This window comes from Numida meleagris, chromosome 10, assembly GCF_002078875.1.
Source record: "Numida meleagris isolate 19003 breed g44 Domestic line chromosome 10, NumMel1.0, whole genome shotgun sequence".
Taxonomy (NCBI): Eukaryota; Metazoa; Chordata; class Aves; order Galliformes; family Numididae; genus Numida; species Numida meleagris.
The window spans coordinates 7,287,258-7,431,436 of record NC_034418.1 but is presented as its reverse complement, the minus strand read 5'-3'; the positions used below and the strand labels follow the sequence as shown (position 1 = coordinate 7,431,436).

Genomic DNA, 144,179 nt, shown 5'->3' with positions numbered 1-144,179 from the left:
AGGGGGTGGAGCAGGCAAGGAGGGTTTTTGTTTGCAGCTTCAGGTACAGACTTGCCTCCATCTGCTCTTTTCCTTTGTGTTCTTGCCTCCAGCCTTGCAATTTTTTCCTCAACCCAATGTGATACAGGCTGCCTTAGGTTTGTGCTTTTTTTCTTTGAAATAACCTGTCTGTGCATAGATGAACTGTAGCCTCTCTTCTCCTTTTCGTCCCCCACGACGCTTTTTAATCTATATTTCATCCTTTTGCCTGGCTACAAGGCCGAGCAGATCGCCTCCCCGCTCACACCTCACACCGCTGTTCGGCTGCAGCCCCGCGAAGGCAGCGAGGCTCGAGCACTGCGCGCGAGCCGCCCGCGCACAGCCGCGCCGCGCCTTCCCGCCCTGCCCCTAGCGGCAGCTTTTGCACACGCAGAGGGCTCCGCCTCCACCGCGTCAGCGTTACCGCACCTCAGGGGCTGCTCCCGCGGTGTTTGCCGCGGGTTTACCTTCCCTCAAGGATCCCTCGGTGCGAAGTTCTGCAGTGCCGCTGATCCGCACGAAGCCTTTGCAAAAATGGCCGGAGCGGCGCTTTTGGCGGGCTTTCCTAGGCCTAAGAGCAACCAACCCATCCAGTGCTGAACGGCACAGCAGCGCCCGGCGCCGTGCAGGAGCCAGCCTTCATCGCCTGCAACACGATTAAAGCCTGCAAGGAGCTTTTCATCACCGTGATTCGCCAAGGTGGCACAGATTTGATTGGGTTTATGGTCAGATGCTCTATTTTGTTCCTTGGGTTTTACGTGTTTTGAAAAAAACATTTCCTGGGAGATCTCAGTTTTAAATATCAGCACATTCTACAGTCCTGCACTCCCACAACACCACTGCTTTCAGCTTCATCCCACCTCAGTAAGCACTTCCTAGGAATTAAATGGAGGCAATAGCAGCAGAATTGCTTGTAAATATAAATGGAGCTAAATTACAAAAACTTATGTATAATCAGTAGGGATCTAAGATTCTAGAGGGATCTGCCATACAAAATTCAGTTACAGAAAGAACTCTATGGTATATCTTTGCAAATTTGTTTTCTTATATTTGGGGGGGAACTGTTTAATAATAACATAGTATCATAATTCTTCAAAGCAGAGAGATTGACTTTCTCTGAAACTGGAGTGTACTCAGTGGAACAAACACTTGAAGGACTTGTAAAAGGCAAAACAGTTCTGCTGAAGCTGACAACGGTTAGGTGTGTCTCTTGACGCAGTCATGATGCAGAACGTCAGAAGGAATGAGGTTCCAGCCCCAACAACTCACCAGGGTGCAGCTGCTACTACAAGTACGAGGATCCGCTCCCACTATGGAGAAGTGTGTCCAGAAGGTGCTTGAGCAGGCTTACTTGTAAGACACTCAGTAAACTAGAAACATAAATACTGAAGAAAAGAAAAACCTAACACTTGACATTTCAGACGTTGACATTCAACATTTAGCTGTGCTAATTATCAGGTTTCACACTGCCGTATACTGAATTTCAGTAGATGATTTCTCCCACTACTATTGCCTTTTCTGATCACCTGCATATCTTTTCATTAAATATTGGCAAGTACCAAATGCAGTGTAAATCATTTCATAGAAAACCTTTAAAAAATGTTGGGACTCTGTGATCCAATATCAAATTCCAGGGGTCTGTTTTTTATTTTAAAAAAAACACAATTTATAATAATGTACTGTATATAAACAAAAATTTAGTCAACCATATATGAAAAGAAAAAAGAGCATGTTTTTATATAACAATACATGTGTATCAGTTGTCTTCATTGGTGTTTTGAAAGTTTTCTAAAATACTCACTAAACTGGAAATGCCTCCTAGCATCACAAAACAGAAACAATGTCCAAGCGCAACTATATGAAAGTCAAAACAATTTAGTGTTACTGTAGCAACACTTTTACATTTCTAGACTTGGACGTTAATTTTAACTGTGAATCTTAACACTACATGAGTGTACCTTCACACAAATAGACAGAAGCCAAGAGAGCAATTTGGAACTGAAAGCAGAGCTTAATCCGTGCAAAATCCTGTGTGCTAGTAGTACACATCAGCAACGTATTTAGCATGTGTGTACAGAACATGAGATGATGCAAACTCTTCCTGGTTTTTAAGTGCTACTTAATGAAACTGCAATAATAATCAGCATACTGATTTACTGATTATCAGAGGGAATGGCCTCAAGTTGTGCCAGAGAAGGTTCAGTTTGGATATTAGGAGCAATTTCTTCTCTGAAAGAGCAGTCAGGCACTGGAATGGGCTGCCCAGGGGGGTGGTGGAGTCACCATCCCTGGAGGCATCCAAGAAACATTTAGGTGTTGTACTAATGGACATGGCTTAGCAGGAAATACTGGTGGCAGGTGGATGGCTGGACTGGATGATCTTGGAGGTCTTTTCCAACCTTGGTGATTCTGATTCTATTATGCACACATACGCATGCAGCATGTGTGCATTTCAGTGTAAGCTCTAGTGCAGCTGGACAAACAACAGTTTGAAGGTTATCATCTCACATAAAAGTGAAGAGAGCTATCTTTAGAAGGAAATTGCTTAAAGCCAGTCATGTTTGTTTATTTATGTTTTGTCCCTAAATGCAGGTTTTGTAAGCTTTCAGAAAGAAAGCTTTATACCAGAGTGCCTTCTAGTGGCTACGGAGCTACAAATCTCAGCTTGAAACAGAAATCATAGCATTTAGCTGATAATTATTCAGTAAATGAATCCACACAAAATATATGTTTATAGATACACTGGAAATATTTGATGTGTGTCAGTACAACAGTTTTCCATGGTAATGCTGTTTTATAAATAGAAGCATAATTTAGGGATTGAAAGAGGATACTTACCACATGAATAAGCAAGAAAGTAATAGATAAATACACAGTTCAGCTTTGGGAACATACTGTGTCTGGATTGCAAGTTTATGTCAGACGTTATGAATTAGCAATGTCACAATTTCATTGAATAATTCTATTAGCAGTACTTATCAGAATGACTTTTAACCATAGCAGCCACTTATCAAAAGTTTATGCAATACTGAGCCATTAAAAATGACACAAGTTTATACCTGATTCTGCTTAACAGCTTTCAGACACCTACCCCACAGCAGCTCAAGGACACTGTCTACTTTGAAGAGACTGCAGAACCAGACCCGGCATCAGACTGGTACTGAAACGAGGCACATCAAGTACTTTCAAACAACTTCCTCAGGCATGTCAAGCACTACACCCAATAATCAGCCTTGAGGCTACAAAAGTATTACAAGCAGACCTTCTGTCTTACAAAGTTGCAGGAAGAAAAGGAAGCTACTGGTGAGGGTAGGGCAGATACGTGCTGCTTGCCCTAACCTCCAGCTTAGCTCACGAGCACTGCATTGCATTGAAGTCACTTCATCAGATGCCTTTTTCTCCTCTGAAAGCATATCAGAACAGAGAGCAGGAGGTATTGGGAAACTGTGTCCTACTCAAGGAAAAACAAAAGAGGTGATGCACTGAAAAGAAGCTGAACTCACTTAAAGGTTTTGTACACATTTTGGAAGAGAAAAGTAATGGTTACAGAAGACCCAGGGAGACGGCTTCAGTGCTTAGTTAGGAGCGATTCAAAGCCAACAGTAAATTAACAGAAGTTACAGAAGATAAGCAAGCTGTGCCTTCCAAAAATCACTTCTGTGACTGGCACCCAATAATCACACAGATCACTGCTAATTACCTACATTCCAGAAGTAAACACTGCCAGTAACATATCTCCCAAAGGAGACTTCTCAGGACAGTTTTACACCACAGAATTTGTTTCTCTCACATAATCCTGCAATTAACTTATTTACATTTGCTGAAACACATGATGAAAAGCTCTAGTAATTTATGGAATTATGCATGTAGATAAAACCTGAGAATTACAAGCACCAGCCAAAGCATTAACCCTGTTAGAGGGCCCTCAGGCAACCTCTGAGCAAAGCACCCAGCAGATTGAAAACCCTTTTCCCTTTTTCCTCAGGTGCTCCCCTCAGGAGGCTCATGCCAGCATCGTGGGCACGCGGCTGCTCCCGCACCCTGGTGCTGCCACACCTGCAGGCTGGGCCCCCAGCAGCTCTGCTGTTGTGATACAGACTGCTCAAGTCTACTGTCAAGACAAATCCATACCCAAGGAAGCAGACACCAAGGGTTTCTGTGGGATTTACCTCCAGTTCCCACGTGTGCCCAAAGCTACAGTTGAAGCCTGGCAGTGGAGAGGCCATCACCTGATCCATAAGACTGTCACAAAACAGCATGCTGTGTTGCACATGTGTACAAAGCCTTGGGAAATATCTAATACGTAGCCACACCTGCAATTCCTTTCTCTCTATTCCACGCTGCTCATCAGGAGGATTACCATTTAACTTCCCCACATTAACATGCGTACTGGTGTTTCCAGATCCCTCCTAGGTAGAGGAATAATCCCAAAATGAGTTTTCCATACTAGGTAAACACTTTACTAAAAGGAGAGTAATCAATCCTCTCAGTTTCTCCTCTTTCTCTCCATTTCTTTGTAAGCTCTCTCTTTCCCCTTTTCTGTTCCGCCAAAACATTATCCCCCAAAACAGATCTCAAACACTCTACCTAAACCAAAAGAAAAAGCCTTCAACAAGGTTCTCCTTAGGTGAATAACATACAAATGAGGGTAGATCCAAACTGAATTTCCATTTAGTTCAGCTAATGAACAGGAAAAAGGTTGATATTGTTCACATTTTTGAAAATTATAGAACAAGTCAGACCAAGGAAATAGCTGCACTGGACCTCAGGACCTCTAAAACTCTTTCCTGGGAATTATGAACTCAATGTAGGCCAAGCATGTTTTTTTTTTTTTTCCTCCATCTTTTCACTGTAAAGTAGCAAGAGTGAATTGGAACTTTACACACTTATTAACCTTTCAAAAATAATTTCTAGAATGAATGGCCCTTATCTCAAACAACAGTAGACCATATTAGTCACAGATGGAAAGGGAGTTATTTATCAGTGAGCTTTACAGTCATGTAGTACACAGCTTCTAAGACAGATTTCTTAAAGCTTTCTAGAAAAAGAGGGAAGGGCAGGAGGTACTGCCCTTCTAAAATTGGCAATGTACTCCTACCTTCCCTTCTTTTTGCTGGTGCAATATAGTTCAGCACAACACATGAGCTGTTTGTGCCAAGTTCCCATTTGTAAGACAAGAGAACATCATTTACCATATTTAGTGGATTTGTGAGAACAGATAATGAATGTCTTCAAAAACCTTTAAGATCAAGCATGAAGATTGTTTTTTTTCTCCTTCCCTTGCCTTCAGCTTTACTGGAACTTCCTCCTGCTGTGTTGGTTACCACCAGTAACTTTCCCAGGAGGCTTTCTGCTCAGAAGCTTTTCTACCATACCCTTCCTGATTATCTTGCAAGCTTGTGCTTCTTAAGCTAGAAATAATTGTGGTGGATCCATTCCACCCTACAAAGTGCATGTTAACCAGCTGTTTTGTAGAGATGCTAATTCCTTAGTACTTTATGCAGTATGTGAACCAGATATTTCTGCATAGAGATTTGGTCTTTTTCATTGTTGAAAAATACCATGTCAATAAAGACATTCTTTAACAGATATCAAGTCTTGAGGATGGGGATTTTTAATTTTATATCTACAAATTTATATCTAAGCTTCATTTCTGCTTGACACCTTGCTTTTATATTTCATACTTGCAGCACATCATTGCAGCGGTAAAATGCTTAAGAACAAGGCAGCACTGTGACAGATTGTGCTCTGGTAGCAATGAGAGAGCTTAAGAGTGTACTGGTGTTTTGTGATCATTTCATTTCAAATTCAAATGCCTCCTAAAGACTGTTTTCTCATTTGCTTCAACACATACAAATTGTAGCAAAGTTCTTCATGTACCTGCGCGTATGCCGTGTTTAGTTGCATGTCATGATTAACTTGGAAGCTACCATAAAAGACAACCTAGAAGTAACAGTTTGTTTCTATTAGAGAAAGCAATTACATTGAAAGAAATAAAACTGTACATAAAACTAAGAGTCATAATTATAGATAATTCTGCATTTTTATGAAAGTAGAAATAGTATTTAACCAGGTAAAAAGTTTCAGCTAGCCAGCACATGGATTTGCAACATGATAACACAAATAAAATCTGTCCTTCCATAGCTTCATTGAGGAAGAACAACACTTCTACAGCAGGAATTCCCCAAAGATTCTGGATTGGGTGGCGTATTTCCCATATCAAACATAATGAAATGTTTCAGGTCATTTAAAATGGAAATAACAGCACTGGCTTTCTTTACTAAAGTAACTGATGAAATCTCAGCTTTATGATTTTGCTCTTTATCAACATATTTTATTAAACTGCTTCATAAGTAGTCTTCCTCGCCTCTGAAACGAGCAAAATCTCATTTTACTGCAAGTAGTGAATCAATGGAATCAATATCCACTTCTGATTGCTATCAGGTAGACAGCAGTTTAGCAGAACACTTGAGCGTTAAAGAGTAAGCCTAAATCTCACTGGAGACAATTATGTCCTCGCTAAATTTAAACTGGAGAAAATGGCTGTAGTACTTCCATAAGGCTCATAGTAAGATTAATAGTATAAGATAATAATAGAGTAGCTTGGACACAAAAACACGTAAGACAAATATAAAGTACTACTGAATAGGAGTGTGTAATATAAGAAAAACATCATTAGTTCAATCTCAAACTTGAACACACGGGTTTGCTTGTATGTTTCTGGAAGGGGTAACATGTTTTAAAACTACTCTTTGCTACATAACAGCCATAGTACTACCTTGATCTCTACATTCCCACCTCAATTTTCATAGTGCCTTTTTTCCTAACTGCAACTTGTTTGCTAAAACAAAAGAATAAATATTTCTGTATGTTATTTCCTCAAATACCTATTCTATTCTCTTTGAAAAAAATAGTAGACTTGAAAGGGAGATGTAAAGGCAATGGAGTTTTATGTAGTGTTATCAGATAACCTTCAGGATTCTCCTATTCCTATAAAATTCTGCTATTTGTGGTGAAATCTGAAAGCAACCAGCTACAAGACAGCCTCATTTTACCTGAGAAGACAAACACAGTTGGAAAGAAAAACAAAATCCCAAATATTTCCCTCCTGCAGAATTTTTGCTAATGTGTTCACACAGGCTTTCAGCTACAGTAAAATATTTACAGAGTAACGTAGTCAACATTCAGCATTGCATGAACTTCTATGAGATATTATCTTTCCTTCAGATATAAAAATATAAATTTAAGCAAGTCAATAATCTGTAATTTACTGCTCTCCTAAGAAATAAGTTTCTTAGGTACACACTCACAGTCTTGCTTCAGTAGGGTCTTCGTATATGTAAGACTAGAACATGGCCTAAGGGAAAGCTAGTTTGTAACACAGAAGTAGCGACACATGACAGCAGATGCAATATGTACAAAAAGCTCTCTCTTATGAATATTCAGGCTTTTGTAGGCTTCTAATTTCAAGTCATAATATATATTATCATACTCAAAAAAAAATTCAACATATCAGGATGAGAAACTTGGGATTTTAGGCAGGGCAGGAGTAAATTCCACTTAGAAAGATGAAGATGTTAATCTTCAGCTTAGCAACACATTACGTAATAGTTTTATAGTTCTGCCTATATATTTGAGTCCTAAATGTTTAGAACCGCATCCAGAGGAGGTGTTGGGCAGGAACTGCAAAACTGAATCCCACTTCCAAGAATGTCAGTCCTGTACTGTACAAAGTGAGAAAGAAATAGCTTTACACATAAGTGGCCATGTACCGTAAGTACTATAACACAGATGGCTTTAGAGTGCCTCTGTGTTGTGCAAGCAGAGGCTCAAAGCTACACTCCCCAAACACACTGCATATTCTGAGACAAACTCAGGGGCATGGCAGGACAAAGTCCCTTGCAACCCCTTTCAGCAACATGAATAAGCCTGGGAAAGCCCCAGACAAGTACAAATTCTTATAGCCTGTAACTCCTTGTCAAGACCTCACACAATTAAAACACAGATGGCTTCTGAGTATTATTTAGATGGAGGGCACAGACAAAGGAGTATGTTGTGCTTGAGCCTATTACTTGGCTCATCCTCTTATGATCAGTCTATAGTTGATACAGGCCCAGAGAACGTACCAACACTCAACACCACCTTGGAAACACTGTTACTCTGCACAACTTAGCATATGCCCATTTTCCATGTCTGAGTGGCACAAAAGGTCTTTCCCACAACAGACTCTGCCTAAAGCATTTATCTATAGAGGCTACTGTCATCCTAGCTCTATTTTGCATACTGCTGTTCTACGATATGGTTTCTCTCCCATAGCAAACATAGCTCAAAGTTTCCTCATTCAAGGCTGAGTAGAATGTTTCCCCAGAGAATTCCAGACACTTTGTGGCAGATTTGCACAGAAGCAACAAGAATAATCAGCTGATGTACACTGTATTTTACTACAAACTGCTGATTGCAGTTTATCACCACTGACCCTCATGTCGGAGCTGACCAGAGCTCTAGCTGTGGGAAAGTTCTTTAGTGAGAAGAAACAAACGCAGTTAGATACAGCCAGCTGTTCGTGTCTTTCGAAATGAGAAAGTGAATGTTACAAACAGCCTGTGTAGAATTCCACATTATCAGGCAGTCCTGCAGCCACAGCATTTCAGGAAAGACTCTCTGAATTGTATCACTGCAGCTATTTATCAGTCATAACAGGAGTGAAAAACAAGACAAAAACTCCAGAACAAACAACCAGCACAGAAAGATTTTGTTAATTCCTTCAAGTTTTCAGTTATTGCTGCTTTCAGAAAGAACACAGAATTCCTAAGGACACAAGGGCTTGGCACATTTTGTGTAAAGCAAAAAACAATTGCCCTTCAAATAGGTTTCCAGGTTATAAGAGCTCTATCCTTAAGGTTTCTCTGTTTTTCTCTGAGGAAAGAGAACATTAATTTTATTTCAGTCTAAGATTTCACTAAACTTACCTTTCAGCAGCCCCTAAAATTAATAAAGTGTTCAGCTTTCAGAGCCCAGGAATGAAAAGACATTGTCAGAATCTCTTCACTCTTTATTCTTTGCTTGAGGGAAGCAGGAAGACATCTCTGGATAAGAAAACACTGTAAGACACTTTTGACCATTTTACTGCCAAAATGATCACGACTGGCAGAAAATACGTCTGTTCAGGGCAGTACCAATGCATTTTCCATTCTTCCAGTTGATCACTAGATGTGTTATTTATTAATGTTTTCACAGAACTCTGCGCATACAAGATATTCATGTGTCTTGTGCAATTAACGTCACATTACCTAAGAAGAAAAAGTTTCTCAGTAGAGTGCAACTCCCACCTCACATATCACACATTATTCTATACAAGCCTACTCATGTAACAAAGACCTAGTTGTGATGACAATGCACAAGAACAGTGAGCCCTCCCACACAAGATGCTTAGCTACCTTGTCTACTTGGCACCCTAGCCCCTGCAACCAAAGCCAGCAAGAGCAATTTCTCAGTAAAATCAGTTTCTGCTGAAAAACAAGTAACATTAACATCAGGTGAGTTTCAAATACAGAAGCTACCCAGTGTTTCTTTAACATAGACCCAAACCCAGCTTTAAATACATATGTACACTGAAGTATTTCATGGTAACTTACACCCTAAGTTGCTACACTTCTAAGCCGGGTAGCTTAGAACTAGCCAGTTTAAGATCAGTATCAGATGTTCTACCCCTTCGTTATTTTGACACCTGCAAAACACCGTCTCAACAAATTACACCATCTTCCAATCCATGTAGATCTTCAGCAAACTATTAACACACCTATTTGATTTCCCAGATTCTTTCCACACCCAAACAATTGTATGATGCAATTACACCCTACTTTGTCATGATCTGGGTCTAGATCTGGATCTAACGGAACAACTAGAATTTAACAGATTGCATTAATTAAAACAGATTAATCTGTGCAGTTCACCAAGACTCATGGTTTCACAAAAAACAGAAAATAACATGCCTGCAGAATCATATCACTCTGGAAGTTCTCATTCCTAGTTTGCTGTTAGCCAGCATTCTTACAGCTCTCAACTAGAAGTAGCAGCTTCCAAAATATTTGCAACTCTGTTAGAGCTAGGATAGGAGAGAGGAACTCATCTTTTCCTTTCTTTCACACACACCACAGACTGTGGAAGCACAGAAAATCCACTTCTTGGCATAAATCAGGATGCTAATGATGCCTGTGCCTTTATCACAAAAAAGGGAAAGGTGTTCGAAGAGTCCAAAGCAGCAGGAAGCTGAGAAGGAATTTGTATTGTCATCTTTGGCACGTTATAGTGCCAACACTGAAAGGTGTGCAAGAAGCCTCAGTGATCACAACAAAACTATAAGAGCTCCAGGGAAAGAGGTGAGAATGTTTGCCACTGGCACTGCACCACATGACCAAAATAATCCAAGAACACTGGACAGTGTTAGTCCTCCAGCAAACTCATCTGTCATGTGCTAATCCTGTCTGGATATCAGGGCTTTCACCCAAGGTTGTTCTTTTTTAAATAGTATTTACATTATATTCTTCCACCAAAAAAAAACCAAAAACCACATTTATCTCTGATTTTCTGGCATTGACTTGTCTTTGCTTTGTATGTCTGTAGCTCAGAGTATGGTGGAGTCCTGTCCCATACGGTGCTCTAAGCTTTACTAAATTGATTACAATTGAAAGAGATAGTTGTTTGACTAATCCTTTTTTTAAGCAGAGCTAATGCAGATAAACTGTCCACAGAAAGTGGTTTTAAGTATCCAGTGCAAGAAAAACCTTGTAATAAAAATTAGCAGTGGCATCACTACATATCATCATCATCATCTAATGTGTTGTGTTTTTTGAAAACAGAATGAAAATTTGCAACTAAAAATATGCTGTTCTACAAAAAGACCTCTATGGGGCTTAACATCCTCACGTATAATAATATAAGGGAATGTGAAGGAAAACAAGGGAGTATAAGAATTTAGGAGTATTTTTCTTACTGATGCTTTATGTCATCTTGGTGATATCTCATAGTGCGAGTTCTGTGGCCCTTGGCACTGCCTGGGTATTTAAATACATCTGGCAACACATCACACAAATTCACATCAATTTTAACTGCTTATGGTATGGTCCTTGTAGCTTTCATCTGAAAGGTTCTTGCACCCTGAAGCCCTGTAATTTTTTTTTGCCTTTTGTCCAAGTGAGATTTGGAAAGGCAGTATTTCCATACTAAACGCTGCAAGTATAGGGCAACAGGTTCCTTCTGGAGTTTTAAAAGCAGAAGATGGGCACAATAAAAAGTAAATGAAGTTTCATCCCTTTAATATCCCATGAGAACAATACCTTTTTCCCCCTTTTCTTCTTTTGCCATAGAAGTCACTCCTACATTTGGACTTCCTCACAGCAAAGCCTTTTCAAGAGAATGAAGGACGCTCAAATAAGATACTTCCATGGTACTATTATGCTTTAAAAATTAATTTGAAACATACACACATTTGACATACGTTCATTCTAAAGCAATATTGAAACAATTAAAGATTTCACTGAAAACAGAATCATTTTGATAACATGAAGATTAACTAAAATTCTTAATTGAATTTCAGGCCACGAATGTATTCTAATTGAATCACCTTAAAAGGTGCTAAAGGCTAATGCAGTTTCTGTATTAAGAAAAATGAGATTAGGTTATTAAGAGAGAAAACAGTAGCAGGAAGGCTTTTGATTTTTCGCTACACATGATACTCCAGTTTCTGGCCTGCTAGTCAGATTTGGCAGGTAAAATAACTGCACCCAGCTCACCTGGCAGAGATTGGAATAATTGATACAGCAGCACATGAAGCACAGCTGTCAGGCAACCCTTTTTGCATTCCAACAGAGACAGGTGCTTAATGCTGTAAGCAAATGCCTCAGCCACACCGGCTGAGCATAAATCTTAAGTATGAAGACACTGGCTGTGCAAAACCCCATACTGAACCACAACTGAAATGAGGATAAATGAAAATAAAGTAAAAAAATATAAACTAACAAAACCTGCCCTCAACTCTGCTCACTGTATGAATATAGAGGTTAAGTATAGACCAAGCTCAGCTTCTGTTTACAAAGGACTTATTTCACATTAATACCAGGTAGCATTTCTATTTTTAGAAGAAACACTTTGTGCAAATACAGTTCAGGTTCTGGACTGCACACACGCATTTTGCTGTAAGCTGCATTACCTCTTTGAACTCAAGTAGCCCATATGGAAAGGTTCTTTCAATTAGGAAGGAAGCACAATAGTGAAAGCATAAATTCTCTTCATCTTTAGTCATAGAGTGTACATCAAATCTTTTTTCTAAATTAGGAAGAAATCAAACAGTAAGGTGCAGCTCACCTTCCCAGCCAAAGCTCCATTTAAAGTTATTTTCAGTTTTGTCTCTAGGCTACAAGACAAACGTTTTTGCGAATGGGTCACTGCCTGATTTCTAGCTTCTTCTGAATGTTAATCTTACAGGTACACAAATACACATTCACAGAAAACTAAAACACTTCTAAATCCAAACATTCTCTGTGTTTGCTTGATAATAAAAATGTTATGTTATGACTACCTACCTTTAAGTATTTGCTACACATGGAATATTAGACCAAGGTGCAATGCTCTGAACATCCTGAACGCAATTGTTAAGAGCTCACAAGCAAATGTTGTAAAATGTTACACTTGCAACAAGGGGTTACTGTAACACAAGGGAAAGCCAGCAATGACAGCAGAATAATGAAGTCCCAAGCTACAGCAAGTGACGACTTGTTCAAATGCAACAGCCATGAGCACAGAAATAAAGGAAAGAAGCTGCTTACCTTCAGAAGGCCTCAGGTACACAGGAACCTCCAGAGAGATGCCCTCACCTCCACTGCCACCCCTTAAATGAGGTCTGGGAAGGGGTGGATCCTGGCTCCAGCCCTTCCAATCACTCAGGTTCATTGCATGCACCTGAGCTCCCCTGGGTTGGCCCTGCCTTCCTACCAGGTGCTCCATTACATTCAAGGCATGACTTAGCCATTCTGCTACATCCACTAAGTCCAGTTGGCACAAAGCTCATAAATTAGCACTATCTGGTATCATTCAGAACCAGACTTAGGCAATTTTACTCCTGAAGTCTCCCAGACTGAGGTTTCTGGCACCTCTCTGCCTGTGCCTCATCTCCTTTCTATGAGAAAGCCTCTGCTTTTCAAGTTCCTAAGTGCACAAAAGAAACCTGTCCCTTCGGTCCCAGTTACACAGCTGCAGCTGCTAGAGTGAAACAGATAAAGCACCAACATCCAGCAGAGGCACCTCAGAACCGGGTTACAAATTTCCTTTGGGTTCATGCTCTGCTAGGGGCAGAAAGGTTTGCTAGCATGTAGAGCAAAGTCACAACAATGATTTAAATTGGAGCTGAAAGATACCTCTTCGTTACCTGCCCTGCTAACTGAAACTCATCTTCTACCTTTGGTGTACATGCTTTATGAAAGTCTCCAAAACAATGTTTACGTCCCTCCTCTATAGGCCTCTGGGCCCAGTTTGATGCACATTACTGAGATATTTATATATATATCAAAAAGAAAAAAATTTGGACTGTCCACAAAGACATACACTTGAAATTTCCTAATTCCTTTTCAATTCTAATTTTGTTTTCTAAACATAGCCAAATGCATAAAATGAAAGAGATGTGGAACACTGGAATGGCTATTGAGTCATTACAAACTCTCAAGGCAGAACACGATATTTTTCACAACTACATTCCAATATATTTAAAAAAAGACCATGCAATGGATTAATTATTAAACCACAAATCTTTTAAAAATACTTCCTTGTTTTGTTTTAAACATGGCCTTCATTCTGCTTTCCAGGAAAATTCATGGTCAAAGAAATTATTTTCAGCATAGGTGAGCAAATGAACAGAAATTGAGTAGCTTACTATAACAAAAACACCAAGGTTTTGTATTACATGAACAGTTTACCTTAGCAGATGGATGCAAAGGACTAATTAATAGGATACATTAAAAATAAACAGAAGCCTTGTTATACTGATTAGTTCTTGCTAAATAGATTGTTACATATTGATGAGTATCTCACTAGCTGGTTGAAGGCACAACAGCGAACACCTGCAAAATTCTTTCCACACTGCTACAAGTCTACAAGTTCATTAAATATTCATTTCCTTGCCTTCTTTCTCCTCCAGCAGCTCACAGTCTTCAGACTGCATCTATTTCAAACCCTCCAAAGATATTCCTGGATACAGGCATGAAAGGCATGAATTGAAGCCAACACTGCAACATTAATCAGTACGTTTGTCAACACCTCTTGTTTAACTAATTTCTATATGAAGACTTTAGTCCAGCTTTGAGAAAGATTCTCACTCCCAACTCATTTCATTTTTCATGTACTTTAGAACACAAAGAAATCTATCAGCTTTTAAATCTACACGTCTTACATAAATGTTTAGCAACTACTACTTTTTTCAGAAAGAATTTTTAAGGAATTGAAAGCTAAGTCAGCAGACACATAGGCATCTAATTTGACTGAAACATACTTGACAGTCCACTGCTTTTTGGAGACACTGTGATGTTTATTTCAGAATGCACTGAAATAAACATTATGCCTGAACTTAGCTGGACTGGTATCAGTAAGAGAGAGCATCCATGACAGCCATCACTTCAGTAATGCACCATGTGTTTGCACCAAACTGAAAGACAGTTCAAACTGGTTGTGCAGGGAAGATTTAGGTCCCATGACATTTCATTTCATCTGGAATTTGGACAGGAATATTAGTTTAACTGTCCTATGCCAGTAGAAATTACATTACACCAGTGTAAAGATTTTGGGTGAAGACTGAAACATCTTCCTAAGTTATTTGTCAAAGCATTTTGACAACTGCCTACCACCTGCAAGAACGCGCTGTTGCACACTGAAATGCAGCTGCAGTATCTAGTTACTTGAAGGGGTGACAGTCTTTTTAGCAGTCACCAGACCCTAACATCTACTACTATGCTGCACACATGGCACACACTGTACAATTGGCATTGTAATTTAACTCCCATGCACTGAATGAATATCATTTTCAAACAGTATCTGCATATGGCAAGAGCTCTGAGAAGCAAGAACACACAAGCCAGCAAATGTTCCTCAGAACACACAAATTTTACTGTGGTGAACAACAGCAGTTCAGAAACCAAGAATACATCAAAGATTATTACACTATCTGGTATTTTTAGAAAGATTCTTATTCATATTTAAAACCAACACCCCCCCCAAAATCTTACATAACATTCCTTTTCCCTTAGCATAGCCTGCTGGCCTAGCAGCAAAATGCCAACCATAATACTCTTCCATGCTAACGGTTTAGACTTTATAACTGGAAAAGCATCCCTGCTGAGAGAAGGGAATGTGACAGATGGGATGAGATATTGCAGTAACCTTACTGACAAAGCACTAGGCATGTGAAGGAAGTTCAAAATCTATTTGCATTTCCCAGTTGAAACCTGGAAGCTTGATCGTAAAGTTATTCAGAAAGAAGTTGTCTACAGCTTTGAAAATGTAGGTGTGACTTTTTTTGCTCCTGTTTCCTAATGAAGATTTACAACTTCCACTTGGAAAATAAACGAAGTTTATAAATTATATTCATACACTAGGATAAGATTAAGAGGCCTGCAGCCAAGCTTTGGAGCATTGTAAGAGCAGGCTATTTAAGGTATTGAAATTGGCAGCCTTTTGGGATTTAATACAGGCAAATGCTTCAAATAGCTTGTTCATTTAAACTAGTACTAAGAAATCCATAGGCTTCTGCTGACAAATTTGTATTCAGTTTAAAGAGACAAGTAAATGGCTCACTACATTTATTGCATATTTTATTAAGACACTAATTGGTTTTGGTTGATCAAATGTTCACAGATGACTCACTAGTGTCATGTATTGACACCAAATGCTCCTATCCAGAAAATGGGGACTGATTAAAGGATGACTTCATCTGATCCCAATTCTTCTACAATCCTTTCATATGACCTTGGGAAAGCCACTGTACCTCTCTGTTCATGATTTGCTGTTTACTTCTTCTACTCCACTTCGTCAGTCTCGTCTATTTCAAATATAGAAGCTACAGATCAAACTGTAACACAAACAATAAAAGCCTTGAAAGAAAGATATATAAATTACTGTGGAAAGACAAAATAAAACAGCAAATGACTGGCATGCTAACAACTGCATTCAGTGGTACCCTATACACCCAGGTGAAGTAATGGTCATTGTTCCTCCATACACTGGAAGAAAATTCTAATCTCCTCCCAGATGGCCTTCCTGAGGGGAATGGACCAAAACTTACATCTGCTCTGCACTACAGGCTTTCTGACAGTGTGGATTATCTGAGTATATGCTTTTAAGAAAATACTTTTTAAGGACACAAGTCTCTGGAGATGCAGATCACATACATGAGAATTACATATTATTGCAATTCACGGAAAAAGAGAAAAAAAATGCAATAGTTATAATCAAAGAAAAATCTTGTCGTAGTTACAACAGTATGGTTGATTGCTTGATTCCAGAAACCTGAATTTTTAAGAAAGATTTAAAAGATAGGACTGATAATACTCATCAAAATGCAGATACAGAGGGTATTTTTCAAAATGAATAATGGTAAACATGAAAAAAAGCAACCAGCCAGAAAAAAAATTCGAGAGGGTCATTAAAGAACATGAATGCACTAATAGTGACAGATGAGGCTGGTATTGCTGAAGGCCTGAATAAGTTGTTTGCCTTAATGTTCATGAAAGAATTTGGAGCACATCCTTGAGACTAAAATACATATTCACTGGGGAAAGTGACGCAGTGAGGCAGATGTTTACTATTCCAGAGCTCAAAGAATAGTCCAGTAATTAAGGCAACAGAATGCAAAAGAAATTAAATAACTTGAAAAAGTAAAAGATCTTCACCTTGATTTCCAAGAGCTTACTGATAACAGGAACAGGGAGAACAAGAAATTTCCAGTGTCTGTTTCTCAGTTTCTGTGAAGACCTGGCCAGGTGAGATGTGCTTAAATTACTGTGAAAGGTTTAGCCTATTTTTTTTTTTTTAATACCTCCAAATGGTAGTGGAAAAATATTCCGTCCCCTGATGAGCAAGAAGAAGATGACAGTATATTCTCTTTAGTCTTCTATGTAGCTATTATATCCAGCAACATAGCAATGATAGACAATAAGCCCACCTAAATTGATCAAGTAGCATATATTAAAATGTCTTTCAAGTTAATCTCTAACATACACATTAAAGAGTCTAATATTAATGGATGCCAGTAAAATAAGCCACTTTTCTAACAGAGCAAGATATCACACTGCCACTAAAAACTACAATGTATAATTTTAAGGAAAATGTGTAAGATCCTATGGTTTGGTCTAAGGTCCAGGAGGAAAGGCTGCTCTTCACTAGCTCTAAACAATACACAAGAATATTCATGAAATAGGTTATGCTTTGTCCATTACTGACAGCAAATACTATAGTAACTAACATAAATTTCCTTAAGGAAAGAATTGTAACAACTAGCAAAGCAGTAACAAATTCATTCAGGAGGATTTAAAATTTCAGGTAATTAAAAGTTCCTACTGTCAAAAATAAGGACTTTCTTTGTCATGTAGCAATTAAGCCAGGATTTGAATTGGCCAAGTTTCACCAAATCCCTACGGGGACACACTTATAAATGCAAGATAGATTTTTCAATGTCAAAAGTGCACTATGAGACCTTGCAAAAAGGTATTCCTAGTGTACATTTCTGTTAGGAGACTATGACAAAACACAAAGAGTAAATAGCTCAAAACATTGCAACAGATAACATGACATAATTTAAATACATCAGGTAGAGGAAGAAATCTGAAAGGACTAATATGCTCGTTTGAACATCAACATATATACTGGAAAAGAAGAAGGACAGTGAATAAAACAATTGCTCCATTGAACTTACTCCTTTCCAAGGAGAAACATGCTACAAAAGCAGAAAAAGAAACACTAGGAGAGAGACCTAGCCCACTCAGAAACAAAATGGCTGAGATGCTGGCTAGGAGTTTCTCACCTGTTAGCAAGGAGTACAAGACAACAGCTTTTGCTATTTGTATTCTTTTGAGAAACGTTAGAGACCTCACTTATCTAACTTCATTGAACTGGCTTCAGGAAAGAATAATTTATCATAATCTTATGATGAATTTTAGACAAACACTACACTTTCTATTGAAGAAGAAAATGACTTCTGTTCTATTTGTGAATGAGCAAGGTCATTCAGGAGGAGATCATTCAAGACTTTCAAGCACATTTCAGCAGGAAAGCCATATACTTCCTTATTCTTTGTACTGATTGCAGCACTGATCCAAGAGAAATATCTGCTTGAGCATAAATTCTACAGCATTATCTTCTTCTGGTTAACATTCTGTATTGCCATTATTATGAAATGCTTTTTTCTAACCAGATAGCTATAATAAAAATTTTAATTCAATCTAATGTGTTACAATTAAATGTTATCACAATAAACGAGAAAATAAAGCCAAGACCATAAGGACATCAGGACTTCTGCGGCACCTTCTCCCAATTATAGGGGCAGAAGAAAGGACTTGTCATGGACAGGAAGAAACTAACTTTCCCCAGACTCGTGAAATACCAGGAAGTTCAAATATGACTGACTTTATGTGCAGAAAATGTACCTTTTCATTATACAACAGTAAGATGCTTTCCATTGCACTGTATGCAGATGAGACATCTAAATGAATTGTCATCTCAGGCAGTATCTATCAGGATTTCCTACAGTGCTCATTCATAGTGGGCAAACAGCAGAATTGTATAGAACAGAGAAGGTATGGCTGCTCCAGTCCCACTGTTGTTATTAAATCCTTTCCCAAGTAAAGACTTAGGTCATTTGTCCATGGATATGTGGGTCATTTCAACTGGGTACTTGTTTAAATTTAACCCGCGCAGAAGAAAGCAAGCATCTGTACTCATCACGCTCCTCTCTTAATTTGTAGGCAGGTTTCAGGCTACAAAGCCTGTCCTATTTACTTGTCCATAATTACCAGTGCAACGGGATCACTGGTGGATGGTCCCCAGCAGCTTTGCAAAGAACTTTCTCATGCTGTGAACTAGCAGTTGTTTTCCAGGAATAAGGTTCAGTGCAAATCTGCAAAGGATGTAGCTATCATCCACTCATTTTAAGTCCTTTCTTCCATCAGAACTCACCCTACGCAGATACTTGACCAGTATTTTTTTACTATTTCAGTTAGTGACGTTTACTCTGTGCAGGATGTTGGTATGGCTCTCATTTCTGCATAGTAACATGAAAGATCCAATTGTATTTTCATATATAAAATTGTCTAGCTTGACAGGATACCATACTTTTTTTTTTTTTATGTCCACCCATGCTTCCTGATGTTTTCACCTTGATTTAAAGCACACTTTTAAAAAATAATTTTAAGGTTCACATTGCAAGAGAGAAGGAGAACAAAAAATACTTGTGCTTGTGACATAATCTTACAGCCTTGCACACAAAAATGACTGCTGCAACTTAGAGGAACCGGGAAGCAGAACAGTAGAGCACTCAGGTAAATGCTTTACACAGGAGGAATATGTTGCACCTCCCAGAGGACTGATTGATGGAGAGTTGAACTGTCTGCGTGGAGATGTTACACCAGCATGTTTCCTATCTGAAGCAAAACGCAACGAAATACAAAGCCTCTCCCATCGTGAGCTAACAAATTTAAATCAGCCTCCTTTGCCTGTTGCTATAGTAACCAGCTGCAGGAAGGGCTTTGCAGAAATTTCAGGCAAAATCTGTATGAATTGTTTATGTAATCACAGATCACCACATGAATAGAAAGAACTCACCGTATCACAGGAGAGACATGCTTTACTGGCTGCATTAGCAGAACAGATGTAATACATGACTGTTACTAATAAAGCAAGAGACCGAACCTTCACTATGCATACTTAAGTTACGACACATCATTACTCACTGTTCAGAGACATGAAACAGAGCGTTCTGTCCATAGGACTGTCACTGAAGCATGTCAGCATTAAATTCATCCTGAATTTTGTTTCTCTTAAATGGTAAATATTTTCCAAAATTACAGTTGTTATTATATAATTGTAGAGTTAAGAGAAAATAGAAGTCATGGGAAAGGAGCAGCTCTAGATGCTCCTGCTTGCATCTAAGAGGATGCAAACTAGGGAAGTTGTAGCTATTTGCCTACAACTGAAATGCAGTTTTCACAATATTGTAGATGTAAAATAATGCTCATTACAAAGAAAAAGCATCTAATGAGAACCTTAATTTCAAGAAAGCTTTTGTTGTTTGCGTTCTTTTTAAGCCTGTGGCTGAAGAACTTCAGAATAAAGTTTAGTTTAGCCTAGTATGCATCATTCTCTGTTCTATAGAGACAGTAACAGATTTGGTAAAAAGCCAGAGAAAACACTCCTCAAAACAGCCTTTGAGGCAGTTCACACTCCTATTTTAATTCTTTGCACATTTGGTACCTTACATTCGTTATGTGGCTATTGGGACTTTTTTGCGTTTTTTAACTACTTAGTGACACAGCTTCCAGGTGAGCATCTCACGGGCTGTAAATGATTTCATCGTGTCATTGCTTCTATTTCTTTTAAAGAAATCAGACCGGTGCACAGGCCAAAAGGATGTCTCACTGCTTTGCTTAGCAAGAACGTGAGCTCTTCATAGACCCCAGCTGAAACTGAAGTTCTCCACCTCATTAACCCAACTTTCCTTGAGAAACAGAAGGAGCATGCATCAATTATGCCTATACTCAGAGGCAAAACAGCCTGCTTTCTCCCGATAAAATTTTTTTCTTATTTGTTTGCTATTCTGGCCTGAATTTTCTATCTCCTTAGCGAGGTGCTAAGGAAATTCTGCTAAAACCCGTTTTTCCCTGTTCCATTTGAAAGCATCAATTCTTTTCCCCAATTATGATCCAAATAGGTGCACTAGTGCTAGGAAAAAAAAAATAAAACCTGACTACTACTAAACCAAACTGCATTTGTGCCTAATATCCTTATATGCTTTTTGTCTGGATTTGCATTAACCCACTTGGGGTTATTTTCTACTCCATTAGTTAATTTATTTGTTAAATTTTATTTCACCCTGAATATACATTCATGTACTTATTTAACTGTAAATATATTTTTAATACGAGTTTAAATTGCAAGGCTCTTCCTTCTTAAGGAAAAAGCTTAAGCATTTCAAGGGCGGAAATACAGAGAATTTTTGAACCATTTAAGTATACAGCAGTAAACTACTCCACTAACATTAGAGGGAAAATAAAAGAAACAGATGCTAGTGGCAGAAATCTATTCCATACATTTCCAATGGATTTTTGTTTACTAGAACTGGAGACTAAAAATTACAAAGTTTTTCATGAAACTTATTCATTTCCTAAAAACAAACTAACAAAAATATTTAACAAAACATTACAATGAACATTTTAAAAAGTATGTTTTAAAAGTAATTTAAACATTTTAAAAGTAATGTATTGTGAAAATTTTGTGGCTTTAAGAGGGAAAGTAGTTAGTATCTAGTACTATGTTTACAATATACCTGTGGTGGGTCCTGACTGGCTGACAGCTGGGGCTCCCTGGATTGCTGTTCTGAGGCAGTTTCTCTGCAAGTACTTCAGGTGCTCTCTCCACTGCAGCATTTTCTGCTGCAGGAAACTCATCACCAACAGTGCAAGAGTGAGATGAGACCTCATGGCATGCTCTCGATCATGATAAATTAAAGAAGTGCTAAGTAGTGCGGGGTCCTTTGTACAAGCCACTCTAAGTGCAACAGATGAGAGCACCTGCCTCTTGGTTAAAACTACCACGTCACTCACTGTAACAAAACAAAGGATACCAAAGTACACGATCCTCTGCCAGTTCCCTACCCCTCTTCCTCCTCCTTACCTTGTATGTGGATCTTTCGGGTGCCCTGCTTTATGTACTTTGAAATGATGGGTCCAGAAATGGATCTGACCTACTCTGGAAAAAGAAATTTAACCTATAAAAACACAAAGATAACTTTTTTTTTTAAGTGTTATTAAAATTTGTAACAGGTGGGGAAGAAATAGTGTGAAATTGTATTGAGAATTACTAATAACAGATACATACAGAAAAATAGAATTAGCTATATATAGCTACTATACAAAGTTCTGTCATATTAACATTATTACAATTGCAAAACTAAGAGAGTATGTTTCCTTATTATAAGATAGAGCCTAGTTTAATCTGGCTATCCAACCTGTAATGCAATTATATTCTAAGAATCCAAACACTCCATGAAACCTAACGTAAGGTACATTCTGAAAATGTTTCCTCCATTAGCTATTTTTGACGTTAGGCTGGGAAAAGAAAGCGTATTTCATCATAATAAAGGGCCCTTACACAGATCATCGGTCTCAGCAAGATTCCTACTACATTTTATGTACTATAGCACATGTTTATCAGAGTGAAAGATAACTTCCTCTACGCCTTCCCTATAATTTCCCTCATAACATTAAAGTAGTTTAATATTTCCCACTAAAATAGCAATACAAGAAAATTCTGTATAGCACTAACAAAATAATTATTGGTTTGTTCAAATTACACTCAGTGAAGGAAGACAAACGCATAAAATGTTCAAACTTGAAAACAGGAACGTAACATTCTCAAACAGTAGAATTTACCATGCATTAAAATTTGAAATTGATTTGTCATTAGGAGTAAAAATACAAGTACTTCACATACCTAACAGTAAAGACAAAAAACTCGTGTTCATCTGCGCGTTTTTGAGCAAATTCTTTATTGACTAGGAAGAAATTGCAATTTAAACAGTGGAAGAGTCATTTACTAAATCACTTCACTATTCAACAAATAGCAAGAGTAAGCCTGATGTATGTGGTTGAAGAGCCAGTGTAAAAACTATTATAGTGGAGTGTCCATGTATAAACGGACACTGGCGATTTCAGCTCCTCTCTCCGAATCCAGTAAATTTAATTAAAATCAAGGACCTACCCACCACAAGCCAGTTACGGGCTTGTTTCATATAAAAAGACAACGCAGAGCTTAACTGAAAGGTAGCGTATTGTTACAGGACACAATACCAACAAGAAAAACATGGTTGTCTATGAAATCACCCTAAGAATGGAAATGGAGTATAAGACACATTGGAATGTTACGTGCTTAATGTAGTCATGTGTCGTGCAGCATGTTTCTCCTGGATCAGGTAGCACAAAGTTCTTTAAAGATCAAAAGAAAAGTGGTAAGAAGTAAAAAATACATATATATATATATACTTTCAGCAACTCCTACCATTCAATTTTAAGGCCAAAAGTGTTTTGCGTTTCATCCCTATATTTCAAACAAGTCCAAAAAGAATGCACTTCAATAAACACAACACTTATTAGGAGTTCTGTCCACTCCCGGAGTCAAATATCAACACCCAGAGTCAAGGAAAGGATAGCATGCTCTCCTAGGCTGCTTTGTGATCTAGGATCAAGGTTTGCAACACCCTCCTCTTTTTCTGCATTTCTGCCTTGCTTTTGGTGCCTGTTATCAATGTATTGGGATGTGCTGTCAGCACAACACATCGCCTGCCTTGTGGGACCAACTGCCACTAAATCCACTGGATTCCAGATACATTTTAATGCACTTCTTTTTACAGTTATTTTTTGAAAAGGAGTTGAAGATTATCAGATTCTTACCACAATCGTCATCACAAAAACAAAACGTTTTTTATGACATGCCATGATGCATTCAGAGTGAACATACGATACAAAATGAAGAACTAAGGATTTAGTCTGTCAGCTGAAGAATACAGAAAAACAACAAAACAAAAGAACACCCCAAATAATGGCTTTCTCTTAAATTTAAAAGAATCCGCTGTGTTTAGTTCACATCATTATTCAGCAGAGCAGCAGTAATCACCTTTGGATGCATTCCCACAGCTCCCTGCCTTTAGGAAAATAGAAGATGTATCACACAGACTCTCTTTCCAGTACTTACTGGTTATTCCTACATGCACACACGTATTCCTGTTGCAGGTGGTGAATGTCAGCTTAGATCCTTGCCCTGTATTTTATTTTTATATACAATTAATATACAACTCTGCCTTGATGCATTTATATTGCACTTAGAAAACTAAAAACTTGAAGAAGCCAAGAGTCACAAGTAACTTAGAGATTAAATTTACCTCAACATTTTCACACGGGTACACCTAAAAACTATTCAGCTTATTACAAGTGGATACAGTAAATTAGATTTTGTTTTCTGACCCACATGGCACAAGCTGTAGTTTTGCTCATGAGCACTCTGAGGCCTACAAATATCCTCTGGTTCTGAGACAGCAGAGCAGTGCTAGTTGATTTCATCTCACGTAAGAAAAATAAAATTCTTTTTGCCATTTGTGCTATATTATAATGCCTTAGAGAAGAATAGAATTGTGCTTCAGAGGGGAACTTTAGAGAAACAGCATCATCAATTCCAGCCTGTAGAAGTGCTTTACAAAACCCTGTATGAGGGGAGAGCAGAGTGCAGAATTGGCCATTGCTCAAGGACCTTGAGAAGCAGGAAGGCACAGAAGTGCCAAACACGGTGATAGGAAAATACGACAGGAAATATCACAGGACACGCTGAACTAATTTTATTTTCTTATTGCAAAACATGAAAAATACTGTCTGTGGCAGTCAGGCACCTCAGAGGACAGGTAGAGCAAAAATGTTTGTGAAATAGAAGAATTAACATCACACATCACCTTCCAAAAGACGTTTTAGTGCTTTGCTTTGCTTCCTGGGAGGAAAAAAAAAAATTCAAGGGAAGCATGTATCTGTGAAAATATCATCTTCCCCGTTCCATGATGCCATCTGAATGCGTGGTGGCTTCTGGTCATTCCACTTAATGCATCAATCTGCCTGCAATAACTGTTTCTGTGATGTATTCAATTCACTATTTCATCTGTGCCTGAAAGCTGGCAAGAAAATGACAGTGCAGCCTTGAAAGAAGCACAAAAGAAGTGAATAAAGGAGAGATGTAATTAAGAAAATAAACATGTAACGTGCCAAAGACAGATGAAACTACTGGTTAGGATTACAGCTTGTGGGAATATTTCTAAAACAACCACCTCATCTGAAGATGAATGTGCTGAAGTAGAAAACAGATGTAAGGTCAAACTCCACAAAATGGGGATGGCTCAACTGAAAGTTTGGTCCTTCAAGGCTCAAACGCCATCAAGAATTAAACCACAATTTTATAGTAGAATTCCTGCATAAAGTCTCATTTTTCACACATGGCTTCCTCACCTGCTGTCAACTCATACAACAGCATCACCATTGGCATATGGCACAGGAACAGACAAAACAATGGTGATATTGAAAGAAGAATATTTTAATTTCTGCCTTCATAAATTAAAAGCTGAAAGTAAAAAGGGCACATAAGAAGCTGTCAACAGAAGCCAGCTTTAAAATTAATTGCAAGAGAAAGAAACGCTACCCACATATCACAAAGGCAGCTCACTACAAAACCACTAAATCAGTTTTCAGCTCTAGATCTTTAATTAGGATTACACTCAGGAATTAAAAGCATAACATCAAAGCATTAAACATGGCACGTGACATGATAAATCCCATAAGATCACTACTGTCAGACCGAGTACTAGGCTTTCACTTGAGTCGAGTAAACTGCAAACATTTATTGTCTTGTGCATGTTAAGATGTTGTAACAGCATTCAGGCTCATTAAAACTCAGAAGTGTAGTTCTGAAGTCAAGTGCGCTGAGCAGAACAAAAACAGCAAGGGAATAGGAAAGCTGCAATTAATGCTGTGGTTCATGTTAAAAAAAAAAGCAGGAAAAAAATGCTTTAAAGTTACACCTTTCTCTTTTCCTTTCTATCAGTTGCTCACATTACAAGTCACAGACTCAAGAGAATTTTGATTCCCACCGCAGTTTCAGAAGTGGGTAGAGCGAAAAACATGGAGTAGAGCACTCACTTCCACCTCAAGCAACACACCACATTTCCAGTGAAGGTATTTAGCTGCTATGACACTTGCAGAAGTCATTCTGAAATTCATATGCTGGCACCTTCCTTCTTCTCAACACCATATTGCGCTTCATAGCACCATCTTGAATCACTTGGGAGTTAGTATTTTCTTAAATGTAGAATAGGTTTTGAACTGGCGTACGGAAATACAACTCCTGAAGGCAGCGTAAGTTTCAATAAAGTATTTGGATTTATATTTAAAAGGCATGAGAAGCACTGAGAAGGCAGAATCCTGGGGCAGGCAGTCCAGCCAAGTTTCATCTCCACTTAATTTATAATGAACAGTGAGCCACTGAAATGTCTTCAAGCACAAAGCATGGCAGCCAACTACTATATTTCAAACAGAAGCCAGTGAACTGGTCAGTTGCATGACACACAAAAAGAAGCATATCATTCTCTTACAGGATGGATGTAGAGGCTAATGGCACTTTAAAAAGAACTATGGAGGAAAGGGTACCACTAATTGCTGTGCAGTTGCTGTCCATTCTTCCATGGTGAACCTTTTCTTTGTAAAAAGATTTTTTTTGTTTATTAAAAAAGAGCCACCAAAGAAGTTAAATAAACATACAAAAAAATCAGACAGCTAGCAAAGAGCAAGTCCATAGATTAGCAGAGTTCTGTTTTCTACCAGCATTGCTCATGCTTGTACGAAGGAATTTTTCACATGCTGTGTATGTGTGTATATATATATATATATATAATTAATAAATATTTTAATAATGTTATGGAAAGTTGATGGAAGTTGCCACCTCAGAAAGCAGCAGTGAGAAGAACAGCTCGTGCAAATCTTATTACAATGCCACTAGGAGTCAGGACAGTCAGAAGAGAAAAGTACCAAAACTCCCTTTCCCATTCCACTTGAACTGATTGCCCACAATAGAAACAAACATCTCCTGTGACATTAAGTTGTCATCAGCTTCTGTGATTCCCAGTTCACTCAGCCTTTTCTTGTGCAGCTGATTCTTCTTTGCAGAAGTAGCACCAAGTTCACTTACAATTTCATAATTGCCTTCAGAAATGTCAGTTTGCTTATAAAGCTCCAATTCATCAGCTACACACTCAGGTAGTTCTTCTTGTCTGAAGCCCTCTACATGTACTCTCTCATCACTTGACTGGGTAGACCGTGCATTCCCTAAATCGGGGAACAATGAGAACATCATCCCCAATCATGCAAAACAGCCACATCAGTTAAAACTCCTGGAATGAAGTTTTCTTCAAGCTTAACATTTGCATACCCCACACATTTGGGTAGCTATTTAGTGAAAGCCATATATATCAAATACAGCATATGATAATTAAAGAAAATATCTCTTCTTGAGAAGACTTCAAGCTGCCAAGTGACAGTGATATTAGAGCGTGTTTACATAACCATTCTTGAGACTGTGGCAGTTCTCAAATAAGACATAAGAAGAGAAATATAATTGTCACATTTTATTTACTGCAGAGAACAATTTCTGTGCTGGGAGACCGTGCTAACCAGCATGTCTCAGCTCTAGCGCTGAAAGGAAAAACAGAGCAGAGAACTACAAACCAGAAGAGCTGTAAGAGAAGCCACGTGTCCTTTCTTGCTGATCAACACCCTTGTTTCTCCATAACCAAGGTAGTTATACAGTCTCTGCTTAGTAGGAAGCACAGATTAGATGCTTAAGGACTTCAAAAAAAGAAATTTAAAGTGTACACATGGCATGCAGCACAGATATTCACAGTATTTATCTGCAGCAAGTCTTATTCAGGAAATTCCATTGCTCTGATAGCTACAGAGATCTATTCTGCCTAAATCAAAATAGACAGTGTGAGAAGTTTTTGAAAGACTCACTAATTATGGAATTCAAAAAAAATTTGCGTATACTAGGTTTAAGGGTTGTTTTTTTTTTTTTTAAATTTATTTTTAAGAAGTCAGAGAAAAATACCTGTTGTTCCTTCTGCTGAAGCATCCTTTACATCAGAGGCAACTGTTGGTTTTACCAGGACCACACCATATCCTTCATTATTATGGATCACATTATTGGCCATGCTTATTTTGGGGATGTCATAATGTTCATCTAAAAAGTTCTATAACAAGGAAACAGAAATCCAACTCATTATGTCCACCTAATGGGATGCAAATCGTTTCACTTTGAGACAGAATTAGCTCTCTGCATTGGCTAGAATGTTTTAAGTCTATGCAAGTAACATTGCTAAAGGCTTTCTCCTTCTGGCAGATAAGAAAGAGAACAATTACATTGCTTCAGTGTACTAACTCAAGACAAACAACAAGCACCATCATCATGAGATGCAATACACAAGAGTTTCACAATAAGGAAGCAAGGTTACAAGCCAAACTAAACAAGTTACTTGCACCAATTCTGACAGCTGTAAGTTTGTTTGTTTTAACTTAAAAAGTGCATTCTGACTTGAACTGACCTTTATGAGTATTCCCTCCTTGCAGTGGTGTATGCCATTGTCCAACAGGGTGCACGTACTACCTGGGTATATTTCCACACCAGCACCCTGCAAGATAAAACTGACTGCAGTTCACAAATAGTTCAGGCACGCTTACAATTTGGCTTGACAACTCCACGGTCAAGCTCGGTGCTCATTCACTTATCTGCACACTGTAAAACTGCTACCGCTCCAGCTTCACAGCTCTGTTAACTTGAAAAGCAATACCCAATATTGATGCCCCACAAGTAATGCTATTGTTGCCAGTCTATAAAATTACTAGCAAAGAATAACTACGCAACCTTTTATTGCTTTCTTGCTCTTTAGTCATCCACCTCAACACTCAAAGCCTTACCATCTTTCCAAGTGTGCTAATCAGAGTTCAATTATGCATTTATCTGTAAGAAGAAAAGGATAAGGCATCTAAAAAGGCACTTCATTTGCCAAACAAAGATTAATGAGAAAGTTATTTATAGGCAGAGGGGAAAAAAAAAAAACAGAAAGTCACTTTAAAGGTACAGCAGGATATGAATCAATATGCAATCAAATGCAATAAGCATTGTTTCATAGATGTCCCCTGTGACCACATCACCTTCATATCATCACACAAATCAGCATGAGATACTTCACTGGATACTACTGAAGGCCGTAGATCCCTGGGAACAGTCTCTTAATATAACATACAGCTGTCCAAGACAACCTGTAAAGGTTCTCACAAGAGGGAGAGAAACCATCCCTTTACTGAGAGTATTATTTCCTAGTAGAACTCTTTTAGTTAAATTTAGGTAAGAGCCAGTTAAAAATTTGTTCATACCTTGGCACCATAGAGATCTGAGTTCTTCATTAATAGTTCAGCTGAAGTTCGTACAGTTATGCCTGTAGTTTCACATTGTAACACACAATTCTCTAAAGTAGTTTTCCCTTGATGAACATCTACACACACACAAATATTGTTAAATGAATCATATATGCAAAAGCAAACCTACAGGTAGATAGATTCATAACATTTTTTACAGTACGTTAAAATGACCATTTTAATCACATCTTATTCAAGTTTTACTGATTTACTCAAGCAGTTTGAGCTCATGGTATTTTTCTAGGGTAAGCAGAAACACTGCAATTGAGCACTAAGCAAAAGATTTGTCTTAAGGTTTTTTTGTTTGGTTGGCTATTGTTCCGTTGTTTGTTTTTTTTTTTTTTTTAAGTGTCAGCAATTATTATTTTTCCTACATTCTTAAGAGACTTTTGTATTAATAGGTTATTAGATACACGTATAAAGGTGTTAACAAGCATTAACATGTTTTAAAATAAATGCCTGTCAAGGCTAAGCACTAATGAGTACCTTCTGCAAAGAGAGAAGGCCATGGCCAACAAACTCATTGGATACAAGTTGGGATTATGTGAGTCTCAGTTTGAGCGTGCTGTCAGAAAACAAAGGCCTATGTAACTTCTGAAGTCCATATCAATCCTCAGTGGAGAGCTGTTCAGTGCTGGGAGTTCTTCAGTAGAATGAGAGATTATTTCCTTTTCCAAGCAGCCTCACCTACCACTGCAGAACCTAACATCAGAGAACTCAAATTATCTTATCCACGATTATCTTACCCAAAAATAAAGCCTGAGAGCCACAACAACTTGAAAGTTAAAACCAGTAAGCACTGTGTTCCAGATTCATTTTTAACGGAAAATTACACAAGATTCATAAGAACATCAAGGTGCTTTTATACTTACTTAAAATCCCCTCCACAGCATCATGTTGCACTAACTTCAAATTGGAGATCTTTATATTGGCTCCTGTACAGTCAACAAAGTTGTCTCCTTTCCCTTGCTTTTCTATCACAATGTCATCTGGCAGGCCATAGCCTTAAAGCAGAGATGAAAGCCTGATGAATAACTGGTAACAATCGGTACACTAGCAGACATTCACATTAAATAAGGAGGGTTTAGAATTTGAGGTTCAATACCTTGAATAGTTTTTTCTATCCACTGGCCAGGCCACAACTTACATCCCCTCTGCACCAAGGTCCAAGGACTTAAATAACCCAAAATTCCAAGTTACCCTCTTTAAACAACATTAAATGCCAAATTATTTCTGCCAGCTGACCAGAAGTGTAACAGAGACCACATTTGCTGAGATTGAAGTTCTCACTCCCCAGAGCTGCAATGCTGTGGAGGGCAGTACAGTAACAAAGGCCACACGGGCACCTGCAGTCAGCTTTCAAAACAGAGGAGCACAGCAGAGCAAGCAGGGGTTCCAAGGAAGCAGCCACTACCACACTACAAGGAAGCAAAAGGAATGAATGCTACTCCTAAGTTTCACTCAGCTTTCCTGTTTAAATGAAACCTGGGTCAAAACTACATGTTCCTGTGTTGTATGGACTTCCAGATTAAAAAGACTTTCAAAAGCATATGCCACCATTGATTTACTAAAGCCATCCACACTTGTCAGCATTCAAACACTTACAGGGAAATTTATGAGCATGTAAAGCTTTTACTGCTTGTCACTGACAAGAATCATGATAAGGAAAGCAATAATGCAAAGTCTATTAAAGCAGCATGAGTCCTATCATTTTCTGAACGCACACACAAGCTTAGATAAGACGTGCACATGCAGGATGCTAGCTTTTAACCAAGTACGTAAATAAATACTCTAACATGCAAGTAGAAAGGTTAAAAAAAGCCTAGAACAAGAGCTGAGAGAAAGTTTTAGAGACAGCAAATTGAATGCAGTTTAGTGAGTGACACTTCAGCATACTACAGTAGCTAGTAATCTTTTTCTAGGGCTCCTAGAGAGAAGGTAGCAAGGGGCAGTTCACTTTAGTATGTAAAGAAAGTGCACCCTTGGACTTTAAGTGGCAGATCCTATTTAGCTATACAACCCAAAAGAATGAGTTTATTTATTATCCAAGGCAAGAGTTCCAGGAAAAATCGTCCCAACTACCTGCAGACTTTCTAACCAAGCTTTTAGCTTGCCTCAACTGTGAAGCAGCATCTCCAGAAGTAAGGAAGCTGTTGAAAATACAAGGAATAGAGAGGGAATGATTCACTTGCCATCAAGCATTGTTCAAAACACAGCCAGCTCAAGGTTGTACACCTTGCCTGGAAGTTAAGCGACTCCACAGGAGCTAACAGCAACTGTCATCCCATAACCCTGATCACAGCTATTAAGATTGATGTACAGCTTATTTTCCAACTTCAACTATTGTACAAGCTGCAACAAAGTTATCTGGTGCCTTGGGTACATACCTTTACCAAGTGCTTAAGTTATCCTTACTATAACAGCTTTAGCCTTCCCTAGCTCTCTAAACTATTTTTTTCCCTGACTTGGTAATCCTCATACTTTCAACCGTAGTACTGACTTGCACAGTGCATGGAAAAAAATAAAACCACTACTAAGCAAAGCATTATTGTATCTTTGATGAGTCACAACTTCATTGAAGCTATATCCAGCTACCTAGATTAGTGCCAGCAAATTTTTTCTTGATGCTCTTACTTCAAATGTTTTCAGCTGCTATTACTGCTATAAAAACTTCTCTAACAGAAGTCCATATAAGAAGATTAAGTACCCTGACATATTCATTATTCAGAGTGTGGTTTGTACTAAAGACATTTATATGCCTTGCTTCTTAAAATAGCATAGCTCATTCTTTAATGGGAGTGCTATTTCACCATTTGCATTACTGTTTCCTCAGAACTATGAAAGAAGTTGTCATAAATACCATCCCACACAATTTTAGAACAATACCATTTTTGCAAGCAAATCAAGCAGTTTGAGGTCCTTTAACCTGCATTGTCCATCAGCACGCAGCGCTATATAAATCACACATACAAGAGAAGGGCAAAAGAGAAAGTGGTACTCATAAAACAAGGGCAAGGAAAATATCATCCCAAACAGCAAGAAATTAAACTCCCAGCCTTTCCCACGATGAAGTTTTGACAAGATAAAATTACAGCTGAAGAATCTGAACAGCTGCACAAGCCCCAGTGATACACAGACTATTACGTTACAACAGCATGCAAGCCTAAAGCAGAGACATTATGCTGAGAAACCAAGAATTATGAGGAAAAGACAGCAGCATAATGTAGACAATGCAGGAGTATTTGAAACAAATACTTGGAGAGAAAAATAGAATCACATATGCTGTGTCCACTTCTATGGAACAAACAGATACTAAATCAATAGCTCGTTCTATCCAGGTATGTCACATAATGCACAGATCTACATCAGCAGCCCACACACGCATAGCTGACAAAACAAATGCCATAAACTAAGTTGACAGAACTTGGCTTTTTCCCTCTGTATTCATCAGTGCTATCTGGCAGTGAGTCTCAGACTCTCCCTCTGAAGTAGATTAAGACATGTAAAGGATAACAAGAACCTCCATCAAGTACTCAAAATGAAGCCTCTCAGAATGATTTGTGCTTGTTCGATGTAAAAACATACAACTGTGTTTCTGTTGGATCCTCTCTAGATACAGGTACAATATCTAGTTCTATAGGTAATAGGACTAGATAATAGTACCTATATAATTCAGAAAAAAAGAAGAAAACAGCAAATTTGCTATTCATCAGCAAAACTTTAAGCTTATTTACAGAAATAACTATTGTTAATGAAACACCTTACTCCATCCTGAAATAGACAGCTCTACAAGCAGAAGTAGGAGCACGTCAAAGTAAAAAGCAAATACTCAAGTCAAGCTCCACCAAAAAAAAAAAGTTTTATGCAGAGCTAGCTTAAGACCCTGGATCCTCTACTAACACTGTTTTTAAGGACCTTAGCAAGCCTTTTACCTTCCATTTCAATAGAATCAGCAATGCAGAACATGCCATCTACAACATAATGACCAGGACAGATGATGACTGTGTCTCCTTCATAACAAGCATTTACAGCTGCCAGCGGATCATTGTGGAACTGTAAAAGACAAACAATGTAATCAGCTCTTGAAAAAAATGCTATAACATAGACGTATTTATGCCCTTAAACTTGTTCTTTAATTAAATGCTGCTGCCTTTGCTTAAAAGAAATCCTTTATAATGGCACCAATAACAGGCCATTTCTACTTGGAATTCAAGAATCATAGCACTCTAGACAAAAACAGCCTTAAAGCATTCCTTTGTGTTATGCCCATTTCATGAGAAACCTGGGGCAGAGGGGCAGCCTGAAGAGCACGTGCACCAGAAAGCAGACCTCAGTATGGCCTGGGTTCCAGACCAACATTCAAATTCTGCTTCAAGTGACTTGCCATGAAGTACTTGAAAGAACACATGACAGAAGGGAAAGAAAGGTCAATAAAAGCAAACAGCTCAGCAATCAGACTTGAACTGGTCCAAACGCTGATAGAACACGATTTCTGAAGCAAGTCACTCCAGAAAAGAGTTCAGACATTATAGTGGCAAATACTGGGTCCACACGGTTCTTTTTCTTGAAAAAAGACTTCAATACCCAAAGAGTGCAGGCTGATATCCTTCACAAATATTACTGAGCAATTTTACATGGAAGGATAATGAATAGTACAGAAAAACCGCGCATTTATTGCTTCCTAGCAAATTTAGGGTAAGCACTGTAGACAACTGAAAAATTCTCTAACTGAGAAAATCTGATCTATATCCCCAAAGTTAATAGAGAACGCTCCCCTTGGGTCTACTTTGCCCACCTGCAATTCATGAACTTGATCAGAATACAGCAAGCAATTTCACTTGGACCCAAGGACTACAGACTATTCTAAATGCTGAAGTGCTAAGTCCTATCTGAAGTCACTAAAACTAATTGCTCTAAAAAAAGTAAGTTTCCTGCATAGAACGACAGCAACAGAATAACATTTTCTTCTTGAAACCTCATGATCAGCAACTCAAAAGACACAGGTATCTAAAGATGAGAGTATTACTCCTTAGCACATTTCATTATGGAATTATTACAGGTTCATTTCCTACACACTGGAAGGAAACTGCTCACATAGACTACTCAGCAGACAAATTAAGAGAAATTAGTTGCAGCTTTCAGTCTTATTTATTGTTTAAGTTACAGAGCTGTTTCTGGACTCAAAAAATAGCACTGTGCACATGTATTATCTTTCATAAATATGATTCTTCCACATCGTTTCTTGAGTAGGAAAAAAGCATCCATGAACAGAAAATTGCTGCTACTTTACCTGTATTTCTAGTTCTTCACCACAAGACTCAGGGCAAAGTTTGTCCCTTATCAAAGACTGCAAGAGACTCGCCATCACAGTTGATGATACAACGTGAGTGATCTTGATACCTGTTGGTCTCTGCCCTTTAGCTTGGAGACCACTGTATTTCTGGTAACCAAACACATACCTAGAACAAGAGCAAAGCCATCAGTTAATTCCTCAGCAAACAACATCCTACACATGGTTTCCCCATCAGGGCTCTCCTTGCATTAAACCCACTAAGTACCTCAGCAAAGGATTCTCAATTAGTTTTAGTTTTTGTTTCAAGTGCTCTATTTTCTCATACAACTTTAGTCCCTCCACCATGGAGACATTTTCCACTTCAGAGTCTGAATCACTGCTTGCTATGTTGTTCCTCACATTTAAAAACTTCCTGTAGAGCTCTTCACATTGAGACAAGTAGTTGTGGTAATCAGCAACAAGCCCAGAAGGCACGCGGTGCTCGAGGATGTCATAATGCCTGCAATTCAGAGCAAGAGATCAGCTTTCAAAGTCGGAAATGGGAAATAAGATCAAATACAAACCCAGAGAGAATCTGAGAAGTTCTGTATCGGTACTGAACTTAAAATTCTTTGCAGTTTGCATCAAAACCAAAACCCTCAGACGCAAACAAATGTTTTACTTTCTTCTCCAAATAGAGTATAATCTCTCATGGTGGATAGGTAAAAATTATAAGAAACGTACTCTAAAACAAAAGATGTAACTACAAAAAAAAACAACTTCTAAGTTAATTAGAAATAAAATCAACCTACTTTTCAAGCATTTATTGAGAAGTCTGAAAAAATCATGTCTGAACTAGAAGAAAAAGCCTATAATGTAAAGTCTCTATCAGCACCAACCTAAACAATAACTTGGACAAAAACCCAGAACGAATAAGGCAGTATCTGCATGAGATGAAGATGTGAAAGCACCACTCAGTAAATTCCATGCCATCCCAGAAGTATCTTCTACAAATGATATTAATGGGCAGAAAATGGCAGCCTGAAGTTGCATTAAGATTAAGATATCTGCCAGCTAGATAGGGCCAGGCAGTTATGTAGAACTTATTATGGTCACTAAAAAAAAAAAAAAATGCTGGACAATAATTAACAACATAAAGCAAGATTTAATAGTCTCCCACCATTTTTGTAGAGAGCCAACTTAACACAGCATCAATAGCTCTGTTGAACGGGCTGTATGAAATAAGGGCAAATCTTCAAGGTTCAAAAGATTTTTTTTTTTTTTAAATGATGCATTTAATGCAGAAAAGAGCAAGAAAAAAATCTATAATCAGAGCAGTAAATAAGTATGCAGTTGCAATAAAAAGGATATAAGGAAAAGGCCTCATTGCCTCAAAAATTCTGGCAATGTAATCAGAGGCAGCAGAATGTTAATGCAGTGTGATTAAATGGAAAAGGATTTATAGCGATGTAGAAATAAAATATTTGAAGGAAACTAAAAGTTATACATAGCTTGGCCCTGAAATGCATGCTTTGCTTTACAGCTGGTCACTATGACAAAGCATAAAACTTCATCTCTATTTTTACTTTTTTTTCCGAGTTTCGGTTAAACAGTTCATATTACTTGCCTCAGAAAGTCAGCATAATATCTTAACACTGCACATGAATTTATCTGTTCTGATTGAAAGAGTGCACACCAGAGATCTGTGAAGTTCAAAGCATCACATTTTTCCACACAATTTCCAACTCAGCACATCAGCACTTCAATCACAACACAGGATGGCATTCACATCAACACAGCTTGGAGGACAGGCTTTGCATTAAGCATGGTGTGGGACAAAAGATAACTTTTACTTCTCTACTTGAAGACGTTGTTTAACCATTTTGGATAGTAAGTAAACCAGCACTAAGGTCTCTCACAGATAAAAAACGTTCTCTCTTGGCAAACCATTGCATTCTGGTTAATTCCATGCAAAGACCTCAAAAAGATCCAAAACCTCAACAACAGAATAGCCACGTGCTGCAAGCATCCAAGTATAAACACTTCACAATTGTGTACAGTTTCCACGTAGAACACTTTCCCCTAATTTGTATGATCTCTTAGAAGTCCAAGCATATCAGAGTCCTCAAAGGTCACTGTGTCCTGTTTGACATAGAGACCCACAGCCACCTTTACCCTATAGATAACGATACTAATGTCCTTTGTAAAGCTTGTGCTATACGCTGTATTCTAGCACACATAATGTTGTATTTTGAAGAGCAGTTCAGGGTTAGCTGTAAATATTTGCTGATGTAGTTCCAAAGCACCACAGCAATATCAGACCTGCACCAGAATGATGTACTCATGCTAACTTATACTATGTTCAAAATAAAAGCACGCTTGGGGTATTTAACCGCCTCAAACATGTAACCAGATTGTGTCCTCATGCACTGCTCTGTTTCCATATAGCCAGATGGCATTAAAAAAAAAATGCCTCTGAAAACCTGATGTCAGCTAATCGCACAAAGAAAAGAAATGCACATAATCCTCCTTTAGGATGAATGATTTACAAGTTTTTGTTAACATTCTGTTCCATTCTGGTTCTTATTCTATGTCCAAAGGTATGAGAGCATTCCATGCTAGGTTTAGATAGAATTACATTACTTACTCCAGCAAGTCTAAGGAGGCAATAGCTGGATTTGGAGCGCCATCTGATGGGAGGTTAGGGATTACAGGAAAAAACAAGGGTTCAGAAATCAAGTGGCAACTTCAGTTGTACCCTCTTCTATGAGAAAATTGAGCATCAGACAGTAGCTGCTACTCGAACAGGCTTGCTTTAATTTACTAGTAAAAACATTTAAGATTTACGCATGCCAGTATTCCCACATCACTCTTTCCTGTGGTCCCACCCAATAATATGAAAGGTTGCACTTACAGTCTCAGTCGAGGCTCAACACATCGCACAAAATAATCAAAGTCATCCTCCTCCTCCTCATCCCAGCTCCTCCAGATGCACTCATAGAAGAACCTTTGAAGCAAAGTAAGCTTTTAAACACAAAGGAGGCCACATTTAACCAAGCAGAGACAACAGTACTGGAAATACAAATGTAATCAATTTCAGAACGCAACTGAAACCATTCTCTCTCCAATTCCACATCACCATCCTGTAAGCTATTTAGTAGACACTAAAGTTGTCTTTTTGTATGAAGAGTTTTAATTTGTATTTCTTGGATCAAAACCCATAACGGCCCAAGTCCCTCTGACTTCCATCAAGAAACTGAGTGAGTATAAGTTGGATTTAAAAGAAGACTTGCACAAGACTGAGGCTTTTTGATTATTTGGTTTTGGCTAGGCATCCTTCCACTAAGCTTTTTCTCTCCACGTGGAGTTTGCCACCTTTATGGTACACGCTTAGGTCTCTACTACTGAGCGATGGTCAGTAGAACAAGTTTCTTCTCAGATAAATAAACCTCATTTTTGTGTGATTGCCTTCACCTACAGAAGACAAACAAGTTTTCCCTGTGATCAGACTCCCCATAGCAGTAGTGGTACCAGTCATATTGACTGCGGAAAGATGGGCATTTGGAGCTGCCAGCATGGCTGCAAGAACGTGGGACATCACACATTAGATATGACCAGAGGGCATTTGTTCAAGACAAGAATTAGACCTCAAGCAGTTTCCTACCTGACATGCTCCACAGCAAGTGCTGTCTGATCAAACTCTCCTGACTCATCATACACAACCCACAGCTCCTGCAGTGGTATCCGACGCTCCTTCAGCTCCAAGAGTTCTTGCATGCATTCCAATGTAAAGGTGCTAACCTGCGACTCACACAGGAAAGGCTCACAGAGCTGCACAACTGCCTTCAGAGCTGAGCACTCCACATCAACAACCTGTTGGAATGAATAGCTCTTAGAATTCCTCTAGGCAGAATCAAAGATACGGCTGAGGAAGGTGAGCACAATGCGCACAACCCGGCAAACCTCACTAAGTGCCAGCTGACCCACACAGATCGACACACAGCACATATTACAGCAAAGGCAATCTGGTCAGATGAAATGATAATCCCAGAAATGAACTTCTGAGAATCAAAAGATTTGGAGTCATCTCTTTGACATTCAACGCTCGGTTCAAAAAAAATCTCCTAACACCCATACAAGGACAGTAAATTGCTTCCCAATTTGGTTTTAAAACAGGAAAAAATAGCATCTTTGGATTGAAACAAATCAATGCCTTACAGTTCTCCTAGACTATCTTGGGGCTTATTTTCCAAAGCCTCCACAAAACACAAACCATCCCAAGAGTTAGCCAGCAAGCTATTTTGTCACTAATTTCGTTGAAAACATAAAAGGATAAAAGTCTTTCCTCTCTGAAAACGTGTAACAGAAGTTCAAGCTTAAGCAAACATCCAAGGTTTGCACACATATGAAAGACTCAGATACTGGCAGGCCTAAAAAAGAAGGATCTCAAACCTGCAATCCTCAAGCAGGTCTACAAGAGCTATTGTTAGTACCAAAGTAGATTAGACAGAAGAACGTTAATAAAAAGAACTGACAAATGATCACAGCCTGGTATTTGAGAAGACTGTACCTCAGTACAGCTTGGGACAGAGCACTTATCCCTTCCATGCCCACCAGGCTTAACCTCACAGCTCATCCACACTGACTTGGACTCCTCCTTTCCCTATTTCAAGGATCCCCTGGAGAACGCTGCTTCCTTTTAGGCACAGTCCTCCCACAAAATATTCAGAGACTAGAGAGGATCTCTGAAATTAACCCATATGAAGTATTTTTGCTACAGTCTTCACATAGGGACATTATACAGGCTCTTTATTGCCACTCTGAGGTTTAAAATCATTTGCCCAGTTCTTGAAAAGCTGAAGAAAAGTGGTTGTGCAGTGCTCTAGCACACAGAAAGCATAAACGCTATACAAATGTTTTGGTTTAGCACCGACAAATTCACTTCACAAACAGCAAACTATATACTCTGCTAAGAATTCAAAGTCCAGAAAACCACAGATTACATGCTGACCACATCAACATTATGGAACTAGATGCAGCTTATTCTCAAGATATCAACACCAGTTTATTGACATTTGTGTCTCGAAGAAAATGAAATTCAACTGTCCCACTGAAAGTGCTATAATTCAAAAGCAGAAGTAAACTTAAGTAGTAGACAGCTAAATTCCAAGGTTAAACTATATGATAAAAAGAAAAATAGTAAGTCTACCTAGTGTTTCATTTTCTGCAGTTGTGGTGTGCCGTAGCCCTGAGGAGCTCATTCTGAGCAGCAGTACCTCACTGCCATAACAGTCCCTCATGCAAGTACCAGATCACAAGTTCCAGTCTCATGCTTTTAGATAAAGGAAGCACACCAGGGCACAAAAACAGCATTTAAAAATAAGAATTCCTTTGAAAGAAATTCCTATGGCTTTAGTCCTTGCTGGAAATTTACATACAAAAAATATACTATGTCTAGCAGCTCATAAACCTCATAGAAAAGTAATCTGCCTGTTAGAGAGGTAAATGACATTAGCTGGAGACAAATGCCTGAACTATTGCTTTGCATTTACCTCAACGAGGACCTCAAACACATTAGTGCGCCAAACAGCCTGCCATCCCGACGGTTCAAGGACCTTCTCCAGGTACTCAGCTGTGAATTCTTTCACCTCAGAAGCTTTGCAGTCAGCTAAAATGAAATGGAAAGCAGTGCATTTATGCACGACAAGAATGAAAAGTCCCCAGTGAAAAATGAAAACCACTGAAGGTTTCAGCGGCAGCGTTGCTGAGTCTGTGCCTTATCTCAAGGAGTCTCACTACACACAGAAGAGTTCTAATAACGTTAGTTTAAACAAAGCACAGAACCCCACATTAGCACTTTTTTCCCTTCAGTCATTCACATTTTATCTACTTTTGTTCAAGCTGTTGCCTCCTGGGCTCAGCAGACAGAGCAGCAGAGGTCACGGCGTGACAGCCCAACAGCAGTGACACACACCACGCATGGCCTAGTCCTCGCTATTAAGAGCGAGCGTTTCAGATGGAACTGACTCCACTTAGAGGGGAAGCCTTAAGAAACCTAACTACATATCCTTTCCATACTAACATCACTTACCCAAAATGTAATCCTGGTAAGCTTTAAATCGCTCATAAAACAAAAGATGATCCGTGCGAAAAATGTCTGGAAAAAGCACATTCCCATCCGGTACCGTCCTTCCCAGGGCAGTGCCCGGCCTGTCACGGCTTCCATAATCGCTGCAGGTGTCGTCATCTTCCTGGGTGGGAGCTGGGGCAGGAGTGGGAACAAAGCAAACCCCACAGGCCGTCACATCCACGCGATCATTGCTCACTCTTCTGTTCCCAAAGAACTCCTGCCCGGCCCGAGACTTATCACACGCCTGCTTTCCACAACGCATCTTACAATGCATGACAAAAAATGCTGACAATTACACGCTGAAAATTTTAAGGCGATTTTAACCATCAAGTATCAAGATTCCCGGAAGACCGTGGCTGCATCACGCACGCGCCACAAATCCGAATTTTTTTTCCTGCAGAGCCCAAATCCGGCAGCTGTGACAGCAACACCTCGCGCAAACCCCAACGCGAACGCACGCGTCGCAGCCGCAGCCCCCGGGCCGCCCTGCCTGCAGCCGGGGCAGCTCCCCGAGCCCGAGGGGGTGCTGCCCTACCTGGCTTCGTCTCCTCGGCGCGCTCCTGCAGCCCAGCGGCGCTCCCGGCCCGCGGCGGGCCCTGCTCCCCGCCCGGCAGCCCCAGCTCGGCCATACCGCCCGCTCCGCTCCGCCCGCACAAATTTCAAACTCGCCGTGCTGCCGCCCCGCGCGTCACGGGCAGCGCCCGCGCCCATTGGCTGCCGGAGGGCGGGCGGCGGCCGGGCCGTTGCGCTCGGGGGCCGGGCCCCGGGACTGGGCTCGCCGGGAGGCACCTGGGTTCTGATCCCGGCCGCTGAGAACGGCGGGGCTTGCAAGTGTTCGGCCGCAAAAAGAGTCGGGTGCGGTGTATCTGAAGCACTCTGGCAATGTCAGCCTTAGCAAGAAATAAAACTGCCGGGTAACCCGCAAAGCAGAGCAAAGGGAGTAAAATATGGGCACGGGTCGGTGCGCAGCCCAGCCATCAGCCCCCGTCAGTCCTGCTTTTACGGGGTGCAGGGACACAACGGGATTTCTGCTCAGAACTGAATCTCACCTTCAGAGATATGCTAGCGTCACAGATGTTTCTACCAAAAAAACATGGCTCCTTCGCAGGGGAAGGGCAGGCACAACATGCAGAATAAGCCAATTCTCACGTCATTGGCAGACTTACCAACAAAACATTACAGGGTCTGGAGGATAACTTACACAGATGTTTCCCCAGATTACCCATTTTAGGAAATACATCAGGTTTAGGTTGCATCGTTCCCTGTTTGGTACAAGTTTGAACATACACGTTCTTTGATAAAGGAGAGAATTTAGTTATCCTGTCCATAGGAACAAATTTACCCTCGAATAGGGGCAACAGAGACGAGGCAGTAGCCTCCCTCCTCGTGTTCAGCAGCAACACGGCTCGCTCCATGCTGAAACCTTGCTCCTGCTCACTGCTGGGTCTGCCAGAAGGGCCTTTCGGAGCAGATTCTACTGTGGCTATTCAGATCAAGAATCTGAAAGTAATGTTGCCACAGGTCCACTTAGGACTACATTCCAAACAAAGCAAGTAAGGTTAAGCTAAGCAGTTGGAAGATGTTCGTATTTTAAGAATGGGTATTTTTGCAGAGATAAGGTGACCGGACATCAGTACAGGAGCTGAGGACACGCAGCAGCTAACAACAGACAAAAAATGTTAGGATGCTCCAGCAAAAATATGCAGACCTCTATGCAAAGCAATTCAGAAGAAAAAGATGAGTGTCCTGTGACAGAACACAGCCTCGCAGGCTTGGGATAGAACAGGTTTTGTTCACACAGCACAGCTTTGTCAGTGCTGGAGCCAGACGTGTAGAACTGGTGATCTGGGGAGCTGCTCCAGGAACCACCACCATTTCAGATCAAATCAGAAAAACTGGCTTGCTCCACAATTAGCACCACTTTACTAAGCATAACAGTACACAGTGCAAATTTTGAAGTGAGAAGCATTCATTTTTCCTCCAAACAATGGCTATTTAAAGTGAGGGTTTTTTTTGAAGCCGCAATTGCTTTAAAATGGAAATGGCCACGAGAGGGCTGCCTTAGATCTCTAACAACAAGATTAACCAGCTTAGCTTCCAAATGTTAGCATTAAAAAGGATACATTTGCTTTCTTTTGATATTTCCCTAGTTTATAATGGAAGGAACACCATGGTGAAACAGATCCCACACGTGCAATTCGGCCAGGCTGGGTGCCCAGACAACGTGCACCTCGCAAGCAGTCAAATCACAGCAGCTCCAGTGCAGGTGTCACATACATCAACCAAACGTTTTTCTCAAGGCTAGTGCTAACTCACTGCCCTGGCTCCTGGAAGCTGCAACGCAGAGGGCTGCTGAAGACGGTGTATGCAAGTCAGCCTGTGACCCCTGTGGAGCAGGGCTGACGTGCAGTGGGAAATAAATTGCTGGGGAAAATTCTGCTGAGCTGTTGCTTCAGATCTCCAAAGTGTGAGCCTGATGGCTGCCAGTTATTAAAGATAAGAGCAGGCAGTTCATCAGGTCAGGCTGGCCCTTAATTTTATCTGTGAGGTTATGAAAAAAAAGCACCTGACCACAGAAACAGATGCAGGATACAAACTCACCTGGATGGTTTGGACCAGACGTTCATTATGTGCCACTGATCTCACTGGGCCAATGTCTATTCATGCCACCTGGAAATTCAATTCCAAAGTTAAAAACCCAAAGAGAACTAGCGGAGTGTTTTACCCGGTGCTCCTATACAAAGAAACAACATCTTTATTTTAATTCACTGCTGGACAATAAACCCCTCAACAATCATTCTCCTTTGTGGATATATGTGGATCTCATTTGAAAGTGCAGACTGTTTCTGCTTTACAATATCTTACAATAATATTTTCTTTACCTCTCATTACAAGGCAGCCTTAAAATACAAGTATCAATAGATCAAACTATATTATTACATGTAATGAAAAAAAAAAGTTAGTTAATATAAGGCTTGTAAATCTGAAAATGTCTATCTAATATGTGTGGAACAAGTGGTTGAGACAAGCCAGCACAGATTGACAGTGATGGGAAAGAAACAAGAAAAAGGCACAAAAGGAAAAAAAAAACAAAAAAAACCTAAAAAGACTGGTACATAAGGCAGTAGAAAGGTCTGCATACATTTCTGTTCTTGACACGAATTCCTTTTGTTACCATGGCAATAACTTTAATCTCCTTAGGCTTCCATTTTTCCATCATAAAATTTAGATAATATTTTTTTACTGCGCGTGTTTGATTAATTCGTTTGTAAACCACTTTTAGATCTGGGGACGAATCGTGCCATGTAACTGTAGACTACTGTTAATTATTTGGGCTATTAGCTACAAATTATGTTCTTTGACAGGTATTTCATCACTGTAAGCCTAAATAAATTGAATCTAACCAGAAAAGCAATTAAACTTTTGCAAACCTCTATAGCTTCACTGCTTCATCCCCTCAGAAGTCAAATCTGATTCATGGGTGTTTTTTTTAAAGAACTACTTTGGAGTTTCACATACGAGTTCTCTCTTCATCCAAATGTCTACATATATCAAAGATGGGGCCATACCCTGTGACCCACGTATCTTCAAAAGTCAGAAAAATTAGAGCTGGAAATCATTTGCTTCCATTACTGCTTGTCTTTGTTAGCAGAGGATGCTTTCTGAAGTGCTTTTTCTAGTATAATTTAAGCAGTTTTCAGAATCTCCTCGACACTGGCTACTTCAAAAATGTGCTTCATGGACTTAAAATTGGTCCAGCAGACACCTTATTTCTTAAAACCATAGTAACAGCATTACAGATTTGGGTTTTTCTGTTTATAGGCACCTCTTTCCTTGAGATTCACCTAAGATGCTTCCAGATTTATGCTACTTTATCTGCTGCGTATTGACCTTCTCTTAACCACAAACATGCCTGGCATTGCCAACTCCCTCGTTTTTAGAAATGCAAGCTTCAGCTGACCAGCCTTGCAAACTGAGCCTTTGCTCCTCTCAGCAGAAAGCTGGTAAAACAGCTTGCAGCCTTTCTGCTCATTGTACAGGATACTGCAGTTCTGTTTCCATTCACGCCTCCACATTTTCAGGTTCCACTAAGCAGCAGGCAAAGGTGTTGTAGTACGAGTAGAATCAGGTCCAACTGAGGATTATCTAATTTAAGTGGGTTTTTCATTTGGTGTTTTCATTATTTCATATATATTGAGACATATCTGCCTCTCAGCCATGCTTCATCTCAGGGGACATTCAATCTAGATAATGACTTTCAGAAGGAAGCTACATAATAGCAGAAAATCCAAGTCCATGCAGATTACTTGACTAAGACACACTGACAATGAAAGTGCTGTCAGTCCTGCTCCCTTAGCATTGGACAGGCCACCTCTCCAGATGCATTGCTCTCTGAAGGAAGACCAGAAAAGAGGTCCCTTTTGCAGTAGAATAGACTGAGTGCTGCAAGGTGTTCTTCAGCTGACTGCAAAGATGCAACAGGAACACAACCCATAATAAAATGTTTTCTTTCTTCAGAGATAAACAACAGGTGGGCACATTTTCCAACAAATGTTAAAACTGAAGTTGAATGTTGATGGGAATAAATAACAAATATAGGCAAAAATGGAAATTGCCAAGAGGTTTCAGCTTTATGACTAATACTGCGAGGATTGTTTCTCAGCCATTTAACACTGCACAACACGGTGAATGCTGTATTTTGCCGTATGACCATCAAAATTTTCCACTGGCATTATTAAGAATAGGCAGCACTGCTGTCAGTGACCCTTTAACTTTCTGCCCCCGGAGAGCTGCTGAACACATCTTTGAAAGAATAGCAGAGATGCAGTGATTAAAGATAAGGATGAAATCATAATTACTGCAGATGCAGAACGCAACAAATCATTGGGCATAATCATGTCAGGAAGAAGGCGTGCTTGAAAAGAATAAAAATTGCTTGCAGCGTTGATTTGGTATGATCATTGCACCTCTTCGTTCACTGTAAACAAAACAAGATGACATTTACCAAAGTTGCAAAAGAATGCAGCTGTTGGTGATGGGGTATTATGTTGTTGTTATCAGTGCTTCATTCCAGTTCAAATTTTGAACATGGCTGTTTAGAAATTATTCTCCTGTGATTTAGCTGTATTTCGAGTGCTTTAAGTTCTTTTTTTTCTGTAGTACAGCTGTGTCGCTATCTTGACGACTAATGCGTAGTAACGATGACTCTCGGGTCTTAAAAATTAGCTACTGAAGTGTGTTGGAAAAGAGATCAACTCGCGTGAAGTGATTTCTGACAAGCACTTGTCAGCAGGCTTATGGTTATGTCTTAGCAGATGGTGGCTGGGAAGGCTGGAGCTAGCTGCAGCATGCTACTTCAGCTGATAGAGCAGTAACAGGCAGCCAGTTTGCTTTGGACATTGCAACGCAGAAGAAAGTATGCACAGCAACACTGGATTTTTCTAGATGCTTTTCTGTACTTCATTTTCTGTGCTTTCAATCCGCTTAACAATTTGTGCATAATTACAACAATTCTACTAAATGCTGCTTAAATGTGTATGTTTATGTGTAATTACAACGCAACGCGTAACTCCATATATGCTCAAATGATAAGGTCAACTCTTCCTGTAATGGAATTCTCAAAATATTTTCATGTTTTAAAGGTACGTTTAAGACCTGCCAGGAGAAGCTTTTCCGGCAAAATACAAGTTTTCTGCTCAATACAGCACATACTGGAGTATCTTTTGTGGTGGCTTTCTGAAACAACAGAATTTGTGGCCCAGTCATTCCTAATGACTGCCATCTACTCATCCAGATAAAAATGGCAAGAATCTTATTTTTCGTGGGTAGGATGGCACATGTTTGGAGGCAGTTGGATTCATCTGTGTGCACAGTTCTAGAACTCCTCCAACACGTTAGTAACAAATTCCTTTGATGAAAGCCATTGTTTTCTGCTGTTATCATAGCTTGTTCAGGACAGGTGCCCTGTGGGTCTTTTATTTTCAGTTTTAAGTAAATGCAATATAATGTGGATCCTCTGGGAGAAGCAATTCATGCATTGGATTAAATTCAATTAACACAACAGCTTGAATCAAAAAAAGAAGCTTTTTTTTTTCCCCAAAAGATCAAAATATATTTTGGTTGTCAAAGAACCATAGAACCATTAAGGTTGGAAAGATCACTAAAATCGTCTAGCATTTCAACCAGTACATATTATCTTTAAATTATAGCCAAATTAATAAATAAAATAATGGTTAAGTAGTTTAAAAACAAAAATTATTTTTCTTTTCAATAAACTGTTGACATCCAAATAATTTTTTCCTCTGGTATTCCTGTATCTGGAAATCTTACCCTCCAAAATCAGGTCCTTACTTATTTGAAAAATAAAAATGATACATTTACATGTACTTGAAGCCATTCTATTTCTTCCCCTTGTATACGCTGCTACTATGTAATAGTGTCTGTAATGTAGAACAGAATTCAACTGAAATGGAAAATATTTCTTGTTCAGCATAAAAAAAAATCTGGATATTATTTGTATGGTCTTTTTAAGATATACCACTTTTGTAGCAAAGCAGTGCACTGTGTGCTAATGAGAATCTGTCACTACATTAGTACAGTTGGGCTTTTTCACAAAAGAACAAAGGATTGTCTGTAAAATAAGACGGTTGGTAAGGATGGGGTCCTCCTGGCAAGCTTTCCTGCAAGCTGTCCAGCACAGGAAAAACACACCAAAAAAGTCCATCACTGCAAGCCAATCTATGAGGGTAAAAATTCCCAACGTGAAAAATAGCCTGAACTATTTCAAAAGCCTTCAAATCTACTTCAGTAGTCTCAACAATTTTGAAGCCAGTAATTTTGCAAGTTCCCTCCAAATGTCACATGATGCAAATAACACGGTACTGGTACTGGCTAGCAGCACTCCCCCAGGCTCAGTCCCACTCACAGCCTCACCCACCACATACAGCCACCAACACTGCATCAGTGCTTATGTGAAACAAACAAGAGTCTCAGAACCACTGCAGATCGATCCTTACCTCAACCTCATGGGGCCAAGAAGTTCTTCTCTAAGAGCTGGAGAATCCAAGCACACAGGAGCTTATTTCCCAGTGCCAAGGTCTCAGCTAGGAGGGGTTATGTACAAGTAACCCCTGAGCAGCACTACAAGAAATATTTTACAAGAGAGCATTAAAGGTTCACTCTTCAAGTTCTATGTGACCAGTCCACATGGGTTTTCTTAAGGAAGATAATTACTAATGTTTGCAGGAAGTGGAGATTGGGATGACCAGGAGAGCCATAAGAAATAATTGTGTATGAAATAGAGATGGAAGACATTGGGATTATTTCAAAACATGCTAAACAGAGCAAGATTATAAAGGGATTTGATTTACATCAAATTCAAATGCTTTTTTTTCCAGCAGAAAACTTCTTCTCTTACATTTTCTTAGTTCCATGCTTGAGACAATCCACGTTACTCAATTTTTTATTTTTCTTTGCAGTACTTACAACAGTTTTGAAATGAAAACTTTCTTTACTTGAAAAGCTAAACTATTTCATTTTTAAAAAATAAAGCTCTTTAAACAAAACATTCCAACACAGAAAATCATTCCCTACTTTTATTCGGTCAACACTTCATGTCCAATACTGACAGACTCTGTCCTGAAGAAATAAATTCAGCCTTCAGCAGAACAGAACGTTCAATGACATTCACATTTTGCAAAACATTTTCAACCAACTGTGCACCACACAGAGACGTTACGGTTTGGATACTTGCTGGAAAAGCACACTTAGATTTGGTCAACTTTTTAACCATAACACACAGAAGCAAAGGCCTTAATAGTGCTATGCAGAGCTTTAGACAAGACAGGGATATTTGCTAGCACGTAATCGAGTATGAACTTTAAACATATGAGGAGTGTCAATAACTTCTTTAGAAAGAAATGTGTTTGTTCAGTTTTAGGTTGCTTTTTTTTTTTAATAAAGGATGATTAAAGGCTATCATTTCCTCTTAACATTCTGTAATTGCTTATTTAACTCCCACTGACGCTAATGGGAACAGCCTGCTTAATCACCACACGCAAAGATGAATACATCTGAACACGCAGCGGGTGGGAGCTGCCTTGCCTCTGGAGTGTAACCACAAACAGAAGGAGGATATGAGAGCTATTGTTCTGCTGGCATTGTTTTACAAGGCTCTCTAGCTGCGAATGTTTAAGGCTGTAGCTTCTAGAATATCTCTGAAAGACTTTTAAGTATACTGTCCCACACAAGAACAGGGAGACGCACAAAAATGGAGTGACCTTCTATAAACCCAAATGTACAAGTTTGTGACAGAGCCAAGAACAGAACATGGGCTTCTGCCTCCTACTTCAGTGTTGCAATGTTCCCTCTGCAGTTAGCCAAAACCAATCCTTTCATGCTGTCCAGAGAAACATACAATTAGGGGCTGACTTGAGTATGCTGAAGTCAGTAAAGGAACTCAGTGGCTGTCAGATTGCTTCCTATCCATTTTAAGTGATACACCTCTTTCAGGAATGGCAACCAAGACTGCCTATGTACAGGCCACTGGGGGGCTGGAGGGAGGGGACGTAACTGTGCATACTGCTGAGCATTTGTCTCTCCAAACTAACAAAAATTTCTTTGAACCGTTCTCTCTACCATTGTTGTTACCATTTTCTTCTTTCAATTTAATTTGTCAATTACCACGCATTGAATCATGGTAATGATTTAGTTGCATTAAATGTGTTGAATTTTCTTATGTGAACATAGTCTTAGTTTCACCTGTTCTTATTGAGAAGCCCCCCTGTAGGCCAAAGTGATGGGAACAAGGTCTCTGCAGGGGATGCAGAAGTCAGATGGGCTCCAGCTCATGCCTGGGGAATGCCATTTACTGGGGGAAAAGGAGATGTTTCCCACATGCACCCAAGCGGCTGAAGGATCCTGGGACCTCAGCACCACTCCGGCTAGAAATACTGCAGCACTTAGAGCACACTGAGGAGATGGGCATGGGATGTATCTGGTCATAACCAGTGCAAAGGAGGGAGGTGACAGGCTGGGGAAAAGGTAAGGAAGAATCAGTTAAGATAGAGAAAAGCCACAGTCTCTCTCTGATTTTCGCAGTGTCCTCAGCACCAATATATTGAGAGATTTTTTGGATGCCTGTCCAGCTCTCACTGAATACAAACAATAACAGCTAAATAACTAAATCAATATTAAATTCTCTGCAGTATACTTACAGCCAAGAGACAAAACTGTGCCGGTACCCTTTGATGTGACAAGAACAAAACTGCCTAAGTGAAAGATTGATGTACGAAATAGGTAGGATGTGAAGGATACAAATGCCAAATAAGTTGCATCACTCGATTAGTAATACTGCATGCAAGCAATAGTATGAGAAGCTGTTGAATGCATCTAGGAGGAGCAGAACCAACTAAAACTATCCCTAATGCCTGTAATATACCCAGTTACGATGTTTCTCAGTACTAATATAATTTTGGTTTAACTTTGAGGCAGTTGCCTATGGGGTAACTATTTCTAGTATGTTGTTGCAGTCTAATTTTCTGAGAGCGTTAGCTAAGTCACATTTCAGAGCTCTGATCCATATTGATCAAAATCACAAGTCTTACTTCTCAACAACTGGTCAAGAACACTGCAGCCAAACATAGGGGTGACCTCAGGCCCATGGCACTGGGATGAATTCACACGGTGACAGGGCAGTATTGACAGCACCTGAATGCAGAACACTGCAGAACTCAATCAGCCTGGCCTGGGCACTATTACCTCCTCAGAGATGCATTGTTGCACACCTGTAAGAAAAATGAGTCTCCATTAAGCAGCAAATCACACTTGAAGTGGATGGAAACCAGTTTATTGCGACGTGTGAAAAGGTGACAACACTGCTTATAAAGACTGAGTGGATAGCAGTATTGTTTCTTTGTGCAAGAAAGGAAGTACTGTCTCAATCTTAAGCTCTAACCATGCTTTTATGTATCTTAAAGGCAGGTAGGGCTACCCACAGTCAGCTGTTAGTGCTCATACCTACACCAAACCTTGCTAGCCCACAGCCCACATGACGCACAGGACTGAACTGTACTGAATGTTTCTTTATTGAACAAAAGAAAATGCATAATTGGTGGACTGTAACACTGAGTACTCTGAACTAGATGTCTTTACACTCGCACGGATCTAATAGATGTTTTTTTCTCTACATGCGCAGGAACGAGAATTATTATTTTAAAATAAGAATTGCATCTCATGCATGGAGATAGCTAGATAAAATTAAAAGAACAAAGTGAACTGCTATGCAGGCAAAACCCTGACTAGCAAAGTGTATAAACTTAATAGGAAATGATCATTGTGGGCTTCCATTTCACTATTCATTTAGCTGTGCTCAGATCCATTTGACAGCAGGATTTGATTTTATTAGTTGATAAAGCAATCTGTATCATCTCTCACTCTAAAAATCATTCCACTGTTCCTGGCCAAGGAGGCTTTTTTTTTCCTCTTGAAATACCAAAGAGTAGCTAGAGAACAGTTAATAAAACCTTAAACTAGGCTGTTAGCAATTACACATCTTTTCAGAAACATGCAAATTTCTAAATACCTTCCTTTATACAAGTGAAGGTTCCAGCTACACTATGCTTTCCTCTGCTTCGCTGAGAAGCGCAACAATTGCTCTCCAGTCCACTAGAAAGCAAAGCTTAAAGCATTGGTACCAGTCAGCTTGTGTACCCACCAGGAAAGAATTATCCTGTACATGGAGTCCTGGGACTAGAACTAAATATCTTCAGAAGGAACAAGCAAAAGAAGAACTATTATGCACATGTTATTTCATAAAAGACACCAAAATGTAATTTTGAATTGAGATTCTGGCAAATATCCAGTGTAAGTATGCTTACTACCCCAGCTGTACTTCAAACAAGGGATTAACTAAGAAGGTTGTCTTTGAACCAATGGGACGTGCAGCCAGCTGGAGTCTACTCCCTCGCAACGCAGCTTCCCCAAAGTCTATTGGGAAGATGAATTTGGTCTGTTCTGAAAGAGTCATCTGCCTGTGGTGAGGGGAAAACATTCTGTTTTTCCATCATTTCTGCAGATATGCTCACCCACATAGGCTAGTCATGGGAAACTGCGTGAATCAGACAGCTCCCTTTTTCAAAGAGCACTGAAAGAAATCTTCTGGAAATTAAAACAATCACCACTAAAGGAATCATGGAACAAAAATCTTAAGTTTCAGAACACATCAGTATTGATATGACTTGGGAAGTGTTGCATTTTTCGCTACTGTCATTCCTCTTTTAACAATTCTAATAAATTGTCTCTTGCTGAGACTTAAATAAAGATCAGGAACAACTTTTACCTTCAGAAGTCTAGAACTCAGTCTTACATAAAGACATTTTATAAAGAGCTCTTCACGCTCTCTCCCTTCATCCTGCCAGGCCCTGTTATCAGAGTATTCACCCTCCAGCACGGCCTGCTCTCACCCTGGGAACAACAAGGTGTAGCTCTCTTCTGTCACCCATGTGTGTTTTAAGCTTTTTTTCCCTCAGCATGGATATATCCACACCACTACAAGGTGTAACTTATGTTCTTAAAGGAAAATCAACATAACTCAGTAGAAAACACCAGAAAATACCCCTTTAAGAGTAATTATCCAAGAAGGAATAAGCTAACTTTCTCATGCCTTCCTGGTGATTGAGATATTTATCTTTGTTGTCTCTCTTGGCTGCCTCTTTGTTTTTTATACCACCACACAACCACATAGCAGCAGTTATCAACAAGTTTGCTGCCGCCCCAACTCAACTGAATAGAAAACTGGCAGTTGAGCTCAAAACAAATTGAAAACAAGTCCTCAAATTAGGGAACAATCACTGCGGTAATAAGCTAAGGTCTCCTGTTGCTTCACCGTGTGTAGCTTCACTTATTTGCTTTAGGGAGATGATGCTACAGGGATGTGTGAGAAGAACATTTTGCTGCCAGGCATCAGCCAGTCAGTGACCGGTGGGGCCTCGAGGTGCACCTCCAGCACACACAGGCAGCTCCCGGGCAGCAGGCCAGGCTGCAGCCGCCCGGGGAAGCGGCGCCTCAGACACACGACAGACCGGCTGTTACAGAGCCCGCAGCTTTGCCTTACCTGATGTCGCACCCACTGTCTTCTCTTCAGAAAGCTGTTGGGATGGCTCCTAAAGTTTACTTCAAACGGCAGGTTTATACAGACCTTTCGCCACTCGTACAAAGGAGTTTACTACCGGCTGCGTTCTGTGAAGGTTAAGGTGAGGGCCCTGGGGGACACGGGAGGGATCCGTAGGTGCGGGACAGGGCACGAGCCATCACACAGGGAGGCACAGCCGGGACTGCGCAGCCACCACCGGCCGTCGGGGAGCTGCTTTTGCTACACCGACGCCGTCCCCTCCCTCCTCCCGGCGGGGCGGCGCCAGGAGCGGCGCGCGGCAGAGGCGGGCTGGCAGAGGCGGGCAGCGCGGCGCGAGCCATGGGCCCGGGCTCGCCGCGGCTCAACCAGTCCGGCATCCCGCGGGCAGCAGGCGGTGACTGCGCGGCGGACGGGCAGCGCGCGGGGCCCTTCTCCGGAGCCCTTCTCCGGAGCCACCGCGGCGCTGCTGGCGGCGCTCATGGGGCTGCTGGTGCTGGCCACGGTGCTGGGCAACGCCTTGGTCATCCTAGCGTTCGTGGTGGACCGGCGTCTCCGCACCCAGGGAGACTACTTCTTCCTCAACTTGGCCGTCGCCGACCTCCTGGTGGGTGAGTGCCAGGGCCGGCGGAGGGAAGCTGGAGCGCGGGGCACGGCGCGTGTCAGCACCGGCTCTGTCCGCAGGCGGCTTCTGCATCCCGCTCTACATCCCCTACGTGCTGACGGGCGAGTGGAGGCTCGGCCGGGGCTTGTGCAAGCTGTGGCTGGTGGTGGACTACCTGGTGTGCACTGCTTCTGTCTTCAACATCGTCCTCATCAGCTTCGACAGGTTCATTTCTGTCACCAAGGCGGTAAGGGCTGCGCTCCACGTCGCGAGTAGCAAAAGTTGGGGTTAGCAGAGAGAAGGTGCCCAGCACAGAGCAGCTGCAGGAAGGGCTTGCCACCACAGGAAATGGGGACAATCTTGATACACCCCCTCCGTCCTGGAAGTAGGTCTAGGAACAACTGGCATGAAGAGAACGGACAGCTGCTTCTCACTTTTACACTGCTTTAGAAACTGGCCCAGGCTGTACATGCTGCTGCTGAAGCTAGAAGAGCAGTTTTCTTATTTCTTCTGCAGTCACACCTTAGAAGAGCTTAGAAAAATCATTACCTGGCTGCAACAGAGCATATCCTCAGAACACAGCAACACACCTACTGCCAGCCTAAAGCAAAGGCAGAGCTCTGCAACAGGTACTAAGCCCTTCAATGGTGCCAAAACAAAACGTTATCTCTACTTCTAGCTCTCATTTTTCTACAAGCAGTTTGGGGCTACTCTTCAGCACCATTTCACCTGTGTTTTGTTAAAACATTAATTTAGCTTCATTGCTCAATGTAAATCACGCTGAGGCAAAGATACCTTTTCACTAAATAGTAAAAAGAAACAAGAACAAAAGCACTTAAACAGCTTATATGTAGCTTAGTATTTCACCAACTAGTTTTTCCAACAGGGAGAAATGAACAGATTAATTCTCAAATAGTCAACACAACATTCCTTTATTTTCTAAGTTCTGTATTAGCCATGAATTTTACTTTTGTAAGCCACACTCATGACTATACATATAGTATAAATATATAGACTGGATGGTTTCAGAAACAAACTGTTTATAGTAAATGATAGAGTTCAGCCCCTTTGAAACGTTTCAAATAAATCTTCCATATAAAAATCCCTCCCAAAGCAAGAGTACAGAATCTGTCCACTAGTGTAGAGCATAGAACACATGAATGAGTTCTAAATTCTTCTCTCAGTGAAAGTTCTAATCTTCCTACAAAAGTTGCTAACAATTTCAGGAGCAGTCTTGAAAAGGATTGCAAAATCAGACCCAATTCAGACAAACTCAGAATACCTCAGCTGTATTGCCATCCTAACCCGAACAGCATAAGCTTTGGAGACCAAAATCCAAGACTGGGGCAACGGGCATGAATTCAAGGAGATTTCAAGCTTGAGGACTTCATATTCCAAAATACTGTGTCAAAAGTCCCTGGGATTAGCCACTGTAGAGATGTGAAGACTGAATTCCAATTCATTATTGGAACACTGTCAGTACACCAGGAAATTAGAATATGACAACTTAGATGATCTTGAGATTCTACTCCGTACTACTGCAGATGTGGTTTACTGACATGTAACCCTCGTGGCACCTTAGATTCCCTATTTTCTAAATAAGGAAAAATTACTCTTCCTGCAAAGCACTTTGCAGACCACAACACTCCTATCTATCTCTATTGCAGGTAGGAGCTCTGCAAGTAATACATGAAGGAATGAAAAGGGTATCAAACGAAAGCTCTTCACCATTTCTTTTTTTGGGCAATTTTTCACATTAAGAAAGAAAAGCTCTCTATACAAAGCAGTGAGGATCTGCATTCACAGAATACCCATGCAAGCTCTATTCATTTATTAAAATTTTTAAATCATTTAATATGAAATACATCAATGAATTTCAAAGAGCTGTCTTTTGATAAGCTGTAAACTTGTGTAATAGCTTATGCAACAGAATACATACGCAACTAGTAACAGCCAGTTCTAGGAAGTGCAATGGATATTTAATCAGAAAAGCTTATTTTCTAAGATCAAATGCACATTCTCAGAACGTATCCATCATTGTGATAATGTTTGTTAGAATGGGTATTTCAGAAATATCTTTTCCGTGGTTTTGGTGACACTCATAACCCCTACCCCCAAACCAATATATATCATCAACTTTCAAAGGTAAGAGGTCCATATTCCAAGGTACCCATGGAAGCACTTGAGATGCCACTAATATACATGACTCAACTTCTCTCTTTCTCAGGTGAGTTACAGGGCACAGAAGGGGAAGACCAGAAATGCAATATTGAAGATGATCACTGTATGGATCGCTGCTTTTCTTCTCTATGGTCCAGCCATTCTCAGCTGGGAGTACGTTGCCCAGAAGAGCATCCTTCCAGAACGAGAATGTCATGCAGAATTCTTCTACAACTGGTATTTCCTAATGATTGCTTCTACCATTGAATTCTTCACACCTTTCATCACTGTTACATACTTCAACTTAAGCATTTACCTCAACATTAGGAAACGCATATCCCTTAGAAATGAAAACTTATCACCTGGCCAAGAGGACTGTGAAATGAGTTTCCTAGGGAAAAAAAGGGAACACACCATATTTTTTGTAAAACCTGCTAACAGACAAAAACACAAGAAGAAGGAAGCAAGCAGCCTTCCTCCCCTGCAGGAGGCTTCAAAGCTCAGCCTATGCAAATTTGACAATCAGTCATTAAATTTGAATGTCAATCAAGACCTTACACCACTTCAGGTGGATGCAGAGACCAAGCCTCATTGGACCAGTTTCTATACAGAAAACACAGGCGACACCACCACCAGAGCAGACACTGCTATGGCAAATAGATACAGACTTTCTCGAGATAAAAGAGTAGCAAAGTCTTTAGCAATTATTGTCAGTGTGTTTGGTTTGTGTTGGGCACCTTATACACTTTTAATGATCATCAGAGCAGCTTGCCATGGGCATTGTGTATTACATTCACTTTATGAGACTTCATTTTGGCTTCTATGGGTGAATTCAGCCATTAATCCTATTCTATACCCATTGTGCCACATGAGCTTCAGGAAAGCCTTTATCAAACTCCTGTGCCCAGGAAAAGTTAAAATTCATCCTCATATTTTTATGTAGAAAACTGTAAAATTTGTCAGTAAGTACATCTTGCTTTCAGTGGGAACACAAACCAGCCAATACTCATCTGTAAATATTAAATGCACTGTGCACTGTATATTTAAAAGAACACTGATGAGTAAATGTTCAGGAATGTATAGAATACAGTCATCTGTGTAGCTGCAGAAATAACAATCAGTGAAAACAAAGGTAGTTTCTCAAAGCTCTTTTGGGATTTGCCAACAGTATACTTTCTGGTGATGGTGCACTACCGCTGAAGAGATAAAAGGGGAATACAAAATTTGTATCCAACAACTGGGGAGTGTTTCACTTTTAACGTTTCTAAGTAATACTGTTAAGGAATTTAATTGTTGGTTTGGATCTGTTACATTTTACCCACAGCCCCACTCTGTTAAGGACCTCAGGGTCTTAGCTGCTAAGTCTATGCATTTTTGGGAGGATATTTCCCCAATCCTTATCTAAATAATGGTACCCAGGTAACACTTGGAACAAGAGGTACCAGAACGATCAGGTTACCAGAGAAGCTGAACAAGTATACCAATGAAGGAGCACTGACTCAGGTGGAAAAGGTGATTTGTCTCCACCTTCATAAGCATCTTCTACAGTTTTACAGACACTTAATTCTGCAGACAACTCTCAGCTATTGAACAGCCACAGTCACCCACTGCCACAGCCATAAAGCATGTTAACACAGCTGATCTTCAAGTTCACAAGTTATGAAGTTCATTTTGAAAAATTTCAATAAAGGTAATTACGAACTGTGGAAGAGTTATGACTGTCATCTTAACAAAGAGCACATGGAAAAAAAGCACCAGCTTGTAACATCAGAGTAACTGCAGCTGAAACCACAAAACTATTATTAAAAAATCATTCCTGAGTTACAAATACAAGTTACCTTGAGAACTCAACATGGTTTCACAAATATTCTAGGCTAGGAGGGCATATTCCAACCATATGAATGTATCTACATGAACATAATCACATTTTACTATGGATACTTTATAACAAAGAATCTTCTTTAACTTGTTCTCTTAAACAAGGGACAGCATCAACAGATAGTGAGTAATGCTATTCAAAAGTTTCTTAATTACACCACAAAGCAAGTGAGGCCATTACATTCCCTCCATTCCCCCTCCACCTCCAAACCAGTAGAGCAATGACCTAATTCTTATCTTCTCAGTAATTCTTGGGTTTCCTAGGATTATATTTGCCCTTCTCAAAAACAAGTGGTAACACTAAATTAGTCAACACAAAGTCTGACTTCCTTATCCAATAAAGCCTAGGCCATTTCAATAACAGTGACCAACTCAAGGAGTGAGGAAGTTCAGTCAGGTAGCTTTAGAACACTACAGTCAGTTAAGGTAAAGAAGCAACATTTCAACAAAGCTTTTAGCAAATGGTATTAATCTATAACTAGATCAATCTTCACATACCACTGGGAATTGTTCTACCACTCAAATTTCTACAGCTTCATCGTTTAATTGCCACATATCCTTTTAGCATAGACCTTGAATCTAGTAGGATTCTCCACCACTCAAGTCAGAAAAACACTCTGAAGTGTGAACAGACACTCTCCAGCAGAAATTGATTTTGGATGACAGTTTTGTACATCAGGACAGCTAGCACCCTTCCTTAGTTTGTCCAGGTTAACCATGCCTTTGTTTTTTTGTCCCTTCAAAGCAGAAGTTCCTCTGCTTTTATCAGAAGGTAGTACTTGGTTCAACAGTGGGCTCTGAACAGACAAAACAACAGGTGTTAATAGCAATTTTATTGTTTCACTGGTGCAAAAATCATGATACTGAATAAACTTGTGTAATGCATTTTCCCCTAAATTTACAGTAATGAAGGTTATACATATCTATATAGATTGCAATTTCTCTATTTTATACTATTTGGAACAAAATTATCTTGATAAATACGCCCTGTGCACTGAACGGGCTCTCACTGAATGTCACAGAGCCTTAATATGCAAAATATAACTTCTGTTTTTGAACATGGTATTTTAAAACTCTCCAAACATGCATTAATATATTCTAGTTTTTAGGGAAAAACATTACACTTAGTCTTAACTTGCATTAAAAGAAAAGCACAAGCAGAACCTGACATACAATAATCCCAAAAGTCTGATGCTCTGTAAGGATCAGTCACAGTTTCAGATGACAGTCACTGCCAGTTTAGAACTCTAGTGTCACAGAAGCAACAGCAAACAGACAAGAGAAGTCAAAAACAGAAGAGCCCTACCATGTCACATAGATTCCAAAGAAAGATTCAGTCATGCTAACTGATGAAACCTGTACTTGCTGGTCCAACCTTTCAAATTTGTTAGAGTACTTAACACAAGTGTTTCAAGTGCCAGACTGAGCACATGAATGTTAACTTGACACTTCTGAAAGGCACAATCTATGAATCTATCTTAAAAAAAACATACGGTATGTAAATGAAAAGAAATAAGTACAGTGCGTATCTTCTTTAAAGAACAAGACCTTCATAAATTGGCCCCTCAGATTCTGGTGATTCCCTCCTCAGACGCAAGTGCTCCAGTGTGTTGTGAAAGTGTTTGTTAATTTGTTCTGTTTCTTCAGTAGATTCAAGGTTTGGAAGATCTTCTCTTATCTTTTGTATGAGTTGATTCAAAACTTGAATTGTCACCTATAAGAGAAGATACAAGCACCAAAGTAATTGACAAGACCTCTGTATAACACATAAATATTAGTTTTTAACAGACTTCTCTAAGCTATTGCTATTTGGACAGTTCTTAGAACTATTACTGATAACATATGCAGACAAACTGCTGGACTCTGCACCTTCTCTTGCCTAGAAGGCACGATAGTTCAGGTTTCAGAATTCTGTGAAAGCTCCCCCTTACCCCAGCAAATGTGAATAGCCTCCCAGGTGATGAAACCTGTAGATCTGTAACTTACCATAGTATTTCTCTCCAGTTTATTCATTACAGATGTTAATAACTTTAAACAAATAAGGCACACAATCAGATTGTCTAGGCAATCTGTCTCTTGCAGAAGTCAGGATGGTAGTATCAGATTTTAAGTTATTCTTAGCAACCAAGCCATGGCTTAGGAAAGTACAGCTGCCTATGGCATCAAGTCCAGCATTACACAGAACACCACAGCACAAAATGCACTGCAGACTGCCACTATCTCAGGGACTGTTCTTACACATGTTCAATGCTTTGAAATACAATGTTTTTTTGCCTTAATCTACAGATCCAGCATCTCCCTCACTACTGTAGTAGCTGGAAATTAGTTCAGTTGTTGGAAGTTATCAAATCCCTAAAATCTCTTCAGATGTTCTCTCAGAATTCTCTCAGAATTACATATTTATTAACATCTGCTCTTTACTAAATGGTGACATAGGAACTTCAGAAGTTTACCAGCTACATGCTAACTAAAAAAAATGAGTATGCTGCAACTGCTATCCCAGATGTCAGATGCAGAACTTAGGCTGGCATGTCAGACATCATACCAGTTTGAGATTAAAGTTTACACCAATCTTCTGTGGCACTCTCAGTGGTGACCTTGAATAGCTCTAAGAATTTTATTTCCCTTAGTGCATATTAAGTTAAATACCTCTGAAGTTAGATGAGAACACAGTAAGATTTTAAGTCATAGTCAGTTTTGATCTAATACAAGTTTTAAGTATCCAAGTCTCACAATTTAAATCCAGAACTAGATTACAAGCGTTCTTCTACCCCACGTAAGAATAAAGTTCTATCTATAATGTGGAGAGCATTGTATTTTACTAGCATACTGAAAACTGACCACTTAGTATTACTATTTAGCAAGTTGAACAGACCTGATCTAGGGTATAAATGAGTACAGATGTTAGAAAATGCTCTTTAAAAACAGATTTAATGAAGAATGCATTTTTACTCACTGCCTCATTTTCCTTTTCGTAAAAATAGATGTATCTATTCAGAATTTCTATGAAAAGTTGGACTTGCAGAGAAGGGTCCATGCACTGATTTGCTATCTTTAAAGCCTTCTTCAGGCACTCCATCACTCTCTTTCCTCCATGAAGCTACAAGGAAAAATAAAGTTACAAGAAATAGAAGAATATAACAGAAGAAATAGAACAGGGAGCAGCATCTATTCCCTTGACACATAAATAACATTTCACAGTGGTACACTACAAAAGCAACTGTAGAGAACTACACAGACTGCAGAACAAATTACCATTAAAACTGTACCTTTCTTGATTGTAACAGTTTGGGTAAGCTTTCTGTTAAGTCAGGCAATAACAGTTGTTGAAAGCCTTCAAGTATCAAACTACATTCAATTGTGTAATATGTACACTAACGCATAGCTTGTGAAGCAAATTTCAAACACAACAACAGCAGCCCATTTGGGAAGAGCACCCTCTTCACCTTTGAATTCAACAGTTTGTACCTTCAAAGTTCATTGATTCATGTGCAAATAACAACTATACAGATGTGTAAAATGCAGATTACTTTGAGCCAGCCTTAAACTACCTGACATTCACAAAATCTCGCATGGTACTTCCACTTGTAAGTTTGAATTTCTTTAATTCTGTATTTATGCACACTGTAAGATTTAGAAGCTTCATATATTGGAACACATTCCAGCCAAGCCTGCATCACAACATTATGTTCACTTTAGAAGCTAGTGCATTCTGAAAGAAGGCACAGCTACAATACTGAGGTAGGATGTGCTGCGCTGTGTCCCTTTATTCTTACCTCCTCTCCATTCTTGTCAGTGTTTCGGCCAGACCAGAACAGATGGGCACAAGTACTCACAGCCCGGCACTGGTCTGGTTTCTTAAGGAGCTTAGAGGCTGCCAATGCACACTGAGTCCTCAGAGGCTCATGGTTCTCCTCACTGAAGCACTTCATCCTCTCAAATGTCCCAATTATCAATGTGATTGCAGCCAGCTGTGCCTTTGAATCACTAATTTCGTCTTCATACAGAGAGAAGGCCTAGTCAGAGAAGAAGGCAAATCTTAATTACTGCTTCAGATCAATAGAAAAAAATTACACTTGCTAATGACACAAGGAAGTGTCCAGTTGTGTATTTGTTACATTTGTATATTTCATGGAGCCTGTCACCATCAAGTCAAAACCACAGACTGGAAAAGAGTCCTGCAAGAAGCAGTAGTCATAGAAAACACGTGTGGTTCTCTTGTAATCCAAAGACTGAGATTCTCCTTATTTCAAGCATCTGTTCATATAAGAAACTTCAGTAACAGAAATATTCATTAAAAAGGATTCTTTGAAATGCAAACAGTACAGCAGAAGTTTAAGTGGTAGGTTACTGACTACGTAGTAGGCAAGGAAAATGTTCTCACTGCTGCTGCGTGGATAAAGAGCTTTCAGAAAAGAACTATTTCAAACTATTATTTGAAATTTCAAACTATTATTTCTTATAGAAGGCACATAATTGTCACATTGGTCCTTGTCAGACTCGTGCTGTACCAGAATAGCAACTGATCGACACTGCATAAAGACAAGGGGTTATCAGTGACTCAGTTTAAGAACATGTATTAGTGCCAGTATTAGAGGAAAGTCTAGGACAATGCCTGTAATCCAGATAGCATTAATAAGTCAGTTTTTCATCTAATGTGGGCGGGGGGAGAAAGGTTCAGGTTATAGGTAAAGTAGACTTCAAGATAATTTAAGGAGCTTCAACAGAAAAACCGTTATTAGTAAAGACATCTGTGAACACCACAAATTTTATAGAACTTCCAAGAGTGCCTATGATCAGTACGATACTAGCTAGAGGAGGTGCGAAGTGGTCTTAAAAGCAATGAAGAAGCATTTTTACATTGAGAAAGCCACACTCCTCCTGCAAACCAACTGCAAGAGGATGTGGCCGCATTGCAACTTATCACATATTGTCAGACCGACTACTCAAAATAGTATCAATGGAACTTAATTTCACAGAACCCTGGGAAGCAAGAATGAGGATTAGGAGTTTCTACCTAATAGTGTTAGCTGTAATATTTGATGTTTTAATCACACTAGATTGTTCAATGTTCAGGAAATGATCCAAGTCAAATTTAAGGTAGCACAGGACAGCAACTGTAACAGCTGGACACTTACCTGGGACATGAATTCATAGGCCACAGTTTCATGATTCTCAAAGCCAATCTCACCCGCAGCCAATGCTCCTTGCAGAAAAAGACGAAGAGGCAGCTCTGCCAGCTCTGCTTTGATCAAAGCACTGATGGTCTGATGAGCAAATGAGAAGATTTTCTGGCACTTCTTCTCCCATTTGTCATCCTAGAGAAGTAAAACAAGTTAAAGTCTGAACAAGACTAGGTAAGGCACTAACATTCTGTGTGAAGCTTTTGCACACCATTAGCTGCAGCCAGACAAAATGCTCCCCGCTCCTCTTAAACAAGTGGGCAAAAAGAAACAAGCATAGAAAAGACATCTAGAGGCCAACTCACCACTTTGGAGTTCTCCTTGTAGCGAAAAGCAAGCTGGTATGCTGCAAAAACCAATGGTGGCAGCGTAAAACGAATACGTTGATTCCCACCTGCACCAAAGTGTTTTCGAGCAGTGTTTAAGATCTAAAAACAGAAGCACTGGAAGCTTAGAGAATTCTTAAAAGATTTACGTTGTTTGCATCTACAACAACCTGCACTCCATGGAGCAGGAAGACCAGGAAGACATGGAGTCAGTATCAGGTAAGTTACAGTATTTTACGGGCGGTGGTGAGGAAGACATACTGCACAAATGTATGTCGCATTAAGCAGCTTGTATCTGTAGCTTTTTGTGCACTGGGTGACAAAACTTTTTCCTGTAACTGCTTAATAAGCTTTAGGCAATGCTCATACTGTATTAACTACAGATACATTCTGGATTGGGTAGTGAGACACAAGTTGCCTGGGCTCACATTTAAAAACTGCATCAGATACTTTCTATTCTCAGCTTAACACACATTGCAAAAAAGGACCATCCTTTCCTACAGTAGCCTGTAGAAAACTAAACAAGTAAGTGATCCAAATTTCCCTTGATGCTTTTTAGATAGATGGTTATATGAAGCAGTCAGAAGGCTAATTGAATTACACCAGATTAACAGAGCTGTATCTCAGAACTAGAAGCTTAAATTCACAAGTGTTTTTGAGTCCTCAACCCACTACTTCTAAATAAGCAGCTTTTTACACTCACATATGATGTTGCACATTGAGTTTGTAGTGCCAGAGCAGTGATACCCCAGCTTCCAGCTCCAATAAATCTTTTATAGCAAATAATACAAAAACTGACACTTCAGAGAACACAAACACAGTCAGAAGCACTAATGCCATACCTTATACTGCTGGTCAGGGTCATCTGAACGTAAAAGATGAATAAATCTTCCCACAAGACTCTGCTCATCAGCAAAGTCCTCAGGGTCAGGATCTTCAGCAGGTTGATCTGGCTGATCCTGGATCAGCGTGGATACCAAATTCATGATAGCATCAACCTGTTAAAGGCAACATAAGCTGTTTAAATCTGAGTAGCCTACAAACACAAGTTGATAGCTACTGGAAGTGTCTTTACAGCCATTCATAGTGCTGATAAAGTTCTAAGAATATGTGTTAATTGATGATACTTTAGGACTTACTTGCCTTATACACCCAAGAGTCTCTCTCTGCAAAGAGAGAAACAGAATAACTATACTAACAAAATTCAGATTCTAGAAGTACTATTCCAGCCCTCTTCAGGTAAAAGGCCAAATTTCAAGGGGGAAATCAAGGTCTTTGTTCAAGCTTAAGAAGAAGTTTCTAGGATGAGGTAGACAAGACATGTAAAGACAACATATCTAAGAACTTGGGCAGAAAAAATATCAAGCAGGATAAAGCCTGCACTAATAAAACGGGGAAGAATGAGGAACAGAAAGTAAGCATACTCTGCATGAGATTCCTTAATACATTTTCAAGTCTTCAAGTAGTAGTTTAGATACCCAGAAGTTCCATGTAAGCAAGCTTTTATCATACCTGTTCTTGGGACACAATTTCTGTGTTATAATCCAACACATTGCTAAGCACGTAACAACTCATGCTCTTCCTGGACTCGTAGTCAAAGTACTCAAAAAGGGGGTGGAAATGTTTTAGTCTCAAAACTGTCAAGATATTGTTGTAAGTATCAACAGGAATTTTGAGAAGTCTGGTCAGCTCCTTTGAAACAGCACTGCTTGTTGCAATACTAAAAGAAAATACACATGAAATCACAATTAATTACTAGTTCACGTATGTAGGCAGACTAAAGTCTTCCCCAATACCAACTCTGATATAGACCACAACACCTAAGCAACTCACTGCAAAGAAGATTAGAAAAATAAAGTAGCAAAAATAGTATCTTGTTCTTTGGGATATACAGTGGCAATTACAAATTTTAGTCACTGACAGCAGAAACAGACTGCAGCTGCAAATTCAGTAAGAGGAAAACTCTAGAGCACTGTAAGGGAAAGAACAGATAGTGACTACACAAAGCTTGGCAGCAACGCTGTGCATATGTACAGCTACATGAGAAGATTTATGCACAGATAAGTAAATCCTGGTGAGTCAGGCTTTATCCATTGTAGCTTATCGTGAACTTCTACAGCTTGGCTCTTGCACCAAGATGTAAAATCTAAACCATGCCTCTTTCTTATCTTACAAAAATATGATGCAGAAGTCAAGATTTGAGGGTAACTACTAGTCCAGAGAGAATGCAATAGATATTTACTTACTGTTCCAGATTAAGTTTATTGAATATTTCTACAGTTGTCTCCAACACCTTATCAACATAGTCAACACGGTCTGGGTAGCATTTCATAGCTAAGTTAATGAGAGAAACTTGCAAAGATACCACATCCTCTGAGGGCATGTCTTGACGAGACTGAAATTTAAGACAGCACTGAGTTGATCAAAAGCACATAACTTTGCAGAAAGAACAGACTGCATGCAGGAATAACCAGCATACCTGTATAACAGTAGCAACCTGCTGTGAAAAGATGTCAAACAGTTTGATATCTGCTGGGATACCAGGTCCATCTTCACGATGCGCAAATAAAGCTAACCTGGTAACAACAAAAAAAAACCCATACTGGTCAGAGTAAGATGCTAGCAGAAAAAAAAAATAAGTCTTTTAGGTATACATGCAAGCTTCATTACAAGCAAAAAGAAAATTCACCTGAGTCAGAGGCCTCAACCAACCACCAAGGCTAGTAAATATCTGTCCTAGAAAAGAGTCCTGATTGACAGCAAGATGAACAAAGAACAAGGTAGGTTTGTAACTGCTAGGTGAAGAGCACAGATTAAGTGTCTGTTCCTTCCAGCAGAGAAAAAATTACAAAGCAGCCTGGTGGAACAGCTGATGTTCTGCAGTTGTGTTAGACATCCAATAGCATTTTCAGGTAAACAGTCTCCAGAAGAGGGAGGGAGAGGAACTGAACTATGACTCAACTACTCCTTGTTTCCAAAAGAATGACAGATCAACATGTTTGGGATGCCCACTGCCTGTGGAGTAGATGGCTTTTTTCCTCCAAAAAAGCATAGTTAAGAGATAGTCTGAAATTCTGCAGGATAGCAGTCAATGACAAGAAGTAGTAAGGTGAACCACCACCGCTGCAGAAATCAGAAAAATTAAGAATCGTCACTGGAGGAAGTTAACACTTGACTAAAGCTACAACTTGAAGAAAGCTTAGCATTGCTTCTCTTGCTTTCTAATTGTTAAGAGATTGTTCTTTTCTGAGTTACAGAAAGATCTACAAAATATTTAGGAAAAGTCACCTGCTTAAAGTTTTTAAGATTATTTCTTATAGAGTTTAAAAACTTCACTTCTTAACAAACTTCTGGTCTGAAACAATGATATGTAAGAACATGCTTAGGCACCAAAAAAACTCACTGCCAGGGAAAACACATTCAACTACTCACACTTTGTTGGGTTGGTAACAAGAAGGTTTTCTAAAGCCAAGGAAAATCACTGCCTTTTCTCAAAGGGATAAGACAGCTTTTCTTGACAACTTGGAGTGTAAGGTTGACAGGCTTCCAAATACCATCATGCTGCAGGCAGATGGCAGCATAATTAAAAGCTATGAATGACACAATAGGTCAAGAAAGATCCCGACGCAACAAGTCTTTTCAGGAAGACTCCTTAAACAGGAAAGCCTCATGGCAATAGAGGCTAAAGCTCCACCAGCTTCTCTGCTTTGCTCATGTCCAGTTTCAACTACCTCATGCCAGAAATCAAGACGAGAAATGCAACCAGCACAACCTGTATGGAACACATCTAGGTCTTAACTACACAGTACTGAACTACTTGATTGTTCCAAACAGCAAGCCAAACAAAAGGGCAAGATATTCCCCACATGCACTGATTCAAAGTACTGATAATAGTGCTATCCTCCAACACACAGAGTAACATTAGTCCTAAACAAAAAAGCTGCTGTATTACAAAAGAAGATAATCACACCACTCCCTTTCTATCCTATCTCTGAATGAGAGGGCTCCAGAAGACACCAGCAGCAGCCAATGCAGCACTGATAAGCCTAGGAGGACAACATGTTCACTGCCACTCAGTTTCTTACTATTGCTCATCTGTAAGAGTAAGAATAGAAAACTTACTGTGGAGGCAATAACAAAGTTGTTCAAGTCCTCTAAATAAATGTGACAGCAGAAGGCACAAAATGAAAGCCCCCATGCAAGAATTACATTGCTACATGATAATGTAAAGAATCTAGCAAGAGATACCTACAGTAACTGAACTTACTACAGTGGTATGAATGTACCAGTTATACAAAGGTGTACACTGATGTGCAAAAGCAAGAAGGTTTTTCTGAAGCTGCAAGATTATGATCTTATCCTGTAAAGTGCATCTTTCTGCAGTAAGAAAGTACAGGTACTCAGTGTCATCTCTGTTGATTCCATTCAGGATACAAATTAAAACTTTAGTTTATATTCCTTCCTTAATGTTTTATTTCAATGCTAGCAGTTTTAAGCAGTACTTCCACAAAAGCAAGAATTACTGAAGTACTGCTTCCTACCAGCTCTTTTCTGAGGACACTGTCAAATCAGAATAGAGCTGCCACTTAAGTTCAGAAAAACAAAGCTGGTCAACATTAAATAACTTGTTTCCTGGCTTCGTCTGTTTACGAGTTTTAATCTGTCCTTGAAAGTAGGACACATTAGAAGCTGCTAAAGCACAGTCTAGAGAACAGAAACTACATGAATAATATTCTTCACAGTCTTAATTACGGATGATAAAAACATGGAAGCAGCAAAGTTAAACATGAATAAAATATGAAAAATTGAAATCTTACAAATGCTAAGAGTTATCATCTGCTTGTGCACAACACACTTCATTTTGAGCCAATTTCCACACCCCCTGATCACTTACCTGTCAATTAAAGCAATTATTATATTTTTCACATTAACATTTTGGTGCAGCTCAGCACAAGCTCTGAGAAATGGGTTCAAGGTTTGGAGATGAAATTCATCTGGGAAAACCTGAAATTTTAGACGAGGAATCGTCAAGTTATTAACTGACTTTGCCCACTACCACACAGCAATAAAACGAAACAGTCATTGAGAAGCAAATAGCCACATATTAGATACAATCCTATGACTGTTTTAGGGTTTCCCAAGCTGACCTTGTCTCATTAAATATGTAAAGCAAGGGATGAAAGACAAATTGGTAACTTGAGGGCCTGGCTACCTATCACAATTCTTACTGCAGGCATGGCTGCTCAGATAGCTTACCAGCTTCTGCAACAGAAGGAGCACAAAATGGATACCACTCCACTCTGTCCACCTGGTGAAAAGTAGTATGTACCAAGCCAATGAGAAAGAGCCCCACTGAAGAAATTTTCCAGTTCATGAGGAAGAGGTAAAAATAGTCTGAACCTGACTAAAAGTACTGAAATAATTACCCCCATGTTCAAAAACAATGATGCAGCTGAATTTAAGTAGCTCACCTGTATGATACACTCCATGAGGTACTCCTGAGCTAAAGCATCTCTACAGTTTACAACCTGCTCCAATATTCCAGGCAGAACAATCTGTAATAGGAAGAAGAGCCTTGTAGTGTTTTTACAGTCCTGAAGTTTATATTCATAGATGCATTTAATCCAAGTAGAGCAGCATTTCTAACACTTCTCAGTTTTTCTTTATGTACAGACTTTATCAGAAAGTCCCAATGTTCAGCAGTTCCATCTTTCAGAGAAAAAGATTCCTACTCCAGACATATGTCCCTTCGGCACATCGTACTAATTCAAAACATACAAGTTTTTTTAAGCAAGAATACTAATTTTGCTGGCTATTGTTTCAGGAAACAAACAATTCTTCCCAAATGCTTTGGAAAGCATAACTTAGAGGAAGTTGAGAAGTCTACCACAGAATGCTGCATATGTACATTTCTCTTAAACCAACCAATCATTATTACTACGGGAATCAGTAAAATGAAGTCAAAACTTCATGCCAACACTACTGAAGAGCTTATGGGAAAAATGCATGAGTGATGTCTACAGCTTAGCTTCTCAACATGTTACACAGCTTCGCTAGCTTTTGAATTTCAAGTCAAAAGCAGTTCTAGAAGTACCAGGATTACCAAGCTTTTAGCACAACTGTAACTCTTCCCAAGCCGCTCATCTCAAAGTCCAAACTGGTTTCACATGGGGAAAAAAGCAGCAGAAGTGTGAAAGGGTGGATAGTCATCCTACCTGCTTATATCGTTCCACATTAACACCTTCCAGCTGACTGAGGCGAACAAGGTTGGTTCCTACTAGGATTCTCAGTTCCTGCCTTTCCCGCTCTCTCTTCTCTCTGTCCCTACTATGGCCCTGGTGTTGCATTCGCACCCAAAGTTTGTTCATCTCAGCAAAGTTCAGCAGCACGAAGTCCATAGAATCACTGATGTCTCCAGTGGTTTCTTCACTGCAATTGAGAATAGGTTAGGAACATGAAAAGCTTTCTGCCCATCCAGATTTTAAGACAGAAGGCTGGGGGAAGCACATGGTGGGATGTCTAGGTTCATAAGAACGGTTCACATTCTCACTTAAATACAGAAACCTTAAGAATTCCCTTCCCAAACTAACAGAAAATTCTTGTCAAAAGTACAGAGTTAAGTTTTAACATATGCTCCCTCCCTGGAAGCATTCAAGGCCAGACTGGATGGGGCTTTGAGCAGCCTGGTCTAGAGGGAGGTGTGTCCTTTCCTACAACAGGTGGGTTGGAACTACATGATCTTAAAGGTCGCTTCCAACCCAAACCATTCTATGATTCTACGATATCTTACTTCTTTCAAACCTGAAAAAGTCACACAGAATACGTAAGTTTGTTCTGTTAAAAACACTTGTTTTTAAAGTTATGTCCTGTCTTACTCTGCTTGCTCGCCTTCATCTGGTAAAATATTCCTGGTACACTGCAGAAGATAGTTGCGAAGAAAGAGGCCTCTAAGAGGATGCTGTACTCCACGGCACATCTCCACCAGGTCTTTCAAAATATCTTTCCTGGACTGCGGAAATGACTTGACATATACAACACCTACTGTTATTAGGAGGTACCTGCAGAAGGCACAGAACAGAACAACAAATTGTAAAATAACACTAAAATTCCACACTTAAAGGCAACAGCCCACTTTTACCCTGACTGCATTACCAAAGTGCAGAAAGCAGTTAGATGACATCGAGGTACTGTAACCTCAGGTATTTTGCCAGCTGTCAGCTCCTGCTTTCCTCTGCTACAGAACACGGCAAGTCTGAACAGTTGATTTACCTCATTATAATTCTTTACACAAGGAATGTATACATGCTCAGCATGCATGGAGCTGTGAAGTATTGCTTGTCCATACTTACAACATCCTGCAGGACAGCAAAGCAACTCTAGCACGAAGATAACATATGTATAACGGTGAAGCATTAAACCTCTTTCACACTGTAGTTTAGCACAAAATGTGTTATACTCCTCAGGAATCCCCACACCTGTACTTAGTCCTTCAGCATCTCTGTATTAATTAAGCAAAGGATAGAAGGAACATGCAAGATATAAAGGACCAGTGCACCAGCATTCTTAGACTCCCCTTCAGCTTAAGAGTAAAAAAAAAAAACCCTTACCACCCTCAGAACATGCAAATATTTGGTTAGAAGCCTCAACCCTGCAAGCTTTGCTAACTCACAAGAGCACCAGAAGCGCTCATCATGGAGAAACAGACTACATCAAGTAAGTAGGAAGATAAATTATGATGATGAGGTAAAGACATAGTGGCAGTCATTACTATAAACCGCCCAATCTGCATGAGCCTGGTACCCCACAGACCCTTCCTGGCACCATGATGAAGGCCAGAAGTAAGATTTTAGTTGGCATTGAAGTTTCTCAAGTCTATATATCCAGAAGGTCCACTCCAGCCCTACAGTGACACATTCAAAGATAAGCCCTTCAGTATTCCCTCTAGCATATTAACTTAAAAACTACATTCAGACACACAAAGCTTTTAGAGTTTTACAGAAATTCAGCTTCCTCCTCTCACACTTCTTACTCACCATTAGTAGACAGATAATTACAAAGTACCTATTCTCTGTGCAGCTGAGGATCTAGGTCTTCGAGCTACAAGTTACTTAACAGGTAACATGGAAAAAAATACTAAATGTGTAATTACTCTCACTGAACAGAATGGAGTGCTAGGTTAGTTTTCTGTTGACCAGCTCTTTATCCAAAAGTCTGCTTTATTGCAAAGTGCTTCCACCTTGGTCACGTGCAAAAATAAAATGTTGGCAGGAACAATCTACCTTCTGAAGTTGCACTCTTAGCCTAAATCTTGTAGGAATCCACTCTTAAGATATGCAGATGTAACATTTACAAGCAAGTCTTGTTGTCAAGTTAGAACGCAGAGTCAATTATTATCCAAACTCAGTGAGACCATTATTTGACTTTTTTTTTTTAGGGAATACCAAATATATGCACACTTACAGTCTTGGAATAATATTTCCAGCATACTGTACTAGCTCATAAAGGTCTGCCACTTTCCTTCCTTTGGCAAATTCATCTGTCAGGTAGACTTCCAAGTAGTGTAGCTCATCAGAAATTGCCATGTCTTGTTCTCTTAGTTAAGGAATTTAGTTCAAAATATCTACAACAGACCTACAGAGAAATTTGCTCAATCACACCAAGGACAAAGCATGCTGTTCAAATACAATCACAGGTTTCAAAAGGTTAAGCCCAAGTAGGTAGTACTTGAGAGAAATTCACCACTACTGGCATAAGCGTGCTACATAAACCTAAGCTTCCATTTCTATTCCTGGCATATTAGAAAAGAGCAAGAAGCACAAGCAGTTAAAACAGTAAACAAGTGAATGTGAAGGAACAGAGTTTCTAAACTAATTGAAGGCATTCTTTGTGGTACGGAAGAGTATCATCCTCAACAGCAGACATGAAGAAAGCAATATTCAATTATATTCACATTCAATTCTCAAATTTCATGAAAAGCCTCCTTCAGGTACAAGAATATGGACAAGCAAATAAATTACAGCATTTGACAGTTAGACTCTATGAAAGCAAAGGGGGAAAAATAAGTTGATTTAATAGATATTTTGGGGTAGCATACAGCAAGTACAACATTTTATAAAGGTGCTATTGTTATAGAATTAGACTCTTGAAGACTTGCAATGGAAGATAGAAAAGACGTTAAAGACCTACTTCATACCAATACTTCAAACAGCAAGCAAACAACTGGATGTTCTCTTACCGTACATCCAGACAACTAATAGAGGAGAAGTGCTAACAGAAATGTGAGAAAAGAGATGACAACTGTACAACCACAAACAACAAAATAAGCAGGTGAACATTTCATTCCAAATTCATCATTTTAACCATTCGTTCCTCTAACCTTCAAAGGATACAGAGCTCATAATAGCTCTTAGGAGATAACATAGAAGTCCGCAGCTCACCAAGCTTGTTGGACGCATGTTTCAAAGCATCCATGAGCTTGTTTTTGTCCTTTAGAGGAAGTAAAAAAGAACAGTCTATCACAAATAATGCTAGGAAACCAGCGTATTTAAACAACTAAAAGCAAAGCTTTCTAAAAAAAGCATGCAAATCTTGAGTATCTAAACACCAGGAAAGTGATAGTTCTAATTCTATTAAATTAGTATCTAGCCTGTACTACAGCCCCCCTCCAAACTAAGTTAAAGGCAGCTAGAAGGCTTAAGATACAGTTATAGTAATAAAGTATTATATTACCAAAAAATATTTTTTCCTATTCAGAAATCCTCATCCACCACTCAAGGTCTATTCAAGCAAGCAAAACAGAACTCCTAAGTCATCTGGCCTGCTGTTTTCTCAGATCTCGTGAGGAAAACTCCAGCAGTCAAGAGCACGCATAATGCAAGTAGCAGCCACTGTTAGATTTCTCCTTTCCCCTCCTCACCCAAGAATAACATCTTACTGAAAGCAAGAGTCACATAAGGCACATGCTTATGATGCGTATGACTGCCTAGCACCACAGGATACAAGAAACTTCCAATCTACCATCTATACATACTTACTGAAGACATCACAAAAAACAGCATTACATTTTGGAGGAGAGTGGATGAAATTGCTAAGGGTAAACACTTAGCATATTGTTATTTAGTCACAAATAGAAGTGGAAAGTTCAGAGGTAACTGCCTCCAAGATTTCAAAAGCATTCTACGCAGCAGAAAACTGGAAGAGGCATTGACTTCCTTGCTACTGTCATTTGACCATGAAGTTAGCTTGCCTAGCCACATGAAAATAGATGGGAATATTTAAGTTTTGTCACTGCAGCTTTAAGCAGTTTCCCTAAATAATTCTCTACATAAAGCTAAGCTTCTCAAAGCCAAGAAAGCTTCACATGATTATACCATGGTTTGCACTGAATACAATTTCAAGCCAAGTATCTCAGCAGAAACCCAGTCAATGCTGTTCTCCAGTTAGAGAATTCACGCATCAGTCTAAAATTAATCCCTACAGAAGTTCTCATTTGCAGCAGATAATACATTAGCTTCACAGTCTGTGGCTCATGAAAAGACTACAGTTAAAAAGCAATAGTACACTGAACACCGACAAGAATAGTTTCTCATCATATGGCTCCATATAGAGTGCACTTGAGCAGTAAACTTCTGGTGACAACTGGCAGGCTTACTCTCAGTTTAGGCTTACTCAAATGGAAGCACAAACTAATGCAGGTGCACCTTTATAATTTATCTTGTCAAATACTGTGGTAAGAACAGGTATTTAAGGAATACTGAAGACTCGCTCACTTATTTAGTAGCTGCCTCATTCACTTGCAAAGGTTCTAACACAAAGACACAAAGAGTTAAGTTCCCTCAGCGCACTAGAGATTATTATTGATTTACTGTTTTACTCCTAGCAGATGAGAAGCTTCACTGCATTTTTAAGTTACATGCTTACCAAGCATCTCTTCATTTGGAAAGACTGCACCTTCACAGCCTGTATGGCTTCATCCAGGAGTTTTTCCTGTTCATCCTGAGGAGACTGCTGTGTTGTTGGCTGGAAGAAAAAACAACAACAAAAAACTATTGTTATGAATCTACCTATGACTTGATTCAAACTGTTTCCCCACAGTTTAGAATACAGTGCAAGTGTCATTGCAACACGATCATTAAGAGCTGTCATATAGCAAAGCGTTATTTAAGGGATAAAGCTTCACTTTGCAAAAACCCTTCTCCAGGGAAAGCTCACTGCAGCCTTCCGGTACTTGAAGGGAGCAACTTTTTACAAAGTCTGATAGCGATAGGACAAGGGGAGGTGGTTTTGAACTTAAACAGGGGAGACTTAGGTTAGATGTAAGGAAGAAATTCTTTACTCAGATGGTGGTGAGGTGCTGGAACAGGCTGCCCAGCCAGGTTGCGGCTGCCCCATCCCTGGAAGGGCTCATGGCCAGGCTGGATGAGGCCCTGGGCAGCCTGAGCTGGTGGGTGGCAGCCAGCCCATGGCAGGGGGTTCAAACTAGATGGTCTTTAAGGTCCTCTCCAAACTAAGCCATTCTATGAACTTAAGTGTGGGGACAAGATGAGTTCTGAACAGACTATGAGCATTGTTTCTTCTTCGAATACAGAGCCAAGAAGATGGAACTGTCAACTTTTCCCTCCTTTACTAGCATTTTCAGGTCAAAAATCCAACGTGAGTATTTGGGAAGAAGAAGGTTCATAAGAACACAAGGATATCGCTACACTGAGGGCAAGCATCATTACTCCTTGCCAGAGGACCAAAGCAAGGCATGAAGCACAGACACAACCATACAGATCCTCCCCTGCATGCACAGGTCACAAGCCACCAGCTAACTGCTGTTTGAGCCACACAGCTTTGCTGAGGCTTAGCTTCAGATAAGCAGAGCAAAGGATAAAGTACAATCATCTCCTTATGGAAGGCAGAGATGACTTGCAGAAGGTAATAGAAACCCAGTGAGAATCATCATTTCCTCATGCCCCCTACCTTCCCCAGAGACTCCCTTCCTTTTGCTTCTCCTCAAATAAGAACATTCCAGGCCTTCAACATAAAAAACAAACTCATTTGCCTTTCCAAGGGTCACACTGCATTTTTCATATTGATTAGATCCACTGCTTACAGCCTCACACATCCCCCGCACCCAGCGGGAACAGGCACTCCCTTCTGCAGCTGCTTCCTTCCCTCTGCCAGATCGATGAGGTCAGTGGAGCTTCCTTCCTTTACATTACATGAGATGCTCAAGCCTACTTCAATCCAAACCCCTGCCCAGCTCCCCATAAGCACCCCCAGCAGCTCAAACATTGCATTCAGCAGCACTCCCAACACCTAACACCCAGAAAAGAACCACCACCACCCTGCTGTCGCTTAGGCCAGCCCTCAGCATCTCACTGGAGTTCTCCCAGCCTCCCTCAGCTTAGGATTCAGTTTCAGAGGGTAACCTGCAATTATCAGCAGAGATAGAAGCACAGACATTGTGGCCCAACTGCATCTTCTCTGGTCTTGAGAAAAATCATTTATGCAAACAGTGAATCCTGCAGCTGGCACTCAGAGCCCACGGCTTCAGTAATTTCTCAGCTCTTTATACTTGTTCCCTTCCTCTTCCACTGTGTTCAGAAGGCCTGGTCTCCTCTTTGTAACCAAGTATCTTGACAAGAATCTAAAAGGCCATCTTCACGTTCTTAAAACCAGTATCTCCAGTATTCATTTCTCTCAAATGCTCCTTGCTTGGAGTTCCCATAAGCACCTTGTAAGGACAAAGATTTTAGTTTGGGTTTTCATTAAAATAGATTGGTTATATTTAACACCAATTTAACAGTTGCAGGGCACTGCAGCCTTGGCATGCCCGTGCTTTCCTCCTTCCTCCCACCTCTACCATTACACTTGATTCTTGTCCTGTAACTGACATCACCCTAACAGGAGCCACAGACAACTTCTCATGTGTGTTTTCTCTTCTACCCCATTTTTAGAAAAGGCACTGCCACACAGTGTTGTTCGTGCCATGGTCCTATCTCAATAGGTGCTGAATTTCCACCTTGGAGGCTTTCCAGCCCTTACCTAGAAGAAGTCAAGGCTGATCTGATCCAACCTCGGCGACAGTTCTGCTTGGAGCAGAAGGTTATGGATGGAAGTTCTTCCCAGCAGCACCTCTGTAACTGAGAGGACCTCAGTAACAGCCAAACCATGAACAATAACCAGTTAACAAATCTATTTTGTCAACAGAGCAAGTCAGCTCTGCTAATCAGAGTGACTGCACTTATCACAAAGCATGGGCCTTCCAAATGGCACTGGATATGGCAGAGTAGCACAGCAAGGTGGCTGTACCTCCCAGGCAATTCATAGCTACAAACTCTAGAAAGCCTCTGACTGAGTAATTACTTCTTTCCAGTAGAACTTAGAATAAATAAAGCTCAATGATTTGAGCTTTATTATATGATAATATATGAAATGATAATATATGAAATGAGCTTTATTATATGATAGATCTGACTTTTAAGTAACAGAAGCTGACAGCACTGGCATCAGCATGGAACAATCAACAGTGAAGCATTACACATCCTGCTGAGTTATGTCTTTGCCAGAAAGCTTGTCACACCCTGCACTCCTGAGTTCACACTGCTGCTTAACAGACCCATTGCTACCAACCTCAACGCCTCACGCTCTAACCACATCACAACCAGAGCGCAAGCCAAAACAGCGGAGTAATGATAACCCCAGCACAGCTTGCCAGCACCTTCCCTGCAAGGCTCCCAGCTCCCACAGCCACCCGGGGCCCATGCTTCCCTCCCATTTATTCACAGGGGCACATGGCACTGGGAGGGCTGCACGGGCCATGAAGTGCACTGCAAAAAGTCTTGGGTTGGAAGGGACCTTAAAGGTCCTCTGCAGAGACCAGGAAAGTAGCCCAGTTGATAAGGGACCTACCGTTCATCTAGTATACTCCGCAAGCAAAGAAACTTGCAAACAAGCATACAAAAAAGATGTAACACCAAGCTAACCATCAAATGCTTCATCCCCAACACCCCCAGGCGTGCTTGGCAGAATGCACATGCATCAGTTCCCATACTTCCGCTGTGAAAACCACTGGTTGAAGCTAACGGTGACTACCAGCCTGAGGCTACATTTGGGATGATTACAGCAAAGATCTCATTAGAAATATCTAATTGAAGGTAGGCATTTTCTCACACAACCTCAGACACTGTCTTTCAGCAATAGCTGGAGAAATAATGGCATTTTGGAGCCTTGCTGTCAGACCCAGTTTTACCAATTAAAATGAACCAGAGTCAGCTTCACATCAAATTCTGTATGCATCAGCAGAAGACGCACGGCATTCTCATTCCTGTTCTAAATTTGATCAGCAGGGTCCCACACTTTACTTAACATGAGGACTGAGATAAGCCCAGTACTGAATTCATCACAGAAGCACTTGCAGGTTACAAGAGATTCACATTTTTCAAGACAGGGTAACGTTACATTTGTATCAGTTCCGATCTGAAGGCTGGGAAGGGGACTGTTCTTCGCACGAATGCCTTCATTACAGGGGTACTGCACTTCTGTGCCTAAAGAGAAGGCAATCGCAGCATTTTACAGCTGCACAGGTGGCAAGAAAACCTTCCCCAACTGCAACAAACATACAACTGAGGCAGCCCAAGGGGCACAGTCTGTAGCAGCTTTGCCTCTGAAAGGGACGAACATCTGAACATCAGCAATGCTGAACAAGTTCCAGCTCCTTCCTAAATATTCAGACTTTGAAATCTGAAAAGTATCAGCTTACCCTTTTCTATCTACTGTTCTAATAAGAACCTTTTCTATCTACTTTTCTAATAAGCTTCAGAAGCATAGGGCACTTCTGCATGTGAACTGGTTTCTACCAGACGCCAGACACACACGGCTGAAGTTTGAGGAAGCAGAAGCAAAAGGTGACCAAAGAAAAGACAGCACACAGCAAGAGAATATCCTGAGAGTTAGCACAGCTCCTGCCAAACTGGGAACCAGATGCTGAGTCAGAAACGATGTCAAATAAAGCTGTTTATGTCCTGTATCTTCCACTCTACGGCAGGAACCCAGAAGTTAGTTCCAAGTGTTATCTAATCAGAAGTGCAACTGCTCTATGGAGCCCTATTCCCACCTAAACTCTTGAAGCAGAAGATGCATTGACACTGGAGAAAAGCAGCAGTGCTCTGTAATCAGGGCACTCAGCATCCTCCTTTCTCAGCACCAAGTACAGTAAGATTTAAGCTACTGCATAAACACAAGATAACAATTCCCAGCAATTACGCAGCCAGTCCAACTTAAACACTCGTGCCTTAACTTTCCCAACTGCTTTCTGCATTTGATGCTGGTGAGCTGTCATTTGCCTTGGGAAAGAGAAAATTTAAACCCCAAACTAGCTTGGAAGAAGTGTATTGCCTGGCTGACCATGGGGTAATACCAGTTGCCTGGAAGATAATTTGTGAAGTGTACTGCAACCATGGTTGTGGACATGCCCATCCTGATAGTAGCAGCTACTGCTGGCACAAAAAGTTATCATTTAACCCACAGTGTATGATTTACTTGGTTTCTAACACTCATTTCCATGAGAAGACATCAATACACAGTCTGTTTTATATTTGAGGCTTAGCAACACTCTGGAGGTGTCTAATATCCCAGGTCAGGGTGTTGACAAGATGCTCATTTCACTTTTGAAGCCTGGCAAACTGCAGCACTCCACAGAATTGTACAGCATTAAACCACAACAGAATTCAAGGTAAACCTGCGGAACCTACCCAGCAGTCTGTACTCCAGCAATGCAAATACCTTCAACTGGATGTAGGGTATAGATAATACAATCAAGTAGAAGACTTTGCTTCTGTTCTTAAGTGTATTTTTACCTACTTTAAGGTATCATTCCTCAGATACGCTTTCAGCATATTCCACACAACTTTTCCTCCTGTTTGCTCCCATGCCCAAGTTCGGTACCACAATGAATGAGCCTTATCCAAGTTTCTCTACCTTCAACCAACTTCATTAGGACACCAATCACCCCGTCACTGCCCATGTAACAGGAGCATTTACCCAAGGCAGACGCCAAGTTAGCTACAGAGGAAGATCAGGACAAAAGCCAGCCTAGTAATGAAACCTGAGTGCACGCAGCATGGCGTGGCACTAACAAAAATAAAGCACAAGCTTTTTTTCCCGTATTGGAATCATTACTCTGCAGCACCAGAACTTGTAACTCTCACAAAAGACAAAACCTGAGGATAAGCTAAAGAGAAGAACACCTCACATGTTTAAGCTGGCGTTTACTTCCACAGGAAGCCACAAGCAATTAACAGGAATCAAGGGGCTGCGCTGTTTATTCACGAGATGACTGACAGCAGCAAGTAACCCCACTCATAAGGTACTCATATACTGCACTTTGAGGTTTAAACCCTGTGGCCATTGGAAACAGCAAAAGAGCCTGAACTGGTAGAGAGGAACACCCCAACTTCAACAGAGCAGTGGTCCTGCTCCTCCTCCATCACACACCGCAGGCTATTGGCACGACGAGGGCAGAGAGCAGATACGGAAGTGACAGACAGAAGGGAGCTGTGCCAGCTAGGAGCCACGAGGTACCCACGGCACTTATACAGGAGGCAGACAATCTGCACAGACTGCACGTTTCCCGTTAACCAATTAAATATTTTCCATTCATGACAGGATTCACAGCCACACATGCGCTCTTCTGGAGAATACAGCATTAAATCCATTCCAACACACGGACAACTCAAGAACGCAGCTCTGCCCCAGAAGCCCTGGGATTGCACAACCCTGCTTGAGTTCGTTTGTGGCACCGAGTTTGTTCGTGCCTCACTGTGCAGACACAGGCAGCTCTGCTCACGCTGCAGCTGGACGGACCGGCGAGCTGAGACGCCACAGCACGCACTGCGGAGGAGTTCGTTTATTGTAAACAGTACAGAACTTGGGTTCTGCCAGAAAGCACAGCTGTCCTTTTGTTTTTGCTGAGCATTCAAAAGCACGTACCGGTAAGCACTATTCCAGGCTCCAGGTTCCTTCGCGAACACTTACAACCGCTTCAGAGCGGCCTGCCCCAGGCCCCGGCCGCAGCAGCTCACGCCGCCGTTTACGGCCCGGCCCCGCCTCGCCTCACCTCAGCCCCACCCGCGCCGGGCTGCGGCCTCACGGCCCTCAGGGCCCCGCCGCGCCTCCCCCGCACGGCCCCGCCGCGCGCAGCCGCTGACGGTGCTCTCGAGCTGCAGCCCCCAGGCCCGGCCCGGCCCGGCCCCGGGCCCCCCCTCTGCAGCCGACCCCCGCCCTCAGGGCAACGGCGGCACTCGGGGCGCTCCCCGCTCTCCCCTGCCCCGCCCCACAACCGCCCCCCGCCGGCTCCGCCGCCCCCCGCCGCCTCTCACCATGGTCGCGCCGCTGCCACGAGCCGCCCCCAGCAGCAACACCCCGCAGCGCCGCGCGCCGTCATGTGACTGCGCCGCCCGCGCCGCCCCGCCTCTCCGTCGCGCCGCCGCCTTTCCATTGGCTGGCGCCGAGGAAGTGCTTCTCTGCGGGCCGATTGGCGCGGGGGGCGATGATTGGCGGCGGGACGGGCCGGTCAGCTGGCGAGCCCGGTGGCGGGTCGGGAGCCGCGCGCGGCAGGCAGAGCGGGCGGGAACCGAGAGCGAGGCGGATGGAGCGCGGCGCGGTGCGGGCGCTGGCGGCACGGCTGGGGCTCGGCGAGCCGCGCGTCGTCAGGTACCGCGGCGCGGGGCCCGGGAGAGCCTACAGGGGTGGCGGGAGGAGCGTGCCCGTCCTGCCCTGGGCGCGGCACGCAGCCGAGTCGCCTACCGGGCAGGCCCCGGCCGGGCGCTCCGCTGCCGTCGCCACCTCCGCGTCAGCGTGGCGTTTTGCAGGAAAGCCGAGGAGTACCTGCGGCTGTCCCAGGTGAAGTGCACGGGGCTTATGACGCACGTGACCGCGACCGGCATCGCCGTGATGTGCCTGGAGCTGGCGGCCCGCTGCGCCAAGCGCCCCGCCGACAAGGTGAGCGCTGAGCGCCCGCTGCGCGGCCCCGCTGAAACCCAGCGCGCCTTGCGCGGATCTCAGAGCGGAATTCGCTGTAAAGTGGCGCGTGGCTTCTCCCCACTCTCTGGATACGATGTTGGCAAGGAGCCTTGCTAATTCCCGTGTTTTTTTCTTTATCTTTACAAGAGCTCCTTTATTAAGCTCTCCGGTTTGAACAAGACCGCGTACCAGAGCTCCATGAAGTCCTTGGAGTGTTTGCTGGGGGTGAACGCCCGGCTGGGAATGCGCGACCTGGCGGTGCAGTTCTGCTGCACGGAGGCGGTGAACGCGGCTTCGGAAATCCTGCAGAGGTGAGCAGCCCCGAGCCCCCGGGAAGGCTCCGCTCCTTACACGGGAGGAGCTGGCTGGGCAGAAGGGACAGGCAGCTGCCACTGAGGTACGGCGAGGTGAGTTCTTAGCGCTGACAGCTCAGACGTTTATCTAGGCACGTAAAACGCGTTAGAAAGACTTGGCCTGCGAATCGCAGTAAGTCGCTGCCCAAGTTCCAGTTCTTCAGCTCAGAGCAGTATGAAAAATGAAAGGACTTTTTGTCTGTGTATTTGCTGTAGCACTATAGTTAGCTGCTGCTCGTGGCACGGTTCAGAAGAAACAACCTTCCTGGAGAAGCGGATCTCTTACAATGCACGTTACCTGTTAAAACATTAGGTAGAGCACTTCAGTGGGGTTTCACCAGATTGAACTCAAACCTTGCTCGCCGTAAGATCTACTTTAACAAGAGCAATCAGTGAGAAGCTCTGGAGTGCTGTTACGCTGCTGAGCACGTTTAAATGCTGGTAGGGTTTCAGAGGATTCTGAATTGCAAGGTAGGGAACAAAGGCTGTGTGCACTTGTGGGTACTTTAAAGAAACAGCCCAGGGACAGGTGAACAATAAAAAGTTAAATTCTTCGCAATGCTGGACATCCCGTATGTCATCTGCCATATATTACACAGGTGAAGGTTTAAATATATATTAGAGGAATCCAAAATCTATGCTTCTACCCTCTATAATAGGACAGATCTGCGTAAAGATATCTTCATGTAATTTTTAGATGTAATTTTAAAGATAAAAGCGAGCATAGATGAGTGGCATATGAGAAGTTATACTGACATGCCTCGATAAGATCCCTACCTTAAAATACCTTCAACTCAAGAAGGTGATCCCAATTCCATTCTATTCCCTAGTCTCTTTTGCTCTTTTAAGCCATTAGCAACAGTTCGTGCTTGACTAGGTTACAAAGGACTGAGGTATCCACTATTTAACTGCTGAGTACCATGTGACAAATCAATTTCAAAAGTTTCATGTGAGGCAAATGCATTATACAACTATGACTCTGTTGTTCTTTAGATATGAGTCTAGCCTCCCTGAAGCACAGCAAATGGACCTCGATTTCTCAAAACCACTATTTACAACAGCTGCACTATTCACTGCATGCAGGTGAGTACAGCTTGAGGGGTCTTCTACAGGCTTAGATACCTAGTAAGACATCCAACAGAAATAGTGCATACAGCGTAAGCAGCTGATTGATTCAGCACAGCTGCAGGCTCTTTACTGGCACATTCTGCATCTCTGCTCCTGAAACTGGAGACATCCCTAGCATGTGAACCCTTTTACAGGGAAATCTCCAGCCTACGTTGCATTTGCATTCAGGGGGGAACAAGTGTATTACATCGAACGTACAGAAGAGGGTCTTGAATTATTTGTCCTAGAATAAATGAAATCTGTCTTACCTGGTGCATGATGGTTGAAGCAGATAATTCCATTTGGACATATTATCCCTGGCAGTAGCTGAAGAAGTCAGCCAAACCAGTATAACTGTAGAAATATTTTCAGATTTAACCAAGAACTTACTTCTCTTGTCAGCATGGATTTGAGCTGGGCATAAAGCAAGAAGTTCTGCATGGCTCTTGGTGAGATACTGCTCAAGGTGAAAGAATGGCTGCTGCTAGCTTGCCTCTGAGCACCTGCACCATCCCATCCTAATATTTGGGAGATGGATTTGTCTTAGCTTTAGCCCAGCATTACCTCAGGAGATAGGTGTTAGGAGAGCCTGATGCATACAGCACTTTGCTTCCATGTACGTGTTTTCCCTCTCAGTATTATGTTATGCCTTTTAACAGTCAACAACTCAGGTGTTGTGTAGTGTCATAGCTCTTGACAAGTGCAGCAGTTCCATTCAGCTCTTCACAAGAGTGGTATTTTGGCCTACTTCCCTTGAAACCTGTGAAGTACCTTTTCCTAATAGAATATCTCCTCATAATTTGAACTAACCATGGGCTTCCCTTCCTCACCCATCTTGACTCTTCCTTCCCAAAGGCAGTGTTGGTAGAGTAATAAATGTCATCTCACCTGAGTGATACTTGCAGGAGAGAGAAATTAATTTTAATTTTCTGTTATAGGTGTTTGAAGCTGAAAGTGGACAAAGCTAAGATGTTGGCTGTATCTGGAGTGAAAAAAGCAATATTTGATCGTCTGTGCAATCAGATGGAGAAGATAAGCCAGCAACTCAGCAGTATGTTTTTGGCCTTATCCTTATAATACAGCTAGCCCATCATGTAGCCTCACAGTGTCCCCATTCTTTTCTGCTGGTGATTTCATTCTGATCACTTTCTGCTATTTCCTTTCAGCCAAACCTGCCCACCATTCCAGCATTTCCCACAGTCCTGTTCCCAGTCACAGTCCTTGCTTCTGGGAAAGTCACAACAGTTTAGAAAATGTTAAGGCCAAAAATACTGCCCTCTTCTGTAGTGCTCACTGTTCCTTACATTTTCTGCTGCTGAAAGTTGTTCCCTCCTTCTCCCATACTACTAATGCATTTTGGATTCATCCTTACCTGCTTTCTTCATCCACTTAACACATCGACATAAAATGGAAATTAACATAAACATTTTGCTACCTCTGTTGCTTTGACTGATGCTTCTGTTTTCCTTACCTCCTCTGCAGAATTAACACGCAGCTAAGCCTTGATCTCCTAGTAGTAATTCAGCCATTACCTGACACCATGTCTCCACACGCAGCAGGCAGACATGAGACTCTTTCTCACCTACTGTTGAGTTTGCAGCTCTCTCCACTCTTTAGGGGAGGACAAAGATTGAAACATTTTCATTCTCACTCTCCCACTGACAGTATCCTTGCTTCACCTCATCTTCATATTTCACACCATGGTGTTTTCTAGAGCATGCTGCCTGAACCCAAACCAAAAGCTGCTGCTCTCTCTCTAGGCACGGAGCTGTCAATAGAGAGGTTATCCCACCACAAAAGCAGCTTCAAGGCAGGTGGGAGTTCCTTTATCAGGTTAGGTATAAATAGACAGCATGCTATGGGCATGTGTAATACAAAGCAGTTGTGCAAAGGGACAGAAGAGAGAAGAATTAATGGAGAATCCTTCATGAATAAACAAGAATGGTAGTGATATGGTTTTTGGTATGAACGTAGATGATCATTATGGTTACACATGCAGCAGCAGCATTATGTAAAGCAGCCAGCCAATCCTTGCATCCCCTGCAGGGTGCAGGCACCTCTGCACATACAGTTGGGTATCAGTCTTTAACAGAGAACCACTTTGACCAGGAAACAACACTTGCCTGCTGAGCTATTTTCCAGCCAGGTCAGTCAGTTAAGCCCATTCACTAACTGGCTGCACAACAGACAGCAACCTGGAAAGAAGAACACCTTTCAGAGGCAGGGCACTGTGGGAAGGCACCACTGCTGTGAAGAACTAGATGTAGAATAACATCATGGGGACCCCCACATCATTCAGAAGTAAAGCAGCTTAACTTTTTTCTTTTTAGAAGATGATATTCCATTAGCTGCAGAGACATCTGAAACCCTGCAGACTGACGTGGAACAGTGTGAGAAAGAAGGTAAGTTGTATTTAGCTATGAACTAAATTCAGATTACCGGAGTAGTTTGGGGTTTTGTTGCTGCTAAGTGGTATTTTAATTGTATAATAAGCAGTGAGAATTGCTTGACAGCAGCTTACACCATTCTGCAATCTGATATAGTATAAGGACTAATTAAACACAGCAAAAGGACAATGTTTATTATACTGACTGGTCCTAGTAGAGTTAAGGGCAACTCTTGCACTCAGACAGAAAAGTGAAAAGGTGTCCATCACAGGAGGGGGGCAGAGGAGGAAACCACAGTTAGGATAATGCAGTAATGGTCTCTGTACATGGACAGGCTGATCTCTCTACACTAGCTGGTTATTCCCAGCGACACATTGCTGGTGGTGGACCATCATGGACTTCCCCTTTTTTTTTTTAACATAGGTTCTGAAGATTATGATGATGAGATTCCATGTAAACAGCCAAAGACTGAAGCAAAGCAAGACTATGAAGAATGGAAAAGGAGAATCCTGGAAAGTGCTGCTAAGGCACAAGAGACAAATAATGGTACTGTTTCTATAGTGCCACCTTGTAACATCACTGCTGCTTGCTCGTAATGTTAACAGTCCTTTTGCTCTAACAATTCCTGTAGCATACAAGTGATGACTGGCTGGTATTCAGCTAATTTTATTTTTTTAGCTAGTTTTTAAATGTTATTTTTAGTAAATGACAATTGAGGTGATTTTTGGAATAACCATGTTTAATTATTTGCCAGGCTGGTACTTGAGCAGCTGTAGCATTATGTGGTAGGATAGCCTCATTTTTCTTGCTGCAAGAAGCAGGTGATGTTCCAATGCCATGTTAAATGTGAATAAATTATAAGTTACATGTCCTTGTGCCTCTGGCTGGAAGTAGTCAGTGAAACAAGTGGGAGCAGACTAACTGTGCCTTATTTAACAGCAAAAACAACAGATGAATTGAAGACTGATTATATTTTTTTAAACTGTCAAGTATTTAGTCACTGAACTGACTATAGTTTTTGTGCCTGTGTAGGACTGAAGTTTGTGTATGTAAGGTGACCCAGCTGTTCCAAGAAACAAAGATATCAGAGGGAAAAGCTTTGTATTAAGATATGCATTTTTATTTTTTTTTTGCATGCGCTTGTTGTATGTAAAACTTTTGGAGGGCAAAATAAGACAGAGGACATGTCTGTAGAAGATATCCAGGGAACAAGGATTTCAAACCTAATGGATCCTGGGAGACAGACTGTTTTTTGCATCTCAGGGTCATAAGCTTCAACTGAAGAGTGCCCTGACCCATAGGTCTTAGAGGCAACTTTTGTAATCCTATACTTTCATTCCACCTATTCAGACTAGGACTTAAAGTAACTATTTTTGAAAGAAAAATTACAACTTGTAGCATTCCAGGACTGGTGTTGCTATAATAAAGTCAAGCCAACTCTGCTGCCCACTTCTTGTTTTCTGTCTGAGTTGTACAAACAAGTTAACTTTCATAAATCATTTCAGAACAACCCAGAAACTCCTTAGTTATTTGTGTGAAGGAAAGGAAAATAACTCCTATCTGAGCATTTAGATTTGAAACATTGTCCCCATCTGAGCTTCTCAACAGTACTTTAATGGCCTGCCAAATATCTCACTGCTTTGCATGCTCCTTGCTTACCTGGGTGACACTGATGAAATGAGGGATACAGATAGCTGATTCCTGCTTTAGCTATTACCTTATGGGGACACTTTTTTTTTTTTCCATACTCACAGTTCCAGTGTCTTGCAGACCATGTGTAGAGTGTCCTTTCAGCTTTCTGTAGATCATACAGGACATTACAAAATATCCCATGAGGCTGCAGAGATGGTTTTCATTGTAGTGCAGAATTACATGGCTACAGAAGCTGAAGAGATTTCTGTTAAGAACTAAATAGCGAGCCAGATGCATCCTCTCTTTGTAGAAGATGGAGAGGAAATATAAGACAGCAGAGAACATCTATGTATAATACCCTCTTACAAAAATAGAGGAAGTAGTACACAGTAAGTGGTAAATTGAAGCTTACTAGCCGCTTACCTTTCACTGCATCTCACACTGCAACTGAAGCATAAAAAAAGAAATAAATTCTCACCACCTTTAAATGGCAAAAGCCAATTTCATACCCGATGAGAGTCCTGAAACATAACAGTAAATTTATTGTGGAATGGACTCCAAACAAATGCCTGGTGTGCAGAGAAAAATCTTAGTTAATCAACTCCCAGTACAAGCTGTTACAAAACATCTGCTATTAATATCTAACATGTGGCAGAGGGCAGAGGGGTGAGATTAACATTCTGTGAGACCTAATCAAAGATGCTTTCACATTTCTTTGTTTTTTAAACCAAAATGGAGGAATGGGCCTGTTTATCATGTAATTTATTAGTATTAGTTCAGAAATACACAGACCGAAGAATACAATCACATTTAGCATGCAGAACTGCTGTGGAAGGAAAATATGAACCAAAGTGGGCCTTCACAGAAGGTGATACAGTGTAAAGACTACTTCACTAGATTTTAATCATTTTTCACTGTCTTGATACTGGAAATACTGCACAAGTCCAGAATCCAGGAATTAGAAAAAGTGGGAAGCACTATAATGGAAAAAAAAGATAACTAGGCTAGGGTAAGGCATTCTTAAAATCCTCTTTATTAGCAACCAACACTTTTGCTAATTCAAGGGATATGGAAGTCCATAAAGTCAGTGGAAGCTTGGCTTGGGCTAGATGCCTTTCCCAAAACTAGCTTTCCAGCAAAAACAGAAACTATCACTATTAAAGAGCCTATTCAGCTTACATCTAGAACAGGAATGAATGAAACCATAGGTTTAATAAATAATGTTACACTTTTAGCTGAGAAATTTTAAGTGGCTTCAGTTCTTTAGACATTACAGACAGTATTGTGAAGAAAAAGTCTTAATGTTTGAGAGCAAATTGGGGAAGAAAGGGTTTCAACCTCCCAAGTGAGCCAAAGGCAGAGTCTGGCAATACAGCATGTCTCTGGAACTGAACAGCATTAGAATGTGTTTTGCATAGCAACTTTACAGATCAACAATTTTAATGCAGTTTAAAAGGAGAAAAATTTTCAAAATAAAACTTAGAAAACTAAGGGTTGCAGTCACACCCAATGAAAAGCATTTACACATTTTTTCATCACTATGTACAACTAAAAACTTGTAGGAACAAAACAAGGCATATTCTGCTTTTGTAAGTTATTTCAGTGCCTCTGCTTTGAGACATTTTAGCAACCTAAGCACTAACACACAATATCTGAGAAAGACAGATGCAAAACTTGATGTTATATATGGGATAGAAATTATTGAAGATACTGAGTTCTTCTCCTATGGTTTCACATCCATCCTCAAGTGTGGTAGTTGTTTGCTTCACACAACCTTACACAAGCTTGACAGACATACTCTGAAATCTCTTCAGTCTGTTAGCAGCAGCCACCACATAGAAATGTTTCTGTGAACAAAACAGAACAGTCCAAGTATCAGTGTAACTGAGGTAAAGGACTTTCTGTGGCCAACACAGACTTTCCTTCAGCAAGAAAAGACAATCCATTTACCCAAAGGTCCTCGTAGATACTAAGCTGAACATGAGTCAGCAACATGCCCTTGCCAAAAAAGCAGCTAATGGTATCCCAGGTTGTGTTAAAGTATTGTGAGCAGTTCAAGGAAGGTGATCCTCAGCACTGGTGAAGCCACAGCTGTAGCACTGTGTCCAGTTCTGGGCTCCACAGTTCAGAGACCTAAAACTATCAGTGAGAGTCCAATAAATGGCCCATAAGATGAGTAAGGGACTGGAGTCTCTCCTATGAGGACAGGCTTAGAGATCTGGGACTGTTCTGCCTGGAGGAGAGAAAGCTCAGGGGAATCTTAACAGTATCTATAAATACTTGAAGGGAGAGTGCAAAAAAGGATGTAGCCAGGCTCTTTTCAGTGTTGACAGAACAAGAGGCAATTGGCAAAAAACTGAAACAGCAGGTTCAGTCTGAAAACTGAACCCTTTTCAGAAAACCCTTTTCTACTGTGAGGGTGACTGAGCAATAGAACAGGTTGCAGAGAGGATGCCTCCCTCCTTCAAGTTACTAAGAAGCCACCTGGATGTGGTCCTAGGCAACCTGTTCCAGGTGGCCCTGCTTGAGCAAGGGGGCTGGACACGAGGTACCAGCCAACATCAGCCATTCTGTGATTCTGTGAAAACAATACAGGGTTAGAAAACAATCACCATCTGAGCCTCAGATAAATCAGCTCACTTAAAGCAAGAGACTTTCTTTCTACAGCTCTCAAAGTCTTAGTTTCATGTACTATGACAACTGACATCCCTCCTTCACAGAAATGCCAAATAAAGCTAAACAAAAGTCTGAGGAAAGACTGATCAGCTTTCAGTGCTTGTCTTTGCACTACAGGGAATGTGGTTACCTATGGACACAGCATGGTTACCTATGTAACAGGCACTGGCTGCAGCAGTTTTGGTCTCTGTATACAGGCCTCAGCGCAAAGCAAAAAAATTACCTGCCACGAGCTGAATTCTAAGAATCCTGAAGGATGATGCTGGAATCCTGCCTGTAGGAGGTAATGCAATGCTTTGCACTGGGAAACCACTGATTACTGCAGAAAAGAAAGCTAGTACTGCGAACTGCACTAGTAGGAGTTATAGTGTTATGTCTCAGATGACGTGTTTTTTAAAACACAAACGCAAAAGCGTGAAACAGCTCGAGTCAGAGTTGAGAAGGTATAAGATTCAACTGCTTGATAAGGAATTACAGCTCACCAGTGACAGGCCAGAAGGAGATTGACCTGAGTTTTCTTCACATTTTCTCCACTGCTTATTTGTAAAGGATGACTGCGTTCACCTTTCAGGATCAATTATTTACAAACCAATAGATATTCCAGTAGAAATTCTTATCTATCACTTCACACACAATTTAGTTCTGAAAAATCATGGGCTTATCAGAAATGTTCTGAGGAGTTCTCTGGATGTGTTTAAGCCTATTTTTTTTTCTCTCCCAGACTTCTACTCACTGCAGTGGGAAACAAAACCACCTTACATCATATCCCAAACATACAGTGACAAAAGAACAACACAACTGTTGTCAATGCACAAGTGTCTCCATTATGAGAAGAAAACACATTTAGAGTAAGCTAAATAGCATTTGAAGCCCCTGAACTTGTGAAGAAAAAAACTGTAAAACTTTAAATACCAAACTGAAGAATTCCTAAACTCATGTTTACAAGAATTTAGTGAAAATGAGCCAACATTCAAAAAAGCAGGCCCTGCCTGTGTTGAGCTGATTTTCCCTCTGGTGGTAGTTTTTCCAGGCTAATTACCTTCCATTTTCTCTGAGCTATGTAACTTTGCAGCAACAACTGGGACTTCAGGCGAAGCTTGTACTTCTTGGCTTTGGCAGGCAGATTGTTCAACCACTCATGCTTCAGACACTGTGTTGCACTCATCCGGCAGCTGCGGGAAAAAAAAACCTACCATGTAAGCATAGCCACCCCTCTTGCCATTTTATCTGAATCTTGGGCTCCTCAATCTACAGATTAAATAAATGTTTGCTTTAAATAAACCAATGCAAGTGAGTGGAAAGGCTTCCTGAGATGCTACTCATCCCAGCGCATAGAATCCTAACAACATCCTGCACTCTCCAGTGTAAGGGGTGAGTGGTGCGAAAAGTTGCTGAAGGGGTGTGCAGTGAGTTGATTGTCCTGTGCTGAAATATTTTATTTCGCCTTTTTTGGATTTTGTTTTGAAGCAGCAGCTGTACAGGTTCATCAGTTTATGTCAAATTTTGTTATGCGAATCAAGAACCACTGAGAGAATCACTGCGCGAAGAAAAATACTTGTGGTGCCATCTGTCCTGAGAGCGCAGGCTTATTCTGTGCCTCATATTTAAAAAGCACAAACGTCCATTCATCCTAAACTTAGGTCAAGCTAAGCATACATTGTACTCTGATATTCAACAATGGCCCCAAACGTGCAAACCTATCCAAAAGCCTTGAGAAATAGAGAAAATCTTGTGAGGGAGGTAGGGAGACAAGATTAAAAAAAAAAAGTTTAATTTGCTTTTGAAAAATGCAAACCCTATGACTTATGGCTCAAAATGTAATTAGCACTATAACCGATTTGTCTGATTTAGGTAATGATCTGGAAGATGTTAATATTCTAAACGCTCCTTGAAATTCCCCTTGAACACACAATCTGCTTTACTGTGTGCATCGTTTCCTGTTTTGATTAGTTTTGTATTGCTACTCAGCAAGACAAAAAGATTTTCTACCCACTTACCCCAACCCCACAGCCATTTTCTGACATGAGTATTACTCTCATTCTTCTGTCATTTCATACATACAATCACTTTTTGTTTTACTTGATCCCAAAATGAGAAGCCACATGCAGAGTTAAGCCCTAAATGCTTCTTAATAGCTACCAAATGCATCTAGACCACTTTAGAAGAAAACCATGCACGTTTTCACAGCTGCAGCTTCTATTTATCCTCTGTGGCATTCAAGAAACTTTTTTTTTCCCCCCCCACAATTTATGACAGGGCTTGTAAGAATTCAAAGTAACAAAAGAAATAGCTTTTATGCAGAGAAGGAATATTAAAGACAGATTTCTACACAGCAAATCCTTCCAGATTTCCCCTCTCCTACCTCTGAGGAACCGTCCAGTAGGCACAGAAACAGCAAAAGAAAATGTCACATAATAAGTTCTCATTGTTGGTTGTAATTCAGTGAGCTAGAAGGAAATAAATGTTATTAGGTGCTACTGTCCTCATGATCAGAGAGGGAGGTACCTTTTCTCTTTCACGAGTAGTCTGGAAATAAAGTCTTTTGCTTCCTCTGATAGCTGTTCAAAAGCTTCTGCATCAAAATCCCAGTTGCAATTGACTACATAATTCATCGTCTCCGCATCAGTTTCTCCCAGGAATGGGGATAGGCCACTAAGCCTTAAAAAAAGAGAGCGGAGGGGGAGATAAGTAGTTATATGCAAGATGAATTTCTCCTCCCTTGAATCTTCTGCTTTATAATTTTGACTAATTTTTCAAGAGGAAGGGTTCTCAGACGAGGGGCCCTACTTCTCAGTCCCTGCCAGGAACTGTATCGTTAATGTTACTGCCTAGCAGCTCACTAGCTAAGTCAGAGAGCACCATTAATGGATCCCTAAGAAAATAAATTCAGCAGGAATCTCAGTACATATTTCAGTGCTTTCCCAACTAGGAAAGCTAGGAGGGCTCAAGAGCTTTCCTAAACCAAAGCCTATAACCGAGTTTGGCTTGAATTAAACTGGTTTCTGAACAACAGAATATTGTTTTCAATTAGCCTCCAGGCTCAGATTTATTGTTTCAATAATTCATTACTTCATTCAGTTACTTTTTGGCTAACAAGTTGAAACCATTTATTCCATTCACAGAAAGCATCTGTGAAAAATTCTGAGACACAGAGTCAGCTCATCAGAGCCTTCCACGGCCATCCTGCCCTTGTCAGAAAAACGTTTTCCTCCCATTTGTGACATGACCTGTGGCCTTGCCCTTAACATTAATTCCTCTGGGAAGGAGGAGGCAGACCAAGTCCAAGCTAATAAAATATCAGACTGCAAATTTGAAAATTAATCTAAATCCTCAAGAATGCAATCAAAATGGAAATTCTGACATGCTTTGGGCCACTTTTCTGAGAAATCACAACATGATCCACTTTAACCACTTTAACTTGCTAAATAAGGTGGGGTAAAGAAGAACACATACATATTTATCAAAAGGGCTATTTGTTGTTCAGAGACTTAACCCCAACAGTGAGGTACCTTCACATTAAAGGTCTGTGGCTCAGAGTTTTTTGTTTGTTTTTAACAGCATGAGTTAGGAGGGGTCCCATGCTGATGGGCTCAGCGTCTGCCACGCTCATGTTCTGCAGATACCCTCCATTGGTCTGTTCTTATAGAGCCTTTGGTGCCATTGTCACAACCTCTCATAGGCTTACTTACAACATGTACGTGATGACACCTACGCTCCACATGTCTGTTGGGTAGGAAACAAAGTCATAGTTCACCACTTCAGGAGCCAAGAACTCTGGAGTTCCAAAATTAACCTTCAGTTTTTCACGAGGTTTGTACCTTTAATAGAAAGAGACAGGTGTCAATGCTGAGAGCAGACAAATATCTCATCTGTAGAAATCAATGCGTGGTAAAAAACAAACAAACAAACAAAAAAAATAACAAACAGCAAGCATAGCAGAGTCACCAAGACAACCAGGACAGCATTAAGGTCCTTTTTAAGACCTTGAGGATAAATAAGTGAATTCTGCTGTGACTGCAGGTATTAGACCATCAGTTATCCACTTGTCAGAGTAAAACCAGAAAAAAAGACCAAGGGCAATAAAACTTGCAAAGAGCTCTGTCACAGAATGACAGAAGCTATGCTCTCTGCCAGGTTCCACCTTTCCAGCAGGTGCTGTCCAACATAAAACAAACAAACCTGTTTCCATTAAAACAGGTTTGGAGAGCATTTGCTATGCAGGATATGCCCAGCTACATCTTAGGTTAAAGGTCTGCATAGCAGATACAAGCAAAACATAACTGCTAAGGTTGGACTCTGAAGAGGATTATTTGGGCTTGGTAACATGTAAAACAGATCCATGTAGGGACAACGTGATTCTGTTTTATTGCTTAAAAATAAAGGGTACATATACTGAACCAGTAATAAATTTCATTGATGCCAACGGGAGTTATATCTAAGTACTCAGACAAAAAACAAAGCATTGCTTTTACATCTCAGTTTCTTTGAAGATCTTGTTTTAAATTATGATTTAGTAAAAAAAATTACATCTTTACCTTCCATGTTTACCTCCTTTACATAAATAAATTAGCCTCAGTACATCCATCTGTTTTCATAAAATACTTCTAAAAGAAGAGTTCTTGGATAGATACCAGAATTTGATACATACATATGTCTTGACACATATGCATGTATATACCAGGTCCTGACTTAACAAGATCCTCAAAGGGTTTCGAAAAGAAATAAAGAAATGTTTTTATAGTTATACCAACAGGAGTCAATTCTTTCAATTCCAGAGGAACTGACTCATGTTCCCAGAGCTCTCCTCTAAAAAACTCAAGCAAGCAAAGTAAAAGAACAGTGAAAAGCCTCTGTTTCTCTGAGGGCTTTATGTTTCACATGGGATGTCCTTCATGGAGTCCCTAGAGTAAAAGCTTTAGAAGGGGAATCATTTTGAGACAATTAGAACAGCAGTATATTGTTATTCAACAGAAACTCTACTTGAAAAAGTAATGAGATGATTAATGCATACAGCAGAGAACTCATGCCTGTAGCAGCATAGTATTTAGCTCATTCACATTTCAGAATCACCTTGGAGCCACTAAATGCGTAAAAAATATAATAAGAACTACTAACAGCATAATTCAGTGGGCTTTTTCTTTTTAAATAAATTCATGACTGAACACTTACCTCCTTGCTAATCCAAAGTCAATAATTTTGATCTGGTTCCCTGTGCGATTTACACATAATATGTTTTCAGGCTACAAAAAGACAAGAGTTTTTTCAGTTAAATGTATGACTGAAACACAGATCTACCAAGAATAAGGAAAATATCTCAGAGATTGTAGTCATAATTTTTAGGATGATTCTTTTCCTTCTATTCCTCTTAAGGGAGATAAGGATTTGGCTGGCATATGAGTTAGTGACAGGTTTAGTTTTTATCAGTGTGTTGTACACACTATTCCTATACTGAATATAAATAGATTTTGAAATGGGAAGCTTCCCCTCCATGTACAACGACCTGGTCAATCTGATGGTTATGGTTTACTCCCGGAATTTATAAAAGTAGCTCCATAAAAGTCACAAGAAGCATATCAAATGCACCCTCTGTTTCGTCCATGAAGACAGAGAAGAAGTCTTCTTTGTTTTGTTTTTGTTACTGTTTTCCATTTGTTTGCTTTTTTCCCCCAGTGTGACTGCTTTTCAAAGGAGACAGTGACTTTCCACACTTACAACTGCAGAGCTTTCTATAGGCCAACAAGGTCTAATATCACTTGCATAAGGCACTATATAAACAAGAAAAATACTATCTGTTTTCACCCAAATCAGTTAAGGAATCACGCAGTTCAGATCCAGGCAGTAAGAAGTACAAACAATAGGAAGAAGACTGAGAAGATGTTTGGATAGAGTTATAGGTGGAGGAAGAGTGAAGACTGGAAGCATTTCTAAGTATTTCTGTCCAAAGATATTTGGGGGTTGTTTTTTTTGTTTTGTTTATTGTTGTTGGGTTTTGTTTGTTTTTAAAGAAGAACAGAAAGTCCTCATTTAATTTCACACAATGAAAAGTTTCTGATTTAACAGCAGAAAAAAGTGCAGAAACTTGTTATTTTGTTATTGTATGGAAGCTACTAAATAGACCTTGAAAAAAATAATTAATCTCCAGAACTTCACTTACTGTGGCTACTGAATTAAGAAAGTCAATTTCTTTATGAGATTAAGTGAATGAAATAAGAAATAATTGTGATTACAGACTGTAGTGGTGCAAACCACAACATCACTAATGGATATCACTGACCTTCAGATCTAAATGGAGAATATAATGCTGGTGCAAGTAATGGACTCCTTCACAAATTTGTTTGGTAAATAAGATTGCATCCAACTCTGTTAGATTGTAGTTTTCATCTGTGATCCGGTCAAATAATTCACCACCATCCAGACTAAAATTTTAACATAGAGAAGCATTTTAAATACACTAAAATTCCTCATGAAGTTAATTTATTTCCAAGTTGGAAACTTAGTTTCTAATTTAGCACAGGTTCTAACAACACAACCAGTATAAATCACATTTACAGACTAAATGACTTCAAGAAACTTATTTCTGAGTATGAAATCAAGTATCATTCTAGAGTGCCTTCCACATTGGAAGACTTTTTGCTAACATTTGGAAGGGGAGTAGCAGGAGAGAATCAAAACCTAAATTCAAAGCCACACAAACTGGACACCCAATGGGGACCAAGAGAACCTATAGAATGTACCAAGGTATCTATTATTATCCTCTTATTAGCTTAGAGAAATTAACTCTTCAAGCTATACAATGTGATGAACTTCTAAAACTGAAAGCCGTATTAACTGAGCTGACAACAGAAAATTCTGCACACAAAAAAAATAATAGAATATTACATCAGACACACAGATCTGACAAGGTTATGCAGGGTAAAAATTACAATTATTTAAATAATTTTAAAATCTCTTGTATTTATTTTTGCTATTTCGTGTCCTCTTTTCTTTCACATCATTAACAATTTGTTTTGTAATGGAAACTCAGTTTCAAAAAAACCCAACAGGCACACTTTAAGTAATCACTCTTTTGTCATTTCTGTATTCTGTACTCTCACATTTACGTTTTATCTGAGGTTTTACTTACCCCAAACACTTGTATGTAATTCGGTAGCTAGAGACAATGTTGGGGCCTCTGAGTTAAACTCAAATGAAAGATGAACCATAACAAAAATCTGTTCATTAACTGTCTTGTAATTAGCTTCATATGCTTGAAGATAACTACCTTCCTTAGCATCTGCTTAAACTGCAATCTTGCTAAGTATGTATTTTTTAATGTGAAGAAGTTGCCTTTAAAAATGTGTATTTTCCACTCTCATAGGCTGGCAAGCCACTCAAGTCTTTTTCATACCTCAGAGTTATTGTTCTCCATTTCTTTTAGTGACCAAAGCAAACCCCAAAATCCAACAGTTCCTGAAATCATTTAAACTTACTATTCCATGATCAAAGTTATATTATTTTTGGCTTCAAAGGCATCATAAAGCTGAATCAAATTCACGTGATTTAATTGGTTCATGATGTTAATTTCATTTTTTACTTCCTCCTGAAAAAATAACGAATTAACAAAAACATGAGCAAATACACTCCTTAAATGCCAATATATTTGAATACAACAATTTAAAACCTTATAGCAGCTATACCACAGGTTTCATGCGAACAAATGGCTTAATCACAAACACTGGAAATGACCAACAGTCACACGAAGCCCAAGCTACTACTTTATAAGACAAGTTTTAATATTTGGTACTGTGTAAGGAGAAGTTGACTCCCATGGAGTGGCTCAGGGAAGAGGTGTTAAAATGAATGCAATACACCTGGTTTACAGCATACACTCATTTAGTTTAACAGGAACATAGTTACCTTTTCTTTTGCTCCTTTCACTTTAATGATTTTGGCTGCCAAATTGAGACCAGTTGATACTTCTGTGCACTTATGAACTTGCCCAAAACGCCCCCTGTTGATACCAAACAAAAATTGGGAAAACAACGCAGCTCACCACAGAAATTTTTCAAACTATTCTTATCTTTGATTAAAAATAGCCCAGTACAAAATGAACAGAATCAGGTGGCCAGCAGCATCAATCTCCTCTTTCTCTCAGCTTACGAAGGATTAGTTTTATCTTTCCAGCCAGTTGTTCAACACTTACATTAAAATATTATCCCCTTCGTATTAATACATTTCACTGTGGTATGATGACCTGATGATATTCTTTTTCAGTTTTGTAACTGTACCCACTTGCTGTCCTTCAGTGACGTGTTAGTGGGCATATTAACAAGGATATTTCTGTCTTGATCTCATAACTCTTAAAATGACTAACACCAGTAACTGTAGCCACTCCACAAACCACACTTCTTGCACGTTGCAAATTCTCCCCCATGTCACCCAGATACAGTAATGCCCCTCGGGATGATTTCTAAACATCATCTTCTCTGCTATTGCATCATCAGGCCTATACTTCGGCCATATTCATACTTGGATTAGTCTGTAAATCAAACCTTCTTGTTAGATAAGTAAGTATACAAGAATACAAAGGCTGAAGCAGCTGTAGGCTTTCCATGAGCGAAGAGTAAATGCAAGGTCAACAAAATTATAATTTTTCCCCTTAGCTTTCTTTAACATGAAGTTCAGCATGGAATAAAGATTTTGGAAGCTGCCTGACCCCTAATGGGCTTTGCTGACTTCAAATGCTCTGAATCTGACTGGAGATTATAGGTTTTTCTCAAGACTCCAGCTGTAGCCAAGATTATTACCACAAATGCAAATAGTATCTAAGAGTACAGTCAGGAGTCTGAAAATGGAACTGAGGCAGAAGCCAGTAATGTAAGGGACTTAGAGGTGCCCCACAGACAGGTTCATAAAAAGGCAACTGTGGGAGCCCAGGAAGACTGGAGGACGAGGAGAGATGAATGATCTGACATGCTATCTGCATTCTCTCTCCTTGCTTCACTATTGTAGGCCAAGTTTACTCTCTTCTTGCTCTGGTTTCAGTTCCAACCAACTTCTACAAAGCTTAAAGGGCTAAGAATGGTATAGAAAGTAACATTATCAAAATAGAAGGGAAAGTATTCATAAGATACATGAAAAATAGTTACATAAGATACATTTGAATCCCCTTTTGCTCCACGCAGAACTGTAAATTAAAGAAGTAAGCTGGTATCCATCACTCCCCATGCTGCTGGGAGAGAGGGCTGAGCATTCTGATCCATTAAGCAACTGCTCTGGCTGCAGTGGGCTTGCACATGCCTCACTCATACACATCCTGGAGCTATCTGAAGAAGATTACTAGTTTCCAAGCTAACTGCATTTCTTCACAATCAGCTACCACCCGCAATACAGCAAGAGGGGGCAGAGAGACTTACCCTCCAAGGACTTCATGATGACACACAGAGTAGCACGTTGTCACCTCTGTTAGCTTGACACTCACTACACGATGTTCAAAAGGAGCTGGGGGAGAAGGGCTGTCATCTAAAGAGGTGAAAACCTGGTCATTGAGACATTTCTCCCTAGTCACTGAAGCTGCATTGCAGCTTCACCTCCCTCACACCAATACTCTCAGTCCATAGGGCATGCACGTCACTTCATTTTGTTTGCTCAGTATAATGAGAAGTCTCAACTGCCTTTAATTTTCCTGGTACCTACCTTCTCCTGGAATTCAGACAACCACTGAAGTATCTACAAACATCAAGCATGCAGTTCTTTTACTATTTTTAGAGTGAAGTGCAAGTAAAATACCAGAACCCATGGAATTATTTGCTCATTTTAAATACAAATCAGTTGAGTACACACAATTACTTGGATTTTCATTAAAAAAATAAAAATAAATGGGATTTTAAAAAATAGATTATTTCTAGATGGTGGTAAAGGAGATGCTGAAAATATTCAAAATCTCTCTGCTGCTTCAAGTACAGACTTCCACTGTTAGCAGCCTTCTAGAGATGACAGATGAAGGCCCGTAACTGAGGATAGGATCCCACTTCCTAGCTCTCAGCTCTGTCTTTTTAACACAGCAATGCTGAAAGAGTCCAGTGAGGTTAACATTTTACCTTATGCATTAACAAAAGAGGTCACTCCACAGAAATATCTGGAAGTTTCAAAAAAATTATACTTGACCTTTTCATTTTGATAAGCTAACTGGGAAAAGCAGCATAAATACACAACAGTGATAAACGATGTCAGCATAGATATAAAATCAAGAAGTTTCTACTAGCAACACCTTGTTTTACTAGCAACATCCCAGTACTGTAAACATTTAAACGATTAAGTTTAATCAGTTCCTCAGAGATAATTTAACTATTATGCACTGAATATCTTAAGCTCTTCTAGGGTAAAGCTTTCACCACCCACTCATTCAAAGTAATTTTACAGTTAAACTCCAGAGATCTTGAGGTGCAATTTAACATGTATACAATTCATTTTCCTGCCACCACTGCTGAGAGCACCAGATCCAGATCAGGACATCTACCCATACATTTACATTCTGGGAATTACACATCTGCTGCCCGTAGAGAGTACTGCCTGAAACAATACAAATGATTGCACAATAATTGCGAAGAGATCTGTGGCCAACAGGACAAAGACCAAGCAAAGAACTCCTCCTGCAGTATTCTGCTGTTCTCTTCAGTCCATAGTTGCAGAAGCATATCTAGTTTATTTATTCTACCTTAACGAATAAGTGTTATATCTGAAGGAATGGATTTTGTCAATATTACTTCTTCAGTAGAAATATACTTTCCGGTACATTTTATTTGAAAGGACATTTTTACCCCAAAACATCTTTTAGAAGGAAAAGTACTATTAACATAAACTGTACTAACGTTATTTCTCTTGTTTTTGATCATCAGACATATCTGTGGTGTTTAGGTAAATACTCTCAAGCATAGGACACAGGTAGTGTAGTGTGCACTATTCCAGCTATTAGTTTATATACAATACACATGGGCAGCACAAACTCAGTGTAAAAGTTTCCAAAATTAAGTACGAGCAGCTTACCAATGATCACCTCATCCTGTGCAGAAAGCTCTTTGCTAGCTTCCAACGACTTAGCGCTCTCCGTTGCTGTTCCTGCACACTGACCCACATCCTTCTCACTTCCCACTGAACAGAGGGGCTCAGACTCCCTCCTCTCAGAGTTTGTAACTGCCAAAGAATCTTCTACTTTTACTGTTCCTTGATGGATTTTGACTTGTATTCCCAGATCTTTCTTTGGTTCCATTGCAGTGGTACTCCGTGGAACTATGGGCTTGCATTTTAATTCTGACTTTTCTTCAGCCTTTTTACTTGGCTTGGGCTTGTTCAGTAATGGCTGTTGCTTCCCTGTTTTTGGTGCAAGTTCACCTTGCTTCTTGTTCCCTTTCACTTCTTGATTTGATTCAGTGCTGATGTTCTTAGGAGTCTGTTCAAGTTTGGATTTTCCAGGCAGCTGTTTATATCCTTCCACTTCTGATGATAAAGAGGATGGGGATTTTGCTTTGGCATTTTTATGTCTGTGATCATTTGAGTTTCTTGTCATCTCAATCTTTTCTCTCACTTCAGTCACGTGAACATCAACGGCTATCCTGCAGAGCAAGCAGTTGACATTTCACGTAGATACCTAGACTTTCTTTCACAACTTAAAATGCAGATTTCTATAGTATTAAAGAAATTTAATTATATCAATCCTCTTAGGAAATACAACACTAAGGGGAAAGCACAAAAAAACATGCAGATACTTCTTCTGCATCCTCGTTTGCCTCACCTGAGCAGAACATCTCTCACAAACTCTAAAGTGCTAACCTCACCATCTGAAAGCTCATTCAACTTTTTGCAACTATTACAGTTGGTCTAATAAGATATCATGCCTCTGGGCAGAGAGGTGGTAGAGATTGTCTTCACCAATTACAGGCTCAGCATCCAAACATCCAACTGCTCATCCAGCTCTACAAATCTCAGTGTTTGCATCCATCCCACTCCTCTCCAACTGGCTGGCCTGCACACTCACACGTTTGTGTCTTATGGGATAGCATTCTTTCCACAGCTTTCTGTTAAAAACGTAACTTTCATAACTCTCTCACCCCATTAATATTATTCTCCCTAGCATTCCAGCTACCAAAAAACTTGAAGTATTTCCCTCATTTCCCAGAAGTTATCGCCTCTTTCAGAGGAGCTACCTCATTACAAAATATACAAAAGAAATTGCTTCCACTTTTGCATAACAGAAGTCTGAAGTTTCTCAGTTTTAGCACCGCTAAGGGCTGCTGCTTTGTGCTACAAATTTAAATTGCACCAGGAGCAAGCTATTTAGAGCACTGAACACTGCTCCTAGAAAACACTTCCACTGCTATCTAGACAAGCCTGAACTCGAGAGGACTCTTGGGCACATCTCCAAACAGGAGAACACAATGTTCTTTTGACACTTCTGAATGGGCTTACAGACTTCATTAAAAGTAGCATGCATTTTGAAGATGCATTTACTACATTCATGACTTCACACACAAGCATAATAGGGACCTTGTTTAGCAGTGGTGTGTTTTCTCCAGGATTTACTTTAGGTTCTGCCTTCTGGTTTTCTGTTGGCTTCCCAACGCTCTACACCAAACTCTTAGGTACCCACATACCCCCTCCATCCAAACCACTCAGCTGCTCCAAAAGCTGCTGTCTGTGTGCAAGTTCACTCCTGCCATATCACGTTTAACCAGAACCAAACACCATGGGGATAACAGCAACTGTCCATCAGCTTCTTCACAAACACCTTGAGCCAGCCTCAACGTGGGAGCCTCCAAGGCAGCACGGACCCAGCTCTGCTTATTGAAGCCTCATGAGCCAAAGGCAAAACACAGGGAGGTCTCCTGCTTCTTAGTGCTATTACAACAACGGATTTGGAGATATCAGTGTCTATGAGCTGTACACAATTTACTCCTGAGTGCTGGAGAAGAGGCCATGATGCTGGAAACTACAAATTAAAATACATACACACAGAAGTAGCATCACATTCTCGTCTGGGCTTCAGACATTAATTTGCACTGGGGTGCTCCAAAAGTAACGCCTCCCATTTTATTGTGTTGGTCCATGATGCCAGAGGCAGATGTTGGTGGCACAGCACTAGAGGCTGAACTTTCCCACCAGTGTTTCCTTAGACTTTTTTGCTGTGCAACAGATGGCAGTAGAAGGGCAGTCTGATAAAATGGCATCTGACATGGAAGTGCAGATGAAGCAAAGGTGTGTCACTGAATTCCTCCAAGTGGAAAAAATGGCACCCACTGACATTCATCAACGCTTGCTGAACGTTTATGGAGACCAAACAGTGGGTGTGAGCATAGTGAGGTGGTGGGTTGTACATTTCAGCAGAGGCAACAGGGGGTCATGGGTCAACTCCGCAGGTGCAGGTTTTTTTTTTTATTATCTTTTTTTTTTTTTTTTTTTAAAGAAAAGAAGAACAGCATGCAGGCTATTATTAATCTCTAGCAAAAACGCATAGTTCACCATGGTGACTACATGGAAAAACAGAGTTTTGTAGCTGAGAATTTGTTCTATCAAATAGAGTTATTGTGCTCTTTGTAGCTGTTGTTTCTGTGGAAACAAATAGGAGACATTACTTTCAGAGTAACCAACGTAAATGCTAGTAATAGTGTAACTGGACACACAGTAATATAGGTGTACACTTATGCACATGTGAATGTGTATACCATTCATGCCTACACATATGTATTTGCCAGCCGCAACATGGAAGGCATGACACTTAAAATTTGTCACAGAATTGGCATCTGTTGAGGTTTGGTTTTGAGTGTTTGGTTTTTAATAGAATTAAAATCAAATTGTGAATAAATAATTGAAAAGGAAAAGGATTGTTAAAGACATGTTACAAAGTACTTAACTACAGATGAGACTGTTAGAATTTAAAAAATGAATAATCTGGTCATATCTTTAGGTGACCAAGGCATGAAAAAAAAGCTTTGAAAACCACTGAGGACATCAAATGAAACAAATACTTCAGTTTTATCATATACAAGTAAGCATTTCTAATTCCTTTCAGCCCCATGTTTATAGAAACAGGAGCTGGAAAAGAGTGGTTTATAAAGGTCCACCTACTTGAGCTACAGAAGGGCAGTCACATTCCTCTAATACTCAGTAGCCCATCACATCAAACCTCCCACATATCTAGCCCTCTAACTTACTGACTTCAGAAAAACATTACAAGGGGTTTTTGGTACTTTGAGTTTTCTGCCTTAACCATTTATAAGGTTCCACTGTCCCTTTCCCAGCATGGCCATTTTTCCCCGGATCATGCCTAAGCAGGAGCTGACTCCTTTAATATTCTGTTTTGTTTTTCTTTCTTTTTTTTTTTTTCTTCTCCTTTTAACACGTGAAATGTTTTCAGATCATACAGAAAACTACCAGAAAAGCCATTACCTGGTTTGTGTCACTTCACACCCTGCGTCAGATATAGCCTGGGATGTGGAGGGCACAGCTTCCTGCGATGCCATACTCTGTGATAGAGGTTTGTTTTCATTCTCTTTGAGTTTCTGATGAAAAAGCTGCTTGTGGCACTCATCTAGGTGTGGGGCTCTGCCCATATTGTGCACTTTAACAGGAACATCTTGGTTGCCTACGTGATCTTGATTTATGAAGGGAAGACCATTATGTTGATTCAAAGCTTTGACAAAACCTTTTTGCTGTTGACAGCTCCATGTTTTTCCAGTACCTTCTACTGCTTTCTGCTGTGCTGTCCTCTCTTTAGTCTGGAGTCCGGAGTCAGCTTTGTGGGCAACAGCACTTGAAGCGTTCACCTTCTTGCATCCTCCACTGTTTTCATCCAACTTTTTCACACTTTTAGTATCTGAATAAAACATACCATTAATAAGCTATCCATGGCAGAAGTGATAGCAAAAAAGAGGGAGTAAGATAACACACCCATTCAAAATAACCTATGCAGTTACCTACTTCTGAATAAAGTAGCCACTGAAAGGTTTAAAATTCTTATCCAGGCTTAAGTCAGTCACTGTTAATGCTCATGGCTTAAAGTCTTGCCTGCACCCCACAAAAGGGAAAGGTTTTACCATACTCTCAGGACAATTACTGAGTATATTAATAATGAGAATTTCTCATTTCTTTCAGTGTTCAGTATGCAGAGGCTATCACGATTAGTTCACAAACTTGCATAGCTTTCAACTCACAACTGTGACCAGCTGTTTGATTTTTGTCACTTCCTAAATGAAACTAAAAAGGAAGCGTCCATAATTTAAAGGATTCACTGACATTTTTTGAAGACAACAGGTCTGTTCAACGCACATTCATGCCACTGCAACTCCACAAGTATTAATAACAGATGCCATCTGGCAATGTCCAGACAGCTACATCCTAAAGAGGAATCTAGCACCAACGTGGCAATGAAACTTGTTCATCAAAAAAATATATTTCTAACGTAAACATGCCCCTATTCCAAAGGAGGAGGAAAGGGCTTGTTCAGTTGTACTAAGGCAAAGATTTGGGGGTTGTTTGCTAGGTGATGTTGCCACACCTTTGTGCTATCTCCAAACCAGTTCTGCTCTCTTAATTCTGATCCCTGTAATATCAAAACAAGGAAACAGTATAGCCAAGCAAAGATGCTGCTTTTAATTTCATGAGCTTCAAGGTTTCTGAGGGGTTTGATTTAGGATACAGATGGTATTACAAAGAAGGGGAGAACATCTCTATTTTCTCAATAATTCATTCAGAATAATTTCTCTGTAATACATTTAGTGGAGAATAGCAGGCTATTCAGTTTCTAGTTGGTCTGCAGCACATTCTACAGTCAAAGACTGTAGAATGCCCAAAGTGATACATACCTTCAGAAGGCTTACTGCTTTCAGTTTGAGTTCCTCTGTTATTAAGTACATGCTTAGGTTTTGCACCACTCTCTTCAGTCTTGTCTTTGGCCTAAAAATGACAAAAATAAGTTACACTCAAAGGTGTTTCTTTCTCTAACTTTGTAGGTTGAGATCCTGTAAAATGGTTATCAACACCTCTGAACTTCAGAAACTTTAGTTACTTCTGCTTTTCTTTTCCACTTTTTTGATCTCTCCCTGCTTTTGCAAAAAGGCATACTTCTAAAACAAGATGGCACAGAATAATACATTACGTCTCTGCTTTCCAAAATGTTATTTGTAAGAGATTTTGCCTCAAGTCATCCTTACTCATAATTATTAAGAACCATGCCATATGAAACACAGGAATTATTAGAAGATAAAATTATTTTGTATTTCCTCCAATATTTGGTGACTGATGGCTGAAAGATAAACAATATTGTTGTAGATACAATAATATATTTGTCTCAAGGCATCTAGAGATTCACAATTTGAGCAATGACAGAGGTTATACAAAGAGCCCTTAGCTTTATTATAACTCTCATACTCGTATGTGACAAAATTATATGTTACCTTTGGTATGGTTAAAAACAGACATTTTTTATTTTAAGCAAATTTCATCCTCCAATTAACATAGCACTGAGAAGGGTTATTTTGTAACAGTGTAACTATAACGCTTCACAAAGCAATACATTTGTAATAAAATTAAATAGTATTCAGCATAAAGCATTATACAAAAATAGAAAAAGACATAACATCTTGGATGGCATACTTAAATCTAGTGATAAGCAGCCTCTTATCCTCATTTATATAAACAAATAAGAAACATCTCAAACTTTTCTGCAGATAACCAATTAAAAGTCTGCTGCAAATCATCCCCTTCACTTGTGAGTAGTTACTACATTTTTCATGCTCCAACCTTTTAAATTCCACTGTCGAACATCTCCCTCCCCTCTTTCCCCCCACCAAAAAAAAAAAAAGGCCCCCAAATAAATTATTGTTACCATTTTTATCACAGTTCTAAGCAAACCTGCAACAATGACCAGGGGAAACATTATTCTTGCAAAATCCTACGTGCAAAGAAAGCCTTGGATAAGGGACAGTTTAATTTTTGCCCTTGTTTGTTTTGTTTGTTGTTGTTGTTAAATAAAAAAGAGGCTTGGATCCTATAAAGCTCAGTTCACAGCCTTTTATTAATTTGACTCCAACTTTGAACACTTCTTCCATAAGCATTCTATGGCATCCCTGGAATGCTGTCATACCATCAGCAAACAGCTTCACCCAAAAATGAAAACATGACCTCCCCCCTCCTATCCCCATTCTTAGTAACCTTGTGCAAAGCCAACTGTGATAAGCAGCGTGTCGTTACAAAACAGCAAAGGTTGGAAAATAGCAACAGGCAAGTAGCAAATTCCTTGTGTGCAACCCCAACGCGACGGTGATTCTTTTTGGACATGTTACAAAACCCGCTGAAAAAACAGGACCAAAGTTAGCACATGGCTCACCACAAACTAATGCATTTTTAATTCACCCACGCTTTCCTCCACATCACCCCAGCTAGGTCACGTACATATACCACCTCTCTAATTTAAAACTAGTTCAAATATCAGAGTACTCAGCAGCCTGCGATCAAAGTACAGACATATCTTAAGGTCTTATAACTAATCTTATGCTCCAATTTCAAAAACTTTCCAGTAACAAGAAACAACAACTACAGTACTTCAGCAAAAGCGGAGTTAGCTCTGTAACAGTTTACTTGCCCAGTACACATCGTGTGTTCTTCACTTAAGGCAGTAGTTAAAGTCTAGGACAGAGACCTTCACCCCTCTCCAGTTCATCAGGTCACCAAGAGCAGGTCATTCCACCTCTCATCCGAGTCCCTGTCCATATATCTTGAATGAATTTATGACCTCAGACCTTCTCTTTTGTTAACACTGATGAGGCAGTACCCAGTAGCTAGCTAACAATTAATCCTGACTGTATGCTGCAAATCCATGGGAAACTTTCCTCCAGCACTGCTATAATTGCAGTTAGCTATATCCCTCCTTACTGTTCCCTTAGAAACTGACAATTTGGTAATTAAATCTTTATATTCATCTTCTCCTGGTCACTAACATATTGTGCACTGTCAGTTCAGCTCAACATGTAAGCCCTATCAAGGACAGTGCTTGGCTGTAGGCCTTACACAGGGACTGCAGGCAGTAACTAGTAACAATGCAGTTTTAACCAACAAAGCTGGTTATCATTTATTGGTATCAACATGAATGCAATCTCGTCTTAAATCCTTCTGTCTCCATTCAATGTAGCTCACTTTTCACCCTCCAGCACTTAAAAAGGGCTATCAGGAGAATTCTCAAAGGCTGAGAAGGTAAGCTAGCATCTAACACTGCCCTGGTTTTATAATAGTTCAGGTGTAACATCTGCCAATAACTGTTACAGATTTGACAAAATAGTATTTGGATCAAGATAGGAATGCACATTCACATTTGTATTAAGTTGTCCTTACTGTAATGACACCTCTACACAAGTGTGTAGGAGACTCTTGGAATGAACAAACACTTCAACTCACTGAGGTCTCCCTCACACTTTTTATTTTTTGCCAATAACAGAATACAAGTCACTGTCACAAGTCACAAGTCCCATTGGCCATAACTAATTCTAAATACTTAACTGTCAGAAAGCAAGTTCAATCAGTTCCAATTACGCTATCGACTACATATCAGTCTTGCCTGTTCCTTCCTCACTATCTTTGATAATTAGGAAATGCTTTGGACTTGTTATCTATGAACTGATGCAAACTGCACATGTGAAACCACAAGTTACATGATTTGAGGAGTGAACGATGTCAACAGTTCATAAAGTCACGCATTCATCATAAAGACATAGCTAAAGACAACTTAGATGTCTGGAAACATATAAAGCTGCTCAGTCACATAAACAGAAGTCAGCATAAATTTTCATAACTTCTGTTGTGTTTGGAATTCACGATCGATCAAGCAAATAGAAGCAGCTTCCTTCAGTAAATACTTCCTGGTACATTACTCCTACCTTTCACTGGAACCTCTGTCTTCCTCACTGGAAGTTCTGCTACCAGTGGGAATGACATTGCTGATCTTCAGGCACTCGTAGAAGCTGAATCTGGCAATCTGCTTCTCATACTTGTTACAGGATTGCCTGGCACACTTGGGGCACTTTAGACATTCTAAGGCACATTTTAAGATTAGGTCTCTGCCTCAAAATGCTTATAATTTAGAGGTCATGGCAGTAATCTGCAATGGCAATTCTAAAGGAAAAACTCAATTTTAAATGTTATGCAAAAAAAAAATCATCACGAGAGACTTGCTACTTCACAAAAAATGTTATCAAGAGCAGTAGGAAAAAACCAACCTCAACAAGGCTTTCCAGTAGACTCTCCTTCTTCCATGGCACAATGCCTTTGAGAATAAAATCCACTACTTTAGAATTTTTTAATACTTCTCCCACTAATGTAATCACTTTATCCAGTGTATCAATCCTTCCCTCTATCTTTGCCAGTCTCTCCTTATGCCTCGAGGCATCTAGCTGGGCAATTTTCATCAAATTCAACACTTCTGAGCATATGCTCTGCATATCAGTCTGGTGAGGACCGTCCGATAGCTTTAGGCCTTTTTCCATTTTATCTGTCTCATCGAGAGCTTCTCTGGATACTGTTAGCTTGTTAATGCCCTTTTCTATATCCTCAATACTTTTAACTCGTTGCAGTTTGCCCGTCAGATCTTCTTGGAAATGCAACAGTTTGTCCATCTTCTCATTCAAAAGATTCAGTTTTTTATCCATGACACTTAAATTGTTCACCTTTATAGGCTGTAACTTGCTCAAGGCATTTCCTTCTGCCATGTCCAAGCTACCCGCAGACATTCTGTCCAGACAGCAGGATGTCAGATAGATTAGGCTGGCTTTTCATTAACCATAAATTAGAAAATGAGGGTCTGAAAGTTAATCTTCTTTAGCTATGCCTACACCAGACAATCTCACTTATTGGAGTCGCTAGAGCGTATCATTAGATAGCGACTGCACGAATGATTTATTTCTGGGTTATCTATTTCTTACTGCATGCTCTCAATGATGGAGGTAATTTGGCACCAGGCTATATTTTCTTGGGCCTCCTTGACGTCACAAGACCATTTAAAATTCTTTCTCAAGTGGCTGCTGATAGGCAAGCATCTTAACAATTGCCAATGCCTAAGCAGACCTCTGTAGAAGCACTGTTTTCGTGACCAGTTTTAGTTCTGTGATATAGAAAAGAACTTGCTGGAGCATTTCTCCTCATTAAATACAACAAATACAGAAGTAAATGTGGTGGCGTTGCACTAAGGGTTGGAAGAGTCCAGCTTTCCAGCACAGACATAGGACACCCAGCACAGACACAAGCTGTGCTTGTTAGGTTGGCTGGCACTTGAATTTAAAAATAGAGTACAATGACAAGGATCTGAAATACGTATCTAGCACCAGCATGTCTTTGTCAACTGAAACCTCTAAAATTATATCTTTCTCCCAGGCTGTGAAAGTGAACCAAGCAAAAAATCTTCACAAGGACACAGAGCAAGTCCAACAATATTACTAAATGAGATATTTTATGGATTTATGACTGGCTTCCTTTCACTTCTGAATTACATTAGCGTGTCTACAACATTCACTAGAGGACAGAAAAGTAGTCATTTCATACTTGCACAATCCCCACACTTTTGAATGCTTTGCAGTACAGAGCACCTCTTTGTCTCCAATCCCTTTCATTTCTCAGAATGAGCATATGGGAAGAAATCATAATTAAAGTGAATTTACTGTACAAAATGAGACATTATAGAAGTTAAAATCCTTCCTCTACACACTGCAGAGTCAGTAGTAACCATATTAAAATTACCCTTTCGTGAAAGTATTTAGTCCTTGCCATTTCTGTAACAGAATAATCCTTGATAGCATTCTCTGAGGTACATAGAGAAAAGATAGAGCCAAAGCTGACTCTTACTCAGATGCAGCCGTTCAACATATGGTACACAGCAGGATATAAGTAGTGTTGTATAAGGACTTGCAAAATTATGGGTGGGGTGATGGACAAAGAAAAAGGAAACATCACTTGGTCTATAGCAAGAAATTTAAAACATCTGTCACAAAGTGACTTAACTCTGTCCTTCCTTTCCCCAGCATTTTAAGGGCTGTTAAACACACAAACTGTCCTAAATGGATCTAAGTGATTGTGTTGTCTTCAGGATGATAATATGCTTAAATATAGGCAACAATCTTTCATTCCTTTTGCTCTGAATTACAACAGAAGGTAATTTTTGTTCAGAACATTTAGTGTCCAGTGTTTGTATCTCACTTGAGCAGCTCAAAGAGAGCACATTGTTTTGTTGACAGACTCAAGTCTTTTAATGCTAAAACTCACACATTGCAGATCATAGTGTACCCTTCCTTATACCGCTCACAAGAAAGTGTCTTTACTCTAAAAAATGCACTAGCCTATTAAACTCGCCCTTACTTCATAAGAACCTATTGCATATAATGACATTTTGTATTTGGACACTGCTACAGAAGTTGTTTCATGTCCAATACATTCCAAATTACATCTGAAGAACTTGAAATGTTCTACGATTAATGACTAACAGTGATTAACGCAGGATCACTGTGCATCGCAGAGCTCTGCTCAGTCACTCCACATCGTCACTGGCTAAGCAAACTGGTGAGCCACATCGCAGTCTGGATGTAGACTCAGAATAAAGCTCCTTATAATTTTTATCCCATTATTAGGAATGGAGCAAACAAACGAACAGAAAAATGAGCACTGTGATCTTGAGTTTGCAGGCAGCTACCTTCATTCCATCAAGAGCTGAACTGAAATGAACTTCTGGGATACCTTTAAAATATCTCAGGATACCTTTAAAATATCTCCAGGCTATGAAGTGTCTCAGGAGTGCCTGAAAAAAGGAACACAAATTCCAGAGAACCAGAACTGCAAGTGACCTTCAACTGATGATGCCAAAGAATCTTCTATTCTCAAGAGGGAAATGCGAGTTTATTCCACTTTGGCTTCAGTCCCACACACACTCCCAGTTGTGAAAGACTGATGTCAGGAAACAAGAGAAACATTTGCATTCAACACAAAGAACGGTTTAAGAATCTACGATACAGCAGTTCAGTTATGATCCTTCTTTGCTAGCTATGACCCAAAGGAATGAAAAAAACATTTGCAACAGGAATAAAGATGAAGTGAAGGGGAAAAAAAAAATCTACAGCATGTACTAAAGTAATACCAGAGGCTTATATCCCAAACAAGAAATGTCACAGAGGTTAAAACCAGCTGCTCAAACAGATCATCTCATTAAGTTATTGCATTGCTTCCAGTAACATAGTATAACTGGAGATGACTAAAAATATGCAGGTAAATGGAAAAGTAAAAACCTAAACAAAGCCAAAGCTTTATAGAGACCATGGGGACTTGAGAAGAAGTTTGCAAAGGTTGCAATTCAGAGTTCTAAGAAGGTAAAGAACTAGATGTGGTAAACATTAGCACCCTACAAAAAAAAGACAAATTCAAAACTTGGCTACAGCTACTGAATATTACTCAGGCAAAAAAATACTAATATATATCCATTACATATTCAGCAGCCAGCAGGGAACTTTTTCAAGTTATGTTGAAAATCTGCTTAACCTACACCTAGTTGCTGCTGATCATTAACACACCCTTAATTCTCCCCTGAGCAAATGAAGAGGTAGCTAAACTTTAAGATACATAAACTTCTGCAAAATTAAGCTGTACACCAGTGAGTAACTTCTCACAACAGTATGTTTCCTAGACACACGAAAAACAATAAATCACATCCACAGACCAGTGGTTCAGTAAGATACCAATTCTCATGACAAATGACAAGTACTGAAACAGGCTTCAACTTAATGTAGAGAAATAACTTCCAAAGTCAAAATATGCCATACAGCTTGGATAAGCCTGTCCAGGGAAACAGTTGCATTTCCTGCTGCAATCAGACAAAAGATGTCCATCTCCCATGTTTGGTGACGTAACAAGAACTGGACTGCACCTGCTTTAAAAGGCCAAGAACCTAACATTTCACATATTACTCATGTCAGCTGTTGGTTGAAATCCACCTGCACAGTACAAGTGTCTATAAAGCACTACCCGTCTCCCCAAGTGACCCTAGCACGACACATTTCAATATTGCCTAGCTGGCAAAACTTCAACTTTACTATAGTATCACTTCAACTAAAGATTAACATTCATTATATAAACTTGTTTCCTTTTTACGTATGTTTAGTGACAGAAAACTGTTAACACAGTGAGTCATAATGCTCATAGGCAGTGGCACAGCTAAGGACACATTAATGAACCTGAGAACATGAGGAATATCTTAATGCATCTCTGTCAAGCAGCTGACAGCAGATAGCTGAACAGATGAAATTATGACATTTAATTTACATCAAAGTAACAAGATTTCTAGATAACAGTCTTTATCACTCGCCCACATGGCTTAACAAGACCCTTTACATTCTTCCTCCAGGTTACTTTCAGGAGGCCAAGAGAGCACCTGTTGCCTGTTCACATTTATCCAACTGACCCTGAGTCATGACCTCTTACCATCAAGTCTGTTGCCCACAGAAACTGCATTAAGAAGCTGCCTCACTGCTTTTAATTTTCATTTTTTCTTATCCAAATAGCTACTAAGACATTTTTACCAGCCTGGACCAGAAGGCTGCCACTAGTAAAGTTTCCCATTCCTCCACATCCTCCTGCAAAGAGCTCGCTGGAAACTGAACAGAGAAGTCCTGCTGCTGGTTCTGCTTTCTCTGAATTTCAGTAATTTTACATCAAATGCTGTCAGTTCCCAATAAAGCCTGCTGATTCAGGCCATCTGCTATTAAACTGCTTTGCCTCTCATTTGCAAGATGTTTTCTCACGTGCAACTAGGAGCTCAGCTAAGAACCTTACAGCATCTTTTAAATGGACCAGAAGCTGTTGTGTCTACAGCAGTTTGTCCAGGTACAAGTAATTTTAAGTCAGCAGGGATCTGCTGCAACACGTAAAAGTAGTCATGGTTGTGCAGTGAGGCCAATAGGAATAAAAACAGGAAAAACCTTGCCACTGAAGTGATGAGATGAGGCCTCTCTCAGATCTGTTGCACAAGAAAGGGTTATTTCTAAACAGTCAACTTTTCAGAGGAAGACCATGCATAATCCAGAATTTGCTCCAAAGCACAGTAAGATCAACACAAATATTCTTGCTGACTTGGAATATCATTGGCTTTCAGTAAGATCCCTCAAAGTCTCTGCTTTACCAGCGGCATGCTTTTGTTAGAGATGGTGGAAATCACCAAATTGTGCTGCTTTGTTATCTTCTGTTTCCTTCCTACTTTGGAAGATATATATTTTTTTAGATTCAAGTTTGAAAGATTACGAGAAAAATGCACACAACTGCACTAACTTGTAATAATCATTTGCAACTTCAACTTTATGAATACCACAAGTGATGTTGTGAACAACATAAAGAACAATCTTCCAAGTGATAATCATAATGAGTTTGGTATGATGGTCTGAGATAATAATCCAATGCAGGACAACCAAAATCAAGTTACTTCTGAGTCTTAGTTCATTGAGGACAAGGAAAACTAATAATAAAAATCAAACTAAATCTAAGATAGCTTCTACCTCTGACCTTAAACGTTTCCAGAAGGGAAGTACCATTATGACTAGTTTTAAAGAAAGGGAAATTAAATCACTGAATATGAAAGAAGTACTCAGTCATCCAACAGATGAATTACAGGGAAATTAGATATTCTGATCCTCAGTACAGCCTTCATGTTACCAAGAAACAGAGAGCTAAACCACAGAACAACATGTAAACAGATAACTGCAGTACTGATCATTTTTTTCCAAGAGATGACTAGCCCCGCCCCCCCAAAAAAAAAAAAACGGATAAGTTGCTGTGATGGTTCTAAAGCCTATTCCTATAATCCTTCCTGGAATATCTTTTATTTTCATTTCTGCAGGAACAAGCAAAAATTAATTGTCCAGAAGCTTGTCTTGATTCTACATGTTGTCAAAAACATGGGCAATTACAAGAAATTCACAAGCATATAATTCAGGTTGTTTAATACTAGTCTTTAGCAAGAAGCTCAATACCAGCAATTTAAATATGACATAATCTGTTCAACATGAAGAACAGCTGATTAGTATATTCAATTAAATTTCCTGTTCTGCTGCCATAAATAGACAACAAATCAATAACCCCTCCCATATGATGTATATCTAGCCTTCTGAGATATCCAATTTTCTTATGAAATAAATTCTACCAAAAAAACCATAATGTAGTGTTGGCCATATTAGATTCTCTAGAAAACATTATATTAAATGAATGGAACAAAATAATATCTGTTGAAATGAGAAGAAAATCTGTCCATTTCTCCAACCTATTTAGTTCACCTAGTCTACCGTGCCGTTATGGAATGAAGAGGACTGCAAATATAAGCTCTGTACTGAAGTCCATTAGAGCTATTATCAAGTAAGACACATGAGTCAATCCTGTCTTCAAAATTTTGAAAGAATGGCCTCTTCAAAAAACAAACAAAAACCACAATCTGATAGAATGTTTTGCATGAGAATGTAACTTCTTAAAAAAAATATTAACTGAACATTGTTATATTCACATGACATTCTTTTTAAGTTTGCTTAAGTTCATTTTCTGCTTCTGTCTAGATGGTAAAAGTCTCAAAATTTTTAAGAAGTAGAAAAACATGTAAATGGAGGGAAATACAAGCATTGTTTTCCCCAGACTCCCTATATCTATAGCAACTGAAACCTAACTGCACAGATAGCATTCAACACTGTTGTTTGACGAACAGCTTACAGTGGTGGAAAAGTAGATTCCTATTCTCTGTCCCACCAGTGATGTCTCTATACCAGTCTCTTTTTGCAGGGTTAGTCGACTGTCAAGAAGTGTTTTTTTTTTTTTTTTGGAGACAGACTCACTTCATTTCCTCAGACCCTTGGCACTGTAGCGTTCCAATATCAGAACTTCTACATCCTAACACAGAACACACATTTGAGGTGTCAAGCACACACCAGCTGATTGCATTGCTTTTACCACAGGTTAAATGGGCTGATGCAGAATTTGGGTCCTCATGAAATCACCCTGTGTAAGCCTGCCTGACAGATTCATTGCCTTAAAATTCTCAGCTGTATGATTACTAAAGCAAAAAAATTTTAATAACTGACCTCCATAAAATTTGAATGTCATTCTGGCATCCTACACTACAAACACATCACTTGGATTAAAAGTTTTAATGTGTCAAGGCTCTCACAGAAATGTATTTCTTTACAAAGGCAAAGCCTGCACTACTCATTTCAGAAGCACGTCCTTGACATCAGCAGGTGCTTTGCAAGCAAAAAGACTGCACAAAGTGGCTAAGAACATCTAACACACAACACTTTACAAAAGGCACAGTAACCGATACTGTCACATCCAGTCAATTTTTACTTTCAAACTAGGGTTGCAACAAAATACTTACCGTAAACCTCTTGATGTAATCAGAAACACAAAATCCTCCCATGCTTAAACGAAGCGATCTGTGCAGAGATGTTTCTTGATATAAAGTTCCCATTTTTATTTTTCTTTGATTGTACGGTGCTCACCCAGGAAGCCTAAAGCCTTCTAGGCTTGAATAAAGCTGGACAGCCTCACTGGATCTTGCTAGAATTCTGCTTCTGTGATATACTAGGCATTTCATCTTATCTAGCTCTACACCAGGCATTTCAATCATTTCACTTCCTTATCAGCAATACTACATTTTATCTGCATCTCAGCAGCTCACTTCCTGAACTACTGATAACAGCTACTGTAAGGCACGGAAGCAACATAACAGAAGATGACATCTGAATCTCTAGAAGTCACTAAGAGTCCCTTTTTTTGCATTTATCTGTTCCTCAACTTATTTTTGCCCCACTTAACTATGCATTAATTCTAACTTATGGACAGCATGTTTGTGTCAGCTAAGAAGTGACAGGACTGTTGTTTTTCTGACTGCTTTGTTCAGTGACACTTATTACTGTCAGATGATACTTGTTTTAAAACCACAACTATAAACAATCATTTCTTTCATTTCAAATTTCTTAAGCTATAAGACAGAAGCAGAGGGAACAAAAGAATAGACTAAAAAGGAGAAATATTTGTCCTCTATCAGAATTCACATCAAGTGTGAGTATACTGTGACCTCTGCAAAGATAGACAAGCTGCTTAGAGAGCAATATCTGGACTTAGCATGGACCATGCCTTCATTGATTAAATCAAAACAAAATTGTTTTACTGCAGAATAAGTGCACGTCAACTCTCCTCTAAAATAAATAGGGAGGCAAGAGGGAGAAGATACAGTACCTTTATCATTATGAATGAAGAGATGTCAGGTCCAGAAGTGTGAGTACAGAACCAGCTACTCCTCTCACAGCAAAAACAAGGGCTTCATTTCCACCTGGCGTTGTACAGCAAGATGACCAATATGCTGTTAAAAACAAAACAAAATTAAGGTAATTACAGACAAAATTAGGGAATAAAGATGAACGAGTCACAGGGGCAAAAGCCAGGGCTAAGATGGCTGTGCTTACTGTGCTGGAAATCTTTTTTTTTTTTTTAAACTGCCTGGCAAGGAATGTTTATCACGCCATTCAGCAAACAAGTGAAAAGGCCAGGGGTTGCCTGGGGTGCAGGATGATTTGACCGCAGCCCACAGAGGTGAGGTAGTTCTACCAAAAGGTTAGTAGTCTAACATCCTGCTATGAGACATAGGCAGCCTGAGGCTGAGGTCTGTGCCTTGCCCTCTCCACCTGTAAAATTCAGTTAAATTCCTCCTAGCTTACAGAAGATTTTCAGAGCTTTAGAATCTATTGTTATTATTCCTCACCTTTAAAAGGCAGAACCAACCCCAAAAGTCAAAACTGCCTCAAACTGTTCAGACATGAGCTAGCTCCACATAGTGGTACAAGAAAAAACTGGGTCTTCCAAGTAGTGAGATTGCTGCTGAGCCATTTTGTCTTGATACTTTGCCCCCGGCAGGGGATTGGAACTTGATGATCTTCAAGGTCCCTTCCAACCCAAGCCATGCTATGATATGACAAGATTGTTGCAGGTCTTAGAGCAGTATTCCTGGCATTCACATAAGGAGCACTACCCAGCCACTCTCAACAAGAGAAGAGCATCCACGCTGGTATGAGGCTCTTGAACATCGCTCTCAAGTTTTGTTTGTTTTTACACATCCATATGTAACATTGCATGAATTACAGATCTCACGAAAACAGCAAATAGTACAGCTATTTAAAAGGTGTAGAACGTAATGCATGAGTCAGGAGATGCCTACATCCAGAGGGAAAACAGACGCATTTCTAATGCATTTACTACTTATTCCAGTAGCACAAATAATCATGTTGTTACTCTGGATTTAATCAAGAGATGATATTACTTAATGCGGCAACAGAGGCATGTACAGCATGTAAGCACCATGCCATAGGGGAAAGCTTGCATGACAAAGAGAATTCTTCAGGAAATTTGGCAAGCAGTCTGGAACAAGCAATGCTCAGCCTGCAACCTTCCATTAACATATCTAAATACAGAACCATAGTGTAAAACAACACCTTCCTGCAGTATTTTCATCAATACTAAGAATATAATTACAATAAGCTTCACTAGCTTTGCTTTTTCTTTATTTCATCCTTTGGAAATTTTTTTTTCCTCTCCTATATTCATTTCATATCTTATGATAAAGATTGTGGACTGTGTTTTCAGAAGGCTATCAGAAGCAACAAAGCAGCTGCAACTACAAAACATTCAATCCACACAGTAAGCAAATAGCCCACTTGTCACAGGATTAAACGCTGAGGACAGAAAACAACAGATACAGGGCTACATTTTCTTCAGTACTTGGGAAAAGTCTAGTGGATTTTACACACAAAGAAGGTCACATTGGTCCCTTGCTCTAAAAAAACTAAGAGCTAGAGACAAAAAGTGTTATTGCAGCACAGGCATGAAGTGTCATATACATACAGGATAAATGCAAAGCTTTTCCAACGATAATGCAAGTTTCAGCCAACAGCAATTTAGCTTCTAGAGCAACTACTTGAATCTGCTATGCTCACACTCCAGGAACTCCTCTAACAGTATTTGATAACTAGATCACTGCAACTCAGAGCACAGACTAAGAAAAGGAAAAAGGTAACACTAAGAGGCTGTTCAGTTTTATTACCTTCCCCAGCCATCTGCTGACAGACACACCAATTCCTGCACTAGATACAGTGTAAAATGAAAGAAATCAGCATTTTTAAAGTGATCTCCCTGCACCGGGCTCCACAAATTAGGAACATGCTCATTGCTCCACAAACATATCTCACATTCAGTTAAGTTATAAACTAAACAACATTGCTTAGCTGAAACTTTCTGTTAACACGGCAGTTAATACAGATTATCTTCCTTCCTGAAAAGGAAATCAGTAAGTATAAGTTTTAGCCCCTGGGGAAATTTCTTTCTTACTATTAAAAGCTACTAAGTTGATTTAGTATTTGAGAGTCTTTTTGTCATCTGTTAATAATTGTAAGCAGGGAACCACTGACACTGATGCCACCCAGTTTAACTCACTATGATTATACCCAAAACATCTCACTGAAGGTTAACAATTCCCTTCCAAAATAGATTTCCAAACTCCACTAAGAACTTACCCTTTCATTACGCTTCCATCCATGCAATAAACTAGAACAGAATGCCAGCATACAGGAATGCTCCCAGGGAAAAGCACATAAAATCAGCAAGTGAGTAATGACACAAGAAATGTTTGAGTTCCTTGAACATCTGATGAGGACAAGTATTCAAAAGTTTATGAATGTTGTGGTTGATGAGGAATCTTCGAAGAGCAATGAGCTCCTGGTTGTCTCTGTGCCAGCATCAGCACATTTCTAGAGCTGCTACACTTGCAATGGATTAGTATTAAAGGGTAGGTCTGAAAGCCTCCCCACCTCATTAATATTCATTTTATATTTTACATCCAATTTACATATAGACTCATCTCCAAGATTAGAAGGCTCATAAATTATATTCCATTTTTAAACCTGTAGTATTCAAGCTCATTGTTTTGGAAGGAAAACAGCAGCAGACTGCTTTAGGCAGGCTGATTTTTTTTTTTTTTTTTTTTTAAAGAATAGGACCTATTGGGCTAGATTCAGCTCTGCTTTAACTTCATTGGCCTACAGTGATTTACCCTACAATGAATCCTGCCTTCAAAGCTGGCAGACAAGTAAAACTGTCAGAAGACTCATTCCGTCACTATTTTTTGTTCCATCTGCCAAAATGGGTGGGCATAATGTCTGCAGCTGAATAAACTCACGAAAGCCAACTTACCTAGTGAACACTTCAAAAATAGCTATAACCAGCACAAAAACAGATTAAGGAGAAGTGACTATCTACTTTGTCTCACAGTGAACATGTACAGATAATTTTGCAGTCAAAGCACACCATATCACACAGCAAACGTGACTTTAACAGTCCTAAAGAAGGTACAAAGGAGAACAGATTTAAGCCTTCTCTATACAAATGGTGGACAGTTTTGGGGAAGGTACCTTTTACTTCTGTATAGCACAAATCCTGGTTACACAGCTCAACCCTACAGGTAGCAACAAGTTCAGGACACTCAGACAGGCAGCCCTTCCTGCCTTCTGGTGCACACTAGTGAAGGGATGAACAGCAAAAGCAAAAAAGATTAATTGACCTAGTTTTACCTTATTCTCCCTTGCAAAGATCAACACTTAAACAGCTTGTTTTTAAATAGAAAATGCTACAAAATGTTGAGAGGTAACCTTCTGTAAAAATCAAAAGAATTCCTCCACTGGCCTTCAAAAAAAAAAGTCTGCAACAGTGAGAAGTGCAGATCAAGATTGACTCCTGGAAGAAGAAAAATGGGATAAATATGCTGTCACATGCATTGGATGATAAATCTTATTAAAATCCCACTTAGCATACGAACTACTCTGTATTTCATGAAGAATTCATTCAATTGATGCAATCCTTGCCTACCCTCTTGACCTCTCTTAGACAGCCATACATCATCGCTGGTAATCATCACCTCTAATTTTAATGATCTATTAACTAAGGAACACATCATTCCTGTGATTAAGTATACGCAGACCAAAGAGTATGTCCCAGAAACACACAAGGAAATCAGCTTTCTAGAGTCCTTTCCATTTGAGTCCAAAATTCAGAGTTAAGTATTTTATACACATACTAACTTTGGTAGTGTGGATTGTTAGCCACTGATCAAAGAGAAGTGTTATTAATGATAGTGAGATTCATTCTAGTCATCAAAAAGCCTCCTTTCAGAGCTGATTCAAAATGAAAAACCATCTTGCAAAACAGCTTGTCCACCTTCCACATCATGACTGAATCAGTTTCCCTGTAGGTCATAACCACAAGAAGAGCCCAAATCTTATAACTAAGGATACAGATGGTAAAACACAAAACAGAAAAAAAAAAGCATAGCCTTTGGAGCATTCATTGCTCATGCTACCCATTTTTATGTAAAAAGGATCTGTTCAACTCAGAACGGTTTGTGTATTCTTACTCTTCTATCACCTCTCTCATCTTCCAAATTTTCCTGCTTTTCCTCACATCTCCAGCAATGTGAAACTCATGCCCTGCTTTCTCCTCCATGATATATCACAGAAGGCCTGCATGTACCTCTCCTAGCGGCTTTCACACAGTCATGCTTAGTTCTTGTCATTCCATTCTTCTTTGGCTCTGCCTAGTTTAACCTTACTCCCATGCAATTTCCAGTCAAATTCCCTCAATCACCCACACCATCCTTCTGTTTCCTGCCCTTCCTTTTCTTGTGTTGTTTCCCCATCCCATTTAACATTCTGCTCTTTTCAAGGCACAACTTTCCTGCCCAGTCACTCTGGTTCCTGCCTCCTCATATCAGGAATGATCCACCGTTACTTCCTTTCCTTTGCTAGGCAACGAAATGCCACTGCAACTGTAACACTCACTAATAATGAACACTGCATATCCGAGATCCCATAAACTGGGATTAATGTAATTATTTACGCTAACAGCCTCCCAGTGACATTCTGAAGTGACTATCTTTCAGTGTACTTTCACTGAAAACTGAATACCATGTTCTTTTAATAGTAAGAATGCCTGAATATATATAGTAATTGTCCTTAGAATAAGGCTGCCATCTAGTAGCAGAATAAAGTAAATGCAGAGAAACCTCAAGCCAGAATGTAAACTGTGATCCCACTTGATGGTCTAACATGCTATTATGTAGATACATAAACAAAGGAAGTACAGCTCATCAGGAAAAAAAAACCGAAGTGGCAGAAAGTAGAACTTGCTAGATGGTGGTTTCTACACAGGCAGCTTTCCAGTAAAATCCTACACCATTCAATTCACAACATTAATTTACTCTAGACAGGTAGATTAGCATAGAGGTGGTACAGAAGTGAGCTAGTATTTTCATAGCTGTGATATACTTTATCTTCTTTCAAGTTAATGGAAAAAAATGCAATCTTTCTCAAAGAAGCCTTATCCTACAAAATGCAGTGAAGCAGATTAAGTCAGACTGAATGAAAGAGACATTCCAAGGCAGAGCAAGCCCTAAAATCTTACACTGAAACTAGTCACCAAAAAGCTTGCATCTATCAGTTCCTGAAGAGTTACGTATTTATTCTTGCTTCTCGGGGAAAACAAGAAAAAAAAGAAAAAAGTTTCCAAGTCAGAGATACTAAAAAGAGAGGCACAAATATAGTTTGCAATACACAGGATTTTACTCTGTCATCATTTAGCTGTCATTGACTTTATTTTACAGTTTTGTAGACTGAGATGCAATACATTTAATAACAATAATTTACAATCATTTACCACTATTTTTATCCCTTCACCATCTCAAACACAAAGAAAGAACTCTTGAATCCTGAGATGCAGGACAATTTACATTTCAATCGCTGGATATATTCCAAGAGATCTATGTCTTATGATATTACAGTTACAGAATTACCAGTGCTTTAGGAAGATTCTAAAGTGTCCCATCTATATAGGAAACAGTGCTTTGTTTCTGATTGGTGCTAAGAGCAAGTCTGAACTCTTGTTTAGCAAGATCCATTGTGGTCCACTAGCAAAGAGCTAACCCCTCCCTAGGATATTCTGAGAACAACCTGCATCTATCACAGCTTGTGCAAAGGAAATGGAAGCCAATAAAGGAAGAAAAATAGCACGAACACAACTGGGAAAGAATTGACAGTAGAGACCTGGGGAAAACAAAAAGAAGTAGCACAGAAATAGAACTTGACCACTGGTTCAAGATTTTCCACCAATGAAGAGGAAAAAGGGCATTGCACATTTGAGAGGTATTAATATATTTTTCAGTACTTAACAGTAAAGTAAAGGCACCAGTCTAAGTGTAGAAATCTTAACAAGACATTTAACATCAGCTGCAGTCCTCTGATGAAGAGAACATCTATTACAAGAACATTCATTCCATATACAGGAGTAAAAAGAAACAGGCACCTGCAGGAATGCAGGTTAGAGCACCAGACAGCTGGGCATTAGTATTTCCCTTTCTCTCTTAACACAGTAAATCTCATTCTGGCAACAGAAGCAACACAAACCTGACTATATCTTAAGTTTGCAAAGTGAGAACTCCCCTTTTGTCACTCTGACTTTAACTTACCATGCAGACAGCTGTTATGATGCATTATCTCTATCCTTAAGAGTTACTCATCTGTCCTTGCTACTTTTATCTGTGACAGGCTACAGCCCTGGAAAGCAGAAATTTACATGATGTAGGGAAGTAGGTCTTGCGTTCACAAATTCTCATTTACTGGAATAAAGATAAATGCAGGTTAGTGGTTTAAGTGCTTTTCCACACCCATCCCATTCCTCCATCATTAAAAAGGACCCCAATTACTACTTAAGGATTAAAAATCGCTTTCCATGTTTCCTGCTTCTGCTTGCAAGAAGTTTGCAACTAAGTCATCCCTTGTGGCTTAATTTCCTTTAAACAACAACTAGTAAGCAGTCTGAGTTCAATAGCCTAGCTTTTTAATGAAATTCTCTGCTTCCACCCAAAGATCAGCTCTGTAGCAGAAACTAATTCTCACTATTAAAATAATGATACTGAAAAGTACGAATAAGACTAAAAAACAGACATTTAAGTGCACTCCTCTTCTTAGAAAAGTGATAAAAAGCAAGTACGTCAGATCCTACATATGCAATTGCCTCCCACATCTCCTCTCTTCAGTGTTCTACAGTTTGAAGTTTGTTTTTGTTGGTTGTTTCATTTTTTAGATGAAAAAATACACATTAATGTAAGAATTTGGGCTCAAATTGCATTATATCATGTTAACACAATGACTATTGTTGAATATCTTTCCCAAACTTATTTCTACCAGAACAGTTCATCTTTCCACACTCATTTTTGCTTTGTTATTTAACATTAACTGTCCAAAGACAATAATGAAAAGAATTGTATTTTAAAAAAAAAGATAACAAAAGCTGTTGAGAATAAAATTTAACTAGCACATCTCATGTTTTGGAAATATCAGTGAGCAATTGCTAGATGCAAATCTACATCACAGATACCTACTTTCTCTCTCTTTCTTCTAAGTAATGGGCCAGTTAAGAATATGGCCCAAGTACTTACCAACTGGACAAGAAAGATACCTAGCAAACAGTAGTTACAAAACAAGTATTTGCCTTTCAAACCCCAGGAGCCTGACCCCCAAAACAGCCTGTGATTTTTGAAAAACAACTCTCTGTAAAAGGGAAACCTTTTTTAGAGAGAATTCATAAACAATACTAAGTTGTCAAGCAGAACAATCTCCCCAAATTAAATGCCTTTAGTTTTCTTCCTACTGAATTATATCACATCTATTAAAAAAAAAAAGACAAAGCTAATGCCACCCCTACAATGAATACCAGATTTCTAAGAGGATTAAAACCAGCACACTTAAAGTATCACAAATGTACTTAATTTCCATCTCAATAAAATATTGGAATATCAATTTATTAAAAAGTTAAGTGAACTGTACATACGTAAACTGCAATACAGCCAAAAATCTGAAATATATGATTTTAAAGGAAAATCATTAATTTCTGAAAATATTTAAAATATTGCATTTCTGGCAGCAAATCTAAAAGAAGTGCTCTAGCATGGGTGCAGTCTCTCTGTGCATTTGTCTAGCACTTGTCTTCAAGGCATAAAACACTTCTGCTTTCTGATTTTCATAGCACAATCTTGAGAACACTTCCTTTCTCACTTGCAGAGACAGAATGTGATTTCCAAAAACAGCAGCAGAATTTTAACAGGAAATACTATGGTCCTTATTGGTGCAGACAACACGCTTTCCGAGAGTCCATGACACCTTGGAAATATGCTAGCCATTCCGTATATAAATGCATCAGATTGTGCTTACAAGTTACAGAATAAGTCTTTGATTGATAATTTTTCTGTTTATTTCCGCCAAGGCCACTGAAAATACGAAGGCCTTTTCATCTGAAAGGTTAGCATACATGTCAACTTCTTTTTCTTGTTTCTCTGTAGAAGAAAAAAAAAGTCACTATTAGAAGCTTTTTCCATTATCTAAAGTTAAATTAACTACTATGTAACTTACAATATTATAATGTGTACAGGAATTAAAAAGAAGTTAGGTAACTCCTACTCAGGTAGGGACTGAGAGAGATAAGGAAGGGAGAGAGGCACACAAACATGCTAGAAGAGTCACAGAATTAGTCACCCAAAAACATGATGGAATTTCTATTATTTAATGACTAAGGAAGAATGAGTCATTAACATTACTTTGACTCCTGGCACAAAACTGAATTCAAATGTTCCTCCAGGTTTTCTGGGGATTGGTTTCCTGGTAGTGATTTTGTTGGTTGGGTGGTTTTGCTGTGTTTGTTTTGCTTTTACAAAACCAGCCCCCACCTCAGAAAACAATGATGTTTCACAATATCCTCATTAACTACAATATTTGTACCTCCGTTTTACATCTAAGTAACAAGACATGAATTACAGTGTCCAAGTCCAAATAGCAGATACATAGCACAAGTCAGGATCCCAACTCGTTACCACAATCATTTCTGAACTTTTGGTATTGGAGACTTGCAATCTTATCCCAGATGCGGAACAACACTAAAACCTCAGTCAGCAAGGGAAAGCCCCTCAGCTTCTTCTGAAAACATTGGCTTGCTTCAGGGCTACAGACACATAACAGCAAGCAAGAGAGCTCGCACACTGTGGCGTGCAAGTACACTAACTTACTCTGGAGCATATGACAAAACTCAGAACACTGCTTTCATAAATACCACTTACTCTAGATCATGCCTTGTTATACTTCAGTTTAGCTAGTCACTGACAACTCACAGAAAGCAAAAGAAAACAATAAAAAGTTTTATCAGCGTAAGACAAGCCTTGTAGACACAGAAGAGATCAATACACACAAAGTACAGTTCTAAGGATGGTTTTTATAGAATCATAGAATCGTTTGAGATGGAAAGGATCTTTAAAAGTCACCTAGTCCAATGTCCCTGCAACAAACAGGGACACCTACAGCTTGATCAGGTTGCTCAGAGCCCCATCCAGCCTGACCTTGGGTGTCTCCAAGGACAAGGCATCCACCATCTCTCTGGGCAACCTGTGCCAGTGCCTCACCACCTTTATCATAAAAATCTTCTTCCTTATCTACATCTCCCTTCCTTTAGTTTGAAACTATTTCCCCTTGTGCTGTCACAACAGACCCTGCTAAAGAGTCTGTCTCCTTCTTTCTTATAGCCCCCCCCTTTAGGTACTGAAAGGCCACTATCAGATCTCCCCGGAGCCTTCTCTTCTCCAGGCCGAACAGCCCCAGCTCTTAGCCTGTTCTCGTAGGGTAGGTGTTCCATCCCTTGGATCATTTTTGTGGCCCTCCTCTGGACGCACTCCAACAAGTCAACACCTCTCCTGTACTGAGGACTCCAAATCTAGACATAGGACTCCAGGTGAGGTCTCACTGATACAGAGTAGAGGGGCAGAATCACCTCCCTTGACCTGCCAGCCACAATTCTTTTGATGCAGGATACGGTTGACTTTCAGGGCACATTGCTGGCTCATGTCCAGCTTGCCATCCACCAGTACCCCCAAATCCTTTTCAGTAGAGCTGTATTCCATCCTTAAATGCCCCAGCTTTTACTGACAGCAGGGGTTGCCACGACCCAGGTGCAAGTCTTTACACTAGGCTTTGTTGAACCTCATGAGGTTCTCCTGGGCCCACTGCTTGAGCCTGTCTAGGTGTCTCTGGATGGCATCCCGTCCCTCAGGCACATCAACTACACCACACATCTTGGTGCCATCTGCAAACTTGCTGAGGGTGCACACAATCCCACTGTCAATGCCATTGATGAAGATGTTAAAGAGCCCTAGTCCAAGTACTGACCCCTGAGAGACGGCACTTGTCATTGATTTCCATCCAGACACTGAGCCATTGACTACCACTCTCTGGTACAATCTCACAACCAGTTCCTCATCCATCAAACAGTCCACCCACCAAATCCATATCTTACCAATTTGGAGAGAAGGATCTTATGGGAAACTGTATCAAAGGCCTTACTGAAGTCCAGACAGATGACATCAGTAGCTCTTCCCTTGACCGCTGATGCAGTTACTCCATTATAAAAAGCAGCAAGCTTGGTCAGGCAGGACCTGCCCTTGATGAAGGCATGCTGGTTATCCCATATCACCTCCCTCTCTTCCATATGCCTTAGCGTAGCTTCCAGATCTGCTCCTGGATCCTCCACAGCACTGAGGTGAAGTGGACAGCTCAGTAGTTCCTTGGGTCATCCTTTCTACCCTTTTTAAAATTGGATGTGACACTGCCTTTTTTCCAGTTACCAGGGACTTCACCCAACCACCGTGACTTTCCAAACATCATTGAGCATGGCTTGGCAGCTACGTCAGCCAATTCCTTCAGGATTTTGGGATGCACCTCAGCAGAACCCACAGATCTGAGGACATTCGGGCTCCTCGAGCAGTTGCAAACCTGATCTTTGCTTACAGTTTTTAGCTCTGAAGATCCATTTCTACTCCACATTCCACAGTGCCCTATACTAATTTACAATCACAATATATGTTTACCTGACCCCTCATCTCATTAGCTTACAGACATACACACTCTTTTTGACCACAGCACACTCCAGCATACTGCTTTACCTACATGCCTAAACCAGTGATGGATATGAGAAATACAAAAGAACGCTGGAAAATAATGGTGGCTTAATCAACAAGCTAACAGTTGTTCATCTCTGATCCGGTAAAATCTGTAGGCAGAGTACCTAGGCAGTCGGAGGAAAGCAGAGGTGAAAGACTGGAAGCTCCCTCAAGCCCAGATGGAAAAATCTTCACAAAGACAGACCAAGTCTTCTCCACAAATGGGAAGATAGAATAACTCCATACATAAAAGCACAACATGGAAGAAAGATCTCCTATGTCTTTGTGGCACTAAGGGACATGGTAGACCAGGCTGATAGTTGGACTTGATCATCTTGAAGGTCTTTTCCAACCCACATGATTTTGCCCCCCTACACACACAGTTACTCTTCCACTGGGTTCACATTCATTATGCTTTTATATTCACTCAGATGTTTGACATCTGAGCATTTGTGTTATAGACAAGAACACCATTCCAATAGACCGCCTTTCCTGAGAAGTCAAGCACTTGTGTTAGAACTACTAAGCAGGAGAAAGTGAAAAATCCTTTGCTGTTACATTCTGATTTAATACCTATTAAGATGCACACAGCAACAGAAGCCTCTACTTAAAGATTTCGAGACAAATCAAAATCATATACCAGCTCACTCTTCCCCCACAGGGAAAGGAGTAGCCTGGACACACAAAGATGTATCAACATTTAAATTTAAGACATAAAATTTGCCTTACCAAAGTAAGAGAAATCAAAGCACGTTTGATATTTGCAATGTGATTTCTGATGGGTCCCCTGCTATACAAGGCCACATTCTCTAGCATACTGAGTTTGAAAGAAAAGCTAAGGAGCTCCATCAGAAGCCTCACCCAGCAATTTAAGAAACTAATTTCTACACGTACACACAGACTGGGCTGCTCCACTTCCTCCTTCCCAACTTTTATATATATAAACAATGCAGGGAGTTGTTCTCAGTTCAGCCACTATATGCACACTACTCATTTCATATTAACCTTCCCCGTTTTCTTATCTAAAGACCTCCCCCTTTTTTTTTCCCCAGACTTCCTGATCCCAACAAACCCAGAATATGTCAGCACACAGAAAAATTAAAAACACTCCCTCCTCACCCAATTTAATGTTAATAGATAACAGAAGGCTTAGCCAAGCAGATTTTCCAAGATTTCCCTTCCTTACTGCCCCCTTCTAGAGTACGAGCCAGTCCTGAGAAACTTCTGCTTTGAAGAATCAATTGAAATCTTTATATCAAAAGGTACTGAAGATTAACATAGGTTTGTGAGCTTTATGCATCAAGACCATTTCATTTTTCATCAGCAGCTAGTGAAGGACTTGCATCTGGCTGACATTTCATTATAAGCTATTCATAGGATACCATGGTTTCTACAGACAGCATTAAAACTTTCCACTTCACATTCCTATCTGAAAGTAGTTTTGACTCACTTCTCTATTATTAGCAAAAGACTGTCTTAAAAAAATCACAATACCATTTATGTAATACATTAAAAATATCAAGTCCTCTGCCATACAGCAAAGAGAATACTTAGGTGAAAATACTCAGACTTTCTAGACCATGTCTTACACATTCCCAGATGTGATGCAACGCTCCGGACCCACAGACCTTTAAATTGTCCCCTACGCATAAATCAAACGTGGACTCTACCCCCTCACAAATTTTGCATGGATTCAAAATCCAAAGTGCTCAGATTCTAAGAATTCTTTCTATCCAAGACAGCACTACTTCAACGATGCACGCTGAGTAAACAAATGCACAAATAATAGAGTAACAAGTTGCTGGGAAGGGAAAGCTTTGTTCAAGCAATTTTACTACTTCAGCTGAAATAGTATCAGGGTACTGAAACGTACATATCTTTACAAGATTCACTCCGGGTAAACAACAAAGTTGTTACCTACATGTAAAGGCAGCCTGGGAACCAGCCCAGCTATATACTGCAGTCCCACAGAGCAAAATCAAATCATATCATAACAGCAGCAAAATCAATATCAGATTATTATGAAGTGTTTTTATTTTCAAAATATATTGCAGCATTTTGACAAAAAAAAACCTCTGACAATTCTGACAAATCAAGCTTTTAGTGAGAAGTTCTTATTTCCAGGGTTATCACATCACTCTGAAACATGTGATAGAAGTATCCTCTGGGTCCCAGCCCTCTACCATATCCCCTCAATCTATGTCATCTTCCTCTTTTCCCTTCCACGACTCCTTACTGAATCTACAGGGAAAAGAGCTTATTTTAAAAGGCCCTTTTGCATCCCCCATTCTTCTTAAATGCTGCTGAATTCTGCAGCTCTAATGTGAACCAGTCAGGAAGGATACAAAAGAACTGGCCAAAAGCACAGACATAACATGGGAAAAGCATACTACATATGAAAAGAGCATTAAGCAATCACAGAAGCAATGCTACAGATGTCTTTAGGAAGGAAATTTTCACAGCTGGGTGGTCTTCAGACAGACAAATTATTTGCTCTCGCATGCTATTCTAGCTTAGGTGTTCTCTGTCCACCTAAGAGCATTAGGTAACACAGAAGCCTAACCAAATACCAAGAAAACTGGCAAGCAGTGGCCTTTTTTCAAATTTTGATTTGTTGGGGTTTTGGGTTTTTTGTTTTTTTTTTTTGGCAGAAAAAGAGGAGCACAATCTCTGGTGGAAAGGTGTACTCAAAATATCCTAGCAATATATAATCAACAAGGAAATAAAGCATTTAACATCTAATTTGAAGCTTGTGTCTTGTAATACAGAGCCAACTTTCAAAGAATCAAAGAATGCTTTGGGCTGGATGGGACTCTCAAAGATTATCAGTCCAATTCCTCTTGCCATAGGCAGGGACATCTTTCACAAGGTAACACTGCCCAAGGTCCTATCCAAACTGACTTCACTCTCAGTGCAATGCACTGATACAAGGACTAGTCGAGCAAGTCACACAAAAATCACCTTAATTGGAGCAGAGGAATTAAAGTTGCTTAGTACGTTTTCACATAAAAAACACTATCAAGCAGCAAGATCGATGAAAGAAGAATATTTCTACAGCTCCCACTAATTACTCCCAACATTAAAGTTCAGCCAATTTTATAAACCACAAAAATGGAAATGTCAATGTTAACTTCATTTTTATAGACATTGCAGCCAATTACTGGATTTTTTTTTTTTTAATTTGTACATTAACCAGAAGTAAGAAATATCACATGCCCACTTACTCCTAGCCAATGAAGTGTGTTGTACTAGGGATGCACAAATGTATTTCAAGGAGGCACAAACAAGCTCTTTACCAGCTCTACAGAAGAGGTCAAAGAAGAAATAGTAGCAGTAGTCACAGTTCCATTAAAGAAGAAGTAGATGAAGGTAGTCTTCTCAAGTGACATTTAACAATAACAACAAAAAACCCACGCACACATGCATGTGCACTCTTATGTAAAGACCTCACTGTAACTATATTTCTAGCCTTCCACCTCAGAGCACTGGCATATTGTCACATACTCCAGAGTATGCAGCAACAGGTTAAAAACATTTGGTCTCGTTTTCCAGATATTCCTCATGCTTTCAAATTCTTGCTTTTAAGACACTACAAAACATGCATGGAGAATGGATATCTTCTTCTCATTGCTTCGATTGCTTTCCTCTTTTTCACAGGACATGAAAAAAAAAAACAACCTTGTAAGACAACCCAAAAAGCCTGCAGAAATTTCAAACCAAAGCTGTGCATGAACTAGACTCTCAGAAGATGATCCTATAGGTGCATGTAGACAAAGTTCAGCTCAGATCAATAATAAACAGGGAAGCTCCATATTCTGTGAAGATGCAGACATCAATAAGCCACACGCAACAATGGCAGCAAATGTAATGTCAACAGGCTTCTAAAGATAGAAGTCTTAAGTGATAGCCACATGCTTGAAGGACTCCAAAATTACTCCAGTGCATGCCTTTTTAATGTATAAAGATTAAAAACAGCAGGTACCTTAATAAGTAAGGAGGCATTCTTTCCTGTGCAATAATATTATGCAAAAACATGGGATAAATATTCAAGTCGTTGCAATGACTCAACACGCCCTTTCTGCTTCAGGCTCCCTAAAGCATTTCAAGAACTTTTTTTTTTTTTAAGCAATGTTGTCATCCTAATCTTGTTTGTCCTTGTGATCTAGAATAGTGGATCACCAAAAAAACCCACCACACTAAGCTTTCAATCTACATGACAAAACTGGATATGGTGCCCAAAAAAACGGATTTAATTATTAGGACTTACTGCCAATCAAACACTGAAACTTCATAAAAACAAATATCTCTACGTATGTGTAATAGTCCCTTCCCCATATTACGTGTGGTATTGACTGACGTCGTCTAGTTACTCTAAACAATGGTGTAAAAGTTTATTGATAATAATGGTAAAAAACATCTTCATAGAAACAGAGAACCCAATGAGTATTTCTCTAATTCTCATACCTCTTTCTTCCTCGTGCTTTTTGGCTGAGGCGCTCTTAGGTCTTCCTCTTCCTCGTCTGCTATGATCTGAATGGCTGTTAGTCCTCGATCTCTTTCGGTTTTCTAAGTCTTTATTTACTGCAGAATTTATCTTCTCTCGCTTAACTCTCTCTGTCCGTCTCCTTTTGGCCTCACTCTTGTTTTCTGTGCAAACGAATAGAGATGTTGTGATCTGTGGTTGTCTTCATCTTTGTTCATAACTTACTCTTACGCTCACCCACCCAATCTTTTTACTTCTCTTCGCAATAGTTACAGCTCTATACCTTTACATAAGAATTAAATATTCATGACATCCATGCAGAAATTAAGGTGTCAGATGCAAAATGACACTTTACTTCTTGATTACAGGGATTGAGCCTTTAATTCATTCAAATATAAATACCATTTGGCAACATATGACATTCACTAGTATGCAGCTTCTTAGCTTCCCATTAGAAGATGTGGGGAAAAACTCTCCAGAACACAGTCATCAAGACACTACATGCATTTCCATTAGCAAAATATAAGTTAAAAACACACGGTTTATCATATAGCTGAAGTATAAAGTACTTCTTCTGACACAAATACTGAAATAATTCCCACTGCTCACACAAAGTGAGATACTGATTCAAGTATGCTATCATTAGATGTCATTACATAGCATACCTCTCCCACCAAACTCAGCCTAAGACCAAGTCTCATTTCACTTGATGCTGAACAGGTGTATCATCTTCCTACACATCTAAGAGCATTTACATGAGTTTCACTTGAAAGTTAAGTACAGATTACTGAGCTGAAGTAGTGAAAACAGCATACAACTGCCACAGGCTATTCCATGCAAATTGGTTGTATGTTTGCAAGGCTGCAGTTCCATTCTGCACTAACTACGTTATTAAAAAAAAAAAGTTGCAGATCCACTTACAAGCACGATATATATATATATCTTCCCAGAGAATCAGTTTCCTTCTGATTCTGCCATCTCATTTACATAAACAGGCTACAAACTGGACAGCACATTAACTTGTCACTGATCTTAACACAAAAGCTGTATTCACACTTATGAAGATGAATTATACAGGAGCTTTGCTGTATCAGACTATGGCTGTCGACTTAATTTGGTAACTTGTATTTAAAACAGCTGGGGACCAGGAGAGAAAACTGACCAACCCTTCCAGACAATACCACAGATTGCTTTACCTGTTCCATACTGAAATCTAGCATATCATCATATAATTCCTACTGGCTTGTGAACTACAAGGACCCTTCAGAATACCAGTACAAAAATATCAAGTTCTTAGATTCAGATTTGTAGATCTCTTAGATAATTTAGAAAAAAAAAGTACGCATCAATTAAAAAAAAAATTCCCTAACAGGTGCTTGTTCTCACTAATTCCTACTAGGACTTGAAGAAGCAATAAAAATTGGACAAAAGGAGAATGATAATTCTGACAGAATGCATACTCAACCAATTTTTCATCCTTCACGTCTACAAAAGAAATGTGAATTGGACACAAAATTGACTTTTTTTAATGTAACCATGCAGAAAGAAGCAAGATGCATCTGATTTCAAATTACATGTCACCAATTTTATACACAGTGCCATTCTACTGCTCATGAGTAAGCAAAATTCAGTATAACTTAAAGAAAAAGTGATTTTACTTTCAGAAAACCCACCTTCAATCAGTAAGTACTCTGCAATCTGACCCCTCTGACGTATCTAGACGTTTATCTTCAAAACATTAACAGAAAGCTTTCGGTAAGGGATTGTTTCGCATAGTGACTAATGCGAGCAGCGATAGCGTACACAGAATAAATGCCATCACCGCAAGTACAAAGGATGTGAGACCAAAAATACCACATTTTCCCCATTAAAACCGAAGAAAAACTAACACATTAAGACTACTATTCACAAATTCAAAGGAAAGTGAACTGACAGCAGCCAGTTTACACAGAGGCACAAAATACTGTTCTTTGCTTCCAAGAAATAAAGCAGAAGAGATATTATCACTTTCTTCCAGATCTTCGTAAGCATTACCTGTAATGGGTGGCGATCTCTCAGCACGTTTAGCATGCAAGAGTTTTCGACTAATAAATATGTAGCCACAGGGACACGATTTACATGCAACAGGAACCTGGGAAAGCAAAAGAAAAGTATTTCAGAATATTTTGAATTATGACCAAATTCCTATCTGATGGAAAAGAAAAAAAAAAACACAGTATCTTGCATTCCATTTTCACAGTTACCTCTTCATATTTAGTTTTTAGTGAAAAATTACAGCCTGGACGATCACATAGTTACACTTAAAAGTAGTAAAAACAGATTCTGCTATTAATCACCCACTAAGCCTTCTTTTTATGCAGTTGTCACAAACCAAGCTTGGAACACAGTGCTGCCATGCTTTGCACTATGAGCCCTTTTCCCCAGGCTGGTAGGAAGGGGTGAGGGAAAGTGGAGAGCATCAAACCGGGGTCAATCAGAATAGAAGCATACTTTCTCTTTGGAGCTCACAAATATCCCCAGCCATAGCAGCAAGCCACTCCCAGCATTCCTTCCCTCACTTATTAAACAAGCAAAAAAAAAAAAGAGGGGGAAAGAAAGCATAAGTTAAAACCATCTATACATTTAGAGCACATTCACCCTCAGAAACATTCAAAACCAACTCCTTCATCCAGCAGAGCAGCTTAGCACAGGAGGGAAAACAGAAACAGATGCATTTGTACCACAGGGCTGCAGAAAAGGCCAGGCAGGTACAGAAGGACCAGTTAATCCAAAACGCACATCACCTGCCACAGCTCACCCAAAGCTGGCTGCAGAATGAGTCTGAGAGGCTACAGAGCTTCCCTCAACCAGCTGAGCAGCCCAGAGCAGCACGCTGCCACAGACAATCTAAACCAAGGTATGAGAATTTGGAAACGCCACGCTTACAAGAAATATGACCAAAATTTACTCTGAATTAAAAAAAGTGATGCTGATAAATTACAAACCTTGTCATCGTTGCCTAAAGCCAAGATCTTTCAAGATCTTCTAAAATAGTAAAGAATACCCCAGCTAACTTTGATTAGGTTTAAGACTGAAAACACAAATAAAAGCAAGCATAAACAGAGATCTGGAATAGACTTAAATAACACCATTAAAATCAAGTCATGTTGAAGCAGGAGCGTGGGGAAAAGCAGCAGGAGGTAACTTCCCAAGTTAAGACGCGTCTCTACAAGTTTGCCAGCGTTCACTCAAACAGCGAGGAGTACAGACTGATGACTGTCTGCTGGATTTTAGCAGACATGCATAAGAAGGCTTCCAGTATTCATTTGGCTAAAAGGCAAATGTGAAAGTAGTACATTAATTTTAAAGAGGAACTTACTTGTTACTCAGAATAAATAAGCAATTTTGCTTCCTGCAGCACATCTCAACTCCTGTACTTCACCCCAGGAAGAGATTACTGAGTGACTTGATACAGTTTGGGTAACTACAGATATTTGTATTCCCTTTAACAGGAACACTGACATTAAAAACAATTCTAATCAAGGTTTACTTAACCCTAAAATCAGAAGTTAGCAGGCATATGTGCACTCTTATCCCACTGCTCGTGTCTCAATATGAGAGTATCAGAAACACTACCCAGCAGACAGTTCATCTGCATTGTTAAGGCTTGTTCACATTATAAACCCACTTTGGAACACCTGGATCGCTCCAATAATTACCTCCCTGGACTCAGCCAAAATTATAAATAAATCAATAAAATCCCCACCACTGGTGGGAAACAACCAATGGGAACTGGAGGAAACACAATGTTTTTTTCAATTAACTTCACGGCATTTAACAGAGCAATATTATTACAGGTTTGGCACGGAGAGGGGCCTAACATCTCGGCGCAGGGTCAGTGGGAAGGGGCTTATCTACCCAAGGCTCTCGGTTAGCCTTTGAAAATTACCCACTACACAAACCAACCTACAGCAATTATTGAGGCAGCACAGTCCTGCAAATGCTATTCAAGTCTGTTTAATGTTTTCCCAACCAAAATAAATTGAGTTTCTCATACAAGAAAGATCACTCAGAGGTAAATTAAGGTTAATTATTTCCTGTGAATGACTGCAAGGATTTCAGGCTCCCGAGTTTATTGGGGCTGTGAAAATACAATCAAAACACTACTCTGTAAGAGGAAAAAGTAACAAAATAAAGAAAAAACAACCCCACTAAATGGCAATAACATATCATCTAAATGTCAGAAAAAAAACAACTTTAACATCCTAAGAAACATTATTCAATATTGTACTATAATATCTGTGGCTGTCTACGTATTTCCATGTATATCACTTGTAGCACAGAAATCATAGACAAGCACAAAGCTCTTGTTTATGCAAGAAACGCTGGTACAAGGCCACCAAGGAGCCTGCCCACAGAGCGGAGGGCCAATGAGCTGTGCTGGGCAGAGCTCCTCGCTTTCAAGAGAAGCTTTAAGATGTAGCTGTCGTGGGGCAAGGTTTTAGCTTCTTGTTGTCTCGGAAAGCATTTGTCTCTGGAAAGCAAGGCTGATGAGCAATTCTTGTGCCAGGTCAAAATGCACATAATTCCTTGTTAGCCATGGAAGACCTGCTAATAACACGTCTGTGCTGACATACACATGTCATCCGGTTTAGTTCTAAGGAGCAGAACAAAGTTCCAGCGTCAGCTTAAAAAGTCTGTAATACTTATCTGGCCTTCCTATTCCTGGTAGTTTGCCATTCACATTAAATTAAATGAACAAAACAAAAAATACCTATCTCACACTCAACTTCTCGCTCATTTCCATTTCTTCTTTCACCAACCTAAATACCAGAACTCGGCACATAGCTTCCTTTTCTCAGAAACAGCACTGCAGTGACGTACTCGACATGTGAGCAGCTGCAGTGGTTCATGTCTTGCTTACAACATGAAAAAGTGCCCCACGCAGCGTAACGCTCACAGCTGCTCCGGGATGCGTAGGAACATCACAAAAACCATGCAAGTCAGAACAAGTGATTTTTTTTAGATTTTTTTCAGTAAACGGTGTGAGGGGTTTTTGTTTTAGGTTTTAACTGAAAGTGTGAATACCGGTCATGTTTCAGGATCAAACAACAGAAACGTGCTTCCCATAATTACACGGCAAAGCCTTCTCCCCTACCCAAGCCCCACGGCAGCCTTCTGCAGCACTGTGCTATTGTTCCAGCAGAGCGGCACGGCTGTAACGAGCCGGCCTGCTTTTATGAGCAACATCATCACGAGTAGGAAGTGGACGTGAAGGCAAACATACAATATGCCAACAGTTCAACTGCTGCTCACATTGAAGCATAACAACTGCGGTTTGTACGCTGAGTACAACTGCAGTGGGAGGTCAACGACACTGCACACACACGTCGGGACCACATGAGAGGAATTACAGCAAAGCTCCCAATTTTGCTCCTTCTAAGCTACTCCGTGAGAAAGCAGCACAGTGAGCGCTCTCCTGACCGGCCCCAGGCGTGTGAGTCATCCCACGGGCAAGCTGCATTGTATAAATTACAAAGTTAATTGTATTTTGATATATTGTGTCGTTACTAAACAATACTAACGCCTAAGCAACGCTGCACGTCACAGAATCCTCTGGCATAAGCTAACTATTACAGTGAGAGGAGTGCAGTACATGCAACCAGTGACTGCGAAGGCAACAACTCCGCGCTTCATACAAACACTGCTTCACAGCAGCGCGGATTTTCCTCCTCTCAGAAAACCAAGCAGTTCAGCTACCACCTTCTGGCATTACCGTTCCTAACGCATATTCTACCGCGCGTACATGACAGACAAACACAAGCGAGAGGAGCTGACAGAAAACAGGAAGAGCGCGGGGCTCAGCGGGAAGCCCCCACGGGCACCGGGCGCTCGGCCCGGAGGAGCGGGGCGGGGGGCACCGAAGCCGTACCGAGGCCCCGCACACCTGCGCCCTGCCCGCGGCTGCCTCGCTCCCAGCCAGAGCCCCAGCGGCAGAGCTGCTGTACCGGCCGGCTGGCGGCGAGCGCCGAGCACACGGGCACCGAGGGCGAAGCGGCACCGGCCGGCGGGGGGCTGACAGGACAGGACTGCTCCCCCAGCGGTGCGCACCCCGCCCCACCTCACCTGCTGGTCGCACTCCGGGCACGATTTGGTGGCCATCTTCACTTTCTTGGCCCTGCTCGACGACATGCTCGCTGCTGCTGCTGCTGCTACCGCCGCCGCCCCGCCCCTCGGCGGCCGGGGAGGGAGGGAGGACGGGAGGACAGGAGGGCGGGGGCGCGGCGCCGGCCGGGAGCGCGCACCAACGGCAGCGAGCGCGGCCTCCGCGGAACCCGGCCCGGCCCGGCGCCGACAAAGGAACCGCTCCCCGCCTCAACGCCGCCGCTGAAGCCCGGCCCACCCGGCACGAGCCGGGGCGGGGCGTGTGCGCGAAGAGCCGTCTGCGCCGCAGGATTGGCTGTGTGGAGCGGCCCGCCGGTGCTGCGCGCGAGGGGGCGCGGGGCGGCGTAACGGCCGCGGCGGGCGGGAGCGGCTTCTCGGGAGCTGAGCAACGGGCGCGAGAGCCGCCCTGCAGGGCCGCCCACCGGCAGCGGGGCTCCGCGCTGCGGCCTCGCGCCTCAGATGTTCGCTTGTGCCTCTACGCCTTGTCGAGCTTGCTAGTGTTATCTTCTTACAGGAGCGTGGTTTTTCTGTCGCTCCCACCTGGAAATATTAATAGCATAATGTAACCTAGCTGCATTTTCAAATTTCTTAGACGTTTTTAAAGAAAAGTAGCAGTTTGAAATACTCGTTTGCACTGCAAAAAGTTGGAGCTCATAGGCTGAAGCTCCACATCAGTACATAAATTCTTTGTATGCCTGTGCAAAGTTTACATCTCGAGTTAAAAAAGAGGAAAGCAATAATGGTTCCATTAAGAGTTTGGCTCTTTTTTTTTTCTTTTTTTTTTTTTCTTTTACTACAAAATGTCTACAGGAGAAAAATGCACTGAAGCCTCAACAGAAAATTCTTTTTTTAAGAAGAAAGAACTCGGGGCTGTTTAAAATAGCCCCGAGTGCGGCTGCCAGCAAATTTTAAAGAACTGCGGTGGGCCTGTAACGCTTTCACATGGCAGCGACGAGAGCATCTGCGAGGCTGGCGCTGCGCCCGGTGTAACAGAATCTTATTTTGTTGTTTAGAGTTGGACTCAGTGTGCTGCACCTACACACTGAGAAAGAACACTGGAGGAAAGGTGTTTTTAATAAGGCTTCTGTCTGTATTTTTCTTTGAAGGAAATTCACCTAAAAGAGCTTTATAGAATACTTTTTAAAAGTTACTTTCAGATTGTAATGCTGTCTACTACCTCATCACTGAGTTATTTTCAGGCATTTCATCAGCTCTTGGTAAGCAAGCATTTGCTTGCTCTCTACAGCAAGCATTTATTCATCAGCCAAGACAGCCCAAATCACTTTCCCCTCCTTCTCCCATGAAAAAAAACACCTCTTTCTTCAGGCAGAAGACCAGCACTTCCCCTAACTCCTCACAGAGTAAAGCTCCCTACAAGGCCTGGTGAATGCTCTTACCTTCCCGTGGTTTGCTGACCATCCCTACAGACCAGATAATGGTATCCCAGTTGCCAAGTGAGGCTGTCTGGAGTCTCACTTCGCACTTGATTTATTCAGCTCAGCTGTTGATGCTGTTTTATTACAGGTTCTGTGAAACTGGAAAATGGAGTTCCAGATTCGTAAAAGCCCACACATACTCTGCATCAGCAATATGTTTTTATTACAGGTTTCTAAGCAACATTATTGCTGTGCATAACTTAAACACAGACTGTAAAAACTGAAATGTCTTCTGAATCAGCACAGAGAACAGCAAATTTCATATATCTATACTGAGGAAAATCAGAATATTTAGGAGATAACACAGGGAAGTCACATAACATAATAAACTTGACAGCAAAGAGGTACATTCCCACCTTAATCATTTGAAATGTGGTTTCCCTGAATAATCCTGACAGTTTACCTTCTCATATGACAAAGTCCACAGGTAGAAATTTTAGGGTAAAATATTTCTTTTCTAAATTTGAAAAACAAATCTTTTTCATTTCATGCTATCCATGACCCAAGGAGTGGAGATGTCTCTCTTTTACCATTTGAAGAGGAAGGTTGCAGTTCCGGGTCTAAGTACAATCACACACAATCATTTACCAACTTCTCTTGTTGACAGCTTGTCTATGTAACTATCAGGGCAGCTCCCCAAAGAGAGCTTCTGGACAAAACAGAGCAACACAGCTCTGGTCTAAGCTGTTTTTCACATGCAAAACAAGGAAATTGAAGGATTTAAATCGCCTCTACACTGTTTAAGGTCCACTTTTCCCATACTCTACACCCTTCTTTCAGCAGCCACCCCAAAGAGGGAAAAGCCATCTCAAATATCCTAGTGGAGAGGGGCATACCTTGTAATGGAAAGGGACACAATGAGCCTTCTAAATGCATTTGATTATGATCCAGATTTGTACAACATACTGTACTTATTGTACTGGATTTCACATTTTTATATAAATATTATATGTTCATTAATACACGAAAATAAAAAAAAGACACTAAAAATATATTCCAGTAATAGACCAGCTGTACTATTTCTTTGTTGTTGTTGTTTTGCAGTCTTCTCAAAAGAACTGATTAAATGTAAAACTATTGCAAGTTTTAAATCACCAAAAGGCTCTGCTTGGTACATGGTTTTCTGCTTGTGTTCCAGCAAAAGTCCTACATGCCACAGATGGTTCCAGCGGAAGCTTTTGCATTGTTGCAGCACAAAGGATTTTTTTTACTTCGGATGATAAAACATATGCTGATAGATCTAACAGCTCCCAAGTGCGATATATTTTATATTAAAGACAATAAAATAATTTGAGTGTTTTGAATTTAAACTACTCACATAAAGCAAAAGAGGGAAGATATACTGTTATACTGTTCTACAACCAGGATTTACGCCACAGGAACAAAGAGTAGTTAGACTTCAGGTGCAATGCTTGCTTCATGCACGCTATTATGAAATGAAAGCAGTGCTGGAATGGATGAACGTTATGAATTGTAGGCAAACATCAATTCATAACATATGGTAAAAATGTAACTAGTAGTGTTGTAAAATCCTAAATATTAATTAATATGAATATTACCATCCTTATTAGAATCTCATATGCACATTCCTCTTCCTGCTGCAATCTACCACAGTGGATGTTCTCAGACAGCAGTGTGCTACTACTGTAACATTACCACTGTCGCAATCTAAACAACAGGGAAAGTGCTGGACTTCTGCTACATTGTTTCCCAGAAGTAAATTACATTTATGCCCTAGAAAGTCCCCTTAAGATTCTCAGTTTGTCATGCCACTCCATCCTTACTAACAATTATTGTACAATGAATCAAGAGCCAAACATTTTTATCATGTGCAGCATCCTTTCCTAGAACAGTACAACCTATTGATTTTTTTCTACCCTTCCTCCTTGAGTCTCATTCTTAAGAGTTAGTGTAAGTGCTCCGTGGCCTCTCAGTTTCTCCCTCTTTCCCTCATTCTTAGAATTCAGGCCTATGAACTCCACAGCCGTTTGTTGCTCCAGGTCCAGCTCCCACACAGCGCATGAGAAGATATTCTCCATTTGAGAGCATCCATCTCCATGCTGTGGTTTCTGCTGCGTGCAGAGTGACTGAATTGTCTGACTTGCCATTTTACTTTTCTTCTCAGTCTTCAAATTCTCTCTCGGAGGGTGGGTTTTGTTTACCTTCTCTCTGCATATACTGCTTTCAGCCTACACCACTCTGCTGCCAGCAGAGGTCTTTTTCCAGAGATACACAAAGACAAGTTTATTTTTTCTATAAACCATGACTGCTGCAAAAAGCACAGTTGTATTCTCTATAAGCAGGACATCTGGATTTGTTCCCGGATCGAGATTAAATCATGCAACAAGAACCTGGAGAATATTTCAGGATTTTGTTTTTCATCTTAACTGAGAAGTTTCAGGCATAGCAAAACAGGAAAATCTTTCGGATGGCCCTTAACAGCAGGGGGCTCTGCAGTGTGTGAGACACTAAAGGAGTTAATGAATATACAAGAGAGCTAACGCAGTGCTGTTACAGTATCCTCCCTTTCATTTCAGAGCAAATAAAACAGTCAGCAACAGCTGTTCAAATACTTTGACAAAAATAAAAATTATTTCCTTATTGAACACAAACAAGATAGCACTCATTGCTGGACTACTGATTTTTAAGATTGACCATACAGACATCTGTTAAAGGCTGGGTCTGATGATCTTTCAAAGTCCTTTCCAACCTGTGCTGTTCTGTGATTCTGTGATAATTTTCTGGTTATTCTAATTTATTAACACATGAGTTTTGAGTTCTGAATGTCAAAAACTACGTCTTCAGTATCCCTTTAGAGGTTTAATCCAGCACTGAGAAAAAGCTCAAATATTTTTTTTAAGGGTACAGATACCTAACCTCTATGTCAGTAACAGTGGTACTTTGCAAGACCAAGCCTCACTTTAAATGTGTTTTACACTAATTTAAAAGAGAAAATTATAAAGCTATGCCATTTATGTATTTTATGAAAAGCTACACATGAAGTTCTGTGTCTGTTCTTGATGGTTTCTTTTCTATGTAGTTGTCACAGTGCAGTCCAGCTGATCTGAATTATCTGAGATCTTAGGATTCTCTCCTCTTTCACTGGAATGTCTACCATACGGGTTTCTCACACACTGCAGTATTTTGGTATGCAACTCCAATTTTACAAGCACAAAATCCAGAAGAAGTCATATATCCATACTGTTCCTGTGCTTCCTTTGGAACTCAAAAGAAGCATTTAAATTTCTAGCTCATAGTCCCTTGCTGTTAAAGACCCTCTGAAATACTCAAATAGGTTTTGGTGTTTTGCTGTGTCTGGACTTTCTCAGTTAAGATGAAAAAAAAACAAATCCAGAAGTAGTCTCAAGGTCCTGCTTTCATGAATTTCCCATCTCAGGTGTGAGAAACTATTACAATTCACACGCTGTTCAGAACAGTTTGGTTTCAAGAACATTATCCAAGCAGTTTTATTTTAAACATCTTGTATATAAAGTATTCCTTTCAAAATAGAATTCCATTATATTCACAGAGCATCTTTTCAATTCTTACAAAGAAAGTTTTATGGAGTGCTTCATGTTTCCTTTTGGGTTTGTTCTTCGGGCTGGGGATTGGACTTTATTTTTGCTTATCATAAGAGAATGAGAGGCAGTAAACACCAAGATAGAAAGTCACTGAACTGGCATTTTTTCCACTGACTGCACAGAGTTCTGGACCAGACCTTGACGGTTTCTGTTCAATTGGTAGAACACTCAGAACAGTAATTTCTCTGAAGATGCTCATTATATTCTGAACTACCACAATCAGCAGTATTCCACAGGAAACAGTGCTCCTCGTTCTCCTACATGTACAACACAGAACACAAGAACAGCTTGACTTTTTGCCTAAAAAAACGTAAGTTTTGCAACATGATTTTCATTTACTTGATGTCCCATCAAAATAAAATTCCATTCAAATATTAATTATTATTTAAATATAGTTAAATCCACTTTGCCATTTTAAGAGTAGTTTTCTATCCAGTGCATTTATTTAAACAAAACAGCATAAGAAAAATAAACGCCCAGCTACCACGTCATTATTATAATCATTTGGTTTAAACCATGCACCCATTCACGATAAGCAGCTTGCTGAAGGTCTGTCATCATGAAAACATGTGACAGCAGCTGTTGGTCTGTTTATCAAGGCTTTTCTCCAACTCTGTATCTAGCTTTCCACGTATTTAAACATTTGCTGTTGTTCCATATCTCCAACTACTCAACAGCGTTGTGAAATTCATTTTAGCTTCTCATGACTGCAAGAAAACCAAACTTGGTCTTTCCTTATGACTAAAGATGAGATGTGCCATTGTGGATCAAAGAACTACACTTGGTAAGCAGTACATGCCACCTGCATTATCTAGCTTCTGAAACACGTTCACATGGCCTGTACTGGTGGCATAAGCTGCCTGTTGATTGTGCCTATCAATCACCTCAGGCCGACGTGCAAAAGCCACGGTCTCCTCCGCAGGGTGTAGCAGCAGCCTGTGACTATGCATGCTATCTGCCCTTCAACTCCCAGGGCAAGGGGTGAGAGAAAGGAAGATTTCCATAAGCAAATACAAGAAGACACTTCATCATTAATAGGTCATTGCACAACTTTGTTACAAACATTCATTAACTAATTTCACAGTACCTTTGCTCACAAGTTAAGCTTTCCTTTCCTCATTGTGTGGGTAGGAATGCTAAGCCTCAGTAAGTCAGAGTGGCACGTACGAATGCAGTCACACCAACTCCAGAGTGACCTCTCCTGAAGCCACTGTGAGTTTTGCTGTTAATGTCCAAAGGCAAGAAGATAGGCAAAGTTCACCT

General features: G+C 40.1%; 6 protein-coding genes across 12 annotated transcripts; 2 read left to right on the top strand and 4 right to left on the bottom strand.

Moving 5' to 3' along the window:
• Nucleotides 25,680–41,419, bottom strand: SHCBP1 (SHC binding and spindle associated 1). The gene is made up of 13 exons (XM_021408308.1): nt 41,262–41,419; nt 40,688–40,858; nt 40,149–40,264; nt 38,261–38,469; nt 37,511–37,603; nt 34,883–35,116; nt 34,615–34,783; nt 33,257–33,377; nt 30,197–30,328; nt 29,283–29,401; nt 28,451–28,537; nt 27,958–28,099; nt 25,680–27,179 (listed from the first exon to the last, which is right to left on the bottom strand). Exons 1-13 carry the CDS (start codon nt 41,353–41,355, stop codon nt 26,866–26,868), a joined length of 2,001 nt encoding a protein of 666 aa, XP_021263983.1. The 5' UTR covers nt 41,356–41,419; the 3' UTR covers nt 25,680–26,865.
• Nucleotides 53,082–56,636, top strand: LOC110404233 (histamine H3 receptor-like). The gene is given in 4 exon segments (XM_021408314.1): nt 53,082–53,294; nt 53,296–53,464; nt 53,538–53,704; nt 55,685–56,636. Coding segments are annotated over 4 exon segments (1,311 nt in total). The 5' UTR covers nt 53,082–53,195; the 3' UTR covers nt 56,561–56,636.
• VPS35 (VPS35, retromer complex component) lies at nt 58,309–80,525 on the bottom strand. Its single transcript, XM_021408305.1, has 17 exons — nt 80,371–80,525; nt 73,925–74,023; nt 72,394–72,490; nt 71,465–71,588; nt 69,880–70,062; nt 69,220–69,433; nt 68,476–68,559; nt 67,899–68,008; nt 65,484–65,580; nt 65,251–65,399; nt 64,517–64,724; nt 63,847–64,002; nt 62,984–63,106; nt 62,634–62,813; nt 61,272–61,511; nt 60,452–60,595; nt 58,309–59,209 (listed from the first exon to the last, which is right to left on the bottom strand). The coding sequence occupies exons 1-17, from the start codon at nt 80,371–80,373 to the stop codon at nt 59,030–59,032; spliced, it is 2,391 nt and encodes a 796-aa protein (XP_021263980.1). The 5' UTR covers nt 80,374–80,525; the 3' UTR covers nt 58,309–59,029.
• Nucleotides 80,547–86,309, top strand: ORC6 (origin recognition complex subunit 6). Of its 2 annotated transcripts, none has more exons than XM_021408321.1 (7): nt 80,547–80,704; nt 80,863–80,992; nt 81,161–81,324; nt 82,360–82,449; nt 83,412–83,524; nt 84,807–84,875; nt 85,284–86,309. In XM_021408321.1, the coding sequence occupies exons 1-7, from the start codon at nt 80,640–80,642 to the stop codon at nt 85,454–85,456; spliced, it is 804 nt and encodes a 267-aa protein (XP_021263996.1). In that variant the 5' UTR covers nt 80,547–80,639; the 3' UTR covers nt 85,457–86,309. The 2 variants fall into 2 exon arrangements, with proteins under 2 accessions (XP_021263996.1, XP_021263995.1); XM_021408320.1 differs by having other exon boundaries at nt 84,804–84,875.
• MYLK3 (myosin light chain kinase 3) lies at nt 87,015–116,564 on the bottom strand. 2 transcript variants are annotated; one of them, XM_021408307.1, is made up of 14 exons: nt 116,436–116,564; nt 105,005–105,095; nt 103,882–104,016; nt 103,590–103,794; nt 100,194–100,759; nt 98,564–98,669; nt 97,065–97,158; nt 96,638–96,747; nt 95,443–95,584; nt 94,338–94,408; nt 92,858–92,986; nt 91,674–91,826; nt 90,208–90,340; nt 87,015–88,339 (listed from the first exon to the last, which is right to left on the bottom strand). In XM_021408307.1, exons 1-14 carry the CDS (start codon nt 116,442–116,444, stop codon nt 88,268–88,270), a joined length of 2,016 nt encoding a protein of 671 aa, XP_021263982.1. In that variant the 5' UTR covers nt 116,445–116,564; the 3' UTR covers nt 87,015–88,267. The 2 variants fall into 2 exon arrangements, with proteins under 2 accessions (XP_021263982.1, XP_021263981.1); XM_021408306.1 differs by having other exon boundaries at nt 103,590–104,016.
• Nucleotides 116,507–138,096, bottom strand: C10H16orf87 (chromosome 10 C16orf87 homolog). Of its 5 annotated transcripts, XR_002442113.1 has the most exons (6): nt 137,861–138,096; nt 133,790–133,886; nt 131,737–131,919; nt 124,505–124,626; nt 122,761–122,848; nt 116,507–116,559 (listed from the first exon to the last, which is right to left on the bottom strand). XR_002442113.1 is itself a non-coding variant. In XM_021408326.1 (5 exons), exons 1-4 carry the CDS (start codon nt 137,924–137,926, stop codon nt 124,508–124,510), a joined length of 465 nt encoding a protein of 154 aa, XP_021264001.1. In that variant the 5' UTR covers nt 137,927–138,096; the 3' UTR covers nt 122,772–122,910; nt 124,505–124,507. The 5 variants fall into 5 exon arrangements, 3 of the variants coding, with proteins under 3 accessions (XP_021264001.1, XP_021264000.1, XP_021264002.1); XR_002442112.1 differs by lacking the exon at nt 116,507–116,559 and having other exon boundaries at nt 121,840–122,910; nt 124,125–124,626; nt 137,861–138,094; XM_021408326.1 differs by lacking the exon at nt 116,507–116,559 and having other exon boundaries at nt 122,772–122,910.

Bases quoted from the DNA above. Each gene is read 5' to 3' on its own strand.
- SHCBP1 (XM_021408308.1), bottom strand. From the start codon at position 41,355: ATGGCCGAGCTGGGGCTGCCGGGCGGGGAGCAGGGCCCGCCGCGGGCC. The intron at 30,329-33,256 runs GTAAAAGGCTTG...CTCTGCTTTAAG, and splicing joins TGATTCTATTGAAATGGAAG to GCTATGGCCTGCCAGATGAC. The intron at 27,180-27,957 runs GTATTTTTCTCT...TCCCCGATTTAG, and splicing joins TTCAGCAGAAGGAACAACAG to GGAATGCACGGTCTACCCAG.
- VPS35 (XM_021408305.1), bottom strand. The intron at 68,560-69,219 runs GTAGGATGACTA...TTCCTATTACAG, and splicing joins ATGTGGAACGATATAAGCAG to ATTGTTCTGCCTGGAATATT. The intron at 68,009-68,475 runs GTGAGCTACTTA...CTAAAATTTCAG, and splicing joins TCATGGAGTGTATCATACAG to GTTTTCCCAGATGAATTTCA.
- ORC6 (XM_021408320.1), top strand. From the start codon at position 80,640: ATGGAGCGCGGCGCGGTGCGGGCGCTGGCGGCACGGCTGGGGCTCGGC. The intron at 81,325-82,359 runs GTGAGCAGCCCC...GTTGTTCTTTAG, and splicing joins GCTTCGGAAATCCTGCAGAG to ATATGAGTCTAGCCTCCCTG. The intron at 83,525-84,803 runs GTATGTTTTTGG...TTTTCTTTTTAG, and splicing joins GATAAGCCAGCAACTCAGCA to AAGATGATATTCCATTAGCT.
- MYLK3 (XM_021408306.1), bottom strand. The intron at 91,827-92,857 runs GTAAGTAAGCCT...TCTTTTTTTAAG, and splicing joins GGTGTCATCACGTACATGTT to GCTTAGTGGCCTATCCCCAT. The intron at 88,340-90,207 runs GTAATTAGCCTG...TTTTGTTCACAG, and splicing joins TAGCTCAGAGAAAATGGAAG to AAACATTTCTATGTGGTGGC.
- C10H16orf87 (XM_021408326.1), bottom strand. From the start codon at position 137,926: ATGTCGTCGAGCAGGGCCAAGAAAGTGAAGATGGCCACCAAATCGTGC. The intron at 133,887-137,860 runs GTGAGGTGGGGC...TTGCTTTCCCAG, and splicing joins GCCCGGAGTGCGACCAGCAG to GTTCCTGTTGCATGTAAATC. The intron at 124,627-131,736 runs GTATGAGAATTA...TTTCTTCTACAG, and splicing joins AAAGCACGAGGAAGAAAGAG to AGAAACAAGAAAAAGAAGTT.